The sequence below is a fragment of the Centropristis striata genome, chromosome 6 (assembly GCF_030273125.1).
Source record: "Centropristis striata isolate RG_2023a ecotype Rhode Island chromosome 6, C.striata_1.0, whole genome shotgun sequence".
In the NCBI taxonomy this organism is placed as follows: Eukaryota; Metazoa; Chordata; class Actinopteri; order Perciformes; family Serranidae; genus Centropristis; species Centropristis striata.
Genome location: NC_081522.1, coordinates 613,463 through 718,462, shown reverse-complemented (window position 1 = coordinate 718,462; position 105,000 = coordinate 613,463). Strand labels below are relative to the sequence as shown.

The following is a 105,000-nucleotide window of genomic DNA, read 5'->3' as shown; positions in this document are numbered from 1 at the left end:
TATGTATGACAAAAGTTGACAATGACGAAAACGAAGGACATTTTCACTATAATTTTAGTTAGTTTTAGTTATTTTTGTAACCACACAATACAGTTTCAGTTAATTTTTTAAACTCTCATTTTTGAGAGGACCGGCCAAAATGTCCTCACTTTGCAAAAATGTCCCCACTCTGTTGGTTAAAAATGTGTTCTGGTCCTCACTATGTGGGAAGTACAAGAACACACACACACACACACACAGTCGTCACTGTCATTGGAAGGTTTTAAATACAGCTTTTTAGATGAGTTCAACATAATAATGCACAACAACAGTACCGAGGACATGTGTGTGACTGTGTGTGACTATGTGTGTGTGTGTGTGTGTGTGTGTGTGAGACTGTGTGTATACTGACGACACACACACATACAAACACACACATTTAAAAGTGATAGATCAGCGTCATGCAAGTTTGTGTGTGAAAGCATGCTTTTGTCTGTTGTGCATGCATATTGTGTGTACTGTCTGTTTTCCAGTGTGTTTGTGTGTGTGTGTGTGTGTGTGTGTGGGTGCATGCATATGCATCTGGGTGTGTGAGTGTGTGTGTGTGTGTGTAAAATGTCTCCTCGTACTTCTGCTGTGTCAGCACCTCAGACAGACAGCGCTGTTGTTGTGTACCCACAGAGGAAATAAAATAACAACCCACGTCTTTTCAACCCACAGACAGCTCTCTCTCTCTCTCTCTCTCTCTCTCTCTCTCTCTCTCTCTCTCTCTTTCTCCACCTTCCCCCTTTTGTTCCCTCTTTGTTTATTATTCCTTGTTTCGCCCTTTTGCGTTCATCTCCTCTCCTGTCCTCCTTTATCTCTGCTCGTTTCTGTACTCCCGTCTTTACTTTTTCTGTTTCTCCACATTCAAATCAGCTTTTTTCTTTCACATTAAAGGTGTAATTATTTTTAATTTTTCACAAAAAAGAAATCAACAACTAAAATGTTTGTCTCATGATAAGAAAACCCCCAATAATAACCAATGTCTTTACATGTGTATGTAAAGATTAGAACATTACATGTATAAATGGAAACATCAGATCTTGTTTGAGTGTAAAAAACAAGAAAAACTGAACAACCCTAATTAAAAGCAACCTGCATCTTTTTTCTAAAAAAAATAAAACCCCGACTGGAAATAATTTTTTAATAACTGGTTGAACTGAATAGCTATCACGGATGATTTATGAGTTACAGGTGCTTTGAAATACACACAAGTTAATCATTCCAATCAACCAGGCTCTTGAATTAAAAAAAGGAAGGAAAGCCTTTTTTTTTTTTTTTTTTTAAAGAAACCACTGACATAAATGCAAAACTGTGACAACATAATTCATTTGGTGAAATAAGTGCTTGGATTTATTTATTTATTATAAATTGGCTGGCCACTCATTACTAATGACATCAGAATGGATCTTTTGTGTGTGTGTGTGCGCGCGCGTGTGTGTGTGTGTGTGTGTGTGTGTGTGTGTGTGTGAGAGAGAGAGAGGGAGAGAGAGAGAGCAGTAGTGATTATTTTATTATTTGATGAAAACAGGCATGTATTTTCTAATAAAAGTGATCTTTTTTTCCTAATTATTTACTATATCATTACCCTTTTCCCTTGTTTTGCTTGAGAATGCCTATTTCCTAAGCAGTTATGGAGGTTTAAATGGGAAAGAAAGAAAGAAAGAAAGAAAGAAAGAAAGATTCAGATTCAGATTTGACTTTATTAATCCCACAGTGGGGAAATGTCTTTGTTACAGCCGCAAAGTTTCACACAATTAAGATAAAGATAAAAAATAAACAGTCTAAGAAGAGACATATTAAGAATATACAAATATACAATAATAATAATAATATTAATATACTATATACAACTTAGTGCAAATTTAAGTGGAGAAATGTGCAGAGTGCAGATTTATGCAAAAATGTTCAGGTTGTGTTGGTGTTGTACAGTCTTATGGCAGCTGGAAAGAATGATTTGCGGAAGAAAAGAAAGAAAGAAAGAAAGAAAGAAAGAATAATGGGTAGAGATGGGTGGGTGATGGAGGAAGCTAAATATCTGGACAGATGAATGATAAATGGATGAAGACAAGCAACAGCAGACGGGTAAAGGCAAGAAAATGATGGACAGAGCCAATAATGTTGCCAACCAGATTTAGTTAAAACAAATGGGGTCTTTGGGGGTCTTTAACCCATAAGAACCCAGACCCAGTTATCCTTAAAGGATGTGTTCTATAAGTGAACCACATAGAACACAATTCTGATGTTAAAAATAAAATAAAAATACTACCCCTAAATGTCAAATGTCTGTGACATAAATGTTACATTGAGCGTTTATGGTCTTTATGTTTATGATAGTTCTTATTTCAAAATAGAAAAAAACTAGACACATTTTCTGCTTACAGAAACACAAAGTTACCTTTTTCTTTTGCATCTCCATAACATATATCAACATTTGTGACTTTAATTTGTTCAGGAAATTTGGTCAGAACAACTTAAATGCAACACAGGACACCCTAGTCACAGATTAGAATTGTTAAATGGGTTGAAACTTAGCCTAGTAAGAAAAAACAAGCTTTTTTAAAAATTTTCACTTCTTCTCAAAGTCACATGACCACCACACCAGGGTGTTGAGTATGTGTCGCTTAGGGATTCAATGAGTTAAGGTGAAGCATAAAGCTGAATATGGGAGATTATAGAAGATTTAAAGTGTTTGTTACACGCGTGTCACCATAGGTTCTTATGGGTTAAAGTGGACAGAGGACAAAATAAATCAGATGGCATCATTTCCATGTTCCAGTATATGATCCATGTTCTTGCTGCCCGCTGTGTTTCTCTCCATCCTGCAGTTTGAGATGCGATGCTGCCATCTACTGGGCCTCCAGGGAAATGTTTCCTCTCAAACACAAGTTCACCACGGTCATCTTCACCTCCTTCAGCAACATCTTCAGACTGTTTCCTGCTGCAGGGAGAGATGGATGTATGTGAAGCCTCCTCACATGGTTCCTTACAGATGCTCTTCACCGTTTTCTCCTGCATGTTTCTTCCTCTTTTAATTAATAACCTGGAATATCACAGATGTCTTCAGAAAGGTGAAGATGAGGAACATGTTGCATGTCGCCCCTTTAAATAGAAGTGTGTGATGTGCATCATCCCTCAATCAAACCAGATGGATAATAACTATACATGATGCACGAAACTGTCAATCAATCAATCAATCAATGAATCAATCAATCAATTAATCAATCAATCAGACTTTATTTGTATAGCACTTTTCATACAAGATAGATGCAAAACAAAGTGCTTTACATAAAAAATGAGGAAGTGATAATAATAATAATAATAATAATAAATAATTTAATAATTAATTAGATAAAAAAATAAACTAAGGTAAGATAAAATAAAAATAAAAATAATAATAATAAAATAAATAATAATAATAATAATAATAAAGATGGAGAAGCTCCATCTTTATATGGAGCAGTGAGGAAACACTGGAGGCAGCTTAGAAATTAATTAGATAAAAAATAAACTAAGGTAAGATAAAATAAATATAATAATAATAAAATAAGATTTTTTTAAAAAGTAAATAACAAAAAGTTTTTTTAAAAGCTAGATAAAAACAATAAATACATAAAACAATAAATAACTAAATAAATAAATACATAAATAGATAGATAGATAGATAGATAGATAGATAGATAGATTATTATTTATTATATTAGCACTGTTGATTTAACGTTTAATATTGCCATTTTATACCATTTTTTACAGTATAAATAAAAAGTTTTTCCATCAAAAGAAACACTGTTCTGCCATATAATTGACAAGAAAATACTTTATAAATGCCACATAAATTAAAGATGTTTACCATTAAATATTACAGTATATTCTGTTAGTGAGAAAAAGTATTTTTTACAAAAGATAAATGCAAAAATTAAAGTGATGGTTGTATATATATATTACAGTATATTTTTCTTATAACCAAGTGCCAGAGTATTTTACAGTGGAGGTATGTATTTTTAAAAAAAACTGTAAAAAAAAAATTTTGGCTGATATATACATCTACAGTGTTTCATTGTTACTGAAACTGAATTTGTCATTTTATGTCTTTTATTGTCATCGTTTAGCAGTTTTTCACCGTAAAATCGACATACATTTTTTACAGTGTAAAATAAGATTTTTTTAAAAAGTAAATAACAATGAAAAGTTTTTTTAAAAGCTAGATAAAAACAATAAACAAGTAAAATAATAAATAAATAAATAAATACATAAATAAGAAGTAGAGCATGATAATATATATAAATCAGGTCAGGAGTAAAAGCCAAATTAAAAATATAAGTCTTAAGTTCTATTCCCACTAGCTTCTCTTTTATAGAACTGCATCCAAAAGGAACTGTTCAATGTCAAAGAGTCACAAATAAAAAATGCTCTGTAGAGTTTTGTTCAGTTGAAGGCGTGCAGAAAGAAACATTAACATTCCACATTAACATTCCTCGGGTGGCAGAAGGTCACCTCCATATGAATGATGATGTTGTTTCATAACAGCTAGATGAGTAAATAAATATTGACAGTGGTGCTCAGTTTGTTTACACTGCCCCCAAGTGGCAAAAACAAAAAAAGGTAAATAAATAAATACAGTACAGGCCAAAAGTATGGACACACCTTCTCATTCAATGGGTTTCCTTTATTTTCATGACTATTTACATTGTAGATTCATCAAAACTATTAATGAACACATGTGGAATTATGTACTTAACAAAAAAGTGTGAAATAACTGAAAACATGTCTTATATTCTAGTAAGCAAAGGGTGGTTACTTTGAGGAATCTAAAATACAAGACATGTTTTCAGTTATTTCACACTTTTTTGTTAAGTACATAATTCCATTTGTGTTCATTCATAGTTTTGATGCCTTCAGTGAGAATCTACAATGTAAATAGTCATGAAAATAAAGAAAAACGCATTGAATGAGAAGGTGTGTCCAAACTTTTGGCCTGTACTGTACATTACATTGTGTGTGTGTGTGTGTGTGTGTGTGTGTGTGTGTGTGTGTGTGTGTGTGTGTGTGTGTGCATTTACATAAAAAAAAATATATGGGAATTAAAATCAGGAGAGGTAAGTGATGTGACGGAGGAGATGACGAAGACGATTATGGAGATGTAGAATGTGATGGAGCACGCCGTTTAGGCCGAGGTATGTTGTATTTCAGTGGCACACAAACTTTATAGACTTGATGAAATGTATTGACTCTTTTTATACAAACTGATGCTGTTCATGGAGGAAATCAGCAATAGATAACAACTGTCATTCCATGAGAGCTGCTCACACACTGTAGACTAAAAATGTTTCTTACAGTTACTTTTTAGTGCACAAAATATAACATAAGCATACACTACTGGTCAAAAGTTTTAGAACACACCAACTTTTCCAGAATTTAATTGAAAATGATGCAGTTTAATGTCTCAGTGTACTCTGAAATTAATGCACATTTGCAACATTTAAAATTCTTTATTGAGCATGATAGTGTTTTGAAAGTAAAAAAAAAGATTCAAAATCACATTTTATGTTGGACTAAAGGACTGAAAAAAGACACAAAATGACAAAAAAAAAGACACAAAATGACAAAAAAAGACACAAAATGACAAAAAAAGACACAAAATGACAAAAAAAGACACAAAATGACAAAAAAAAGACACAAAATGACAAAAAAAAGACACAAAATGACTTACAAAGACATGAAAATAATTTAAAAAAATAGACAAAATAGCCCAAGACTCCATAGAGTTAAGTTGTTAACCCATTTCTTGTTCCCTGAAAAAGGCCTACTTGTATAATTCTGAAATGTACATTATTTTCCAGTTTTGGTTAAGCTTACCTTTTTTTATTTACCTCTGGCAGTTCACCACTTACCTTTGGACCCTTTCAAGCTGTTCATTTGACTTGAACTGCTTGAATTTCAATAAAAACTGGAAAAATTGGGGTGTTCTAAAACTTTTGACCAGTAGTGTATATATTAACATACAAGAAAAGACATGATTTAGACCAGGGGTGTCAAACTCAAATACACAGTGGGCCAAAATGTAAAACTTGGACAAAGTCGCGGGCCAACATTGATATTTATTGACCTAAACAAGTTCAAACGAAATGGAACAAGCAAAGCTTGATTTAACTTAATATTGCAAACATGCAAAATCGAATATCAAATAAAACAAACAAACACATCAATGGCATAACTTCCCGATAATGTAATAAATTCCCGATAATGTAATAACCCTGATAATGTGATAAAAAACTGCACTTGAGTCCATTGAAAATGTAATAAAACCTTATAATGTAATAACTTCCCGATAATGTAATAACTTCCCGATAATGTAATAAAAAACTGCACTTGAGTCTATTGAAAATGTAATAAAACCTGATCATGTAATAACTTCCCGATAATGTAATAACTTCCCGATAATGAAATAAATTCCCGATAATGTAATAACCCCGATAATGTAATAAAAAACTGCACTTGAGTCCATTGAAAATGGAATAAAACCTGATAATGTAATACCTTCCCAATAATGTAATAACTTCCCGATAATGTAATAACCCCGATAATGTAATAAAAAACTGCACTTGAGTCCATTGAAAATGTAACAAAACCTGATAATGTAGTAACTTCCCGATAATGTAATAAATTCCAGATAATGTAATAAATTCCCGATAATGTAATAACCCCGATAATGTAAAAAAATGCACTTGAGTCCATTGAAAATGTAGTAAAACCTGATAATGTAATAACTTCCCGATAATGTAATAACTTCCCGATAATGTAATAACTTCCCGATAATGTAATAAATTCCCGATAATGTAAAAACCCTGATAATGTAATAAAAAACTGCACTTGAGTCCATTGAAAATGTAATAAAACCTGATAATGTAATAACTTCCCGATAATGTAATAACTTCCCAATAATGTAATAAAAAACTGCACTTGAGTCCATTGAAAATGTAATAAAACCTGATAATGTGATATCTTCCCGATAATGTAATAATGTGCATTTCCCAATAATGTCATACACTTTTTTTTGCCAGTAATGTAATAAAGTATAACATTAATGGGAGGTTATTACATTATCAGGTTAGCCTTCATTTCGCAAGTCCTGATAATGTAATAATTCCCCAATTTTGTAATAATTTAACAGCAGACCACCCATTACTTGGGTTCAAGTGAAAGAAGTTATTACATTATCAGGGTTTATTACATTTTCAATGGACTCAAGTGCAGACTTTTATTACATTATTGGGGTTATTACATTATCAGGAATTTATTACATTATCGGGAAGTTATTACATTATCAGGTTTTATTACATTTTCAATGGACTCAAGTGCAGATTTTTATTACATTATTGGGGTTATTACATTATTGGGAATTTATTACATTATCAGGTTCTACATGCCTTTATAGCAGTTTTTTGAAGTTCTGTTTCCCATTTGTTTCTCCTCAACACAAACATAAACTGCACCGTATTTGTTTGATAGCACCAACATTTTTATACTGTATATTCATATTTATTCTGCACTGGAATTCTATTCTACTACTTAATACATACTCCTTCTTTAGACACTTTATTTTTTATTGTATTTTTATATTTTATTGCTTGAAGTATGCCTAGGTTGTTGTTTTTATTTAATTGTGTTTATCTATCTATCTATCTATCTATCTATCTATCTATCCATCTATCCATCTATCTATCCATCTATCTATCTATCTATCTATCTATCTATCTATCTATCTATCTATCTATCTATCGTTCTATCTATCTATCTATCTATCTATCTATCTATCTATCTATCTATCTATCTATCTATCTATCTATCTATCTATCTATCTATCGTTCTATCTATCTATCTATCTATCTATCGTTCTATCTATCTATCTATCTATCTATCTATCTATCTATCTATCTATCTATCTATCGTTCTATCTATCTATCTATCTATCGTTCTATCTATCGTTCTATCGTTCTATCGTTCTATCTATCTATCTATCTATCTATCTATCTATCTATCTATCGTTCTATCTATCGTTCTATCGTTCTATCTATCGTTCTATCTATCGTTCTATCTATCTATCTATCGTTCTATCTATCTATCTATCTATCTATCTATCTATCTATCGTTCTATCGTTCTATCTATCTATCTATCTATCTATCGTTCTATCTATCTATCTTTCTATCTATCTATCATTCTATCTATCTATCTATCTATCTATCTATCTATCTATCTATCTATCTATCGTTCTATCTATCTATCTATCGTTCTATCTATCGTTCTATCTGTCGTTCTATCTATCTATCTATCTATCTATCTATCTATCTATCTATCTATCTATCGTTCTATCTATCTATCTATCTATCTATCTATCTATCTATCTATCTATCTATCTATCTATCTATCTTTCGTTCTATCCATCTATCTATCTATCTATCTATCTATCTATCTATCTATCTATCTATCTATCTATCGTTCTATCGTTCTATCAATCTATCATTCTATCTTTCTATCTATCGTTCTATCTATCTATCTATCTATCTATCTATCTATCTATCTATTGTTCTATCTATCTATCTATCTATCTATCTATCTATCTATCTATCTATCTATCTATCTATCGTTCTATCTATCGTTCTATCTATCGTTCTACCTATCTATCTATCTATCTATCTATCTATCTATCTATCTATCTATCTATCTATCTATCTATCTATCTATCTATCTATCTATCTAACATCTGCAATTATTTGATTTTGTGATTTGAAAGGCTTTATCTGTGTAAAGCTCACGTGAAGGTCTACTTTGGTTTTTCTTTGGTTTGGTGGATTAGATGAAGCAGGATGTGTGGGCCACCATTCTGGCTCTGGTCTGGCTTCATGGTTTCAACATGGAGGCTCAGGAAGAGTGGGAGCTTCTGGCTCTGAAGGCGGTGTCATGGCTCCGTGCTCAGAGAGGTAACAGCCAGGATAACAAGTGTTGTTTTAACAGTTTGTGCTGGTTAAAACCAGCTGTTTACCCAACACTCACACTGCTGATGACTCCTTATGTGTTTGTCTTCCAGCATCAGGTGTGACAGAGTGTGTGGAAGCTGGAAACACTCTGTTGGGTTGCAAAGTGCCAAAAGACGTCCTGGGACTATGAAGGTTTCTTGAACAGGACTGGTACACAGAAGCAGATTTACACCATCTTTGTATTATCAAGATATACACTACTGGTCAAAAGTTTTAGAATTGTAATTGAAAATGATGCAGTTTAATGTCTCAGTGTACTCTGAAATTAATGCACATTTGCAACATTTAAAATTCTTTATTGAGCATGATAGTGTTTTGAAAGTAGAAAAAAGATTCAAAATCACATTTTATGTTGGACTAAAGGACTAAAAAAAGACACAAAATGACTAAAAAAAGACACAAAATGACAAAAAAGACACCTAAAGACACAAAATGACTAAAAAAAGACACAAAATGACCAAAAAAAAGACACAAAAAGACACAAAATGACTTACGAATTACTTAAGAATTGACTTAAGAATTTCAAAAATGGACAAAATAGCCCAAGACTCCATAGAGTTAAGTTGTTAACCCATTTCTTGTTCCCTGAAAAAGGCCTACTTGTATAATTCTGAAATGTACATTATTTTCCAGTTTTGGTTAAGCTTACCTTTTTTTATTTACCTCTGGCAGTTCACCACTTACCTTTGGACCCTTTCAAGCTGTTCATTTGACTTGAACTGCTTGAATTTCAATAAAAAAAATGGCAACCGAGCACACTTAGTGCCCCTCTGTTTTTAAAAATGCTGCTAAAGTGCTCTCTTGGGTTCTGCATGGTACATAAAACATGATAACATTCTTATAGGGTGCCTTCAGATAAAAGAAACAAGTGTCATCTAAGGCATTAGTTCTCAACCTTGGGGTCGGGACCCCAATTGGGGTCGTGAGATGATTTCTGGGGGTCGCCAAATCATTTTGGAAGTCAGCTCTGTCTCCACTGTGTTAAAGTGTTCATGTGTTAATGTGTTTTAGTCTTTTTGGTCATTGTATGTCTTTTTTTTGGTCATTTTGTGGTCAATTTGTGCCTTTTTTGGTCATTTTGTTTGCTTTTTTTGGTCATTTTATGTCTTTGTTTGGTCATTTTGTGTCCTTTTTTGGTCATTTTATATCTTTTTTTGGTCATTTTGTGTCTTTTTTGGTCATTTTGTGTCTTTTTCTGATAATTTTGTGGTCAATTTGTGTCTTTTTTGGTCATTTTGTTTCCTTTTTTTGGTCATTTTGTGTCTTTTTTTGGTAATTTTGTTTCTTCTTTTGGGTCATTTTGTGTCTTTCTTTGGTCATTTTGTGTCTTTTTTGGTCGTTTTGTGTCTTTTTTGGGTGATCTGAACTGTGCTTGTGAGATTGTGTTCAGTGAGTGGGGGTCGCGGACAACATGGATATTAAATTGGGAGTCACGACTCAAAAAGGTTGAGAACTACTGATCTAAGGAACCCTTACTGAAGAGAAAATGTGAAAGGAGTCCCCACAAAATGGAGAAACATGTACCAAATGCCCCAAAGATAATGTCTTAAATTGCCCTCTACACTGCAAAAAGGTGTTTAGTCTAAAAACAAGATAAAACAGTAAATCTGAGGGAAATGATCAGGCTGCATGGACAGATAATTTCACTTGACAAGATTTCTTAAATTAACATTATTAAACCTAGAAATAAACATGTTGAATGCTTTAAATAAGAAATTAACTCTTAAAACAAGATAAATTAAAGCTGCAAGCAGCGATGAACTGGCCCGAGATAAAAACAACTTTAGATTTAGAAGTCTTAGATAATTTATCTTGTTCAATTCAATGAGATATTTTGATGATACTTACTATATGTCTAAATAGTAAGATAATAGACACACATAAGGCCCCAACATGCGCCTACTTAAGAGCAAGACCCGCAGACTTTGTGGTTGTTTGGCCTCTCTTTATTGTTGTTTTGTGGCCATTTTGCATCTATTTATAGTTGTGTTGTGTCCTTTCCTGGTCATGTTATCTCTTTGTGTTTGCTTTGTGTGTCTTAGTTGTTATTTTGTGGTTCTTTTTCCCCATTTCATAGTTGTAGTCAGTTACTTTGTAGTATCTTTGTGTCTCTGTCATAGACTGTAGGAAGGAATACTGAGCATATATAGACTCCTACACACCTTTTTCAAAACTGAAAAAACTTTCTTATAGATAGATAGATTACTTTATTCATCCCCGAAGGGAAATTCGGTTGTCACAGCAGTCCGGTATTCAAGTACAATAAAATACAATAAAATACAATAGAATAAGATACTGAGGTAGCATAAATAAAAACAACAATAGAAAAAAACACAGAATAGAACAAGGACACAAGTTAAAAAAAGCAGATAGGTTGGTAGGATGGTTGGCAAGATGATGGTAATAATTATACTGATGATATGATGGCAACAATGCTATGGTGACTAGATGGTATATAATAATAATAATAATAATAATAATAATAATAATAATAATAGTACAGTATATAATATATAATAATAAATAAATAGTAACAATATAAAATAAAATAAAATTATTATAAATAATTATAAATAATAAATATGATATATAATATATAAAATATATAAATATCTAAAAATAATAATAATAATAGTAATAATAATAATAATAAGAGTAGTATATTACAGTATATAGTAATAATAATAGTAATGTCAGCAACAGTATATATGATAATAATATATATAATAATAATAATATGAATTATAAAATAATCATATTCACACTTTCAGTTTTCTAAAATCTTTTTTCCGTTTTTATAGTCAAAAGAATTTGCTTCCTGATCAGTGATTGTGATTCTCCCCAGTCACAAGAACAGGTCACTGGTGAATACATCCGTCTCTCTCTCTCTCACACACACACACACACACACACACACAATGCACATGTCTAATTGGCATTCCCAGTATGTGTGAGTGGGAGTGGTATGACAGTTTGACAGTGCTCAGGTCCCTGTAGTCCTGTGTCAGCTATTCATCACAAACCCCATGATACCAGCAACGCCCCCTTTCCATCCCGCTCCCCTTCACTCTCCGCCCCGCCACACTCACCTCCTGCACTGCTGAGTGCAATAATTTAACTGTTTGCTGGAGAATAAGGCTACGTTTACACGATGACGGTCTGAACAGAAGACGCAAAAGTGGCGTCGCGTCTTCACTTTTTATTCCTCGTTTAGACAAGCTATTCTCAACCAATTGGGGTCGCAAGATGATTTCTGGGGGTCGCCAAATGATTTTGGAAGTCAGCTCTGTTTCCACTGTGTTAAAGTGTTCATGTGTTTTAGTCTTTTTGGTAATTTTGTGTCTTTTTTGGTAATTTTGTGTGTTTTTTTTTGTAATTTTGTGTCTTTTTTCTGTAATTTTGTTTCCTTTTTTTGGTCAATTTGTGTCTTTTTATAGTCATTTTGTGTCTTTTTATAGTCATTTTGTGTCTTTTTTATCATTTTGTAGTCAATTTGTGTCTTTTTTTGTTATTTTGTGTCTTTTTTAGTCATTTTGTGTCTTTTTTGGTAATTTTGTGTCTTTTTTGGTCATTTTGTGTCTTTTTTTAAGTCATTTTGTGTCTTTTTTGGTAATTTTGTGTCTTTTTTTTGGTCATTTTATGTCTTTTTTAAATCGCTTTGTGGTCATTTTGTACCTTTTTTGGTCATTTTTTGTTAATTTTGTGTCTTTTTTTGGTCATTTGCGTCTTTTATTGGTCATTTTGTGTCTTTTTTGGTCAATTTGTGTCTTTTTTTGGTCATTTTATGTCTTTTTTGGTCAATTTGTGTCTTTTTTTGGTCATTTTATGTCTTTTTTAAATCGCTTTGTGGTCATTTTGTACCTTTTTTGGTCATTTTTTGTTAATTTTGTGTCTTTTTTTGGTCATTTGTGTCTTTTTTGGTCAATTTGTGTCTTTTTTTGGTCATTTTGTGTCTTTTGGGTGATCTGAACTATGCGTGTGAGATTGTGTTCAGTGAGTGGGGGTCACGGACAACATGCATGTCAAATTGGGGGTCGCAACTCGAAAAGGTTGAGAACTATTGGTTTAGACGAGCGTTTTCAGGAGGAAATCTGCTGCATACGGTGACGCAAAAGTGTGTGAAATGTAACTTAACTTTGCTTTAACTCACTTAAAGCCATAAGAGCATCTTTGGGCATGCAGAAGTTTTCACGCCACACATTTTCATCAGCTACTCCTTCCACAAAGTTCTCCTCCATCACTAGATCTCCCAGGTCTCGTTCACAGCCGTCTGGCTCCTCCCACCAATCGCTGCATCCAGAATGTGATGGAGGTAATTCCAGATCCTTCTCTGTTCACTAATACTATCTGTACATATCCTGGACATTTGGTGGAAAGACTCCTGTAAGTTTATTAGAGCTGCCAGAGCAGCTTGAAGGTCCCACCATGGAAATAATCCCACGTTTCTTTATTTCCTGTCCTGGAGCATGTATGTGACATAAACACATACGTGACGTGAGCAGATCAGATCAGAGTTTTGTGTCTTGTCAGTGTAGACGACACGCTACGGAGGAGAGGATTACACTTTTACACTTTGGAGGGTGGTTTCAGATTTTTGCGTCTTTAAGCCCCAAAAACGCCGTCACCGTCTAAATGAAAGGCACTTCCGATAAAATATTTTGTCGTTTTTACCCGCAAGCGTCCTCGTGTAAACGGGTCTGAAGTATGAAAGGAGTGTTGTTTAAACCCGTCACGATTTTTGTTTGAAATGACATATTTGGCTGTTTAGCAAGTTAAACTGTAGTTGATACCACTCTTTAATGTCTGTACGCTAAATTTGAAGCTGCCTGTTAGCTTAGCATAGCATAAAGACTGGAAGCATGGCAAAACAGCAAGCCCGGCTGAAATCGTTTCAATCAACATTGTGTATCTATCAAGGTTATTATAGTAAACAAAAACTAACAAAATAACGAAAACTAGAATTGAATTCTATTTTTCGTTAACTGAAATAAAAATAAAAACGAGAGCTTTTTTTTTTAAAAAAAAGATAACTAACTGAAACTGTATTGTGTGGTTACAAAACTAACTAAAATTAACTCACATTTTTTTTTGGCGGCAGCGCACCGCCGCAGAATAGATGTAGGGAAACACTGCATAATCCTTTTTGGTTGATATGAAATATATTTATTAAGCTCCAACTAAATAGCTGCTGGTTAGTGAACATGTTTACTGAGACTGTGATTTCTACACTCAAACCAAAATGCAAAACACCCGGAACTGTAAGAGTTAACTAGAAAATTTCCTCTGGGGAAATTCTGAGAGGGCCACGGGGGCTACTGCCTGTGTGTGTACACTATGATGAGATTCTTCAGAGATTTCAAACAATTAATTCTAGTAATGTTATGATACTATATTATATACAAGGAGCACACCTACAACAAGAATTCCTTTTCAAGTATTTATTTATACAGCAACCTATGACCTTTAACCTCAAAATGTGTGTGTGTGTGTGTGTGTGTGTGTGTGAATCATGTGTATCTGGAGGAGTGTGCACGCTTATGCACAGAATTAACTGCAGCTGTAGAATGTTCCGACACAGTGACAGCAGCCAGAGGTGGACAGAGGCGTCCTGAGTTCTTCCTGAACGTCTACATATGTTTTTTGTGAAGAAAAATGAAGAAATATCTTTGTAAGAGCGATCTGAAATACTGTTAAATATGCTTTTCTACAGAAATCTTCCTGCGTTTTTAATATTGGAGCCAATGGGGCTGTTGGTGTGTGTTGGTGGCGCATCTTTGTGTCCTACGCCCAAACTATAACTCTGACAGCTTTACCAGAGGATTGTGAGTGAGAAGACAAATTTTCCTACGTTTCTATGTATAAATTATTTCTGTAGAGTGGAATTCGCAGCCTGGAGTACAGTTTACAAATTTATTTTTTGAGAATTTTTCTCTCCCTCTACACTCTGAGTGATGGCCAACATTTCCCTATTGAACATTCTTTTTAAAATTAAAATCTTTTGAAACACTGAATTTTAGTCCTTCATTAAATGTAAGCCATAATCATTATAATTAGAATAAATTCAATAAATTAAGTTATTTTCACTTTTTGAATTGAATTACTGACATAATTAAACTTTTCTATAACATTCTAATTTATTGAGATGCACTTGTATGCATTCATAATAAATATGCACACAGCAGCTATATGTTTTTAAAGTTGCTAAACATAAAACACTCTCAATCATGTGGTCATTTGTAGTGAAATAACTGAGCTGTGTGGTTACAGAGGTTACAATAAGGAATACTAAACAAAGTTTATATACCATGGCTAATTATGGTTGAAATGGTTGCTTAATCAATTATTTTGCAAAGTAATGATATGCTGTTATAATAGATACATTCAAACAAACAGGTCTTTGGTTATGTGCTCAGGTTTTTTGGTGAACCTTTCCATTTATGTTTAGTTTAGTTTAGTTTAGTTACACAGACATACATTCAATGTATTGGATGAACATTCTGGATTTATCTGGCTGTTAAACTGAAGGATATTTGCAACCTTTCAGCTGCAGGATGATCTTTGTAAGCAGTTCTTGTCACCAGTTATCATCACATCTGTTTCATCAGTTTAGTCATGACTCGAAGAGACTAGAATCCATGATATTCTCTGCTTCATCGAAGAAAAAAACAACAACAACAACCCAACAACAACTGCATTTTGGATGCCAATTAAACCTTGTATAGACATCCTGTATTAACTTGCCACGTACTGTAGTGTTAGTGTTTTGAATACAACCAGCAGGTGGCATCACAACAACTGATAAACACTTGTTTGCCAGTTTGACATTAATCTCCTTTCACTTCCTCTACATGCATGTCTAGATATTTCTGCCAGGCCTATCAAAAGTCAAATGTGTGAAAATCTAATCTAATCTAAAAAAAACACAGGAGCCATACAGCTTTTACACGAAAAGGAGAGTCAACATGTTCAGAGCCACAAAAATGGGTAGCACTTTACAATAACCAACTAAATAATGTTTATAGATGGTTTATAAACCAATTATTAACCATTTACAAAGTGCTATACATATTTAATCTTTAAATGTTTTCAACCAATTTCTTAAAGGTATATGAAACATTTCAAAAATCATTAACATGCTTAATATGGTGTTAAAAATGTTCAAATGAGTGCAACTAAAACTATTAATAAACTATTAATTATAATTTAATTGTTTGTTAATGCTAAAGTAACTATAAACTTACATTAATATACCATCTATTTGCCATTTATACATGATGTAGTTAGTTAAAATTTTTTTTTATCTATTTAACAGTCTAAATGGCCTATATACGGTTTATAAATGATGATTAAACATTAATAAACTATCTGTTTACCATTTATAAATGATGGTTATTGTAAAGTGTTACCCAAAATTGTTGTAAATTACCTTTATCAAGGTACTTTGTTGTATATTTGTATTATATAGGTTGTTTTTCATGTTTGTATATTTTCTGGGTGTTTTACAATGTTGTGATGCTTTTATTTTGAAAAGGTGCCGTCTAGTGTGAAAGGGGTGCTTTTATTTTGAAAGGTAGTGACAGGAAAAATGAAAAACAAACGGTAAATAATAACAAGTGCTTCTAATTCATATAAAGTAGGCTTCTATGGTGCCTGGCTGAAAGGGAAACAAGGTTTGTTGGAATTCATTTTTTTTTCTGCCATATTTATTACTGGCTGTTTTTGTTGTCTTAACTATTGTAAAAGTGTTTATTGTTGTTTTAAGAGCTCTAAGTAGAATAAGAAATAAAACTATTTTTTCTATCATGGTGAGATGACTACAGAAAGAGCAGAGGGGGCTTGAAGTTAAGCAGTTTCACTCTAAAGTTTTTTTTGGAAAAAGTGAATGTTGTTGAGAAACAGCTGCTGTGAAATCTGTGGAAATGTTCCAAGAATATCAAGATGTTGGCTTTTTGCAACTCCAACGTTTATATGTGGATCTGCAAAAATGGTTTGTCAAGAACCAGAAAGATAGCCTTAATAATAAAATGTTCAGGACATAAAACCCTATAAAAGGTTTAAAGCATGGGTCTCAAACTCGCGGCCCGCGGGCCAATTGTGGCCCTCGTGACGATATTTTGTGGCCCCCACCTTGATATGAAAGTTTAATGTGAGTTTTATATGAATGGCACTTTACCGTGTTGTGTGTGGAAGGTCCCTTAAATTACTTATTTTGTCTTTTTTAAATAATTTTGTCTTTTTAAAAATAATAATTTTGTGTCTTTTTAGTCATTTTGTGTTATTTTTTGGGGGGTCATTTTGTGTCTTGGTAATTCTGTGTAATTTTTCTGTCATTTTGTTTCTTTTCTTAAGTAATTTAATTTTTTTCTGTCATTTTGTGTTGTTTTTGGGTCATTTTGTCTTTTTTTTTTTAAAAGATTTTTGTGTCTGTTTTGATCATTTTGTGTCCTTTTTTCACAAAATTTTTTCACAAAATTAAAAGATTTTTTCTCATTTTTTTTTTTTTTCCTGTCATTTTGTGTCATTTTTTAGTAATTTTGTGTCTTTTTTTTGGTCATTTTGATACTGCCTCCAGCGGCCCCCAGGTAATTTGAGTTTGAGACCCCTGGTTTAAAGAGTTGATGTCAAAAATGACTCTACAGTTCAAAGATTGATGATATTCTATTCTATATTTTCTTAATACACCATTCTCTGTTGGAAAATCCTTCAAGAGCACAATGTTTGAGTAAAATTTGCAAAATACAGTGCCACCAGTTTTTAGAAATTATTTAACCTTTTTGTGAAACATAACTTTGTATTATATATATTATTTTGTGGCCTATTTTAAAGGTTTCACATAAACATGTCATGTCAACAGGGAAGCAGAGTCAGGAAGTACTGAGAGAGGTACAAACACGTTGTTTTTTACTTTGTTTACAGCAAGAAAAATAGGAAATATCACCAGATTTCTTCTTAAAGTAGTAAATGTAAAGAGAACTCTAGAAGAGCCCTTACATGGCAAGAGATCCAAAAACTTTTCTTCTTCTTTTTCTGACTGTGGGGAAAGTGACAAAGTCTCTGGGGCCTCACTGCTTTCCTGTCAGGTCATAATTGGGTTTCTCACTTTCAGCTGCAGGTCTAGCTAACACACACACACACACACACACACACACACACACACACACACACACACACACACACACACACTTGATCTTCATTCACACTGATGTATATAGTTTTATCTTTGCAAACCAAGTACAGTTTGCAACAGACAAACACTCATATGCATTCAGGAGTGCACACACACACACACACACACACACACACACACACACAGCAAGCTACTGTGAAGGGTGTGATAACACCTTAATCTTTGACAAGAATTATTGTGGGATTCTCACACCTTGTCTGACAAACGTCACCTGCAGCCACCATAACAGAAACAGATGTCATTAAAGGGGAGTCGAGGTTCTCTGTTATTTCCGCTCGACTTTTTTTTTTTGTCTGTTTTGTCAAACCCTGATGAACTCAATTAGACAAGCTGGGCTGAACCTCTGCCTCAATACAGCAGCTTCATTTTAGATTTCGAGCAGATGAAAAAAATGCGCTTAATTACATAGACTGTATATAAATAATGGACGTAGTCACCGTGACGTCACCCATTGGTTTGTGGCCCGTTGGAAGCATCGAGTTCAGCGTTACACTCGTCGCCATCTTGTTTCCGATACAGGAAGCAGACCATATTTGGACTGTGGAGGAGGAGAGGGATCTGATCACTGACTACAGCCTCTCTACACCTCAACCTGACTGAGAGAAGCTGCTGCTAATTCATGTTAGCATTAGCTGGAGCATTAACTGGGATGTTAGCTATTTTGGCTAGCAAAATTGTAAATTGCTGGATAATTACTGTACAGTAAATATCAAAGGGCATTTTATTCTGATATTCCACAGTGACACGTTCTGTGAGTTTGTGAGTGAGAAGATACCCGAGGTCCTCCGGTGTTAGACTGGAATTATTGATTGGAAACAGATTCTTTTTTAATATAATGAATACTGAATCTTTTACATGTTTATGTGTAATTTAAAAAACTTTCTTTTTCACATGTGCACTGTTATGGTACAATGTTGGCTACGGGCAACAAACCCCAAAAACTTCCACAAAAAAAAAAGAATTATGAAATTTATAAAAGACAAAAAAACACTCCAAACATTTTTTTTCATAATGCGTACCATAGAGGGTTAATCCTTCTATAAGTCATTGGAAGTATTGGGGAATTTAGATTTGGGAATAGTCTTTATAACATATATTATAAAAGATATATCCTTACACTTGGGAGGGACTGTGTGTGCCACACTATGAACTGTGAGTTGGACTTTTTAATAACATGCAAGACCACTATGGGCACTATAGCTATATGAAGCGGTATAAACTGTAACTTTTCTGTTATAATGAACTCAGAAGCTGAACATTCTTGCCCCTGCATCTAACTGCTGTGTTGCCATCAAGCCCTCAGTCTCAGTACGTCTGATAGAAACTTTAATAGCTACCAGCATGACACACTGATCAGCCAAGCACATCAGCATAGTGAGATCCAATATGTCACCACCATGCAGAGAGAGAGAGCGTGTGTGTGTGTGTGTGTGTGTGTGTGTGTGTCTTGTTAGCGCTGGCTGTAACAGTGAAAGCGGCGGCAGTAATGTGGGAATGACAAAGGAGCTCTTACTGTGAGCTATATGAAGACGTGCAAAATCAGAGAGTTCTGCAACATGACACGTCCCCCGCTGTGAGTGTTTGTGTGTTCACACTCAGGTAAAAGGACAATGTTTCCATGTTTGATCTGATAAAATAACTCCGTAAGACTTCTAACAGAGAAAAGACCCCAAACTGGGCAGTCAAACTTATAATATCTCGTTAACTATTGAACTGTAGTGATATTATATGGATTACTTTAACTCTATAAAGCCAAGTGTATCACATTTGATACACATGTTGTTGAGACCTCTACATCATCAGTCTGATATATTTTTTTCCTGAAAAACCTGATGTATACATGTGTTGGAGATTAAAAACAAACAAACTGAGCAACAAATTGCACAAAAATACCAGATGTAGCAAAAATGATACAGGTTCATTGCTGGTTGAAAACTTCATATCAGCAGATAAATATGTTAAAAGGAAAGTCTTAATAGGATAAAAATGTTAGGTTTTATGTTTTTGTTAGTTCAAGAAAAACAAACTGTGAGCAACAAATTGCACAAAAGGACCTGATGTATCAAATATGATACAAATTAGAATTCATATACGCAAATTTATTTATTTATTTTTGTCCGCAGGTTCAATAGATACTCAAGTTTTTAAAAAAATATAATTTCATGGCAATTATTTCACGGTTCAGGCTTTATAGGGTTAATGACGTTGTTGATCCACCAACCATCAGATTGACATTGTAGAATTAGAAATCTCAGCAACTTTTGGATCAATTGGACACACTTTATGAGTTTATCTCTCTCTTTTTTATATTTGTGACATTTTCTCATGTTATTCTCCATGATTTTCTTGATAATGATTTTGGTTATTATCAAAAATATGTATAATGATAACAACTATTTTGGTTTAAAAAAAAATTCCCTGACTGTACAGCCCTACAAAGTCTAACTGCCTTAAAGTTTTTTTAAACATTTTTTAACTGGCCAGCTAAATGAGCTATATGTAGGTCAGTGATATGACACTTTTTTCTACAAGTATTGATTATGTACTTTTTATACTCAAAAATCATGATTTATTTGACCTCTGACCCCAAAAACGTAGTGACGGCCTTGCTGTAAAATGTTCTTTTTCAAGTTGATTTTGTTATAAGTGTATTTAAAAGTGTTTAACAACTATATTCAAAGATTTGTGTATTTTAGACTTGATATTATAAAGTAATGCTATATTTTTATCTCACTTTTTTACTTCAACACACTTTCCCTTTCAAATAAACGTATAATTTCTATTATTTTTATGTTTAAATTAGTATATATATCCAAAGCAGACTGTGGTAAGTACAATTACTGGTTGGTTTTGAGTTGGATTTTTTAGTTTCTGCAATTTTTATACAATCATTTCTCTGAAATAAAGCAAAATTGAAAACTAAATCTTTGTCACAAGATAAAACAGACATCAAGGAATTCATTTTTTTTAGTTATAACTCAATTTTGACCAAAAATGTAGTTACTGCAGTTTGTAGAGCAGTATACGTTGAATTCTTTAATAAAAGTGTGTTTAAACTAACTGCAGTGTTGGTAATGCTGGCTATGTGTCCACACTTTTAAATCAGGAAATACATTGACCATAAGCTGTATAAAAGAATAAAATATCAAAAACTATGGCAATTCTATATAAATGTAAAAATATCTTAACAACAAACTCATTAAAAATTTTGTATCAATCCCTAATAAAACCATATATAACCTATTGTATAGAAGTGTGGGGACACACATTTAAGTCAATCACCAAACCAATTTTTCTACTTCCAAAAAAAAGCAATGAGACTTATAAACAAAGTCGATTATAAGCATCCAACCAATCAATTATTTATTCATTTAAATGAACTCAAATTCAATGAACTGGTGGATTTCAAAACAGAACAGTTTATGTTCAAAATTAACTACAACATGCTGTATTCAGAAAATGTTCAATCTAAGACAAAGCCATTATAATTTCAGAGGGGTGTGTATATTTACAAAGTTAAAAACCAGAACCAACACCAAATCACCATGCACCACGGTAACAGCTGTTAATTTATGGAACAAATTGGAGAAAGACTTGAAAACTTGCAATACCATTAACTTATTCAAAAAATTACTTCAAAATAGGATGATTCATTTATATAAGTTAGAGTAATGAGTAATAAGCTTCTTTCTTTTCTCTCTTTTGTGACTGCTTATTTCTTTTGTTGATAAATAACAGATCGTACATTTCTAATTTTTAAATTTACTTGAGTTGTAACAGGGTAATAAGGCGTAATAAGCTGCTTCAGCCTTTTCGGTCCAAATGTCTATTATCAATTTTCTCTCTGTTTACATGTTGTTTACTTTGATCAATGTTTTTTTTTTTTTTTCTGGTTTGTTTTGATGACATGTATTGACCGAAATAAACAGATACGAAACAAAACATTTCTATTTATTTGCATGGAAATATGACTTGAACAATTAATATCTATCTTTTGTTTCAATTATATTCCATCACCTGTCTCCTCCTCCTCGCCTCATCTCCCTTCTAATTACCTCCCATTCCCTCCTCCTGCCTCGGGCTCCCAGCAGGGTCCTGAGGGTCCTGAGGGTCCTGAGGGTCCTGAGGGGCCACAGGGGCCCGGCGTTCTGGACGGTGAGACTCACTGAAGCGCTCTCTGGAGGTCACATGGTCAGGATGTAGAGCAGAACCAGGTGACTTAGTGAAATCTTGTTTTTTTCACATCCGGCAGCTTTCTGAAGTGAAATCTTTTCTTGCACACAAGCACTTTGAGACAGTGATCCGTGCTTTTATTATTACCTCTCGGCTGGATTACTGCAATGCACTTTATTTAGGAGTTAGCCTCCCTTAGTCCTCCCTTGCATGCAGTGGCGGCTGTGTCAAATTAATATTTAAATGATCAATTTATAACGATGAACGACGGAACAATTCTAACCTATTTTTTGTTCAAACAATATCTCATTGAGCACAAAAGGAACCCAGAATGTTACATTGCATAATAGTGTAATTGTGCAATAAAAGCTTGTGTATGTATATATATATATAAAAGATTATTCTCACTATACTGCACTTCCAAAAATAAAAAAGTAATTGTGCACAAAAATGAGAAATATCATTGTCGTGTAAAAATAATTATTGTTGGTAAGTCTCATTGTTTCAATCAATGTATTTGTATCTTCCAAATATACTTCAATGAGATTTTTAAATGAGCTAAAATAAAGGGTTTGAATGCTTAAATATAATCTTTGCCATTTTTTAATGTGCCCCCCTGATTAAACACTGGCCCCTGCTTGGCCCCCACAGTAAAACTGGTCTAGAACCGCCACTGGTTGCACGTCTCCAGTTAGTCCAGAACGCTGCCACCCGTCTGATAACTGGAGAACCAAAGAGGGAACACATCACACCGATCCTGGCCTCCTCCACTGGCTGCTGGTGCACTTTAGGGTTCATTTTAGGATTCTTTTATTTGTTTTTAAGTCTTTAAATGGCCTCGCCCCGGGATTTTAATTGGCAGATATTAAAAACACATGATACAACGCATCCAAAAGTCAGAACAACACTGAGAGACAACACCCAGTTTCTCTCTTTTTACTCTGCAGGTTGGCGTGTCATTGTTTCTGTGTTACTAAGGGTCAACGTCCTGTAATTTCCTGTTATGAAGAACACTTGATATAAGAGCACACTTGGGATTTCCCAAATCAGAGCTGTTCATATCTCAATCAAGCAGAAGTTTCCTGTAAAGAGACTGTGACTGTTGGTCAGATTTCTGTGTGTTTATCAAAACATATTTGATGCATATTTAAACTGCTATATGTCAGATATTTTAATACATCTTCAAATTAATTCTACGACACTCCTTAGGGCAGTAGTTCTCAACCTTTTTGAGTCGCGACCCCCAATTTAACATGCATGTTGTCCGTGACCCCCGCTCACTGAACACAATCTCACACGCACAGTTCAGATCACCCAAAAAAGAAACAAAATGACAAAAAAGACTCAAAATGACCACAAAATGACCAAAAAAAGGCACAAAATGACCAAAAAAGGCACAAAATGACCAAAAAAAGACTCAAAATGACCGAAAAGACTCAAAATGACCAAAAAAGACACTAAATGACCAAAAAAAGACACAAAATGACCAAAAAAGACACAAAATGACCAGAAAAAGACACAAAATGACCCGAAAAAGAAAAAAAATACAAAAAAAGACACAAAATGACCAAAAAAGGAAACAAAATTACCAAAAAAGACACAAATTGACCAGAAAATGATCAAAAAAAGACACAAAGTGACCCGAAAAAGAAAAAAAATACAAAAAAGACACAAAATGACCAAAAAAAGGAAACAAAATTACCAAAAAAGACACAAATTGACCAGAAAATGATCAAAAAAAGACACAAAATGAACAAAAAAAAGGACATTAACTGACCAAAAAGACTAAAACACTTCCAAAATGATTTGGCGACCCCCAGAAATCATCTCGCGACCTTAATTGGGGTCCCGACCCCAAGGTTGAGAATAGCTGCCTTAGGGAACCGAGGTCCAGGCGTAAGCTCCGAGGGTTTCGGGCTTCCTCTGGCGCTGCTCCCAGCCTTTGGAACATTTTACCTTTGCACATCAGGAGGCCTCCTCACTTTTAAAAGGAATCTTAAAACCCATTTTTATTCATTGGCTTTTAACTCAACATGAGCCTTTGTTCTGTTTTTATTTGTTTTTATTTGTTCTTTGTGGTTTTATAAAATTAAGACTAATTTTAAAATTGAGATTCATTTTAAAACCCACTTTTATTTATTGGTTTTTATCCAGCATGAGACTCGCTTTGTTTTAGTTGTTTAGTTTTTATTGCTGCTCTGTCCTGCCATGTACAGCACTTTGTACCAGCTAACGCTGTCTTAAAGGGCTCTATAAATAAAGTTGGTTTGATTTGACTTCTGCAGAGGACTCCACGCCGCATCCATCTAATGTGTGATGAGTGAAAGGTGTAATCCAGCTGCAGTAGAGACTCCAACAGTACACTAGAGGGCGCTGGTGGTTCAGCTGTGGCTTTAACTGGTGTGTTGCATTTTTCTATCATTAAACTTTTGCACTGTGTTAACTCTGACACAAAAACATGTTTAAGATTAATGAAAAGTGAACATCTTTTACCCATATGCCCCAAATTTGTGTTCTCATTTTGTCTGCATATATTCTTAGAGGTGCAGGCCTCCAGTGCTATAAACTACATTAACATTAACCCATTTCATCCCAAACGCTTCCCAGACATGAAAATATCCAAATCATGTCATTAGTACTCCTATTATTGAAATAATCAACTATTAGTTGAAAGACTTTCATGGAAAAATAGGTGAAAAAGTGTGTTTTATAGGGATAAGATGTTGTTTCTACCATTTAGCCATCAGGCTGTCTCAATTAAATAAAGTAATTTTGATTTTTTTATTTGATTTATAGACTACATTAACATATTTCTCCTATGCAGTCATAACAATTATTATATTTCCCTTTCCAGTTATTAACAAATGTAGAATTCTGCAACATTGCCACTAGAATAACATTCTAATGTGACTTTAGCCTACATTATCAAATATACAACTATAACAATATGAATACTGAGAGGACCGATACATAGAGCAAACAAAAAGAAAAAGCAGTTATCGGTCTAACTCAACATTGTTACTTTATTGTAACAGACATACCTTTATTACTTTTGGACATTTCCAATGTGATGGGAGGAGAACATTCATGCTCAGGGCAGCTTTTTTTTCTTTTCTTTTTTTTAAACAAAAAAACAAAACACATTAAATCAATTAATAAGTCAGCCTATTACCACCTTAAAAACATATCAATAATTAAAGGGCTCATGTCTCAGCAAGATTTAGAAAAACTTGTCCATGCATTTATCTTTAGTAGACTTGACTACTGTAACAGTGTCCTTGCAGTATTATATATATATATATATATATATATATATATATACATACAGGTGCATCTCAATACATTAGAATATGATGGAAAAGTCAATTTCCAGTAGTTCAAGTCAAATAGCCCCAACCAAGTATTGAGTCATATAGATGACATACTTTTCACAGGCCAGCATTTCCATAGTAAACATACTTTTTAAAGTTGGTCTTTTGTAATATTACATTTTTTTGAGACACTGAATATTAGGTCTTCATTAAATGTAAGCCACAATTAGTATAATTAGAAGTAATTAAATAAATTAAGACATGAAATGTTTCATTCTGTGTGTAATGGATCTATATAATGTGTTATTTCCACTTTTTGAATTGAATTTCTGACATGAATAAACTTTTCTATGATATTATAATTTATTGAGATGCACCTGTACATATATATATATATATATATATATATATATATATATATATATATTTATATATTAGGACCAAACAAGGAGAAGCAGCGTTTAGTTTTTATGCACCAAATCTCTGGAACAAACTCCCAGAGAACTTGAGGTCTGCTGCAACTCTCAGCTCTTTTAAATCAAGTCTGAAGACTTTTCTGTTTCCATTTTAACCTGCTTTTTTTTTTTAATTCGCTCTTAAATGTCTTCTAATGTGTTTTATGTATTTTAATCTTGCCCCTGTAAAGCACTTTGAATGGCCCTGTGTCTGAATTGTGCTATATAAATAAACTTGCCTTGCCTTGCCTTTGACATATTCTACAGCAGGGATCTCAAACTCAAATTACCTGGGGGCCGCTGGAGGCAGTATCAAAATGACCAAAAAAAGACACAAAATTACAAAAAAAGACAAAATGACTGAAAAAACACTACATTACGTTAAAAAATTACGTTAAAAAGACACAAAATGACCCAAAAAAATACACAAAATGACCCCAAAAAATACACAAAGTGACCAAAAAGACACAAAATGAACTAAAAAAACTAAAAAAAGTCACAAAATTATTTTTAAAAAGACACACAATTACCAAAAAAGAAACAAAATTATTAAAAAAGACAAAATTACCCCAAAAAAGTAATAAAAGGGACCTTCCACACACAACACAGTAAAGTGTCATTCATATAAAACTCACATTAAACTTTCATATCAAGGTGGGGGCCACAAAATATCGTCACGAGGGCCGCAATTGGCCCGTGGGCCGCGATTTTGAGACCCCTGTTCTACAGGAACAGAGTCTTATAATTAAGAAATATTTTTACTGTCACTATTGTGACCTGTGGGATTAAATGTGTTAAGTGAGCTTAAAACTGCCCCGTCCTTCCTACACGCTCAGGATAAATAAAACATCTGCAAACATCTGTTTTTTTTTCATATTAAAGATGAAACGACACCACGACTGGAGTTGATAAACCTTTATTTAAATCAAAGAGCAGATAAAAACATTAAGGCAAGACGAGCAGCGAGCGGTGAGCTGCGAAATGGAACGTCAAAATTTAACTGTACAAGGCTTGATCCATTAATAAAAAAATAGAAAATTATAAAGCCGGAGAACACACATGAGTGAACAGGTGCTGTTATTATCGGCTGAAGGCATTTCCAGCCAAGAAATAAACTACGAGTCAAGCAGCTAGAGTCTCTATACAGAGTTAGTAACAGCCAACTAAAGTGCACGTGTCATTGTATGAAACATAAACAGAAATCAGAGATACTGGAGACATTATTTGCATTCTATAAGCAACTTGGTAACCAGTTTTTGATGATTTTTTCCCCCAGTGCAATAAAAAAATCCCCCTTTTTTCTCCTTTCACATCTGCTGATGTTAAAATGTTGCCATGCATTTCTTTAATAAATCTCTCTGACTTTGTTTAGAGGTTTGTGACACATTTCTTGTTGTTGTTTATGTGTTTAGTATTTACAGTTGCAGATATATATGCAGCACAGTGGCATTAATTAGCATCTAGCTTATGAGATTTCTTTGTTTTTTTCTACAAGTACTTTTACACATCATTTTCCCAATTACATACAGTCATGGAAAAAATAGACCAAAATTAAGACCAGCATTGTTTTCTTTAATTTCTAGTTCATTTTAATGTCTGGTACAACTAAAGTTATATTTGTTTGGACAAATATAATGATAAAAACAAAAACAGCTCATAAGAGTTTAATTTAAGAGCTGATATCTAGACATTCTCCATGATTTTCTTGATAATGATTTTGGTTATTATCAAGAAAATGTATAATGATAACAACTATTTTGGTTTAAAAACTTTTCCCCTGACTGTGCAGCCCTACAAAGTCTAACTGCTTTAAAGTTCTTTTAAACATTTTTTTAACTGGCCAGCTAAATGAGTTATACACTGTAAAAAATATTTGTAGAAATTACAGTAAAACTCTGTCAAATTCATCAGAAATAGGGTGTAAAATAAAAAATTGAATATCACCATGAGAGACACTTTTAATTACCGTAAATCAAGGAATAGTACAGATTTAATCTGTGAAAGCAGTTTCTAAAACGGTTTGAATGACTGCATCTGTTTAGGAAATACTGCAAATGAAAATTAATAGCAATAGACTTTCCTAACAATTCAAATAAATGATCAGCTTTAGGTAGAAGTGTGGCTGTTCTCAACTGAATACAAGCTGAAGAACATTTTCCGACCGATGCAGAATAGAAAAGCAGCACTTGGAGGCAAAATCACGCTCAGCGTTCCTGCCCTGAGCGGTCCAGCGTGGTGGTGGAGAGAGAATGCTAACTAGCTAACTACACATGTAGGAATCATTTTACAGCCTCTGGGGCAGCCGAGAGCATCCCAACCAAAAGATGAACTTCTGCTGGAGACATTTATGTCTGCAGGCGCTGCTCGACTGTAACAAGAAGCAACTAGTGATGCTAGAAGCTTCTGCTGCTTTATGTTACAGCGCACGCTTACCTTAATATATATATATATATATATATACACTACCGGTCAAAAGTTTTACAACACCCCAATTTTTCCAGTTTTTTTATTGAAATTCAAGCAGTTCAAGTCAAATGAACAGCTTGAAAGGGTCCAAAGGTAAGTGGTGAACTGCCAGAGGTAAATAAAAAAAGGTAAGCTGAACCAAAACTGAAAAATAATGTACATTTCAGAATTATACAAGTAGGCCTTTTTCAGGGAACAAGAAATGGGTTAACAACTTAACTCTGTGGAGTCTTGGGCTATTTTGTCCATTTTTGAATTCTTTTCATGTCTTTGTTAGTCATTTTGTGTCTTTTTTTTGTCATTTTGTGTCTTTTTTGTCATTTTGTGTCTTTTTTGTCATTTTGTGTCTTTTTTTGGTAATTTTGTGTGTTTTTTTGGTCATTTTGTGTCTTTTGGTGTCTTTTTGTCATTTTGTGTCTTTTTTTAGTCATTTTGTGTCTTTTGGTGTCTTTTTTGTCATTTTGTGTGTTTTTTTGGTCATTTTGTGTCTTTTGGTGTCTTTTTGTCATTTTGTGTCTTTTTTTAGTCATTTTGTGTCTTTTTTTGTCATTTTGTGTGTTTTTTGGTCATTTTGTGTGTTTTTTTGGTCATTTTGTGTCTTTTGGTGTCTTTTTTTGTCATTTTGTGTGTTTTTTTGGTCATTTTGTGTGTTTTTTTTGGTCATTTTGTGTCTTTTGGTGTCTTTTTTTGTCATTTTGTGTCTTTTTTTGGTCATTTTGTGTCTTTTTGTCATTTTGTGTCTTTTTTTTGGGTCATTTTGTGTCTTTTTTTAGTCATTTTGTGTCTTTTTTTTGTCATTTTGTGTCTTTTTTTTGTCATTTTGTGTCTTTTTTTGGTCATTTTGTGTCTTTTTTTAGTCCTTTAGTTCAACATAAAATGTGATTTTGAATCTTTTTTTTTACTTTCAAAACACTATCATGCTCAATAAAGAATTTTAAATGTTGCAAATGTGCATTAATTTCAGAGTACACTGAGACATTAAACTGCATCATTTTCAATTAAATTCTGGAAAAGTTGGAGTGTTCTAAAACTTTTGACCAGTAGTGTATTTTGATGATATTCTATGTCCCTTCCAAACCATCACTAACAAGTCTGGCTGTTGCTGTAATTTTGAGTGAACCCCTCCTCAATAAAACTGTAATATACAAAGAGAGAGAGAGAGAGAGCACGTCAAGCTGCCTCTTTGCAATTTGCATGAAAATGCAAAAGGATTAAATGCTTCTTTACTACAACTAACTTATGCAAAATATTTTAAACTCTAATTAAAAAGCTTCTAATTAAACCTCCTAATACCATCCTCCAGTTGAGTCCATGCCACTGATTTATGTTCTTGCAGTAAATATTTATATATTTTATTAATGCAGAAGCTTCTGTAGATGGAGAAGTTTATCCTTAATGCTACAAAAAAACACTGGACTGCTCTGAGCGTCTTCCTGTAGAGATCAATGAGAAATGTGAGCATAAGAAAAGTTTTGTAAGTGGACATTATTTACCTGTAAGCGTGCATCTGTAACTTGACTACTTACATTTTTATATTAGTGCTGCAAGTTCTTATTGATGCTACAGTATGTTTTAATGTTACATGTGTATTCTCTGAAAGTCTTGTCTTGCCTGTAGAGATTAATGAGCACAGGGGAATTATATTTTTTTACCTTTTTGTGTCCAAAAAGACGAGAAATTTAAAGAGGGTGGTGATGTTTCGGTAACACTTTATAATAACCAACTAAGTGATGTTTATACACTGTAAAAAAAAAAGATAAACAATAGCTACTCAATAAAATTGAGGCAACAGATTGCACGCAATATTATTAATTAAATCTAACTACGTTACAAGTTGAGTTAATAACTTAACAGGAAGTGGCTGTCAATTAAAAACGGACTAATTCTATTGTGTTGAATTCATTCAAAATTCTCTTGATTTAGAATTACAGACACATAAAGATTATATTTAATGTGATCAAAATAAGTAGATTCCATCTCAAACATTTTTATATTAAAGTTACTTAAACAACTGCCTCAAAATCAAGGACGCATTTATATTAAATACATTTTATCAAATATATTAAGTAAAATGAAATGACTACAGAATAATTTATTACAGTGTAGATGGTTTATAAACCAATTATTAACCATTTACAAAGTGCTATATACATATTTCATCTTTAAATGTTTTCAACCAATTTCTTAAAGGTATATGAATAATTTCAAAATCATTAAGATACTTAATATGGTGTTAAAAATGTTAAAATGAGTGCAACTAAAACTATTGATAAACTATTAATTATAATTTAATTGTTTGTTAATGGTAAAGTAACTATAAACTTACATTAATATACCATCTATTTGTAATTTATGAATGATGGAGTTAGTTAGACATTAATAAATTATGTATTTACCATTCTAAATGGCCTATATACGGTTTATAAATGCTGATTAAACATTATTAAACTATCTGTTTACCATTTATAAATGATGGTTATTGTTAAGTGTTACCGATGTTTCCAGGACGGGCTAGAGAGAGATAGAGAGAATAAAAAACAGACGAGAGGAAAACACACTGAAAAAAGAAAATAGTTGAACCGACTTAATTGAATTGTTTCATTTGGTAACATCTAAATGAATGAAGTTCTTTCAAATTAATTTAATAAGTTAGATTAACACAATTGATTTTAAATTAATTTGAAAGAACTTCATTTATTTAGGTGTTAACAAATGAAACAATTCAATAAAGTTGGTTCTTTTTTCAGTGCAGGAGAGACAGTGATGAACATTTGACTTTTGAACGTGTTTATGTGTTTTTGTGCAGGTGTGTGAGTGTGTATGTGCAGCGCGGTGTCACTCCTGGAGAGCCCAACCTCCAGAAACCTCCTCCACCACCACCACCACCACCACCACCACCACCACACCTCACTGGTTACATGTTATTATTACACCACAGTAGTCATCTATTAATGTTGCACCCCAAAGCTTGTTATACTACAGACTCCAGTACATACAGAAATCACTTGAACCATCTTTGATTTGTTTTTCTTTGAGTGTTTGCTCTTTAGCAAAAAAAGCAAGAAGCACAGAGACGTGAGTAACATGTGTGTGTGTGTGTGTATATGAGTGTGTTTTCCCCCATTCATCCCAGACTGTGTGTGTGTGTGTGTGTGTGTGTGTGTGTGTGTTGCATGGGTAAGTCCATCAGCATCAGTCTTGGGGTTTGTGTGTTTATCTGTCAGTCTTCTTGGCCCACGCCAGGTCGTCTGATCGCGGTTTATGTCCTGTGAGCCATTTGATCAACTGCTCCATCCGTCTCCAGAAGCCCAGCTGGTCCAGAGGATAGTTACACCAACCTGAGATTAGAAGAAACATGGAGGAAGGAAAGAGTCAGGAAGGAGGAGCATTATGTAGGACTTCTATTTCTCCGCGAGACGCTGCCAAACCGCGTAAATCTCAACAGAGCAGATCACCAGACAGGAAGTCCGACTCAGAATCAGCGTAAAACACTTCCGCCCCTTTCAAAATAAAACACAATACGCAGTTCATGCAGCCTAAAACTACTTCACATCAACATTATGTTATGACCGGGGAACCAGATCAGCAATCAATCAATCAATCAATCAAAGGGTCTCAGAGGATCGGCGACACGGACGACAAGAGACTGATTGTTGAAGTGGAACATCATACAATCATTTATGACATAACATATTGTTTTTATAAGGATAGATGGTCAGATCAACAGATCTTCCACGTCGGAGAAGCAAAGTAAGCTGTTGTTTGTTGTTGTTGTTGTTTACTTTATACACACAGTTTATCCATAGACTGTATAAATAGAGTTTAAAGTTTATCACGGGATCTTGCGGTCTCCCGTATGGTCAGGATTATCGCGTGATCTCGTTATCTCGCGTGTATACGACCGGCTCGCTAAGCTGACGTGCTGCTGCTGTAACACGCCCGGTGGAAATCCCCAGTTAGAGAGAAGGAAGACAGATGAAGTAAAAGAAAAAAGTAAGAAAAGATAATCAAAAGAATCGACTGAAACTTTGGACCAAAGTGGTGGATTGACCGACAGACAGACATTGTCATTTATAGCTGCTAGGCTGGCTAAAAACTATCTCAAAAACCCTAAGACAATGCATAAAACCATTATGATAAAATGTTACCTAGCTCAATGTTTAAATGTGGCTTTGTTTTCTCTAGGATTTTTTTCAGCAGCGGGGTTAATAGTCTATACGGAATTGTCCAAAAAGTGAAAGTGAGGAGCATTTATGGGTATAAGTCAGGAACCGGCCTACTTTACTTATTTCAAGGGTGCTGAATCCCAAAAAAATGGTTCCCAAGCGAAATTTGGAGTTTTTGACCTTCTAATTTGCATATCAATATGGCAAATTGGACCATTTCCCCTTAGTTTTTTTGTAGTAGTAATATATATATTATATATATATATATATATACATAAAAAAGACTGAGCCTCCACTATATCCTTGCTCTGACTCTAGACTATAGATCCAGAAACTTAATTTCCTCATCTTGATTGCCTACTTACAAAAAAACTAAGGGGAAATGGTCCAATGACTGCAAGATGGGCAATCTGGTGGCCATTTGATATACAAATTAGAAGGTCAAAAACTCAAAATTTTGCTTGGGAACCATTTTTTTGGACTCAGCACCCTTGAGATATGTAAGGTAGGCCGGTTCCTGATTTGTACCCATAAATGCTCCTCACTTCTTATAGGAGGCCTTTATTCTGAAATCCGTCTAGACTACAGGGCATATATTGATTGACATGCACCGTCCAGAGTCCACATAGTTTATGATTATTCTAGTTTAAAAAAATAAAACCCATTATACTGGCCACCATATCAGTAATCTGTCAATTTTTCCCCACTAAAAATCTGTATCTGTATTAGTCTGCACATAGCAGAGAGTAGAGATGAGGCCAGAGAAGCACATAACAACAGCCAGCAATGTAACAACCCGTTAGTCAACAAATACTGACGCTTTGTATCATACAGATTCAGACCAGGTTACCAGACATCAAAGGGCATAATACAGTATTAGGCATGTGATGACCCGGGAAAAGGCTGGCTGCTATTGGCTGGGGTTAAACACCCCACGTGGGGCCCAAAGAGAAGAAGAAAAATCAAAACACAACATAAAACTGCAGATAGACACACTTCCAGTGGGTCATAAGTGATAATTAAGAGGGATTACTTTTGAGAATTGTGTCAAGAATATCCATGGTAGCTCAATAAATGCAAAACATCATCTGATACAATTCAAGGTAGTACATAGATACATTATTCTCCATCCAGATTACAGAAAATATTTCGGGAAATGTTTTACACTTGGAGAAAATCAGGTAAATAATATCTACTAAAGAGGATATCTTTTTTAAAATATGGCAACCTTTTCTTGAGTTAATGTCTAAAAACTGAATTAGTGTTATTCTGTTGCTGTGCCATTTATGTTATACCCTTGTTTTGTTTGTCTAATGTCAAAAACTCTGTCAAAAAAAACCCCAAAACATGTATTGTTCTGTGTAGCTCCACCAATTCTCTCTAATTTGTATACATAATTTGTATATATTTTTCTGTTATGAAAACAATAAAAATAAATTTAAAAAAAATAATTAAAAAAAAGAAACAAAATGACCAAAAAGGACACAAATTGACCACAAAATTATCAAAAAAGACACAAAATGATCAAAAAAGACACAAAATGACCACAAAATGACTAAAAAAGACACAAATTGAACCATAAAATGATCAAAAAAGACACAAAATGACCAAAAAAGACACAAAATGACCAAAAAAAGACACAAAATGACCAAAAAAGACACAAGAGGACCAAAAAAAGACACAAAATGACTAAAAAAAGACACAAAATGACCAAAAAAGACACAAATTGACCACAAAATGATCAAAAAAGACACAAAATGACCAAAAAAAGACACAAAATGACCAAAAAAGACACAAAATAACTAAAAAAAGACACAAAATGACCAAAAAAAGACACAAAATGAAAAAAAAAGACACAGAATGATAAAAAAAGACACAATGACCAAAAAAAAGACACAAAATGACCAAAAAAGACACAAGAAGACCAAAAAAAGACACAAAATGACTAATAAAAGACACAGAATGACCAAAAAAAGGAAACAAAATGACCAAAAAAGACACAAATTGACCACAAAATGATCAAAAAAAGACACAAAATGACCAAATAAAGACATTAAGTGACCAAAAAGACTAAAACACATTAACACTTTAACACAGTGGAGACAGAGCTGACTTCCAAAATGATTTGGCGACCCCCAGAAATCATCTCGAGACCCCAATTGGGGTCCCGACCCCAAGGTTGAGAATAGCTGGTCTAAAAACAAAAGAGGGATTATTTTTGTGCTAGTTTGTTTGTATTTAAGGGATATCCTGCATATTATACCTTTAATTCATCAGGCCTGTTGATGGACTAACCTGCAGGTGGATGCTGCTGTATGAGCCTAAGTGTTTGGGACAGATCGCTCCATATTCCTGGAGCCCTGAGGGATCCTGATACTGTAGGAAGAGATTTGTTTTGTCTCCGGACCCTCCCACTGCTCCACAGCACCCACAGGGCCAATACCGGCTGGTATTGACCCGTTTCCATCCTTTCTCCATCTTCCTACTCCTTTTTTTCCCATCCATATATCCTAGACTCATTTTCATAGAGTCTCTTTTAACCCTCTATGGCAGCTATTCTCAACCTTGGGGTCGGGACCCCAATTGTGGTCGCGAGATGATTTCTGGGGGTCGCCAAATCATTTGTTTTAGTCTTTTTGGTCACTTAATGTCTTTTTTTGTTCATTTTGTGTCTTTTTTTTTATCATATTGTGGTCAATTTGTGTCTTTTTTGGTAATTTGGTTTCCTTTTTTTGGTCATTTTGTGTCTTTTTTTGGTAATTTTGTGTCTTTTTTGGTAATTTTGTGTCTTTTTTGGTAATTTTGTGTCTTTTTTTATCATTTTATGGTCAATTGGTGTCTTTTTTGGTAATTTGGTTTCCTTTTTTTGGTCATTTTGTGTCTTTTTTTAGTCATTTTGTGTCTTTTTTGGTAATTTTGTGTCTTTTTTTGGTAATTTTGTGTCTTTTTAGGTAATTTTATGTATTTTTTTGGTAATTTTGTGTCTTTTTTTAGTCATTTTGTGTCTTTTTTGGTAATTTTGTGTCTTTTTTGGTAATTTTGTGTCTTTTTTTATCATTTTGTGGTCAATTTGTGTCTTTTTTAGTAATTTGGTTTCGTTTTTTTGGTCATTTTGTGTCTTTTTTATCATTTTGTGTCTTTTTTTGGTCATTTTGTGTCTTTTTTGGTCATTTTGTGTCTTTTTTTGGTCATTTAGTGTCTTTCTTTGGTCATTTTGTGTCTTTTTTTAGTCATTTTGTGTCTTTTTTGGTCATTTTGTGTCTTTTTTGGTAATTTTGTGTCTTTTTTTGGTAATTTTGTGTCTTTTTAGGTAATTTTATGTATTTTTTTGGTAATTTTGTGTCTTTTTTTAGTCATTTTGTGTCTTTTTTTGGTAATTTTGTGTCTTTTTTGGTAATTTTGTGTCTTTTTTTATCATTTTGTGGTCAATTTGTGTCTTTTTTAGTAATTTGGTTTCGTTTTTTTGGTCATTTTGTGTCTTTTTTATCATTTTGTGTCTTTTTTTAGTCATTTTGTGTCTTTTTTGGTCATTTTGTGTCTTTTTTTGGTCATTTGTGTCTTTTTTGATCATTTTGTTTCTTTTTTTGGTGATCGGAACTGTGCGTGTGAGATTGTGTTCAGTGAGCGGGGGTCACGGACAACATGCATGTTAAATTGGGGGTCGCGACTCAAAAAGGTTGAGAACTACTGCTGTAGAGGGTTAATTTTTTACCTCAGATTTCACTCGTCTGTCCTTAACGTCCTCTATTATCTTCCTTTTTATCTTCTTTCAGCCCCGATGCTCAGTCCCTCTTTCTACATCCAACCTCCCGTCTCACTCACCATCATATGCAGACCAGATTTAAGGGTTCGAGGGTTGAGGGGGTCTCCCCAGAGACGTTCTTAGCCCCAACTAACACACGGAAACACGTGCACCTGCTCACACACACATTTCCTCATTCTGTTGCAGTTTACAGAGCTTGAATCTACTGTATGTTTAAAGTAAATTCATTAATGAATGTATGGCTGCAGGCCAAAGTACATTTACATGTACACATGCATGCATGCATGACTGCACAAAATCTCTGTGCATTCATAGATACTGCTGTGACACACACACACACACACACACACACACACACACACACACACACATAATCCATATGTTTGCATAGAGAGTGAAGCATCTGCACTGATGCAGTTTTACTTTTGTGAGCCCACTTAGTCAGAAACACAAGCACGCAAATGCAGAAATAAAAAGATGTTAGATGCACACGCACACACACACACACACACACACACACACACACACACACAAGCAAGAAGCAAATAGAGACATCCACATGGGCTGTGTGTACTTAGGCTACCCTTGTCTGATGCTCACACACCACCACCCATGATGTGTTTGCATAGGGTGCATGCTATAGCTGCGGGGATATGTGTGTGTGTGTGTGAGTGTGAGTGTGTGTGTGTGAGTGTGTGTGTGTGTGTGTGTGTGTGTGTGTGTGTCCCTCCAGTGACCCTCTCTCTGCTGGAAGACTGTAAAGCAGTAAAGCAGCCAGAGGTTTTGTTTGATTTCACTCTTTCTTTCTTTCCCTCCATCTCTTCTTCTTCAGTTTCTCCCTCTTTTGCCACTCTCCTTTTTTTCTCCTCCTGCTTCCTCCCCTCTCCTCTCTCCCCTCCCTCCTCCTGTCCTCCATCCCCCCTCTGCCTGTGAAGTCCTATTTGTTAGAACAGACAGCAGGTTAGCATTAAATATACATGGGGATTGTCAGCCGGTGGCGAACACAAAGGCAGCGAGGCGAGTCCCGGCGGACCCCCAGCCCGGCCCAGGCAGCCCGGCTGGGGGAGCGGGGGGCCGCCGCCGTCCCCCGGGGCCCCCGGCCGCCACCAACCCACCAACCCACCTCCCACCACACACACACACAGGTTAGAAACCGAAGAGGAGGTCAAAAAGACTCGTACACACACAGATGCTCCAGTATGCAGATGTGTGTGCATGCACAAACACACACTTTCCTCACACACACACACACATCTGTCGTCCACAGGGGCGCAGGGTGACGTACAAGCTCCATCCCCCTTGTGTCTCTCTCTCTTTTCCCTCCTCTCACCCAGATGCAGACAGAATACTGAGTGTGGATGTGTTACCGAGGCCTCGTGTCTCTAAAGACACACGCAAACACAACATTTTCTTTTTAGTTATTTATACGAAGCCGACAGACAGACAGACAGAAAGACACGGACCGCCATTTTGTTCCAATCTGCTGAGAAATGTAAGCGAAATTATTCTGGAGGAGTCATCAGCTTTAATTATGGCAATCCAAAATGGCCGCCCACAAGGTGGTAACCACACTGGTGACCATGTGACAGTGTTCAAAAGTCACATTACAGTCACACACTTTCTACCCTTCAATGCTCTGATGATGTGATGGATGCAGGATTAAAGATGGAACTTCTTTATGGGGACATTCAGTTTGAACATCTTCCCCAAAGTCCAACGTCTGAACCTCTTTACAGGGACGTTAACCCTTTGAGTTCACATTGAACATTTTTTTTGAGGATTTTTCAATTGAAACTTCTATTGAAACTTCACTTCCAGAGCACTTAGGTCGTCTAACCCAGTAGTTCTCAACCTTTTTGAGTCGCGACCCCCAATTTAACATCCATGTTGTCCGTGACCCTCGCTCACTGAACACAATCTCACACGCACAGTTCAGATCACCCAAAAAAGAAACAAAATGACCAAAAAAGACACAAATTGACCACAAAATGATCAAAAAAGACACAAAATGACCAAAAAAGGAAATAAAATGACCAAAAAAGAAACAAAATGACCAAAAAAGACACAAATTGACCACAAAATGATCAAAAAAGACACAAAATGACCAAAAAAGACACAAGAGGACCAAAAAAAGACACAAAATGACTAAAAAAAAGACACAGAATGACCAAAAAAGACACAAGAGGACCAAAAAAAGACACAGAATGACCAAAAAAGACACAAGAGGACCAAAAAAAGACACAAAATGACCAAAAAAGACACAAAATGACCAAAAAAAGACACAAAATGACAAAAAAGACACAAAATTACTAAAAAAAACACCCAATGACCAAAAAAAAGACATATAATGACCAAAAAAGACACCTAATGACCAAAAAAGACACAAGAGGACCAAAAAAAGACACAAAATGACCCAAAAAAGACACCTTATGACCAAAAAAAGACACAAAATGACCAAAAAAGACACAAAATAACTAAAAAAAGACACAAAATGACTAAAAAAGACACAGAATGACCAAAAAAAGGAAACAAAATGACCAAAAAAAGACACCCAATGACCAAAAAAAGACATAAAATGACCAAAAAAGGACACAAAATGACCAAAAAAGACACAAAATGACAAAAAAAGACACAAAATGACTAAAAAAGGCACAGAATGACTAAAAAAGACACAGAATGACCAAAAAAAGGAAACAAAATGACCAAAAAAGACACAAAATGACTAAAAAAGACACAAAATGACTAAAAAAGACACAGAATGACCAAAACAAGGAAACAAAATGACCAAAAAAGACACAAATTGACCACAAAATGATAAAAAAAAAAAAAAAAAGACATAAAATGACCAAAAAAGACACAAAATGACCAAAAAAAGAGTTTTGAAGACGTGGTCTATGTAAAGTCAGCGTAAATAAACTGGTTGTTTCTGAAAAATAGTAGCTGTATTATGTAAAAGCATGAATCTGACAGAAGGTATACAGGTAGACGTACCTGTAGTAATGCAGTAGTACGTCTCATGTGGCGAGACGTGGTGGATGCGGTGGTGTTTCCGTGGCAACACCAGATGCCAATCCTGGAGCAGCGTGACCCAGCGCGGCAGGCCGAAGTACGAGTGGCTCCACTTATGGATCTGATTGGTCAGAGTCACAAAAACGGCCAGGGCGAAGACGTAGCAGTCCCGGGGATAGGACGCCGCCAAGGCCTCTGGAAGGAGACGAGAGGCAGAAAGACAGTTAGACACAAACAGAGGAAGAGATGAAGAAAGAGAGAGTAAAGTTAATAGAATAATTGATCAAACTGTTAAGTGTAATGAAGGCGTAGTAGTCCCACAGAGAGGATGCTGACAGGAGCCTCTGAGAGATGAAGAGACCGAGGGGGAGGATGATGATGGAGGAGGATGAAGATGAAGAATGGGGGGAGGGAGGGGGGGAAGAGTTGCAGAAGAGAGGACAAAGACAGACAAGTAGGATGATGAGGAGACAGAATGCAACATATAGATAATATAAGAATCAGACAGTACGCTTTGACTGTCAAGATTTCTTTCAAAAAGCACAAAAAACACCAAACCCCACTGGATTAACACATGCAGTGACATCATAAATATGGAGCTTTCAGTGGTGAGAATCAAGGTTATTATGAAAACTAAGGAAAACTAGAATTGAAAAAACATTTTCGTTAACTGAAATAAAAACAAAAACTAGAGTTTTTAAAAAACGATAACTAACTGAAACTGTATTTTGTGGTTACAAAACTAACTAAAACTAACTCAAATTATAGTTAAAATGTCCTTAGTTTTTTTGTTTTTGTCAACTTTTTTCATTCATAATTCAGTGTTTCTATTTGAACATGCAACACATGGTGAATATGTTTACTGAGACTGGGATGTTTACACTAGAACCAAAATACAAAACAGTTAATAACCTTATTGGGGCTGAGATGATAAACCAAAGGAAATAAAGGAAACATTTATTATGACCTCTTTGAATCTGGCACCCAACACATAGCCCATTACAAAAAAACTAAAACTAATAAAAACTAAACTAAAACTAGAAAACTCACTCTAAAAACTAACTAAAACTAACTGAATTTGAAAACAAAAATTCACAACGAAATTAAAACTAAAACTAATGAAAAATCCTAAACTATTATAACCTTGGTGAGAATGCACGGTGCTGGAGCTGATACTAGTCTAGCATGGCAACCAATGGCAGATAAGATCAAAGGAATTGCTGTAATCAATATTTTTATTTGCATTATAGTCTAGAAGGAATTGTCCAAAAAGTGAAAGTGAGGAGCATTTATGGGTACAAGTCAGGAACCGGCCTACTTTACTGATTTCAAGGGTGCTGAATCAAAAAAAAAATGGTTCCCAAGCGAAATTTTGAGTTTTTGACCTTCTCATTTGCATATCAATATGGCGGCCGTTGGTCGTTGGACCATTTCCCCTTAGTTTTTTTGTAAGTAGGCAATAAAAGACGAGGAAATTAAGTTTCTGGATCTATAGTCTAGAGTCAGAGCAAGGATATAGTGGAGGCTCAGTGGCTTTTTTATGTATATATATGCAAAATACCAACTTTTAAGGTGAAATTAAGCATTATTTGTGTCATTTTTTAAGGCCGACATAAATATTCAATCAATATCACTTTTAAATGTTCCAGTTGGTATTTTGCATATATATATATATATACATAAAAAAGACACTGAGCCTCCACTATATCCTTGCTCTGACCCTAGACTAAAGATCCAGAAACTTAATTTCCTCATCTTTGATTGCCTACTTACAAAAAAACTAAGGGGAAATGGTCCAATGACTGCAGGATGGGCAATTTGGTGGCCATTTGATATACAAATTAGAAGGTCAAAAACTCAAAATTTCGCTTGGGAACCATTTTTTTTGGACTCAGCACCCTTGAGATATGTAAGGTAGGCCGGTTCCTGACTTGTACCCATAAATGCTCCTCACTTCTTGTAGGAGGCCTTTATTCTGAAATCCGTCTAGACTATTACTTGAACATGGTCTCTCATGTCCTGTAAGAGTTTTATAGAGATCCAAGATGGGGGGGGTGGGGGGTCGTCGCCTGGTCCCTTTTTATTTTTAATTTTAATTTTTTTAAACTTTTTAGGTCATTTTATGTCTTTTTTTTTTTTTTTATCATTTTGTGGTCAATTTGTGTCTTTTTTTGGTCATTTTGTTTCCTTTTTTTGGTCATTCTGTGTCTTTTTTTTTGTCATTTTGTGTCTTTTTTTGGTCATTTTGTGTCTTTTTTGGTCCTCTTGTGTCTTTTTTTAGTCATTTTGTGTCTTTTTTTGGTCCTTTTGTGTCTTTTTTTGTCATTTTGTGTCTTTTTTTGGTCATTTTGTGTCTTTTTTTTGTCATTTTGTGTCTTTTTTTGGTCCTCTTGTGTCTTTTTTTGGTCCTCTTGTGTCTTTTTTTGGTCATTTTGTTTCCTTTTTTTGGTCATTTTATGTCTTTTCTTGGTCATTCTGTGTCTTTTTTTGGTCATTTTGTGTCTTTTTTTGGTCCTCTTGTGTCTTTTTTGGTCATTTTGTGTCTTTTTTTGGTCCTCTTGTGTCTTTTTTTGGTCCTCTTGTGTCTTTTTTGGTCATTTTGTGTCTTTTTTTGGTCCTCTTGTGTCTTTTTTGGTCATTTTGTGTCTTTTTTTGGTCATTTTTTGTCTTTTTTGGTCATTTCTTGTCTTTTTTGGTCATTTTGTTTCCTTTTTTTAGTCATTAGGTGTCTTTTTTTTGTCATTTTGTGTCTTTTTTTGGTCCTCTTGTGTCTTTTTGGTCATTTTGTTGCCTTTTTTTGGTCATTCTGTGTCTTTTTTTTAGTCATTTTGTGTCTTTTTTGGTCCTCTTGTGTCTTTTTTTGGTCATTTTGTGTCTCTTTTTATTCTATTTATTTCATTATTATTATTATTATTACTATTATTTTCAATTTGATTGTAATGTACCTTTTAATTCTATGGGACTGCTGTACTTGTTCTGTCTTTAAAAGCATAAAAAAAAGCACAAAAAATGAGAGGCCACATTGAGATCAGTCATCAAACATCACTGCACTCAGCTGTTTATCACCTCAGCCCTGCAGGCATCAAAAGGAGGATTTAGTCATTGAGTGAGGGGTCTTAGACTCTTTGGCCCACTATGCGTGAGTCCATCACACAAGAAAATCAGCCTCTACACTCCGTCTGCTCTTTATTGAGCAAGTAAAAGTCCTACTGATGTTCAAATGGAGCTATGAATCATCACACTGCTCACCTTTAATATTTAAACAACTTCTGCAATCCCACTCTCATGCTCTAAAAGAACGACACATCGTTCCTATAAAGGCGTCTAGGGAGAGGACAGAACGTGTGCCGTGTTTTATGTGATATTCAGACGGAGGTGGAGCTGGAGTTCACATGGAGGCTGAGGGGAATAAGAGGAGAGTCACTGAAACAGCATTTGGAGGGCATCTTTTTTTAATGTGGGGAGTTTTCTTTTGAAACAGGAATTAGAGCCAGGACTTTACACAATAAAAGGCTATTCAAATCTGTAAACTTGACAAAATGATGAACTAAAATGATGTTAATTTGGGTCTAGAGTGAGTTAACTTAAATCTCAGTTCAGATGTAAAATGTCATACATTTTTTTTTTTTTTTTTTTAACATTTGTTTATTGATTTTTCAGTGACATAACAAAATCAAGAGATGACATTACGAGAGTCAAAACAATGTCAAGTGTAACAAGAAAAAAATAAAAAATAAAATAATACATAAAATAAAATGAAATCAGATAAGGAATAACTAATAGTAAGAAGAATTGCCAAAAATAAAATAAAATAAAATAAATAAATAAATAAATAATTATGTAACTATATCGATATATGTGATATGGTCTAATTCCATATCACATTTAAAAATATATCAATATATTTTTTATATATATATATATTGCCCAGCCCTAGTGTACAACATGCTTATTTCTAGATTTAATCATCTTAATTCAAGAAATCTTGTCAAGGTTAATCATCTGTCCATGCAGCAGGATCATTTCCCTCAGATTTACTGTTTTATCTTGTTTTAGACACATCTTCTTTGCAGCGTGTTGATGTGAGCTGACTGGTGACAAATATGTCAATAATATTAATGATAAAAACATTCTGAAATGCATCTCCAGACTTTGTATTCACTTGTAATTGAGCCGTCAGCTCCTGCTCAGTGAAGTGGACTGGGAGAAATGTTCAGTCAAAGTCAAATATGACATGTCACAAGTAGTTTTATTGAAAGTGAACATAAATACTGTATAATCAAAGCAATTTAAATAAAAAAAAAATCTTAAATAAATATAGCCTATGAGATTAAATTGGCCAATATTTTTTTCTGAAATAAATATATTTATACGAGAAAAGAATAACAAATATTACAAAAAAAGTAAATATGACAAACCCTGGTAAGGGCAACATTTATATATAAAGAAAGAAAAAAATGTAACTATATCGATATACACTACTGATCAAAAGTTTTAGAACACACCAACTTTTCCAGAATTTAATTGAAAATGATGCAGTTTAATGTCTCAGTGTACTCTGAAATTAATGCACATTCTTTATTGAGCATGATAGTGTTTTGAAAGTAAAAAAAAAGATTAAAAATCACATTTTATGTTGGACTAAAGGACTAAAAAAAGACACAAAATGACAAAAAAAGACACAAAATGACCAAAAAAGGACACAAAATGACTTACAAAGACATGAAAAGAATTAAAAAATGGACAAAATAGCCCAAGACTCCATAGAGTTAAGTTGTTAATCCATTTCTTGTTCCCTGAAAAAGGCCTACTTGTATAATTCTGAAATGTACATTATTTTCCAGTTTTGGTTCAGCTTACCTTTTTTTATTTACCTCTGGCAGTTCACCACTTACCTTGTACCCTTTCAAGCTGTTCATTTGACTTGAACTGCTTGAATTTCAATAAAAAAATGGAAAAATTGGGGTGTTCTAAAACTTTTGACCAGTAGTGTATGCGATATGGTTCCATATCACATTTAAAAATATATCAATATATTTTTTATATCGATATATTGCCCAGCCCTAGTGTACAACATGCTTATTTCTAGATTTAATCATCTTAATTGAAGAAATTATCTGTCCATGCAGCAAGATAATTTCCCTCAGATTTACTGTTTTATCTTGTTTTAGACACACCTTTTATGCAGTGTGTTGATGTGAGCTGCCTGGTGACAAATATGTCAATAATATTAATCATAAAAGCATTCAGAAATGCATCTCCAGACTCAGTATTCTCTTGTAATTGAGCCGTCAGCTCCTGCTCAGTGAAGTGGACTGGGAGAATGTGTCTCCTGCCTGAGAGCAGACAGAAGTCTGTCACTGCTAACTCTTGTTATTCACTCGAGTCTTTCTGTCGCTATGACTTACAGCTGTCCTCTCTCTGTCTCTCTCTCTCTCTCTCTCTGTCTGCTCCCTCTCTTTGGTTGAAACAGCGATCTCTTGACCCCGGTTCAAGTGCAGACATGACAGCTGGAGATGTCACCTCGCGGCTCTCAGCTTTAAACATCTACCTCCGTCTCTGTCTTTGTCTGGTGACCGCTTGACACGGCGAGGAGCTTGACATGACAGTTTAGATGTCATCTTACCGCTACATGACCCTCCGGCGCCGCCGCCCCCCACGCCGCCTCGCTCCTCGCTGCTCCATGCTCTCTCACCCTGTCTCAAGCTCTTAGCGCTGACCTCTTCAGGTGCAGACATGACAGGTGGAGATGTCACCCGTCTCTGTCTCGTTGACTCCCTGCGGTGTGTGACATGACAGGTGTGGATGTCACCTACAGGTGAACCTCACTACTTCTGTCTCCGCTCTAATCTCCTCTCCCCCTCCTCCCCCTCCTCCCCCTCGCTGGTCCCTGCTGCGGACCAAGCAGCTGACCTTTGCCAGCTTCCCCTTTGCTCCTCTCCGCTTAATAATCCTGCATTCTTTCCACTTCTGGATTATTTTTATTGTCGTCTTTCGTGTCGGTGACTGTGTTTATATGGAGAATTTTTATACAATATATTCCCCAAAAATGTGACGCCCAATGACATTGTCTAAATGTATCATAAAAAGCTAAATCTGACTTGAAATAATGAGATTGTGGGCAGGCTTGGAATTTCCTCATTTTAGGGGCAAGGCCATTTGGCCTTCCTGTTCACACTTATTTTAAGGGCACAAAGGCCACATGACAGGGCATAAAGGCCGTTTGGTTAAATTGCGCTGGTTTTACCTTTCAGATTAATACCTTAACATTCTCATTCACCAAGAAACATTAATGCACAATATATTAAATATATTAGAAAGGACCCTTTTGGAAAATGACAAATGAACCTGTTTTGAAAAGACGGCAAATGCATATATTTTGAAAAGATGGCAAAATGAATCTCCTGCCTGAGTTCATCTCAGAGTAAGGAAAGAGAAATGCCTCCTCCTGCCATGGTCTCACAGGAATCCATGAAATAGCCACGGATTCGCTTAACTCAAAATCCGTGGAATAGCCACGGAATCACTCTAATTTCTGTGAAACTGACACGGATTTTGCTACAATGCAAGTTAATATTTTTTCCTATTGGTTTGTTCCAAGTCACGTGACTTTCAAGGTCCCGGCGGTCAGAACAAAAAACATGGCGGACAGTTCTCTCATTTTTAGTGAAAAAAATCAATATTTTGACTTTATATTATTTATTTTATACTTTATTTTGTCTGCATAAAAATGGATTTTGATCACATTTCTAGCGAGAAATATATGTTTTATTTTCTAAATATTCACTCAGTGAATGTACATAATCACTTTGTCTGTTGGAATAGCCACGGGATATGATGTCATTAACTTGCATTGTAGCCAAATCCGTGTCAGTTTCACGGAAATTTGAGTGATTCCGTGGCTATTCCACGGAGACCATGTTGAAAATAACTCAGTGTTACTTGGCTAAAGATGGTGGACTACTTTTTATTCCTTTTCACTGGCAGATTCTTCTGTTTGAGCAAGCTGATTCATGACAGCTGACAGTGTGTGTGTGTGTGTGTGAGCAGCTAAATGATGTCGACTCCCCTTCTCTCTACCCTCCAGTGACCTTTTGGCTCAAGTTGAAGTGCAGACATGATGGGTGGAGATGTCCCCTCCTCAATAACAGGTTACTCTGTTCCTCCTGCTGATCCTCCTCCTCCGGTACCACCCATCCTGCCCCGCACTCATAAGGTCAGTGCACATGATTACCTGCAAAACTGCCCCGTGCTTCCCCCCGAGCAGTGGACACACTCCAGCCAGAGTCTGCTCTACCGGAGTCACTTTGTCACACTTTGTAAAAACTGACCTTCTAAAGTCCTGATGATGAAAATACAGATTTCTGCAGCGTGACTGTAAGCATGTTAGCAGTGTCCGTGGGTGGGAAACCGTTGAGGGATCTCATTGATGTTGCTGGACATGTTGCAGAAGTGGGGTTATAGTCTAGACGGATTTCAGAATAAAGGCCTCCTATAAGAAGTGAGGAGCATTTATGGGTACAAGTCAGGAACCGGCCTACCTTACATATCTCAAGGGTGCTGAGTCTAAAAAAAATGGTTCCCAAGCGAAATTTTGAGTTTTTGACCTTCTAATTTGTATATCAAATGGCCACCAAATTGCCCATCCTGCAGTCGTTGGACCATTTCCCCTTAGTTTTTTTGTAAGTAGGCAATCAAAGATGAGGAAATTAAGTTTCTGGATCTATCTGGTCTAGGGTCAGAGCAAGGATATAGTGGAGGCTCAGTGTCTTTTTTATACATATATATATGCAAATTACCAACTGGAACATTTACAAGTGATATTGATTGAATATTTATGTCGGCCTTAAAGAAATGACACAAATAATGCTTAATTTCACCTTAAAAGTTGGTATTTTGCATATATATACATAAAAAAGACACTGAGCCTCCACTATATCCTTGCTCTGACTCTAGACTATAGATCCAGAAACTTAATTTCCTCATCTTTGATTGCCTACTTACAAAAAAACTAAGGGGAAATGGTCCAATGACCAACGGCCGCCATTTTGATATGCAAATGAGAAGGTCAAAAACTCAAAATTTCGCTTGGGAACCATTTTTTTTGATTCAGCACCCTTGAAATAAGTAAAGTAGGCCAGTTCCCGACTTGTACCCATAAATGCTCCTCACTTTCACTTTTTTGATAATTTCGTCTAGACTGATAGTTCTTGAACCCCAAAGCTTCTCAATTACAGGTGATGACAATTACAATGATACTTAAAAGTACAAGCATTAGCTTGTAGCTTGTTCTGTGCTACAGAGCCAGTAGAGGATTTGTGTGTGTGTGCTACCTGGTGTGTATGTGAGGAACCTGTAGGCCATGTGAGCCAGCGGTAGGATGGGGATCATACAGTTGTCACCATTGGTTTCAATGAAGTCGTGGCGAGTAATGGCGGTTGGATCGATGTGGTGCTCCCTGAATGGACGGATAAATGCCTGCAGAGAGAGAGAAAGAGGGAGAGAGAGAGAAACAATTGCTGTTAAATTAAAAAAAGAATAATTTCTTTAATTCCAATCCAATCCACTTTATTTGTATAGCACATTTAGACAACACAAATATCTTCAAAGTGCTGTACATAAAATCAACAATAAAACAAACAATTCCATATACCAATCAGCAATAAATAATAAGTGTATAAATCTAAAATGATGCCATGAATAAAACAATACAATTAAACAGATAAACATAGTAAAATAAAAAAAAAGACGCAGTTAAAAGTAGTAAAATAAATAAAATAAATAAAAGCTCCCACCAGCCTTTAAAGCTGCAGCATGTGTGTTGGATTTAAATTAGCTAATCAAAAGCTTATTTTTGAGCCTTTGCAGTTTGACTGGCATTTTATACTTGGGCTTAGACTTGACCACAAAGTTTTGGTGCCGAAATGTAGCCAAACTGCCACTATTTCAAAGGAACAAACAAATAGATTTTGATTTCTGACCTGTTAAGATTTTGATTTCTGACCTGTTAATATTGTTTAAAGAAGTGGGGTGGGATTGAACAAGTTTTTACTTCTTCCCACCCCTTTTCAAATATGTTGTGGCATTTTTATGGAGTGCTTGGCGGCCTTATCAATGCAGGAGTCACTAGGGCTGACTCCTGTTGATGCATTATTATTATTGTATTGTTGTTGCATATTTGAAATAAATCATTCAAATCAAAATCAAAATAAAACAATAGACCTACTTGCACCCACTCACTGTGAATTCTCCACACAATAACTTGCTCTATTCATATATGGACTCATTCTGACATTACATTAACTTCTTCTTGGGAACTGGCAGGGTTAAGTCCATTTAATGTCCTGAATACTAGAACTGTCATGATAGGCACGATATCGACTTATCGTTCGATATATATAAATGGACGAAATAGTTTTTGCGGACTAGAAAATTGTTGTTTACATAAGCCATCAACATTTCGCCAGTCGCGCTGATTCTGTTGCTCAACCTGCATTCTGTGGGACTGTTAGCCTGTTAGCACATACACACTGTACTGCTACAGAGCTAACTGTTAGCCTGTAAGCACATACACACTGTACTGCTACAGAGCTAACTGTTAGCCTGTTAGCATATACACACTGTACTGCTACAGAGCTAACACTTAGCCTGTTAGCACATACACACTGTACTGCTACAGAGCTAACTGTTAGCCTGTTAGCACATACACACTGTACTGCTACAGAGCTAACTGTTAGCCTGTTAGCACATACACACTGTACTGCTACAGAGCTAACTGTTAGCCTGTTAGCACATACACACTGTACTGCTACAGAGCTAACTGTTAGCTTGTTAGCACATACACACTATACTGCTACAGAGCTAACTGTTAGCCTGTTAGTACATACACACTGTACTGCTACAGAGCTAACTGTTAGCCTGTTAGCACATACACACCGTACTGCTACAGAGCTAACTGTTAGCCTGTTAGCACATACACACTGTACTGCTACAGAGCTAACTGTTAGCCTGTTAGCATATACACACTGTACTGCTACAGAGCTAACACTTAGCCTGTTAGCACATACACACTGTACTGCTACAGAGCTAACTGTTAGCCTGTTAGCACATACACACTGTACTGCTACAGAGCTAACTGTTAGCCTGTTAGCACATACACACTGTACTGCTACAGAGCTAACTGTTAGCTTGTTAGCACATACACACTATACTGCTACAGAGCTAACTGTTAGCCTGTTAGTACATACACACTGTACTGCTACAGAGCTAACTGTTAGCCTGTTAGCACATACACACCGTACTGCTACAGAGCTAACTGTTAGCCTGTTAGCACATACACACTGTACTGCTACAGAGCTAACTGTTAGCCTGTTAGTACATACACACTGTACTGCTACAGAGCTAACTGTTAGCCTGTTAGCACATACACACTGTACTGCTACAGAGCTAACTGTTAGCCTGTTAGCACATACACACTGTACTGCTACAGAGCTAACTGTTAGCCTGTTAGCACATACACACTGTACTGCTACAGAGCTAACTGTTAGCCTGTTAGCACATACACACTGTACTGCTACAGAGCTAACTTTTAGCCTGTTAGTACATACACACTGTACTGCTACAGAGCTAACGGTTAGCCTGTTAGCACATACACACTGTACTGCTACAGAGCAAACTGTTAGCCTGTTAGCACATACACACTGTACTGCTACAGAGCTAACTGTTAGCCTGTTAGCACATACACACCGTACTGCTACAGAGCTAACTGTTAGCCTGTTAGCACATACACACTGTACTGCTACAGAGCTCACTGTTAGCCTGTTAGCATATACACACTGTACTGCTACAGAGCTAACACTTAGCCTGTTAGCACATACACACTGTACTGCTACAGAGCTAACTGTTAGCCTGTTAGCACATACACACTGTACTGCTACAGAGCTAACTGTTAGCCTGTTAGCACATACACACTGTACTGCTACAGAGCTAACTGTTAGCTTGTTAGCACATACACACTATACTGCTACAGAGCTAACTGTTAGCCTGTTAGTACATACACACTGTACTGCTACAGAGCTAACTGTTAGCCTGTTAGCACATACACACCGTACTGCTACAGAGCTAACTGTTAGCCTGTTAGCACATACACACTGTACTGCTACAGAGCTAACTGTTAGCCTGTTAGTACATACACACTGTACTGCTACAGAGCTAACTGTTAGCCTGTTAGCACATACACACTGTACTGCTACAGAGCTAACTGTTAGCCTGTTAGCACATACACACTGTACTGCTACAGAGCTAACTGTTAGCCTGTTAGCACATACACACTGTACTGCTACAGAGCTAACTGTTAGCCTGTTAGCACATACACACTGTACTGCTACAGAGCTAACTTTTAGCCTGTTAGTACATACACACTGTACTGCTACAGAGCTAACGGTTAGCCTGTTAGCACATACACACTGTACTGCTACAGAGCAAACTGTTAGCCTGTTAGCACATACACACTGTACTGCTACAGAGCTAACTGTTAGCCTGTTAGTACATACACACTGTACTGCTACAGAGCTAACTGTTAGCCTGTTAGCACATACACACTGTACTGCTACAGAGCTAACTGTTAGCCTGTTAGCACATACACACTGTACTGCTACAGAGCTAACTGTTAGCCTGTTAGCACATACACACTGTACTGCTACAGAGCTAACTGTTAGCCTGTTAGCACATACACACTGTACTGCTACAGAGCTAACTTTTAGCCTGTTAGTACATACACACTGTACTGCTACAGAGCTAACGGTTAGCCTGTTAGCACATACACACTGTACTGCTACAGAGCAAACTGTTAGCCTGTTAGCACATACACACTGTACTGCTACAGAGCTAACTGTTAGCCTGTTAGCACATACACACTGTACTGCTACAGAGCTAACTGTTAGCCTGTTAGCACATACACACTGTACTGCTACAGAGCTAACTGTTAGCCTGTTAGTACATACACACTGTACTGCTACAGAGCTAACTGTTAGCCTGTTAGCACTGGCTGCCCTGCCTCTTAAAGGATGTTTATATATTATTTATAATATATAATAATATAATATTTATGCAATTTCTGTTAGCAGAGCCTTAAGAGTTTATTTTATTTGTTTCGATTGTAATTTATTTATTTGTATTATTTATCTAGGATGTTTCAATATTTATTTTCCACATTTCAATTCCAATGTTTAATATTCTTGAGATTTAAAAATGCATTGCTGTGGAAAAGGATGTACTCAACGATACTATTGTTTACCGTTATTGATAGTTTCTGGGAAAATCTATTGTCCTTAAAAAAATTGTTATCGTGACAGGCCTAATGAATACAATAAAATACTGAACCCTGCTACTCTAAGTACACCAGTCTACAAGCTGCAGCTATTGAAATCAACCTTTGCAACAGATAAAATAATTTCAATAAACAGTTAATAGAAAATTATCAATTTTCCTCAAAATGGAATTGATGTGATAACAACAACTAGCACCAAAAAAGGGAGATTTTTCTCCTTCAAAAACATTTACTTTAAAACAGAACACAAAATAGACACTGAAAACCATTGTTTACAGTCTTTAAGCAAATGCAGATCAAATGCACACACACACACACACACACACACACACACACACACACACACACACACACGTTCATGCATGAACACACCACGACTCAGCGGCGCCCAGCAGCCTGCACAACCCCAAAGCTCATATCCAGCATCCTAATAAACCGCAGAACAGCAGTTGGCCCGCCCGAAAACACTCATACACATAAATGACCCATGGACGCCACACACACACCCAAAAAAAGTGAGCTTCAAACACACACCAACACACACACACACACGCTCTAGCAAACCCCACCTGCACTGCGCAGAGGCAGACACCTGTCTGTGAGAGCATGGGGGTCTCAAATGAAAGACCGAATCTGAATCTCAGAAGCACAAAAGAGGACAAAAAGAGACATGCACACACAGGATAAAGGTAATTTATTTCCCTCTGTGGAAAAAGAAAAAAGGTGGGTTTGCATCTGTATTTCCACAGTGTGCATCTGGGTGTGTGTGTGTATATGTGTGTGTGTGTGTGTAGCTGTGGAGGCATCAGCATGGAAACTCATTATTGTTGTGTTGGCGGTTGGAACCAATGGCACACGGCTATCAGCGAGGCTCGTTGGTAGGTGCCACTACAAACACACAAACTATCTGTTGATATCTTCACAATTATGTACCCATCTCCGTTTCTGGCCCGTGTCTCCCCCTCCCATCCCCCCCCCTCCTCTCGCCGCACTCCTCAGCCAGATGAAAGGCCGGCTAAGCCGCGGAGGTCGTGCCGAGCGGGGCGGCATCAGCGCTCCCAGTTAACGGCGGGCCACCGGTTGCTGCGTGTCCTCTAATCCCACACCGTTTAAACGGCCCGCCTCGCACGACGTCCGTTAATCACCAGCTCACATCGCCCATCGCCCCGGCAACCGGCGCTGTCCCACTGCTTGGACGGACACGCCCTTCCACCCCCTTCTCTTTTTTTTTTGTCCTTTCCGACCTTTATGTTGCATTTTCATCTCACTTTTTGTTGGTTTTTCTCTATTTTGCCACACATTTCCATCCATGCTTTTCTTCATACTGTCACCCGTTTTTCCTTCTGGCCTTTAAGGAGAAACTGACATTCAATCAAGTCTGCATCAACACGCTTGTTAGTGTGGCTCCGTCTAGTTTTACTTAAAACGCACACTTCAATTATGGAGCGTGAGGATGTAGTTGACGCGTGTCTTAAGCAGAAAGAATCCCACAGTTTCTTTCTTATGGTTTATTTATAAACTGCATTACAAACAATAAACTGCAGCAATCCAAAAAATGATAATTATGAGCACGGTCAAAAACTAGTGTGCTCTCCTCGTCTCCATAATCCTAATTAAAACAAAGTAAGCAATTATGACGTTACACACATCTCAGCCAATAAGAAGAGTGCAATTCCTACGAACCAATAGGCATTCCTACAACCTCAATAAAGAACTATGAACTTATGAAATACAAATCTGAATTATTTACCAGCTTCTCTACAACGTACAAAATGGCTCTAACATAACCTGCCCCTAATTGTTGGGTTTACAACATATCAATTACCAAACACAAACACATCATCCTAATTAGAGGTTTAAAGCGTTAAAGGAGACATGTTTTTTTATTTTTTTATTTTTTATTTTTATTGTATTCATGCATATTTTATTTTGTGCGGGCAGTACATTTTACTTTTTATTTTATTTATTTTTATCCCATTTTTTAATTTATTTTATCTTATTGCATCTTACTGTTCTATTGTTTACTACATCTCTTTGTATTGTGTTATGTATTTATTGTTTGTGCAGCACTTTGGAAACCTTTTGTTTGCTAAAATTGTGCTATATAAATAAAGTGGATTGGATTGGAAGTGAATGTTTGCTGGGGGTGTCACGCGAAAGACAGAGACAACTAACACAAGGAGAAAAGTTGTTGCTTTTGCAGAAAAGAAACAATTGGAAGGAAGGATCTTCAAACATATATCCCTAAACTGTAAGCACATCTGGCACATTTCAATGTGAATCGAGCATCATTGGGAACTAATGAGCGTGACTTTGTCCTCAAAGTGGAGTCATTAGAGGACTGCTAAATCCTTGTTGAGTCAATTAAAGCTCAACGACATGACGAGGAGAAAAGAAAAAAGCAGCACAGCCCAAAGCTTGGCTAAGGAATGATTCTAAACACCGCTGGGAGAATGTAGAGCACTTTTTAAGATAGTGTCGCAGCTTCAGCACTGGGGAGAGAAAAGGCTTTTATGGATTCTAATCAAAGCAAATCATTGTTATACAATTTCTCAAGAAGAGCGTCGGCAGGAAAATGTCACATATAGTGTGACTTTGAGGTGAAGCAAAAACACATTTTTATTTTTATGTAATTATGCCGTGTTGATATTGCTGACACAAAAGGAATTTGTAAAAAAGCACAGTCAGAATATTCACATACACTACCGGTCAAAAGTTTTAGGACACCCCAATTTTTCCAGTTTTTTATTGAAATTCAAGCAGTTCAAGTCAAATGAACAGCTTGAAAGGGTCCAAAGGTAAGTGGTGAACTGCCAGAGGTAAATAAAAAAAGGTAAGCTTAACCAAAACTGGAAAATAATGTACATTTCAGAATTATACAAGTAGGCCTTTTTCAGGGAACAAGAAATGGGTTAACAACTTAACTCTATGGAGTCTTGGGCTATTTTGTCCATTTTTGAATTCTTTTTATGTCTTTGTAAGTCATTTTGTGTCTTTTGGTGTCTTTTTTGTCATTTTGTGTCTTTCTTTTGGTCATTTTGTGTCTTTTTTTAGTCATTTTGTGTCTTTTTTTGGTCATTTTGTCTCTTTTTATAGTCATTTTGTGTCTTTTGTCTACAATGCATGTTTTTGAGCGATGCAATACTTTAAAAAAGAGTGAAGAGTCTAGGGAACCAATAGCAATGCTTTAATTTGTCACATGACCTCCAGGAGGCCATATTGAAACCCTTTTTTGCAGACTTTTCCAAAGAAAACATCTTTGCCATTTGCGCAAAAAAAACCTCAAAACGTTGTTTTCTGGCCCTTTTCCATCTGGAAAAATATATTCCTACTAATAGGTGAATAAACCTTAATTTTTGATAGTTTCATACACTTTGACTGTTCAAGACATTAATTTCAATGGGTCATTGGTTCAATGTTTCCTACAGGCAACATTCAGACAAGAAACCAGTTTAAAAAGTTCCTTTTATAATGTTTTTAAATTTAAAATGTTATATATTGTACCCTGTTGAAGCTACTGAATCTTCTACACATGTTTATTAAATAAACTATGTTAAATTTACTTTTAAAAACGTTCTTTTTCTCTTGTGCACCGTTAAGGTACAATGTTGTCTACAGGCAGCAAACCCCAAAACTTTTTAAAAGAAAATAATTATAACATTTCTTCAAATTATGTTTATCTAGTCTATTTTAAGACAAAACACTCCAAACATTTTTTTCCTAACTCCATCATCATGCGTACCATAGAAGGTTAAGTTCCCTGTTAAGGGCCAACCTTCAATCTTGTTCATTCCTGTTAATTCCCATGGAAAGTTTCCAACTTTGAAAATTTGGAATTTTGCAACCCTAATGGTGACTCAGTTCACATCGACATTAACTGCAAATAACTTTGGTCTTGTAGATTGACTTGTCTGGGAGGGCTTTGTAGCTGAACCTTTTTATTTAAGGTCTGACCTCAGATCCTGGAGACCACACTGGGCCAATGATAAAGATAAAGACTGGTCTCTGGCCTTCACAGCTGGAAATATTATTTATGACACTATTAGTCTAGACGGAATTGTCCAAAAAGTGAAAGTGAGGAGCATTTATGGGTACAAGTCAGGAACCGGCCTACTTTACTTATTTCAAGGGTGCTGAATCAAAAAAAAATGGTTCCCAAGCGAAATTTTTAGTTTTTGACCTTCTCATTTGCATATCAATATGGCGGCCAAATTGCCCATCTTGTCATTGGACCATTTTTTTTTGTAAGTAGGCAATCAAAGATGAGGAAATTAAGTTTCTAGATCTATAGTCTAGAGTCAGAGCAAGGATATAGTGGAGGCTCAGTGTCTTTTTTATGTATATTTATATATATATATGCAAAATACCAACTTTTAAGGTGAAATTAAGCATTATTTGTGTGGTTTTTTTTAAGGCCGACATAAATATTCAATCAATATCACTTTTAAATGTTCCAGTTGGTATTTTGCATATATATATACATAAAAAAGACACTGAGCCTCCACTATATCCTTGCTCTGACCCTAGACTATAGATCCAGAAACTTAATTTCCTCATCTTGATTGCCTACTTACAAAAAAACTAAGGGGAAATAGTCCAACGACTGAGCAAGAAGGGAAATTGACCATTTGATATACAAATTAGAAGGTCAAAAACTCAAAATTTCGCTTGGGAACCATTTTTTTTGGACTCAGCACCCTTGAGATATGTAAGGTAGGCTGGTTCCTGACTTGTACCCATAAATGCTCCTCACTTCTTATAGGAGGCCTTTATTCTGAAATCCGTCTAGACTACATGGCAATCGGCTCTTATGACTGTTATTTAGCCCCTTATGGTGGAGTTATGGCAGGCAGGTGTCCATATGTGTATGTAATGTGTATTGTGTCTACATTCACATTTCTACATGCTGTCTATGGAGCTCGCTGAGCAACAGCTTAACAAATAATAACAACAGGGAGCAGGGAACAAAGTAAGAACACACACACACACACAGTATATACACAAAAAAAACAAGAAAATGACAGAACAAACAAGTAACAAAGAGCAACACTGACTTCAAATGTTTCCGTCTACATTTATAACTGAACCACTATTAGCCTCAGGTGTCCTCCATCGTGCTCCTCTTTGATATTCAAAGTAACCTTAACTGGGAGCACCGGCCGCTTTATTCTCAGTCACACACACACACACACACACTTTATTTTCCACTAGCCTATTGCCATCCCTCTGTTCTCCGCGAAGGTCCATTCTTCTCTTCCAGTTAGAGTCTTTATTAGAAGTCTCCTACAGTGTCTGACACACCATGCAAATCTGTGGCTGCCGCAGTGCCTTTAGTCCCCGTAACTACCCCAAACCCAACCAACGCCTCACCATAAATAAACATCAAACCACACCGTACCTTCAGCAAACACAAACAGCAACGCAGGGGTGGAAAAATCATGTCTGGAGTCTCTAGAGGGTAAAATGCATGGACCAAAATGTGTCGTTATCCAGGATAATAACCTGACCGAAAATATCAAATATCAACACTAATTTAAAAAGAATGAATGAAAGAAATCGCTGGAATTTATCAGAATAAACAGGCTGTCATCTGTTTGCTATCTAGAGCCACTGAGTAAGATTTATTTTAAAGCTGTGAAGTCTCTACACAGTCTTGGGTGAAAAAATGATGTTAATTAAACGGAATATTCACATTTTAGAGGCATGAATGAGACTTATTTTTAAGCGGTAAACAGTGATTGTGTTATATGCCTTTAAAACTAATTTACAAAGTGATTTTAATTGGATTCAATCAACACTATTTTTAAATATTTAATCTTTCTGTTGAAGCACACGTTGTGATTAAAGAGTCATGTGTTGGATTATGCAGATAGAAAGTATACAAATAAATGTGTTGACCTTAATTGATCCATTATGCTTCAGCACCTTCTATTAAACCGTCCATCACTAATAAACGGCAAGCATTCCTCAGGACTGAGTTCAAAAATCCATTTTTCTTTGTTAAGTCCTTCCTAAGTTCTTAGAGGCTAAAATTTACAATTTATTAAATAAAGACGCACCAATAGACTTGCCAATAAACACTTAAATACAAATTGAATGCAATTTTAACAAAATAGTTATAACATATCAAATTTACAGACATTATGAATGCTTTTTAAAGTTTGTGTTTATTTGTTTTTTTTTAGGTGATTGGATTTTTTTTTTTAAATTAAACCTCATAACAGTCTATTAAGTAGTTAAAATTAGCCCTATCTTGAGAAAGTTAAAATGTGCTTACATGAATGCATCAATAATAATAATCTAATAATATATTTTGAACATATTTAACAATCTGAGTGGGTTCATTCTGCATAACAAGTACTTTTACTTTTGGTACTTAAAGTACATTTTGATGCTGGTACTTTTGTACTTTTACTTGAGTATGGTTTGAATGCAGGACTTTTACTTGTATTGGAGTAATTCCACAGTGTGGTATTAGTACTTTTACTGAAGTAAGAGATCTGAATACTTTTTTCCTCCACTGCCAGTAGGTGTCGACTGTGGCTACATTCATTATTTATATATAGACTATTGTTGTAGTATTAGTTTCATGTGACAAATCACATCAAATTCAATTAAATATATATAATATTAAAACCTCATTAAAACACACAAGTTCAGCATAATAATAACAAGGGTTGGGCGATATGACGGTATATATCTTGTGATGATAGAAATGTGTCAATAGAGAATTGGTAATACCGCATAATACTATTATCACACATTATTTATTACTATTTTCTAGTGGCCTTGTGCGGTTTTGTGATCTAGTAAATGCAGCTACCTTCAAAGAACGTGATTTAAACAGACAGAGTGAAGCTGTAAATGTAGATCAGGCATCTGTAACTCTTGAAATGATTGTTCTCAGGAACCTTAAAGCTTTTATTTTGGAGGAATTTTAAATCTACTGTTTTGAGTCTTTTTTTGTTTTTGTTTTGTTTTGTTATTTTAATACAATATTTTTTTATAATTCAAAGTTTTTATTATCTTTTCATTTTTACAACATACAAACGAACATCAAACAACCCAGACAGGATGGAGGTCATAAAAAAATAAATAATAATAAAAAATAAATAAATAAATAATAATAAAATAAATAAATGAATACATAAATACAATAATAGTAAATAAATAAAATACAAAATCTGAAAATAAATTAACTAAAAACAAGACAGGCAAGTGCGCAGGCAAGGCAGGCAAATCAACAAATCTGCTTACCAAAACTATCCCATTTTTCTTTTATCATATCATTTTCACAATTTAATCTCCCCAAAATCTACTGTTTTGAGTCTTATTTATTCTTTGTGTGTAGCATATGGAAGCTCCAAATAAGAAAATAATCAAGTTTCATTTGTTGTACAGTATGGCTATATTAAACAATTTCTTGTGACAATTACTCTATTGTGATTTATGTTACCAGTTTAAATATAAAAATATATACAGTGTGATATCGCCCACCTTTAATGATAATCCAGCTCTCATTAGGGTTGGGCGACATGGCATTATACTACAGCATTATAATTAGCATGCTTCAGGTCTCAAAACACACACGAGCTTCAACACTTCCACAAATTAATTAACAATGAATATTTCATAAATAGAAGACACATAAGATGAGATACACACACAATCCACTAAACTCTCATCCCATTAATCAAAACAAAGTTCACATGAACCAATCTGCAAGCTGCAGCTGATCACACTGCTTTTAATTGGCTGAAATGAGGATAACCTTTACTCTAATTGGCTGAGGGGGAATGGGGCAAAATGTGTGTGTGCATTAATGTAGGAGACATGTTTTAATGGGAGCATTAAGTGTGTGTGCATTCATTTTCAAACACGCCTACACACAGATTGTAGTGCCAGAAGACATGTAGTGCTGAGTCGTGGTGAGTTCAAGGTGAGTCGGTTCACAGCAGTGTTCATGTGTGGGTGTGTGTCATGTGAGTACTGGGAATCATGGACTTTATGGTCTAGAGGGACGTCCCTCTGTGAGACACTGACATTTAGTTTCCAGGTCACTATGGCGGTCCTGAGGCCCGGGGGAATGAGGCGCAACCACCACGACGCCATGGTGACGCAGCCTCAGGAGACACCGATACAGCACAGAGTCTTCTCTCTAGTCCAGGGATTCCCAAAGTGTGGTGCGTGGACCCCTGGGGGTGCGCGAGCTGCTGCTAGCGGGCAAGGTTATAATAGTTTTGGATTTTTCATCAGTTTTAGTTTTAGGCCCCGTTTACACGAGGACGCTCGCGGGTAAAAACGACAAAATATTTTATGGGAAGTGCCTTTCGTTTAGACGGTGACGTCGTTTTTGGGGCTTAAAGACGCAAAAATCTGAAACCACCCTCCAAAGTGGAAAAGTGTAATCCTCTCCTCCGTAGCGTGTCGTCTACACTGACAAGACACAAAACTCTGATCTGATCTGCTCACGTCACGTATGTGTTTACGTCACATACATGCTCCAGGACAGGAAATAAAGAAACGTGGGATTATTTCCATGGTGGGACCTTCAAGCTGCTCTGGCAGCTCTAATAAACTTACAGGAGTCTTTCCACCAAATGTCCAGGATATGTACAGATAGTATTAGTGAACAGAGAAGGATCTGGAATTACTCTCAACTCAACTCAACTTTATTTGTAAAGCACTTTAAAACAACCACAGCCACAACAAAGTGCTGTACATAAACAAACAGAACAAGAGACAATAAAATAAATAAAACAGGAAATAAACACTAAAATAAATAGATTCATTGCTTTTTTTAAAAACTATTTAAAAAACTATGAATAAAAGCAAACCATAAAACACTAAAAATAAGAGCAGAGTCTCATGCGTGGTTAAAAGCCAAGGAATAAAAAATAGGTTTTAAGATGAGTTTTACCTCGCTTATGATTAATAATACATTTTTGCCCACATACAGGTGCATCTCTATCAATTGGAATATCATAGAAAAGTTTATTTATGTCAGTAATTAAATTTAAAAAAGTGGAAATAAAACAATATATAGATCCAATACACACAGAATGAAACATTTCATGTCTTAATGTATTTAATTTATTCTAATTATAATGATTATGGCTTACATTTAAAGTTGAAATAATTTTGTTTTCAAACACCATTCTCTGTTAATTGTGGTTTTATTTTCATTGTGATATGTTTGGAAGAGATTGATTAATATTAATACTACTACGAATAAAGTTTTGAGAAGATATACACTTTTTCCATAATTCACTGGGTCACAAATGATTACTATTGCTCTATATTTTTTAATATTTGTAAAATATTGTATATTTTTTAACCGAAACCTCCATTTGAAAAGATCCCATTTTACTGCCGGACACTGTTTGTAAATTGAACATTTTACCTCGCTTATGATTAATAATACATTTTTGCCCACATACAGGTGCATCTCTATCAATTGGAATATCATAGAAAAGTTTATTTATGTCAGTAATTAAAACATCTTTTTCCTTCAAAACATAAATTAGCAGCTGAATCTTTTAATAAATCGTTTTTTTTAACACATATGTAACAAAATGGATTAAAAAAATATCAATAATTACAACATCAACACAAAAGTGATAATCACATTGGCCCAAATGTGTGTCCCTCATTTCCAGAGCTGTTATCAATGTGCCAGTTCAGTTGTGGTGGATTAAAAGTGAGGAACATGAAGCTCTACTTTGTACCGTTTTTAATTGATGGCACATGACTAGAAGCTGTTTAATGCATCCTAAACAGTCACGCTGTGTGTATATGTGTATGTGTGCTCACCTTGCCAATAACAGGGATGTCCACAGATCCCCAGGTATCCGCCGCCCAGTGGACCATCCCCGACGCAAAGTCTGCCGTCACGATCCCTAAGACTGGCACAGCAACACAGGAAGAGACACACGGACCAAAGGAATAATAACATATGTTGTTATTAGATGTGCAAGCAAACACCAAAACACTATTTCACAAAAGAGTTTAAAGAAAAAACCCCTCACATGGACAATGATATGGGACTGCACTGATTTGTTTAGATTAAATATTTCCAATATTTATAAAAGAAAACACCTATTTTAATAACTCTTTAATGCTAACTGTGAGTTTTTATCTAAGCTGGGTAATTTCTCTCTGATCGCTGTCGTTCTGACTGCCAGCTCACCGATGCCGAGGACGATCTTGTAGATGTGAACGGTGGAGAAGTGCAGGAGGAGGAAGGAGAAGTTGATGATGAAGAGGAAGAGGCACAGAATCACGCACACCACCTCCTGGAGCCGCTTACCTGGAGAAGGACGAGGAAGAAAAACACACTTTATTCATCTTAGCATCATCAAAATGCAGACGTTTTTGTTGGGTGTAGGGAACCTGCCAACTCCATTAGCTATAACATTAACGATCAATTAATTAGGGATGACGCCGATCGATCAGCAACTGATCGGATCGGCCCGATATGATAAAAAAACGATCGATTGGAAAATCAGATCAAAGGTTAAAATCACCGATCTGTGCTTTACAAGTGTTTGTTATGGTGTGATATACATTCCAGATCCAAAGGTGGCGGTAGTGCGCCGAAACGCTGCCGCTTTAAAACCAGGCGGCAGGCGGCTAAGTTTGGCTGCAAAAGAAATCTGCCCATTCATTTCAGTGCTAAATCTGAAAACTTCTCACTTGATTTATTACCTCAGAAAACATTTTCAGGGACAACATTATGGTCTCAATCACTAGTAAAAAATCTTCTTCAAGACAATTTGATGTCAATAGTTCTAATAATGGCCCCATTTAGAAGAAAATAGAAGATAAAGAATCGTATGATTTGGGGCGGGGCTACCTTTGATTGACAGGTCACTAACAAGGCGAGCCGTCACCAGGAGAGAACAAGAACAATGCGTATCCACGGCAAGATGTCAATAAAGTTATATATAACGTTATATAGATATAAAAGAGGACGTTTAGCGGTTTGGTCTCATAACTTTGACTCTTTCACTGTATTTTCACTTAATGACAGTTTATTTGAACGTTTTGTTCAGTAAATGTCTTGTTCAGTGTTTGGTTGGACTAACAGACACTCCAAGGAGTCGCTGCTCAGTTTTCTGAGGTCAGAAAGATACATTTTGTTTTTGTTTTTTTGCTAGCCAAAACGAACATCCCAGCTAATGCTCCAGTTAATGCTAACATGAATTAGCAGCAGCTTCTCTCAGTCAGGTTGAGGTGTAGAGAGGCTGTAGTCAGTGATCAGATCCCTCTCCTCCTCCACAGTCCAAATAAGGTCTGCTTCCTGTATCAGAAACAAGATGGCGACGAGTGTAACGCTGAACTCGAGGCTTCCAACGGGCCACAAACCAAAGGGTGACGTCACGGTGACTACGTCCATTATTTATATACAGTCTATGGTTATAATGGAAGAGAAGAGGCTGAAAACGAGAGCCATAAAAAGTTGAGGGTGTTCAGTTGTGATGTGTTGTATTAATGAACTGGGACTCACTGGGACAACCCACTCCTTACCAGGGTCAAAGGACTCCTGGACCACAATGACTGTGTGTGTGTCCAGGGTGTTAATATGTAATCAGTCAGATGAAGACAAGTGTACTCCAGGCTGTGGGGTCGCGACCTCTCATATGTGAAACACTGACGCAGCACCAAACCCGCATGGACGCACACACACACACACACACATACATATAGAGCGTGGTGGAGGTGGGAGGTAAAGGCCTCAGCAGGGACGAGGACAAACTCACAGGTCAGCAGTCTCAACTAAAGGGACTAACTAAAACTACTCTACTCTAAACTCACACATCAGCAATATTATCAGAGAGAGACGGGAGGGTCACAGTCAGAACGCTTCAGCCACACAACCCTGAAGATTAGAGATGCTGAATTATTGAAAAGACACACACACACTCTGCTGATCTAATATGGCAGAGCACCATTTTAGTCTAGGCGGATTTCAGAATAAAGGCCTCCTATAAGAAGTGAGGAGCATTTATGGGTACAAGTCAGGAACCGGCCTACCTTACATATCTCAAGGGTGCTGAGTCCAAAAAAAATGGTTCCCAAGCGAAATTTTTAGTTTTTGACCTTCTAATTTGTATCAAATGGCCACCAAATTGCCCATCTTGCACAGTCATTGGACCATTTCCCCTTAGTTTTTTAGGTAGGCAATCAAGTAGGCAATCAAGATGAGGAAATTAAGTTTCTGGATCTATAGTCTAGAGTCAGAGCAAGGATATAGTGGAGGCTCAGTGTCTTTTTTATATATATATATATATGCAAATTACCAATTGTAACATTTACAAGTGATATTGATTGAATATTTATGTCGGCCTTAAAAAAATGACACAAATAATGCTTAATTTCACCTTAAAAGTTGGTATTTTGCATATAAATATATACATAAAAAAGACACTGAGCCTCCACTATATCCTTGCTCTGACTCTAGACTATAGATCCAGAAACTTAATTTCCTCATCTTTGATTGCCTACTTACAAAAAAACTAAGGGGAAATGGTCCAATGACCAACGGCCGCCATATTGATATGCAAATTAGAAGGTCAAAAACTCAAAATTTGGCTTGGGAACCATTTTTTTTGGATTCAGCACCCTTGAAATAAGTAAAGTAGGCCGGTTCCTGACTTGTACCCATAAATGCTCCTCACTTTCACTTTTTGGACAATTCCGTCTAGACTATATCCTACTGCAGGGTTTTTACTTTCACTAAGTCTTGACTCTTTCATCTTTGTCCCTTCCTTTGTTTTTCGACTTTTTCCACCCTGTCAGCCCAAGAAGGAATAAAAGCATCTTTCACCCATTTACAGAAATAAACTATAAAACGTACTAATATAAACTCCCACCTTTCTATTTCTAAGTCTTCAGCCCTTTGTCTTCCATCGCCCTTCTCCTTTTCCTCCTTCCTTTGCCAGTCAAATGCGCTTCTGAAACATTAATGTGTTCCGATCCTAACGTATCACACAGCATTAGCAGCCTATAAGATATTCATGACAGCTTTTTTTTTTAATAAAGCACCCAGGCCTGTGAGTGTGCGCGCCTATAGACCTGTGTGACTATGAATATGCTATCAGCCTCTCATAAGGTAAGGATTGAAGTGGTCATGGGAGATTTAAAATATGTGATTATGGATATTTTACGGATCATCAGATGTGACCCTTCACCTTCTAAAAATAGATGATATCAAAGTTATGAAGAGACAGATGGGTGATTCAAGTTCGGCTTTTAAATTAGTTTGACTTTGCAACTCAAAGATTGTCTGAAACTCGATTGTTTCCACATCTGATTGTACTCAGACATGACAAATTATATTTAAAGGGACAGTTTAGGCTTTTTCTCTCACCTGTAGTGTTATTTCTCTTTCTAGACTCTTGGAGATATGGATCATAGAGATGTCTGCCTTCTCTTCAACATAATGAAACTTGATGGCTTGTGCTGCTCAAAGCTCCCAAAATACATAAGGCATGCATAAACCTTGCAGTTTAATGAAATAACTATTTTCTTTCAAGAATAATTCCTATCTAAAACTGTTCACAACGATGCATTTTTGCAGCGCCTTGTGCACCAAATATCTCTAAAATTAGGCAAACCACAGGAAAATACTTTTCACTGCTCTTGCAAACTCTTGTAGATTGTAAATTATGTAAATAAACAATTTATTAGGCTACCAATTGGCTAGCTTGTCAAAAACGCTGGTTAGCTTGTCAGATCGTCTGAAGCAGCTATTCTCAACCTTGGGGTCGGGACCCCAATTGGGGTCGTGAGATGATTTCTGGGGGTCGCCAAATCATTTTGGAAGTCAGCTCTGTCTCCACTGTGTTAAAGTGTTCATGTGTTTTAGTCTTTTTGGTCACTTAATGTCTTTTTTTGTGGTCATTTTGTGTTTTTTTTGATCATTTTGTGTCTTTTTTTTATAATTTTGTGGTCAATTTGTCTTTTTTTGGTCATTTTGTGTCTTTTTTGTCATTTTGTGTCTTTTTTGGTCATTTGTGTCTTTTCTGGTCATTTTGTGTCTTTTTTTGTCATTTTGTATCTTTTTTTGGTCATTTTGTGTCTTTTTAGTCATTTTGTGTCTTTTTTTGGTCATTTTGTATCTTTTTTTGGTCATTTTGTGTCTTTTTAGTCATTTTGTGTCGTTTTTTGGTCATTTTGTTTCTTTTTTGGGTCATTTTGTGTCTTTTTTGTCATTTTGTGTCTTTTTTGGTCAATTTGTGTCTTTTCTGGTTATTTTGTGTCTTTTTTGCTAATTTTGTGTTTTTTTTGGTCATTTTGTTTCTTTTTTGGGTGATCTGAACTGTGTGTGTGTTCAGTGAGCGGGGGTCAAGGACAACATGCATGTTAAATTGGGGGTCGCGACTCAAAAAGGTTGAGAACTACTGGTCTGAAGGATAACGGCTGTTAAGTTCAACTGTAAACCGTAAAACATCATAAAAATGGTGTTCATTTATCCTGCTGAACAAACGTGTAAGCACCAGCTTTTTTTCTACCATGATTCACAATCCAATGTAAAAATCCCATAGGTGAATTGTCAATAGACCCCATGGAGATGCTACGTCCAGGTTGGCCTAAAAATAAATGTAATTTCCTTTGCTCTCTATTTAAAAACAGAATGACTGAGTCTGTGTGACTGTGGCTCTCTGACGTAGATGGCTGCTCAACACAACAGGCATTCCTGTAAAGAATGGTGACCCTGAGTGGTGCAAACTGAAAATAACCTGCCGTTAAAGGAACAGTATGGATTTTTGTAGTAGGGTTCTCTGACGTACTGATCCACAGTCAGTGTGTATTACCAAACCAGATTGCGGTCGGCAACCTTCCGGGTTGGAGAAGCAGGCAGCAGTATTTCATTTTTTTTCCATTTATCCTTTATTTATTTCTCCAGGAATCATTGAGTGCAACCCCTCATTTACAATGATGTCGATAGCACAGAGAAAACACATGAAAAAGATTAAAAACAGTGAGAGTGAAAGCAGAGTTACTGGTTCATAGTTTTAAACTGGCCCAGAGTTATTATTGTGTTGAGTTTGAATGAATGTTGTAAAATGTTCCATGTAGATGCAGCAGAACAATTGAAAGCAGTTTTTCAAAATTCAGTATTAGTCCAAGGAACATTGAGCATTAATCACTAGAGTGTGTTGGATAATTACTATGTGAGCAGTTTAATAAAGAGCTGAGGTATGATGGCATGTCTCCTATCAAGACTTTATAAATAAAAAAGAACCAGTGGATGTCTCGTCTGACAGATAAAGGTCCCATCCCACCTTGTTGTATAGGAGTCAATGATGGGTGGAGTAACTGTCACCAGTGATGAATCAGAGTGATAAACAGAGTCCAGTGACCTACAGATACTGCTCATGCCAATTTTTATGCTTGTATCACCAAATAAACCATTACATCATTCAATTGCTCCACTAAGGTGTCGGCCATCTTGAAAAATGGCCGCCATCTTGAAATTTCAAGTAACTGTGTGTGGGTTATTGTCAAGTGACCAACAGAGACTGCTCATGCCAATTTTTATGCTTGTATCACCAAATAAACCATTACATCATTCAATTGCTCCACTAAGGTGTCGGCCATCTTGAAAAATGGCCGCCATCTTGGAATTTCAAGTAACTGTGTGTGGGTTATTGTCAAGTGACCAACAGAGACTGCTCATGCCAAATTGTATGCTTGTATCACTAAATAAACCATTATATCACTTAACTGCTCCACTAAGGTGTCGGCCATCTTGAAAAATGGCCGCCAGCCAATTTTCTTCCCATGGAGAGTGTTCAAGCCAATTTTCACGCTTGTGCATGAGTGGATGAATTGATGGGGGGAAAACAAGACTAAAATATAAATATTAATATCGTCCCACGTGATTGATCGGTTCTGATCGGTAATCGGATCGGTGAGGCTTCAGGTGATCGGTATCGGTCCCAAAAAACCTGATCGGACCATCTCTATCGAAAATGGTATCGAGTATCGCATATTTTCCTGAGTATTGGTATCAAGTTGAAAATTTTAGTATCGTGACAACCCTACTTGTAAGAATGTCAATATGAAATTTGAATGTCCGTTTTTGATCTAACCAGACACCCAGATATATTTAGAAACATTCAATATATTTACCTTGCCATCAGACAGCCCTGTTTAAGAGTATGCATGGGGAACTGAAGCCGTTATATATTCTGTTGTCAGAGCTTCAAGACTCCATTGACAAAAACAGTCATTTTACCTTGCAGAACACAGGAGCTGCTGGTCTAATGCTGCCTGGTTTGTTTTGTTTGTTTGTGATTTTGGTGTTTTAAAGCAGCTATTCTCAACCTTGGGGTCCCGACCACAATTGGGGTCGCGAGATGATTTCTGGGGGTCGCCAAATCATTTTAGAAGTCAGCTCTGTCTCCACTGTGTTAAAGTGTTCATGTGTTTTAGTCTTTTTGGTCACTTAATGTATTTTTTTGGTAATTTTGTGGGTTTTTTTTAGTCATTTTGTGTATTTTTAGTCATGTTGTGTCTTTTTTTAAGTCATTTTGTGTCTTAGTTTGGTCATTTTGTGTCTTTTTTAAGTCATTTTGTTTCCTTTTTTGGTCATTTTGTGTCTTTTTTTGGTCATTTTGTGTCTTTTTTAAGTCATTTTGTGTCTTATTTTGGTCATTTTGTTTCTTTTTTGGTCATTTTGTGCCTTTTTTTGTCATTTTGTGTCTTTTTTAATTCATTTTGTGTCTTTTTTTAGTCATTTTGTGTCTTTTTTAGGTCATTTTGCTTCCTTTTTTGGTCATTTTGTGTCTTTTTTAAGTCATTTTGTGTCGTTTTTTAGTCATTTCGTGTCTTTTTTAGGTCATTTTGTTTCCTTTTTTGGTCATTTTGTGTCTTTTTTTGGTCATTTTGTGTCTTTTTTAGGTCATTTTGTTTCCTTTTTTGGTCATTTTGTGTCTTTTTTAAGTCATTTTGTGTCGTTTTTTAGTCATGTTGTGTCTTTTTATGGTCATTTTGTTTCTTTTTTTGTATGATCTGAACTGTGTGTGTGAGATTGTGTTGCGGTGGGTCGTGGACAACATGCATGTTAAATTGGGGGTCGTGACTCAAAAAGGTTGAGAACTCCTGTTTTAAAGGGTAACTTCAGACACACTAAAGTCAAGCAATGACACAAAGTTGTGAGTGAAGCACAACTGACTTTTCTCACATTTTTGCTTGTCCATGGTCCAGTTATATTAACTGAATGTGTTTACATCATAAAGTCCAGGTAAAGTGTTTTTAGTCCAAGTCCTACTGAGGTTAAGTAGAGCGCAGTTAGCTCTGATGTCTCCGAGCTTCATGTGACACCATTTCCTCCACTCTGCCCCAAGGTACACACACACACACACACACACACACACACACACACACACACCTCAGGGGATCAGTACACCAAAATTCACTCTCTCCAACTTTCTCACACACACACAACACACACATGTAAGTGCTCACACACGTAGCATGATGCTCCAACTGATGGATTTCCTAACATATTCTCACATCTCTCTCAATTACGCACACACACCTCCTCTGACACATACACAAACTCAGACACTCCATCTCCGTCACGTACACACACACACACAAACACACACAAACACACACACAGTGCAGGGCCGTGGAGCAGTGGGGCGGCTGTCAGGTGATGTGCGTCAGTCCTTGGATCCTCCGGCTCCCTGGTGAGGGGAAAGAAACTAGGACAGGCCTCCGCAGAGCGCGCACACACACTCTCACACACACTCTCACACTCACACACACATAAGCCCTTGTCCCTCAGGCCATGGCATTGCTGGATATCACACACTGCTACAGACAGACACACAAAAACAGCCTCTATGAGCGTGTGTGTATGTACAGACGGACATATGCTAGCATGTAGCATGTAGCATTCTCACCAAATCTCTCATTCTAGAGCGCGCACACACACCTGACCTGCCTTACAAACACCAAAATTAAAGACGTGCACGTAAACACACTGGCACACACACACACACACACAGCTACACACACTCTTAGGGCCAGAGCAGCACACTCATTAATATCGTTCTGACAACAACTGGCTCCCTGGCAACCTCGCTGCCATCGCTCACCCAGCAGCACCCCCCGCCTGTGAGCGTGCACGAGGGGTGTGCACGGGGATTTAACCTGGGCGGAGCCGGGGGAGGGGAACGAGGGGTGCTAATAGGCTGAAATTAATCAACGCCGGCTGATTCGCTGTCTGGGGAATGAGTGGCGGGCAGCAGGCAGGCAGGCAACACATCCTGAATACTAATAGACTGATGGAGAGTAGAACCCTGTACCTCTCTGCTGCTTGTCAGGTAGCAAGGAAACAGGGTGAGAGTGTTAAAAAATATGAAATAAGAGACATTTTAACCAACACTGACGAGGAAACAAAAGATTAACGTCCAGATTGATGTGACAGAATGCACACAAACACTCAAAAAAAGCAAACTGGGTGTCTGCTACCTTCTCCTTAGTCTAACATGTAGCTTCTACTAAATAAAATGATTTTACCATTAAATATTAGTCTATTTCTGTTGGTGTTTAGTACATTTAACAGTTAGGAAAAGTATTTTTTACAAAAGATAAACGCAAAAATTACAGTGATGACTTATAATATTATTATAAAAATACTGTTTTGGCTGATAAATTTAAGGTGTTTCATTGTTACTGAAACTGAATTTATCATTTTACGGACTTTTACTGTCATGGTTTAACAGATTTCACCGTAAAATCTACAGACATTTTTTAGAGTGTAGTCTAACATGTAGCTTCTACTAAATAAAATGATGTTTTGTGGTTGAACAGTTTTAAAACATGTAGTTTTAGCTTTAGAATTTACTAGAATACTTTATGTTAAAACAACCTAATTAAATTGCTGGATATAATACTCTTTAAAAAATATTTATTTCCTGAATAATTACTATTATGTTCATTTTCATATGATAAAGGTAATCTTTTAGGCTAAACCACTTCAATCTAACTGTTTTGTTGGCTCATCACAATTAATTCATGTACTGCACTATTTTAAAAAGTAGTTGTAACTACCCTATTAAATAAAGTAACTCTTAATAATGTCATGCACGTTTAAATGGCCCAAGAAAATCCCGTTAGTATGTTACAATTACCCTTATAAATCTAGTTGGTAATTAAGTCACAGTAACACAAATACATCATGTTGACCCAACATATTTACATTTTGTTCACTCAACAAAACTGTTTCTCGCTGAATTAAAGCATTTTATTTAGGTGGAAATTATTTCCATAATTTTATTTTGTTCTGGGAACAAGTTATTTTTTTGAGTGAATGCACAGAATGAGCAAAAATGTCATGGGGCCAGATTGTGAGTCACACATTTACCACATATCAGCACCGCGGTCTACTGAAGCCTGCAGAAATTCAAAGTCACGCTATTTTATATGCCACAAAAATCAACCAGAATCTCTGTGAGATAGCGACAGACACAGACGCAGCGTGAGATGATTCCTGTTGAAAAAGAAAGAAGGAATAGCAGGGTCAGGTCTTCTACGCACTAAGCCGGCTAAATTTGAAACCACAGCTGTTCCTTCCTCTCCGTTTAGCCTTTCATCTACAACAAACTAGAGCAAGGAGAGATTTAAGCATTTTCTTATGCTCTGGAAATGTGCACAAATTACATTAAAGTGGACCTGGGCTATTATAAGTGTCTATTTAGTGATTTGCAAATCTTTATTTGACAAGTGGTGGAAAACGTATCCAGATCCACTGGATCTACTTCAGTAAAAGTACTAATACCACACTAAAAATACTCCTCTACAAGTAAAAGTCCTGCATTCAAAACTTACTGAAGTAAAAGTACAAAAGTATCAAAAATAAAAGTACTTATTATGCAGAATGGACCCACTCAGATTTTTTTAATATATTCTAAATATATTGTTACATTATTTGTATTGATGCTTTTATGTAAGCAGTGTTTTGATTTTGTAGACATATGACTCATTTAATTATTTAATAAACTGTTTTAGATTGTCTAATCACTTAAAATTGATCATATATTTTACGTTAAATCTCGACCTGTAAAGTAACTAAAGCTGTCAGCTAAATGTAGTGGAGTAAAAAGTACAATATTTGCCTCTAAATTTAGTGGAGTAGAAGTATAAAGTTACATAAAACGGAATTCCTCAAGTAAAGTACAAGTACCTCAAAATTGTACCTAAGTACAGTACTTGAGTAAATGTACTTAATTACTTTAAAACAATGGGAAAGACCATCACATAAAGACAGTCTCCTCCTATACTGCATCTGGATTTCTCTTTGATAACAACCACTTGTGGCAGTATAAAGTAGCTATTCTCAACCTTGGGGTCGGGACCCCAATTGGGGTCTCGAGATGATTTCTGGGGGTCACCAAATCATTTTGGAAGTCAGCTCTGTCTCCACTGTGTTAAAGTGTTCATGTGTTAATGGGTTTTAGTCTTTTTGGTCATTTAATTATTATTTTTTTTTTGTCATTTAGTGTTTTTTTGGTCATTTTGTGTCTTTTTTTAAGTCATTTTGTTTCTTTTTTGGGGCATTTTGTTTCTTTTTTTGGTCATTTTGTTTCTTTTTTTGGTCATTTTGTTTCCTTTTTTGGTCATTTTGTGTCTTTTTTGTTATTTTGTGTCTTTTTTGTCATTTTGTGTCATTTTTGGTCATTTTGTTTCCTTTTTTGGTCATTTTGTGTCTTTTTTGTTATTTTGTGTCTTTTTTGTCATTTTGTGTCATTTTTGGTCATTTTGTTTCCTTTTCTGGTCATTTTGTGTCTTTTTTTTGTCATTTTGTATCTTTTTTAAGTCATTTTGTGTCTTTTTTTGGTCATTTTGTGTCTTTTTTGTCATTTTGTGTCTTTTTTTGTCATTTTGTGTCTTTTTTAAGTCATTTTGTTTCCTTTTTTGGTCATTTTGTGTCTTTGTTAAGTCATTTTGTTTCCTTTTTTGGTCATTTTGTGTCTTTTGTCATTTAGTGTCTTTTTTGGTCATTTTGTTTCTTTTTTGGTCATTTTGTGTCTTTTTTTAAGTCATTTTGTTTCTTTTTTTGGTCATTTTGTTTCTTTTTTGGTAATTTTGTGTCTTTTTTAAGTCATTTTGTGTCTCTTTTTGGTCATTTTGTGTCTTTTTTTGGTTATTTTGTTTCCTTTTTTGGTCATTTTGTGTCTTTGTTTGGTCATTTTGTATCTTTGTTTAAGTCATTTTGTGTCTTTTTTGGTCATTTTGTGTCTTTTTTAAGTCATTTTGTTTCTTTTTTTGGTCATTTTGTGTCTTTTTTTTAAGTCATTTTGTTTCTTATTTTGGTCATTTTGTTTCTTTTTTGGTCATTTTATGTCTTTTTTAAGTCATTTTGTTTCTTTTTTGGTCATTTTGTGTCTTTTTAAGTCATTTTGTGTCTTTGTTTGGTCATTTTGTGTATTTTTTAAGTAATTTTGTGTCTTTTTTAAGTCATTTTGTGTCTTTTCTGGTCATTTTGTTTCTTTTTTGGGTGATCTGAACTGTGTGTGTGAGGTTCTGTTCAGTGAGCGGGGGTCACGGACAACATGCATGTTAAATTGGGGGTCGTGACTCAAAAAGGTTGAGAACTACTGGTATAAAGGACTTAAGTTTGTATTTTAATTCATGACTGTGGTGATCTTGATCTTGGTCTTGACAGGACATTGTGTATTAATGTGTACTTGTTAACATTAACAGTAAGGGAGATCATCAAGATCTGCTGAATCAGCTTGTAGCGGCCACTTGTACAGCAACCATGATGAGTGGAAGAAGTGGAAACATAGAACACAATGTGAAACACAATAATACCAGGAACAATGCAGGAACACGGGAGCCTTCTGTGCATAAGCTGCTGTGCATTCTGGGAAACTTTCCAACACACCTGCTCCCAGGGTGCTCTTTCATAGTCTTGTTTGTGTTTTTATTATCTTTTTTTGCTTTACTTTTGTCCAAAATAAATTATTATTTTATTTTTTCAGAGATTAAATTACTTTTTTACACCATCATTAATTAGTTGACGTAAATTTTGTGCTCATAATCTGAATATGTACTAACTAAATGTATTAAATAAATGTAATGGAGAAAAACCTCCGGGATGTAGTGGAATTGAAGTATAAAGCAGCAGAAAATGGAAATACTGAAATACAGGACTCTCAAAATTATAGGCTACTTAAGAAAATGTACTTAGTTACATTCCACTACTGTCAATTTGGCATAAAGTTAACATGGCAATCATATCTTTGTTTAGATGAAATCTCAACTCCTGGAATTGTAGTCTAGACGGAATTGTCCAGAAAGTGAAAGTGAGGAGCATTTATGGGTACAAGTCAGGAACCCGCCTACTTTACTTATTTCAAGGGTGCTGAATAAAAAAAAAATGGTTCCCAAGCAAAATTTTGAGTTTTTGACCTTCTCATTTGCATATCAATATGGCGGCCAAATTGCCCATCTTGCTCAGTTGTTGGACCATTTCCCCTTAGTTTTTTTGTAAGTAGGCAATCAAAGACGAGGAAATTAAGTTTCTGGATCTATAGTCTAGAGTCAGAGCAAGGATATAGTGGAGGCTCAGTGTCTTTTTATGTATATATATATGTATATATATGCAAAATACCAACTTTTAAGGTGAAATTAAGCATTATTTGTGTGGTTTTTTAAGGCCGACATAAATATTAAATCAATATCACTTTTAAATGTTCCAGTTGGTATTTTGCATATATATATATATATATACATAAAAAGACACTGAGCCTCCACTATATCCTTGCTCTGACCCTAGACTATAGATCCAGAAACTTAATTTCCTCATCTTTGATTGCCTACTTACAAAAAAACTAAGGGGAAATGGTCCAATGACTGAGCAAGATGGGCAATTTGGTGGCCATTTGATACAAATTAGAAGGTCAAAAACTCAAAATTTCGCTTGGGAACCATTTTTTTGGACTCAGCACCCTTGAGATCTGTAAGGTAGGCCGGTTCCTGACTTGTACCCATAAATGCTCCTCACTTCTTATAGGAGGCCTTTATTCTGAAATCCATCTAGACTATTGGCTCCTGGTGTCTTTCACCACTGGAAAAAAGGGGGAAAACAGGAACTAGCTTGAAAAGGGATTTGTGCGTGTGTGTGTGTGTGTGTGTGTGTATCAAAAACTTTATTCTGCAAATAAAGAGACAATCGGTTGTATTAGGTAATTACTCAAGAGTGAGTGAGAGGAAAAAAAAGTCCTTTTTGATTCAGTTATGACCAATAAAGTGAACACACAGTTAGAGACGAGAACCAACGGCAACAACACAGAAAAGAAAACAACAAGTGCTTCAGCCACTTGCTGGATGAAAAACCACCTACAGAGCTTCTCACAGAAGAAAAGTTACTACACTCTGAGCAGCGAGCCTCAAACACGCCTCTTCCTGCTCACGCCGCCGTGTTTCCACTGTGTTTACAAACACTTATTCATGCTCGTGTACAGAGCGCTAACACATTAGCCGCTAAATCACACAGGGTGATAATCTAATCTATGTAGGAACAGAACACAGACAGACTCGTTTTTTAATTCTCTATCTCTCTTTCTGTGTCCCCTGGTTTAATCTCAGTAGGCTGTCTTCAGATGGGACTCAGGAGAGAGAGAGAGGGAGAGAGAGGGAGAGAGAGAGAGAGAGAGAGAGAGAGGGAGAGAGAGAGAGAGAGAGAGAGAGAGAGAGAGAGTCATTTTGTGTCTTTTTTTTGTCATTTTGTGTCTTTTTTTAAGTCATTTTGTTTCTTTTTTGGTCATTTTGTTTCTTTTTTTGGTCATTTTGTGTCTTTTTTAAGTCATTTTCGTGTCTTTGTTTTGTCATTTTGTTTCTTTTTTTTGTCATTTTGTTTCTTTTTTTGGTCATTTTGTGTCTTTTTTTAAGTCATTTTGTTTCTCTTTTTGGTCATTTTGTTTCTTTTTTTGGTCATTTTGTGTCTTTTTTAAGTCATTTTGTGTCTTTTTTTAAGTCATTTTGTGCCTTTGTTTTGTCATTTTGTGTCTTTTTTTAAGTCATTTTGTTTCTTTTTTTGGTCATTTTGTGTCTTTTTTAAGTCATTTTGTGTCTTTTTTTTGGTCATTTTGTTTCTTTTTTTGGGCATTTTGTTTCTTTTTTTGGTCATTTTGTGTCTTTTTTAAGTCATTTTGTGTCTTTTTTTAAGTCATTTTGTGTCTTTGTTTGGTCATTTTGTGTCTTTTTAAAGTCATTTTGTAACTTTTTTTAAGTCATTTTGTGTCTTTTTTTAAGTCATTTTGTTTCTTTTTTTGGTCATTTTGTTTCTTTTTTTGTCATTTTGTGTCTTTTTTAAGTCATTTTGTTTCTTTTTTGGTCATTTTGTTTCTTTTTTGGTCATTTTGTGTCTTTTTTTAAGTCATTTTGTTTCTTTTTTTGGTCATTTTGTTCCTTTTTTGGTCATTTTGTTTCTTTTTTTGTCATTTTGTGTCTTTTTTAAGTCTTTTAATTCTCTATCTCTTTTTCTGTGTCCCCTGGTTTGCTCTCAGTAGGCTGTCTTCAGATGGGACTCAGGAGAGAGAGAGAGAGAGAGAGAGAGGGAGAGAAAGATGTGGGTGGTAAAAGTGGGTCACATGCTCAGAGAGAAAGAGAATGAAAGAGGGGGAGACAGAGAGATGAGGAGGAGAGACACTGAGAGGGAATGACAGTAACAGGGGAAAATGGGGTGAGAGAGAGAGTGAGAGAGAGAGAGAGAGAGAGGTAGAGAGACACAAAGAGGGTGAGGGAGAGGGGGAGAAAGAGGGAGGTCGAATTCCCTTGTTCAGAAGGAGTGGATCAGTCACAGGCCTCTTTCCTTTCATCTGATCTCAGCGGACCACAGAACCTGGGACACACACACACACACACACACACACACACACACACACGAGCAAACACACACACACACACGAGCAAACACACACTCATCGAGCAAACACACACTCATCAGCACACACAAAACCAACATCAGCGCAAAGTACACATACCACAGATGAAGGAAGGACACACACACACACACACACACACACACACACACACAGTACGTATGTCTTTATGTGAATGTGCACACACACCCAGCCCTGCCAGAAAAACTTAATAAATCCATTACCCTGTAGATTCAACAGCAACAAAGAGAGGAATGTGGCAAATGAGATTCAATAACGGCATACCGACACAAAGGCACACACACTCACACACACACACACACACACACACATATGCATGTAGACAAACAGATGCATATATCTAGACACAATAACACACTCCCACATCTGAACCCACAGGAGAGCCAGAGTAAGTAGGCCCTGCTCCAGCCTCTCTCCCCTGTGGAGACAAAAAAAAAGGATGGACAGATCCCATCATGTGTGTGTTCCTTTGTGTGCGAGTGTGTGTGCTGTATGCCATCACCTCATCTCCTGGGCTTTCTGCTACCACCATATTCATCTGCGGCCCTCATAAGGATAATTGCACACACACACACACACACACACACACACACACACAGCTCATCTCTGAAAATGCACAGCATTCCCAGCTCCTCTCTTGCATCGGTCAAGGTCAACAGCAAAATCCTGCCTAGAAGGCTCGCCTAAAGCCATAAATGCACTGTGTGTGTGTGCAAAGTGTGTGTGTGTGTGTGTGTGTGTGTGTGTGTGTGTGTGTGTGTGTGCAAAGTGTGTGTACAGTGCATGTCTGAATGTGTGTGAATGTGTGCCTGGATCATTAATGTTTGTGTGTGCTCAGCATTACTTTTGCCTGAGTGAGAGTGGAAACAAAAGAAAATCTGAATCCTAGAAAATATAAAACAATAAAATATAAAAGAACTTAAAACACCAAAATCACAAACAAACAAAACAAACCAGGCAGCATTAGACAAGCAGCTCCTGTGTTCTGCAAGGTAAAATGACTGTTTTTGTCAATGGAGTCTTGAACTTGAACTCTCAACACCCACACAGGATAAATTAACTAAAAGGTGCAATAAAACAGACATGTGCAATACAATTAATATGTGCAAAACACTTAATTTACCTTATGTATAAATTATAGCATTTTAAGTAGCCATTTATTTATTTTTATACTTATTTATTACATCACATGTCCTTGTTCTTGTTTTTGTCCATGTTTAGCTCTGTATTTATTTTTAAAATGTTTTTACTCATGTTGTTTTTGTGTTATGATTGTCATAACTATGCATCTTATGCAGTGGCACTTTCTATTTCGTTGTATAGTGAACTATATAATGACAATAAAGACTATTTGATTCGATTTTTTTTTTAAAACATACATTAGATATTCATCTATCTAGGTAAAAACATCATTGTTAGTTAATTCTGATGAATGTCTCTCAACAGCCTTTAATACAGTGGCATCTAAAATTATAAAACGCAGAGGCATCTATATATAATAATACACATATTTGGTGGCACGACAAACAATGCACGTTGAGCCTAAATGTGAAGTACAGCAACATGCATGCAATACAATGTATTTATGTCAATATAGTAACTGTAAAAAAGCAAATCAAGGCAAAAGTGAGTAATTTAAGTATATTAATTCTATTTTTTTTAATAAGATATGGCATCTTGTTGTCAAGTGGCCGTGGTTTAAGGGGAAAAATACTCTCCAAGTTGTCATATGATTTTAATGGATTCCATGGAGTCAAAGGTTTCTTTGCTCTGCTATCATCATCTTAACATAATGCAAAATATAACCTGGAGGGTCCTTTGGTTTGGGAAGTTGTGTATTTTACATTTTCTGCAGCAGCAGCAACATCAGTTTGTATTAAACAGAGAAAAAAAACAGAACTGAGGAACTGTTTCAATCAGGTTTAACACAAATTAAATGAGAGCCTACTACAGAAAGGGTCTGAGCCCAGACTTTAACAATGACCCCCAGGGATGATGCACATCAGAGGAAAAAAAGCTGTATTTCTACTTTTTTTGCAATTTAAAAAAAATACAATCTATGACCAAAAACAACCAAACTTGGCAGGAATTTTGCAAAAAATTTGAATCGATCTTCTGTGAGCCACTACAGCAACACGAAACGTTGTGTCGCGATTGTTGACTGTAATGAATTTGTGATTGAAGCAACCAATCACACTGCAAAAAAAGAAAAGTTGGGTGAACTCAAAATTTCAAGGCAACAAACTTCGATAAAATTTTAAGTTGGACAATTAAACTAAATATTTTAAGTTTGGTTTTTGAGTTTCCTCAACTCTAATGTTGCGACCACAATTTTGAGTTAGCATTGATACGCTAATGGCTACTCTTGTAGCTGTAACAAGCAGCGCCGCTAGCATCAGTTAGCCACTAGCATCATTTAGCCGTTAGCATCAGTTACCCTGTAGCATCAGTTAGCTGCTAGCTTCAGTTAGCCGCTAGCTTTCGCTAATGACCTCATTTCCCAAACAAGAAATAAGAGTTATCAGAACTATTGTCCCTTGTTGTGAACCCCAACTTAAAGATATAAGTAACAACAACTCACCAACTTGTTTTTGAGCAGACAACTGGCTTCCTTTGTTGTGCTAACTTACATTATTGCCCTAAATGTCAATAATTTATATTTCCAAGTTTTACCAACTTAAATCACTGTTTTAGGCCAAAAAATACAAGTTGGCTTTTTTGCAGTGTAGTAGCTGAATGCAAAGTTCCTTATTTGTATTTTGTGTCTGCAGCATTGAGTGTTGAGTAAACTGTAAATACGGTTCATAGAAGGAGAGAGAGTGTGAGAAAGAAAAAGTAGGCTACCTGTCATTCTTCTCACTGCAAAATACACACACACACACACACACACACACACACACTAACTCAATGGAGCAGTGTAAATGACTGATTCTGCTGACTCGGCTAAAGTGCACACCGGCCCACTCTGAGGTCACAAGAACACACACACATATACACACAGAGGTCAAAGCCAAGTACAGCCCATGTGACACACATGCTCAAATGGTTTGTGACCTTTGACCTCCACAACCCTGGGGTCAGCAGAGTCTGGTTGTGTGTGTGTGATGTGTCAACTGTCACATACGAGCAGTGAGCTTTATCACAGCAGAGCGTCTTCAACAGACCAATCACACAGTCAGGTTTCAGGGCTGAGAATTCATTTCTGCACATCATGTGTGCTCCTTATCTCCTCTCCACTAGATTATAACGTGTTGTATGTCAATAACCAAGTCGGGACAGACGGGGGGAAGAATCTGGAAAAAGTGTGCATACATTGCTGAAACAGAGCTTCTTATATTGGTCGGAGAAGAAAAGTTAGTGGACTGCCGAGGCAACACAGCCCTGCACTGGCTGCATGTGTGTGTGTGTGTGTGTGTGTGTGTGTGTGTGTGTGTGTGTGTGTGTGTGTGTTAGGGTTGTCAAAAGTATCGATCCTAAAACGTTGTATCCAGATACAATACTGATTTTCAAAAGTATCGACTATCTGAAGCTTGTTATCATAGTTACAGTTTCTTTTTGCACAACTGTTTTTTTATTATAAATATTTAACCTGTGCTTCTGTTAATTTTTACATGTTGCATTTTTCTTGTTAATAAAAATATTTCTGTTAAATTTTGGGGTCTTTGTTTTTATCCTTGTGGTATCGAAAATGGGCCATATCGCCCAGCCCTACATGATATTACTTTAAAGAAACTGGTTAGAGTACACTAGCAAAAATGAAAACCCCTTAGTTAACCCCTTAGCAATCCCTTGCACATGTTGGTTATATTGTCCAGATATATATATATATATATATATATATATATATATATAGATATAGATATTCAGTCTAAATATATCGGGATATGACTTTTGGTCCATATCACCCAGCTCTATATACTGTAAAAAAAAATCTTAATAGTGCATATCGGAAAACATATATTCTGATACAAGCGAGCCGATATTTTGTCTGTTGTCTGGTGTCTAACCAAAATAATGGTTGACTGCTCAGAGAAGTTATATTCCGTGGCGGTGTTTGCAGAGAAGCTGCAGAACGTCTTGATGTGTGTTTAACGGGAGCAGGATGACATACGAGCAGTCAGAGCCAGAGGAGCTGAACCAGGTTCAAGATCAGTATCGCTCTTTAGATCCTTTACAGGCTGACAACAGATCCCCCAGGGTCACTGGAGATCACACACACACACACACTAGAGCCTCAGCACACACACACACATCAAGAGATGGATATACACGCTAAAGACAGACTAAACATACATGCTGCTCTTGTGACTACACTTAGATGTCTTACAACATGCAGGAGAGGAGAGGAGAGGAGAGGAGAGGAGAGGAGAGGTAGGTAGGTAGGTAGGTAGTTATACTTTATTTATCCCAAGCTGGGAAATTACAGTGTAGCAGCAGCATTATACACAGAGACAATAACAACACAATTAAATAAAAAGAACAACCTAGGCATACTTCAAGCAATAAAATATAAAAATACAATAAAATACAATAAAATGTAATGTAAAAATAAAAATAAAGTGTCTAAAGAAGGAGTATGTATTAAGGATAGGGATGGGTACCGAATTCGGTACTTTTATAGGTACCGACTGAATTCCGTCGGTACTACCGAGTACCGATTCAAGTAAAATCAAACGGTACCATGTTTCGGTACCTAAACGGCGTTAACTTTAAACTGATCATTGATTTCAACCTGTTTTCATTTGATGTCTTGATTAACAAGCGTGCTGACGATCGCACTATTTTTTTATTTACCTCCTCGTCTGGTCCTGTCTGCTCACCGCGGCCACTAGCCACTAGCTACTGCCGTCTTCCGCCCCGGCGCAGAGATGAACAGCCGGCTCTAGGCCTGCTAGCCGCCAGCTGCTATCTCTCCAATGTCTCTACCCGGGCTTGGCCTTCGTCTGCCTCCAGATTGGACCTTCCTTACTCCGTTTGCTCTCTCCATTCTTCTGTAGACCAGTCATTAGCAGCTAGCAGCTAGCTGCTGCATCTCTGGTCCTCCGCTAATACTCCGCTCTTCAACTCAGGAATATTACCTGCCACTTTACTCCAAACTGCCTCGCTGAAATTAAATCCCTCGGACTCCTGCGTCATCCTCGATATGTGCACAGAGCAGCCCGACTCAACTTTGTTTATTCCAACCATGCCACGCCCACAATACTGTCTGACCGGTGCTGCGATGCACAGCTACGACGTCATCACAACAAATCACACGTGCACTTGCAACCTTTTTTTTTTTTTTCTCCTCCGTGCACTTGCCACCTGAGAGCTCCTCTGCATTCTTTGATAACACTGCAACCTTCATGTTACAGAATGCACATTCACTCAACAATAAAGCACTGCTCATCCTGGATTTTATATTGTTTTGATATATTTTTTAAAGTTTATATTTTCAAAAGCAAAAGTACCGAAAAATGGTACCGTTGAGTACCGATACCGATTCCCAGGTACCGGGTATCGGTACCGTATCGGTTCAAATGTGAAAGGTACCCATCCCTAATTAAGGAGTAGAATTCCAGTGCAGAATAAATATGAATATGCAGTATAAAAATGTGAAAAAAAGAGGAGAGGAGAGGAGAGGAGACAAAAAAAAAAACAACCAAAGAAAATAAATAAAATAAATAAAATAGATACATATGTATACCCATACGGATACTCACACACACACACACACACACACACCCTAGAGCCTCAGCACACACACACACACACACACACACATCAAGAGATGGATATACACACTAAAGACAGACTAAACATACATGCTGCTCTTAGATGTCTTACAACATACAGAAAGCAGGAGAGGAGAGGAGAGGAGAGGAGAGGAGGAGAGGAGAGGAGAGGAGAGGAGAGGAGGAGAGGAGAGGAGAGGAGAGGAGGAGAGGAGGAGAGGAGAGGAGAGGAGAGGAGAGGAGGAGAGGAGGAGAGGAGAGGAGTCAGTGGACCGTGACACTTCAGACATATGGGAGGCCGAGGAGAGACGAGGGGATGAATAGAGAGAGATGGAGAGAGCAGAAACAGAGGGAGAGGAGATGTCTCCAGCTGTTTGTCCATCCTAGCTCTGCTGTAATGAGCACATGTTTGGCTCTATGGAGCGTCGCCAACGCCTCATCTAACTTCTCCAAACTCTAACAAGCCAAACTGCTATTTAGATTTACCTCCTCCCAGCGTTGAACCGGACCCAAACAACTAAGCACATAACAGCGTGGTGCTCCCTTAAATGGACACTTTGACATTTTGAATTTTAGCTGTTTATTTTTCTTGAACAGACACTTGTCAGCATGTGGGACACATTTCTGCTTTTAAGTTTTCATAAAATGGCTCGGCAGCATTGTTAGCGTCGCTGAGAATGTCTTCCACTTGCAGCCCGCTGAGCCCTTTGGCTGCAGAGAGGGAAAGCTTATCATTTGGAGATTTACCTGGTGAAGACACAAAAGTACACACACCAACATGTTTTTCTTTATGATTGCAGCTAGAAAACCACTAACCACTATTTTTAACCAAAAAGCTCAAGGGAAAGTTTTCATAGTGCACTGAAAAACTTCACTTCTAATATGACATTTGACTGTATTGTGGTTGACAGCTGCCATTGTCCTTCATCAACAAAACTTGTTTTGTGACACTTCATAAAATGTTACAATTCACCACTACTAGGGATGGGAACCTTTCACATTTGAACCGATAAGGTACCGATACCCGGAATCGGTACCGGTACTCAACGGTACCAATTTTCTGTACTTTCTTTTGCATTTGTTTATGTGATAATAAATGTTAATTTGTTTAATAATAAAATGTATTTTTTTCAATTCAACATATTTATTTCTCAAAATATAAACTTTTAAAAATATATCAAAACAATATAAAATCCAGGATGGGCAGTGCTTTATTGTTGAGCGAACGTGCATTTTGTAACATGAAGGTTGCAGTGTTATCAAAGAATGCAGAGGAGCTCTCAGGTTGCACGGAGGAGAAAAAAAAAAGGTTGCAAGTGCACGTGTGATTTGTTGTGATGACGTCGTAGCTGTGTGGCGCAGCACCCGTCAGACAGTATTGTGGGCGTGGCATGGTTGGAATAAACAAAGTTGCACATATCGAGGATGACGCAGGAGTCTGAGGAATTTAATTTCAGCGAGGCAGTTTGGAGTAAAGTGGCAGGTAATATTCCTGAGTTGAAGAGCGGAGTATTAGCGGAGGACCAGAGATGCAGCAGCTAGCTGCTAGCTGCTAATGACTGGTCTACAGAAGAATGGAGAGAGCAAACGGAGTAAGGAAGGTCCAATCTGGAGGCAGACGAAGGCCAAGCCCGGGTAGAGACATTGGAGAGATAGCAGCTGGCGGCTAGCAGGCCTAGAGCCGGCTGTTCATCTCTGCGTCGGGGCGGAAGAGGGCAGCAGCTAGTGGCCGCGGTGAGCAGACAGGACCAGACGAAGAGGTAAATAAAAAAATAAAAAATAGCGTGATCGTCAGCACGCTTGTTAATCAAAGACGTTAAATGAAAACAGGTTGAAATCAATGATCAGTTTAAAAGGTAACGCCGTTTAGGTACCGAAACATCGTACCGTTTGATTTCACATGAATCGGTACTCGGTAGTACCGACGGAATTCGGTCGGTACCTATAAAAGTACCGAATTCGGTACCCATCCCTAGCCACCACAATATTCAGTGTTATGGTGTTAGAAATGTTCTGGATTAAGAAAGTTATGAGAAACATATTTCATTTGACAGTATTATTTTAAATCTTGATGAAACATCTGTTATGAACTAAAAGCCATAATTAATTTAGAGCTAAAATGCACCATGCGACTAAAACACTATTTTTTTTCCAGAAGTTAATCCCCATCTGAGCAACTTCATCCATCAGTGAAGCTGACGGATGAACCTCATGGAGCATTTTCTCCATAATATCTCTAAATGTATCAACATGACAGTGAAAGCTTCATCTATATTTGTAAATCCACCTGACAACAGATGTCTGAGTGTCATTTTGATGAATTCAGATGAACTTGTAATTGTTCAGAGCCAGTTGTCCCACTTTGCTGCTGAGAAAAACCTGAAAACCTGAGAAATATTATCTGCCGATATTGGCCATTCAAAGGCATATCTGTATTAGAGCTCGACAGATATATTAGTCAGGCGGCTTAGGACCAGAATTGAGAAGAAAGGGGACGCGCCGGACAAAAGCACCACATTTTTCCACATGCTCTCTATCACCATAGGTTTCAATTTTTGGTAGGAGCCACTTCATCAAGATTGCGAATCGGAGATGGCAGCCATATAAAGTCTATGAGAACCAATATATCTTCCAAGCCACTTAGAAGGTCAATCTTGGTGTCAAAATCTACATTTTCTGGGTCAAAGAATCATTTAAAGCTATTGAGAAAGTGTCGTAGCGCCGAGCTTTGATAGACATTCTAAGCGCCCAATAAACGGCTCTGGAGGATCGTAAACCACACCTCCTCTACGGAGAAATGAACGGCTGGTGTCCAGACCAAATCTCAAATGAGATTTGGTCTGGTGTTAGCCAGGCTAATGTTGACCAATAAGTAAAAGGACAAAAACAAATGGCGGACTGTCAGCTAGGAGAACGGGGTTCGTGTCCCGTGTGAAAACAAAAGTAAATGATTTTTAACGCAACTTACGCTTTTTTCGTAACTTCTGTGTCACGCATTTTGTGAATCACATTTTTTTTCCGTAACTTACGGTAGTCACATCACCCTTGTGACTACTTCACTACTCGTATTTACTTTAACTTTTGAAACTGTCTTTAATAACGCCTAACCAGGAAGTTTTTTGCCCTAAACCTAGGTCAGTGGCTTCGTAGCATTTTACAACAGTGAACCGTACATGTACACTACCGGTCAAAAGTTTTAGAACACACCAATTTTTCCAGTTTTTTATTGAAATTCAAGCAGTTCAAGTCAAATGAACAGCTTGAAAGGGTCCAAAGGTAAGTGGTGAACTGCCAGAGATAAATAAAAAAAGGTAAGCTTAACCAAAACTGAAAAATAATGTACATTTCAGAATTATACAAGTAGGCCTTTTTCAGGGAACAAGAAATGGGTTAACAACTTAACTCTATGGAGTCTTGGGCTATTTTGTCCATTTTTGAATTATTTTCATGTCTTTGTAAGTCATTTTGTGTCTTTTTTTGGTCATTTTGTTTCTTTTTTTAGTCATTTTGTGTCTTTTGGTGTCTTTTTTTGTCATTTTTTGTCTTTTTTTGGTCATTTTGTGTCTTTTTTTAGTCATTTTGTGTCTTTTGGTGTCTTTTTTTGGTAATTTTGTGTCTTTTTTTAGTCCTTTAGTCCAACATAAAATGTGATTTTGAATCTTTTTTTTACTTTCAAAACACTATCATGCTCAATAAAGAGTTTTAAATGTTGCAAATGTGCATTAATTTCAGAGTACACTGAGACATTAAACTGCATCATTTTCAATTAAATTCTGGAAAAGTTGGTGTGTTCTAAAACTTTTGACCAGTAGTGTATGTATAATGACATGTGTGCTATTTTTAGAACGATCCATGGTATCCGAGGAGCCGCAAAACGTTTAGATGGGTCATTCTGACAAACTCTCATGTGCTGTTATGGGTGGGACTGAAAAAACGGTCTATTCTGTCGTTTAGATTGGAGATCTTGTTGTTATTTAGTTCTGTAACAGACTATGTAATGCCTCCACAGATAAATTCTCAAATACTGCTACTGGCATCAGCTGGGTTCTTTTGCCAAAGGGGCCATGAGTCACTAAACACTGGTTAAACCCACCACACTTCTCAAACAGTACTAAAATCAGCATGACAAAGCTCGTCTCACAGCTGCCTTAGCCTTAACCTTTCGTTTGTAGAAAGTAGTCCCAATACTGTTAGCAGGAGAAGTTGGCAGAGGTTCTACAGGAAGATACCTGAGAGCATTGCCAAATGAAACAAAATCAAGCATACCACAATTAGTGGGTTCATTATTTTCTGTGAATGTTTGATTGGGGTAAACTAACCCTTTAAAAAGCAACCTGGTCTCACAGAAATCCGTGAAATAGCCACGGAATCGCTCAAATTTCCGTGAAACTGACACGGATTTCGCTACAATGCAAGTTAATGCCAGTCATATCCCGTGGCTATTCCAACATACAAAGTGATTATGTACATTCACTGAGTGAAGATTTAGAAAATAAAACATATATTTCTAGTTAGAAATGTCATCAAAATCCATTTTTATGCAGAAACTAAGTCAAAATATTGATTTTTTTCACTAAAAATGAGAGAACTGTCCGCCATGTTTTTTGTTCTGACCGCCGGGACCTTGAAAGTCACGTGACTTGGAACAGACCAATAGGAACAAATATCCATGGAATAGCCACGGGATATGACTGTCATTAACTTGCATTGTAGCCAAATCCGTGTCAGTTTCACGGAAATATGAGCGATTCGGTGGCTATTCCACGGATTTCTGTGAGACCAGGTTCTTAAAAAGGCTTCATTCATGCGTCATGATGCTTTATTGTTTGTGTTCTTGGTGAGGTTTACTGTTGGTTATTCATTGTTCAACAGAGCAGCCTCAGGTGGTTTCTCTCATATTTACTCATGCTGTATTGCCGTAGGTAAAGTTCACACGTTCACAGCATACAGAAAAGGGAGATATGTGTGATTTGAATAAGTGCTCACAGGTACTATGGCTTGTTAGATACACAGACTCAGAGAGTGAAAGAACAGGGTCAAGTGGACAGATACATCTGCACAAACAACAGTGTATGAGTGTACTTGAAACACTTGAGAAAACATTGTTGATGCCTTTACTGTCAGCCTGTCCTTTAGGCCTTTTTTTGAAAGTGTGAGTGCAGGGTTACAAAAACAAGAACAGAAACTTCAGGTTCAATGGACGAGTGTAAACTTCACTGTTCAGTATTATTGTGAAATAGAGCAGTTTGGAGTTTAGCAGCCGTTGTATCAGATTGCTGCTCATGTCGCAGCCTTGTCTGGGCTATTTTTAACCACAGTCAGTCTGCTAACTAAGCTCCGCGGCCACTAAGTGAGAGGGGATAAAGAGTCAGGACCCCAAATGCATGTTTGATCCTCTTAACCATCAAACAGCACTACAGTCAACAACAACAGGCTGGCAAAGCAAACATGACCAGCATCCTGCTCATTTACCATGTGTTTTGTCTACAAGGTGTGAAACATTACGTGTAAGGCTGCTGCATTTTATTATTACATATGAGGTAGGTAGGGGTGCACCGATCGATCGGCCGGCCAATCGATCGGCGCCGATTTCCTTAATTTTGCGGGATTCGCGATCGGCCGATTCCTTTACGTCAAACCGATCTTATCTACCTAGATAATAGGCCGGAGGCCGGCTCGTTAAGAAGAGCTGCTGTTAGCAGCAGTTAGCTACAGTTAGCTACAGTTAGCTCTGTCGCAGTACATTGTGTATGTGCTGCTGCGCAGGTGTTCACTTAGCGATCTCTGTTTGTCCCGCCCATAGACTGCCGTGGAAAACCCTCTTCCCTGTTTGTTTCTTCTTCTACCGTTTGTTTCTTCTTCTACAGTTTGTTTCTTCTTCTACCGTTTGTTTCTTCTTCTACAGTTTGTTTCTTCTTCTACAGTTTGTTTCTTCTTCTACATTTTGTTTCTTCTTCTACAGTTTGTTTCTTCTTCTACCGTTTGTTTCTTCTTCTACCGTTTGTTTCTTCTTCTACCGTTTGTTTCTTCTTCTACCGTTTGTTTCTTCTTCAACAGTTTGTTTCTTCTTCTACATTTTGTTTCTTCTTCTACAGTTTGTTTCTTCTTCTACCGTTTGTTTCTTCTTCTACAGTTTGTTTCTTCTTCTACCGTTTGTTTCTTCTTCTACCGTTTGTTTCTTCTTCTACAGTTTGTTTCTTCTTCTACAGTTTGTTTCTTCTTCTACATTTTGTTTCTTCTTCTACCGTTTGTTTCTTCTTCTACAGTTTGTTTCTTCTTCTACCGTTTGTTTCTTCTTCTACAGTTTGTTTCTTCTTCTACCGTGTTTCTTCTTCTACATTTTGTTTCTTCTTCTACAGTTTGTTTCTTCTTCTACATTTTGTTTCTTCTTCTACAGTTTGTTTACTCTTCTACATTTTGTTTCTTCTTCTACATTTTGTTTCTTCTTCTACAGTTTGTTTCTTCTTCTACATTTTGTTTCTTCTTCAACAGTTTGTTTCTTCTTCTACCGTTTGTTTCTTCTTCTACCGTTTGTTTCTTCTTCTACAGTTTGTTTCTTCTTCTACAGTTTGTTTCTTCTTCTACAGTTTGTTTCTTCTTCTACCGTTTGTTTCTTCTTCTACAGTTTGTTTCTTCTTCTACCGTTTGTTTCTTCTTCTACAGTTTGTTTCTTCTTTTACCGTTTGTTTCTTCTTTTACCGTTTGTTTCTTCTTCTACAGTTTGTTTCTTCTTCTACCGTTTGTTTCTTCTTCTACAGTTTGTTTCTTCTTCTACCGTTTGTTTCTTCTTCTACAGTTTGTTTCTTCTTCTACAGTTTGTTTCTTCTTCTACATTTTGTTTCTTCTTCTACCGTTTGTTTCTTCTTCTACAGTTTGTTTCTTCTTCTACCGTTTGTTTCTTCTTCTACAGTTTGTTTCTTCTTCTACCGTGTTTCTTCTTCTACATTTTGTTTCTTCTTCTACAGTTTGTTTCTTCTTCTACATTTTGTTTCTTCTTCTACAGTTTGTTTACTCTTCTACATTTTGTTTCTTCTTCTACATTTTGTTTCTTCTTCTACAGTTTGTTTCTTCTTCTACATTTTGTTTCTTCTTCAACAGTTTGTTTCTTCTTCTACAGTTTGTTTCTTCTTCTACCGTTTGTTTCTTCTTCTACCGTTTGTTTCTTCTTCTACCGTTTGTTTCTTCTTCTACAGTTTGTTTCTTCTTCTACAGTTTGTTTCTTCTTCTACAGTTTGTTTCTTCTTCTACAGTTTGTTTCTTCTTCTACCGTTTGTTTCTTCTTCTACCGTTTGTTTCTTCTTCTACAGTTTGTTTCTTCTTTTACCGTTTGTTTCTTCTTTTACCGTTTGTTTCTTCTTCTACAGTTTGTTTCTTCTTCTACCGTTTGTTTCTTCTTCTACAGTTTGTTTCTTCTTCTACCGTTTGTTTCTTCTTCTACAGTTTGTTTCTTCTTCTACCGTTTGTTTCTTCTTCTACCGTTTGTTTCTTCTTCTACAGTTTGTTTCTTCTTCTACCGTTTGTTTCTTCTTCTACAGTATCATCAAATGTTACACTGCCCCCGTGTGGAAGGCACCAGTAATACAACTTTTTTTTCTTCCAGATATGATGAACTATTCGATTTTTTATGATTTAATGAATTAGAATATTCGAAAAATCGATGCCCTAGATCCCTAGTTGTCTGTATGTTGTACAGAACAAAAAACACTTTATTTATGGTTGCAGTTTTTTTGTTAGTTTGTCCTGTAAATTGTTGCTATTTATTTTAAGTTCAATATTTTATTAACTACCTCAGGCATTGTGATTTCCTTTATTTGTTCAAGAAAAATACTACTGTGTTATTATTTTTTCAATATAATAAGATTCAAACATTGAAGGTGTATGCTGTGAGTTATAAAAAAAACGGTATCGGCCAAAATCGGAATCGGCAGGTCAGGCTTTTTAAAAATCGGAGATCGGCCAGAAAATTGCAATCGGTGCACCCCTAATATGAGGTGGTATATTCACATGTTTAAATAACTAAAAGGATTTGTCATCATTCTCCAAATCCAATAGTCGATTTGACTTTCAAAGTTAAGGTTGCAATTCCATTAAATTTTTGATTCAAACTCTTTTTTCTCAGCACCGAAGGTTATTTCACTGTTAGACTGTTAGAAGTCTTGAATCATAAAGATAATTTGTTTTATGACTCAATAACTGTTATTTACTTGTTTCAAAACACAAAACATTGCATCAGGTGTGATTTTGGAATATACCACTCTAAGTGGTGATCAAATTTAAATAGTTTATTTAAAATCCAATAACAATAAACAGCAGAGCCACTAAATTTATATGAGTTTACGAGGTGAACCTTAATGCACCACGAAGTCCCTGTTGGCACCTTTACACTTTACTTCTGTGGCCGATAAGGATGCCAACTGCCAACTGCCTACACCACCACTCACTATAAAATAAAACAATAAAATTTGAATAGGATAGGCTTCCAAGATCAAGATCACCACCAAGTGCACAGTAATATCTCACACACATATTATAAGCTAACATAATTTCCAAATTTTGCTGCCTGATCTGTAACTTCAGCAGGAAATCTGTCATCTTTAACAACACCAGTAAAGATCCGTATTTCATCTCTAATTTGGGCTGGTTGTAGCTGCTGCTGTGATCTATGAATAAATGGAATCTCTCATCTTCTAGACCAGTAGTTCTCAACCTTTTTGAGTCGCGACCCCCAATTTAACATGCATGTTGTCCGCGACCCCCACTCACTGAACACAATCTCACACGCACAGTTCAGATCACCCAAAAAAAGAAACAAAATGACCAAAAAAAGGAAACAAAATGACCAAAAAAAGACACAAATTGACCACAAAATGATAAAAAAAGACACAAAATGACCAAAAAAGACACAAAATGACCAGAAAAGACACAAAATGACCAAAAAAGACACAAAATGACCCAAAGAAAAACACAAAATGACCCAAAAGAAGAAACAAAATGACCAAAAAAAGACACAAATTACTAAAAAAAGACAGAAAATGACCAAAAAAGACACAAATTGACCACAAAATGATCAAAAAAAGACACAAAATGACCAAAAAAAGACACAAAATGACCAAAGAAAGACACAAAATGACCCAAAAGAAGAAACAAAATTACCAAAAAAAGACACAAATTACTAAAAAAAAGACAGAAAATGACCAAAAAAGACACAAAATAACAAAAAAACCAACCCGACCCCCAGAAATCATCTCGCGACCCCAATTGGGGTCCCGACCCCAAGGTTGAGAATAGCTGTTCTAGACAAATACACTAAAATAAACCTGTTGGATCCTGGCCCGACATCTCTCTTGCTCCCAGCCATCAGCTCCTCGTATCCAGTTTTAATTAAGCTAAATAATCAACCGCGTGTGTGTGTGTGTGTGTGTGTGTGTGTGTGCCTGCCCGTAAGTGAACTTGTCATGAATGTGTAATGTTTTGGTTGCCTGGCAGTGGAAAGGACCAAATGACAGAGTGGAGATTGTTATCTCTCTAATGTAATGCCACTGAATAACAAAGCAGATCAAGTTCCATTAATGGTGAAGGTGACTCCTTTATTCAGTGTCTAAGAATAGACTACCTGTCTCACCAGGTGCTACTCAAGGCAAGGCTAGAGATGCATAGTCATTTTTAGTTCCAATCCGAAACCCAAAACCAAACCCAGAGCTCTGTTTGAATAATTTACATTGCATTGCAATTTTGCCTCAAATTGAATTTATTCCAATGTGAATAATTTAAACTCTGGGCTTCACATAGAAATAGGTGTAGGGGTGAAAATTGCTTTGGTTTTGAATAATAAATCAAGTGCAGTGCAATGCCCTGTCAACTATTAAGTACATTCCTTGGCATGAGGTCAAAGGTTATAAGAGCATTTCAAATATTTTAATGGCAAATTGACAAGTCCTACATAAGGTTTTCGAAGTGAACATTTGAAATAAGTGTAAGAACTGTATAGAGAAATATATACATATTTGCTCATAAAGTTGGACTAATAACGGTTATTATCAGAATTAAGAATTCCCATGAAAAGAGTTGTGAAAATGTGATTTATTCTTGACAATCTCTTCCAAATATATAATAATGAAAGTGAAAACACGATAGATTGTGGTGAGATGGATGGATGGATTTTGTCAAAAATTATTGTATTTACACTATAAAAATGTAACTTTTTTTAAAGAAAAATGTGTAGTTGCTTTTTAAAATCTGCTTTGCTACAAAATGTTGTGACCCCAAAGACAAACCAGATGTTTTTTTTAAAACAAATTCATTATGACCAAGTTATAAGGATAGACTGTCACTGTAGTTATACAAATAGCAGGAAACCACCATAAACAATAAAACACAAACAGTACTAATCTGTTCTTTATGGGCCAAGACACTCGTGTGCTAAAGATCCAGCGTAGCTAACTAGCATTAGCTTCTTTGCAACAACTTTCTTTCATCTGTGTTGGAACGAGGGCTGCACGATTATGGCCAAAATGATAATCACGATGATTCTGATCAATATTGTAATCACTAAGGGGTTAACATCCCCTCCGGCTCTGCAGCCGGGAGAGACTGCTGCAGGAGGACTGTGCCGCTTCGACTCGTTCTTACTCGTTCTTTCTGAAAGAGCCGCGCCAGGAGCTTCTTTTAAAAAAATAAAATAGTCCCTAAGGGGGTCTGAAAAGTGGCTAAATATAGCAACAAAGTCGCTAAGTGGGCAACACTGCTTCGCCTGCTTTTACAAATGGCGCGTGTTGTTGTGGCATCGAGTAATACGTCACATCCTGTTTAGCGTTCTATCCAATCAGCAACCAGGCTTTTTTCAGAGGAGAAAAACGGCCCCGCCCCCTGGTGGTTGGTGGACTACTGGTGTAAAAAAGTGCTTGATTAGAAATGCAGGAGAGCTCACATTAGGGGTGGGCGACATGGCCCTAAAAGATTATCACGATATTTCAGGCTATTTTTGCAATAACGATATTCTTGACAAAATACCTAAAAAGATATAGAAAATGTGATTTTTTTTTTAAAAATCTGTATAAATAAATAAAAATCTAAAATGTAGCGTGAAGTGCAAATCTCGTTGCCAAATACAAAAAAAATTACTCTTGACTCTTGAATGTGAGAAAATAATAAAAATAACCAGTTAGGGGTTCTGGGGGCATATTTTAATTAAATTTTGTAAAGGAGAATAAAGGTTCTTGTATGTTTATTTAAGGCATCTTATTTTGACAGTCTTCTTGTAAATTCTGTGGTGGATTCTCTTAACACACCGTGCTCTTATTTTGAAAGCTGCATGTGTTTAGCGACAGAGAGTAAGTAGCTTTTTGTGATTAAAACAACTTTAACCACTACATCAAGAAGTAGGAACGTTGCCAATATCATGATATGCATTTTTTTTAACCATAAAAAAAATATACTGATATTAACGTCAACGATACGATATGACACACCCACACACAGCTCACATTTGAAAATGGAAATATTGCAGACGATCAGGTTAATTTAATCGTGATCATGATTAAAATTTGATTAATTGTGCAGCGCTAGTTGGAACTTAATGCTGACATTGGAAGAGATTGGTCCTATTAAGGGTTTGTCATGTGACCGCCTAAAGGCTGACAGATGTTAAATGAAAATAAACTTTAAAGTCAAAAGACCGGTCAGGTCAGAAGGTCCATTTCAGCTCAGTGAGTCGGTAAAACTGCCAGGCTCAGTGGAGCGTAAACACATTCAGACTGCTGTAAGGACTCTGCATCCAGCGCCAGCCTTATGATACATGTCGTGCCCTTGTATGAACTCCACAATAATGTGGTTATAGTGGTGCAAACCCTTTTCTCTGATCATCATTCCTATTTTAGGAAGTGTTAACAAGTGGCCAACACGGTCCAACTAGAGGCAATTAAAATGCTCAGTGAAGTGAGAAGCAGGGCAGATGGTCAGGCAAAATGTGGCGCAGTCCAGCTTGATGCACAACTGGTGAGGCAGGTTTTCTTTGCTATGGTCTGAGGCACAGTGTGTCTCCCATCACCATGCTAAAATCAATGGATCAGTGTAAAAATGGCTCAATTTATCTCAGTTAAATTCTGCTTTCCCGATCACTATCCTGAGCCCACATTTGGGCTGCCGTGAGTTTAACTGTGATGTTAAATGGCTCAGAGAGAGACATATCCTGGGAATACACACTGCAAAAATAAAGATAAAAACACTAAATCTGAGGGAAATTATTTTTCTGCATGGACAGATAATTTCACTTGACAAGATTTCTTGAATTAAGATTGTTAAATCTAGATTTAGACTTTGTAAGGTGACCTTGGGTGACATGAAAGGCGCCTATGAATTAAATTTATTATTATTATTATTATTATTATTATTATTATTAATAAATTAAAGCAGCAAGCAGCGATTAACTGGTCCGAGCAGAGTGCACTGACAATTAGTTGTTTCTTACCAAGATTTTTTTTTAAAACTTTAGATTTAGAAGTGTTACTTTATCCTGTTTGAAGAGTTAATTTCTTATTTTAAGCGTTCAACATGCTTATTTCTAGATTTAACCCATAAGAACCCAGACCCATAATCCTTAAAGGAAAATTATGGGGGATATACCACAGACCAAGTGGACACATAGAACACATAATGACGTTTAAAAAAATAATAATAATACTACTCCTAAATGTCAAAGATCTGTGATGTGACATATACGATACATTGGGTGTTTATGGTATTTATGTTTATGATATTTCTTATTTTCAAATACAAAGACACAAATTTGCCTTTTTCTTTGCATCTCCACAACATTTATCAAAATTGTGACATTTATAGTGCTGTTTAACAATATTTTTTTGTCAGATTTGTTTTTAAGTCACAAAATAAGAATAAATAAAAAATAAATAGAGTATTATTTTTGTTTACATCTCCATAACATATATATAAAAAATTGTGACTTTAATTTGTTCAGGAATTATGGTCAGTAACAAATGAGTTCTTTTTAAATTAGCTACTTTTTCACATTTCTGTTCTGAATATGGGAGATTCTGGAAGATTTAAAGTGTTTGTTACACGTGTGTCACCATGGGTTCTTATGGGTTAATAATCTTAATTTAATAAATCTTGTCAAGGTAAATTATCTGTCCATGCAGCAAGATAACTTCCCTCAGATTTACTGTTTTTATCTTGTGTTTAGATACACCTTTTTTGCAGTGCAAGTATGGATCATGAATTTAAAATCCTGAAAACCAACTTTATGTAGAAGGCAATAGTTACAAATGTAATATTCATCAGCTTTTTTTTTTACATTTGATTATTAAAAAGGTAAAGGAGCCTGACAAAAACTAATATTATTGAGAGGAAAAAGAAAAAGAAACACAAAAGAGAGCATGGAGCGATGGGACTGATGGGAAAATGTTCTCTGGAGGCGACATTTTTTAAACACAATGCTAGTACATGAGGCCTCAGGGTCATGACAGAGAGGCAGCACTTTGTAGTGATGGAGGCTGGTAATTCTACCAACAATAACAACCTCGGTCATTTTATTTAGGTATTTGGAGCCTGTGCACCACAATTAAGTCTCCAGGGTTCAGACTGCTGCTTAGTTTTTATTCTGCCAGGCTGTTTTCATTCTAGACGTTTAATCGGAAACTTATTTGGACTGGGGCGCCAGGTGAATTTAAACTAGCAGGGAAAAAAGAAAACCAGCAACACTCCAGACCCTGAGGACTGGATTTGAGGATTACTGCTGTAGACTGTGTCACAGACATTGATTTTTGTCCCGGGTATAAACGTCTCTGTGAGCTAAAGGCAACAACTTCACTAGCATCTAAAAAACGTACCCATGAATCCTGTGGGCATTAAGGGTTTACCTGAGGTAATTGACTGACAATGTCAGGGGCATTTTAAACACATGTGCACTTCACAGGGGTTGGCCTTTTAGAGCCAGTCTGCTTTATAAATGTGAGGGGTATCTTTAGCAATTTATTACTGTACTTCCACAGAGTCTGGGGGCTTTCACTAGTGGCACTAGTGGCAAAGTTTGTAGCCTGACTGAGGGTAAACTGGCTGCCGTTACACAGGCATTGCTGCTATAAACTGTAAATTGTAATAAGTTCACTTTACTTAAAAAAAGTTAGGAAACCGATTGCCTCAAAATCTCCAAGTAAAGTAGCTAATTCATTTCAAGGTGTCATAGCTAAAAATAACTGTGTTTAGACAACTCAGATAATGGCAGTAAACTTGAGTAAAGTTAACTCAAAATCACTAGTTAGGTTGACTATAACATGTCAATTTTGACTACTTAAACTTGTGAGTTATCTTAATTAATTTGTAAGTTATCCTTACAAATTTAAGTGTTCACATTACGAGCAAAATATCAGGAAACCGATTGCCTTGATATGTTCAAGTAAGCTGAACCAAAAGTGATAAGTTATTGAAACGAAGAGACAAAAGACAACAGTTTGAATGGAAAACAAAGTTTAATAATTAAACTTTTTTGTTCTGAACACAAATTCATGGAAAATGGGGTCCAGGCTGAAAACTATTGAAGTTTACCTTAAATACAGGGATTCTCAAGGTGGTTACACACATTGTTGACTCCAAATTCAGAGCGTAAGTAAGTAACCTAACTAATGATTCTGAGTTAACTATACTCAAGTTTACTGCCATTATCTGAGTGGTCTAAACACAGTTATTTTTAGCTATGACACCTTGAAATGAATTAGCTACTTTACTTGGAGATTTTGAGGCAATCGGTTTCCTAACTTTTTTTAAGTAAAGTGAACTTATTACAATTTGCACAGGCTGAATTCAAGTTGCTGCTACTGAAGGTCCATCACTGGAACCACCTCTCCTCCTGGATGAGTCAATGGTTAATAACCTGCACTTTTATATCTCTTTTCTAGTCGCTTTGCAACCACTCAAAGCTCTTTACACTACAAACTGCACTCATTCACCCTTTCTCAAACATTCATACTGGTGGCAGAGGCTACCCTCTACCACCTGCCACCACTGGGAATTCATTCACACACCAATAAACGCAGCATCAGGAGCAATTTGGGGTTCAGCATAGCAGTTATAGTTTTAAATGTTATATGCTCACTGTTTTTACTACATTAGTTTGAATTACTACATTTTAGTGATGAGAAATATTTGCAATAAATTTTAGTCATGGATTATTAACATTTACATGTACAATTGTTTTTTTTGTTCAAATGTTTGAGTTTTGTATCAGTTCCAAAGTTTAATAAATCAGACACTGATGGCACAGCGCTCTGGTCTCACAGGAATCCGTGAAATAGCCACGGATTTCCTTAACTCAAAATCCGTGGAATAGCCACGGAATCACTCAAATTTCAGTGAAACTGACACGGATTTCACTACAATGCAAGTTAATGACAGTCATATTCCAACATACAAAGTGATTATGTACATTCACTGAGTGAATATGTGTGATCATGTTGGTTTTTAACCCTCTATGGTACGGTGTTGCCCTCAGGCAACATACCCATTTTTGGCCTGTCAAATTTCTACAATGCATCTTTTTGAGTGATGCGATACTTAAAAAGAGAGGGAAGAGTATAGGGAACCAATAGCAATGCTTTAATTTGTCACATGACCTCCAGGAGGCCATATTGAAACCCTATTTTGCAGACTTTTCCAAAGGAAACAGCTTTGCCATTTTGCGCCACCAAAAAAAATCTCTCAAAACTTCATTTCATGGCCCTTTTCAATCTAGAAAAAAAATATTCCTACTGATAGTTGAGTAAACCTTCATTTTTGGTAGTTTCATACACTTAGACTGTTCAAGACATTAATTTCAATGGGTTGTTGGTTCAATGGTACAATGTTGCCTACAGGCTAGAAACCGGTTAAAAAAAAGTTCCTTTTATAATGTTTTTAAATGTAAAATGTTATGTATTGTACCCTGTTGAAGCTACTGAATCTTTTAAACTTATTTATTAAATAAATTATGTTAATTTAAAAACTTTATTTTTCACTTGTGCACCGTTATGGTACAATATTGCCTATAGGAAACAAACAAAAACAAAAAAATATATATAACATTTCTTCAGATTATGTTTATTTATTCTATTTTAAGACAAAAAAACATGCCAGAAATGTTTCTCCTAACTGGCATCATAATGTGTACCATAGAGGGTTAAGTCTCTCTTTTTTTTTTTTTAACCAAAAATGCTTTGCCCTGGTTAGAGGGTACATACTGCACTAAGATATATGATTATTAACCAGAGTATATTGGGGGAAACATGGCTCATGCTGCAGACTGAGACAACAGGCCTGCATTCTGTTTAATGCATCATTATGACAGGTAGCATGACATGCAGCCATAATAATTGTAGTGCATGGTCATAAACAGCATATGATGAGAGCCTATAGCCTCAGTGTCTCCACCGTCTCCATCCTGGCGCACTGAGGCCTCCTCTGGTACCGGGTCCCGTTCTTCTCCCCGGTACCGACCAACACAGTGACAACAACAGTAACACACATCAACCACATGAACGGTGCTCACCGGGAGAGTAGAGCCTCGCCAGCTGCCGGGCTCCGGCGTGCTGCGGTCCCCAGCGGGGCTCCGCGCTGCGTGCAGCCGCCCCGTGCTCGTTCCCGTTCGGATCCTCCTCCGCCATGGACCGGTGCCTGATGTCGGTCTCGGAGAGAAGCGACGCCGCCATAACTCCTGCCTCCTGCCCGCTGCCCGCCCTGCTGCCCCCGCTGCGGCTTTCAGCTATCACACATTAATTATAGATGTGTGTCGGTCAGTGTGATGAGTGTTACCCGGCCTCCGGTAGCTGCTGCGCGGCTGGAGGAGGGAGGCTGAGCCCGGTGATGCTATAGCTGGTGGACCGGAGCCTCGATACCGGAAACACACGGAGGAGCTGCGCTGAGACACGGAGCTGCTCCACGCTGGAGCCGCTGGAGCTGCTCCACGCTGGAGCCGCTGAGCTTCTGTTGTTAGTTACTTTGTAGCGAGACACAAGACTTCAATTAGTGTTTTCACACAAACGCTTATTTTGTAGCAGGTGTTTTACCGCCGGGATGAGTTGGACAAACTTTATGTGTGCACACAGTTCATGTGTCAGCTGCAGCCAGGGACCGTCTGCATTTTACAGACATGGCAGAAAGTGGAAGTGGTACCCAGGGCCGGTTATTCCTGCAGGCCACCAAGGCGGCTGCCTAGGGCACCAAATTGGCAGGGGGCGCCACAAGCATACATCTTTGTTTTAACAACATTCATTAACGAAACATTTTTTAAAAAGCATGGGCAATTTAAATTTCATTTTTATGTTTATTTTTATTGCATTTGTATGTCTACATTTTATTTATTTTCAGTCTTTGCCATTCTTAATTTGATGAAGATCTGTGTTTTCTTCTTTATTTATTCGTATTTTCAGTTCAGTTGTTGTTGGTAAAGTTCCAAAGTTTCGAAAAATAAAAATGTTCTGAGACCATTACCTTGCTTGTAGTTCATGTATCAAATATTAGTGTACAGCATAATACATATAACATAGTGTACCTATATCAGAATGAATACATGGAATGGATGTGGTTCGGGGGGGGGGGGGGGGGGGGTGCAAAATCTCAATATCGCCTAGGGCAGCCAATGGGCTAGAACCGGCCCTGGTGGTACCCACACTGGGCCGTAAAGTATACCCCGGCAGCCCCCGCGAGGCGCCCACCATTGGGAATTCGTTCACACACCAATAAACGCAGCATCAGGAGCAATTTGGGGTTCAGTAACTTGCTCAAGGATACTTCGACATGTAGGCTGTGACGGTCAGGGATCGAACCACCAACCCTTCGGTTGGGGGGCAACCCGCTCTCACGCCACAGTCGCCACAGTAGTCTTCTATTGGCGAGGGAGTGAGGATAAGGATGCACGAGCTAGCTTATTATTTTCATACATGTGCTGTTATTAGTAAGGTGATCAAATTCAGAATGCAATATTGCCATTTTCCAATCTACCTTCATTCTACCATAGGGCCCCGTCCCTGCCTGTAAAACAAATATCTTTTTTTTTTTTTTTTTTACCGTAACATTTAGGGTTCAGGTCATGATATTGTCTGTATTTTGAGCGTAAAATAAAACGAATATTTAAAATAAAAACAGTGATACAGGGTAAAATTCTGGAAACTATTGTTTCACAAAGTCTCCAAAAACAAAACATTGATATTTTGCAGGCAAGCAAATATCTAGCAAGTGCATCTGAGACCCTCGTGTCACTCAGAGGGGAGTTTCAAAGCCTTAAAGAAATTGCGCAAAATCTTGTCCAGTCATGAGGTATTCCGCCTTCATTCCCACAAAAACGCGCAAGGCGCACCAAAAGACACTTTGATGAGTTATGCGAGGATGAAAGGCTATCGAAGCAGAGGAGCACTTCAAAGTGTCAGTATGTTACGCAGCTCTAGACATTGCCATTGCGCAGGTGACACACAGGTTTCAGGGCATGCAAGAGGTGGCACGGAGGTTTGGGTTTATACGCCCACAGGAACTTTTGTCAAAATCCAGTGATGAAGTGTATAAACCAGCAAGTGCTTTAGCAGACCAATACAAAGATGACTTGTCTGCGGATTTTCGGATTCACGTTTGCGTTACGGTAGTACCCACAATTACATTTCTGGTGAATGTGTGTCAGAGTGTGGGTTGTCCAGTGGCGGACTCAGACTCTGTTTGAAGGGCAGGGGCCAGAAATTAAAAGGGCACATTCTGCACAACCCGGGGCCCCACCAGCACGCAAAAATGATGCATCATGTATGTGGAAATAGTCCTCACCTTTGATTACGATTAGCATTAAGTTAAAGGAGATCCAGATCAAAGTTATCAATGATATGATACTGACAATTAAAACCATCAAACCGAACCATCTAGGGCAGGGGTCAGCAACCTTTTCCGTGAAAAGAGCCATTTTTGGCCATAAAACAGAAAGAAAAATCCCTCTGGAGCCGCATCTTTGAGCCTTATAATGAAAGTAATTTGCCAATTTCTCGCTGCAAATCAAGCAAATCACTCAGACTGAAGCACTGGTAGTGAATGTAAACGAATCTGTCTTTTCTGTTGTAGCTAGTTTTGGCAAAAATTTAGAGGATAGGGCGAAGGGCCAGATGGTCATAGGCTATGATGCACATTTCAGTCGACTAAAATATATATATTTTTCCTGTCTAATTGGAGAATGTAAGAATCACTACAATGATGTGGATTAAATTGTTGACAAATTCCATTTTTACATTTTTTTTTTTTTGTCAAAGCAACGGGGAGCCACTGGAGAGGGGCCATAGAGCCACATGCGGCTCTCGAGCCTCAGGTTGCCTACCCCTGATCTAGGGGGTCCCCCCCCCCAGGAGAAAATGTGTACATTTTTAAGTAAAATGCATAAATCTTGTGCACTTTGACAGCTAAATGAGACATCACATAACATTTTTTCACAGTTCGGTGGTACTGTATTATCATATATTATTATTCATATATTATTTTAGCTTTTCTACTATGGGTACAGGCAGACTATTAATCTGCTTTTTGCTTCGTTATCCATTGCGGATTTTAGAACCACTTGATGTAGCTGTTGGTCGGCTACCAAAGAGAGGCACCATGGCAACAGGAGGGCAGAATGGCACTCATAAAGTCATATTATCAGAACATTTGGCACTAGAGGGCACATCATCATAATTTCTTACATGAAGGGGCACCCTAGAGGGCACCCAATCAGTTTTTTTCAGGTGTAAAGGGCAGCCAATAAGGCACTTCCTCTCATTTTCACCACTCTGGAGGGCACTTTTAGCGCACTTCAACCATGGAGGCATGAGGGGGGGCGGTCGCCAAAATAAGTACATTTAGTTGTACCAGCCATTAAAAAGAACAACAAATTGGAGAAAAAGGATGGTCGGATATTTCTTCCATGACTGTACTCACCAGTAGAGGCATGAAAAATACAATTAGGACACTTTAATGCACTTTAAACAGTTATTGCGGTAAATTCCCAGTTCTAAGTTAGACAGTTAGTCATAAAAAGTAAAATAATAAATAAATATGACTCTGACTTTTCTTATAGTGCCACCACAGACACGACAAAATTTTGTGTTTTGTGTAAAATGTCAACAACTATTGGCTGGGTTGTGTTAGAAAAATAGCTTGAGGAAACCTTGAAAATTGAATTATCTGACACCAACCGAAAATCCTCACCTATTTCTCTGCGCAGATCGTTTGATGGGGAATGATGAGCAGGAGACGTCCAAGTTCTCAGTTTAACATAATTTTATTACAATAAGTCAAAGAATGTGCATTATACAGAGATCTCTGGGTTCACTCTACATGTCCCTGATACACACAGACGGGTTTCAGTTCGTGAAGTCTGAACCCCTCTACTCTCCCTCCAACCCATTATTTATCCTCTACAGATTTACAAATCATGAAGGTAGATCCGCTGATTCATCAGTTTTGATCAATACAGGGACACGTCATGTCACCAGGCAACAATCATCAAGTCCTGACCTGGCCTCTTCTCCAAAACACTCAACAAAACCTCCTGCCTTGTTATGTCTTACAGATATAATTTGGAGACACAGATTATAGAATCTTAATCAGTTTAAGCAGTTGGGATACATGTGTTTAAATAATCATAGTTTTAGAACAATATTAGCACATGATCATTGTATCAAAAGCATCTCACATGATTAATATATAAATGCACAGAGAGATAGAGGACACACAAGTACGCATGCATTTGATAGTGACCTTTGATTAATGACAACAGAAATAGAAAAAGAAAGAATAATCAATTTATTTTAACAGTTGCCATCTGTATATAGAGTCATGTCCCTATCTGGGTGGTGATTCTTCTTCTTCTTCTTCTTCTTCTTCTTCTTCTTCTTCTTCTTCTTCTTCTTCTTCTTCTTCTTCTTCTTCTTCTTCTTCTTCTTCTTCTTCTTCTTCTTCTTCTTCTTCTTCTTCTTCTTCTTCTTCTTCTTCTTCTTCTTCTTCTTCTTCTTCTTCTTCTTCTTCTTCTTCTTCTTCTTCTTCTTCTTCTTCTTCTTCTTCTTCTTCTTCTTCTTCTTCTTCTTCTTCTTCTTCTTCTTCTTCTATCTGGGTGATTCTTCTTCTTCTTCTTTCTGGGTGATTCTTCTTCTTCTTCTTTCTGGGTGATTCTTCTTCTTCTTCTTCTTTCTGGGTGATTCTTCTTCTTCTTCTTCTATCTGGGTGATTCTTCTTCTTCTTCTTCTTCTTCTTCTTTCTGGGTGATTCTTCTTCTTCTTCTTCTTCTTCTTTCTGGGTGATTCTTCTTCTTGTTCTTGTTCTTGTTCTTTCTGGGTGATTCTTGTTCTTGTTCTTGTTCTTCTTCTTCTTGTTCTTCTTCTTCTTCTTCTTGTTCTTGTTCTTCTTCTTCTTCTTCTTCTTCTTCTTCTTCTTCTTCTTCTTCTTGTTCTTGTTCTTCTTCTTCTTCTTCTTCTTCTTCTTCTTCTTCTTCTTCTTCTTCTTCTTCTTCTTCTTCTTCTTCTTCTTCTTCTTCTTCTTCTTCTTCTTCTTCTTCTTCTTCTTCTTCTTCTTCTTCTTCTTCTTCTTCTTCTTCTTCTTCTTCTTCTTCTTCTTCTTCTTCTTCTTCTTCTTCTTCTTCTTCTTCTTCTTCTTCTTCTTCTTCTTCTTCTTCTTCTTCTTCAATGTGTCCAATACTTTAGTTTAGGACTAAATAAGAACATTCCCATCAGTCTCAGATTTGTGTTTAGATTTGTGTAACACATTAAACCAAGATGATGAACATGGTAAATGTGACAATAAACAATAGCATGTTTCCCTGTTATTGTAAAAAAAATGTGGACATGCTGTCGTTAACATGTAGCTCAAAGCCCTGCTGTGTCAAAGTCCGGCCTCACAGGGGCTCTAGAGTCTAGAGTCTTAATGCAGACTGCAGAAATGAAAGAGTTGTTAGTAAACTAATGCCAAACCCACTGAAAGGTAACCCTCAGTGTTGCAGCTCTACATTGCTTTATTTTATGACCTTTACTGTGTTCTATCCCTTATTCAGTGTTTCCTCATTGCTCCACAATGAGATGGAGCTTCCTCAGTTTGTGCTTCGTTTTTAATGGGATGGTGGATGGAGGGTGTTTGCTTGTTTCTATGTTATTATTATTATTATTATTATTACTTTCTCCTTTTTTATGTAAAGCCCTTTGTGTTACATTTCTCTTGTATGAAAAGTGCTATACAAATGAAGTCTGATTGATCAACAGTACATCAATGCTGTGTTTTGGAGAATTCTGGAAATCCTACTTCCATATTTATACAACTTCATTATCCAAAAAACCCCCAAAAAAACAGGGAGCCAGGAACTCCTCTTCACACTCCTGCTCTGGGTTGCATCAGCTGTGACGGAGCCTGGTTTGAATGTTCTAACTCTATGTTCTAATTCTAACTTTGCTCGGAGCAGTGAC

At 36.6% G+C, this 105,000-nt stretch overlaps 1 protein-coding gene across 1 annotated transcript; it reads right to left on the bottom strand.

The window, feature by feature from the left end:
• Nucleotides 1-31,802: 31,802 nt before the first annotated feature.
• On the bottom strand, nt 31,803-100,263 carry si:ch211-212o1.2 (uncharacterized protein LOC492735 homolog). The gene is made up of 9 exons (XM_059334806.1): nt 100,212-100,263; nt 99,359-99,529; nt 99,096-99,308; nt 65,288-65,379; nt 62,105-62,252; nt 61,729-61,820; nt 47,921-48,065; nt 39,570-39,782; nt 31,803-31,987 (listed from the first exon to the last, which is right to left on the bottom strand). The coding sequence occupies exons 1-9, from the start codon at nt 100,261-100,263 to the stop codon at nt 31,863-31,865; spliced, it is 1,251 nt and encodes a 416-aa protein (XP_059190789.1). The 3' UTR covers nt 31,803-31,862.
• Nucleotides 100,264-105,000: the final 4,737 nt, after the last annotated feature.

What these genes read in the sequence shown, in the direction of transcription:
- si:ch211-212o1.2 (XM_059334806.1), bottom strand. Translation starts at nt 100,263, where the DNA reads ATGGTGGGCGCCTCGCGGGGGCTGCCGGGGTATACTTTACGGCCCAGT. An exon ending in CAGCAGCTACCGGAGGCCGG is followed by an intron (nt 99,309 to 99,358) that starts GTAACACTCATC and finishes AATGTGTGATAG; the next exon opens with CTGAAAGCCGCAGCGGGGGC. An exon ending in GGCGAGGCTCTACTCTCCCG is followed by an intron (nt 65,380 to 99,095) that starts GTGAGCACCGTT and finishes AGCTTTGAGCAG; the next exon opens with CACAAGCCATCAAGTTTCAT.